The following is a 144,179-nucleotide window of genomic DNA, read 5'->3' as shown; positions in this document are numbered from 1 at the left end:
GGATCAGCAAAATGTCACCTGAATAGTGATGTATGGGGCCAAGGGTATAGAACAGAGGGAGAATGTTTGCCCAGCATGCCCGAGAACCTGGGTTCAGTCCCCAGGACTAAGAAAGACAAAAGAGAAGGGTCAGATGTGGTGGCATAAGCCTGTAATGTCTACACTTGGGAGGCTGAGGCAGGACCCTCTGGTTTGAGGCTAGCCTGGTCTATTTGAGAATTTCCCATATTTCTACGACATGTAAAGTTTTTTTCAGATTTATTTTTTTAATTGTATGTGTATGAGTGTTTTGCCCACATCATGTCTACACCATGTGTGTATCCGATGCTCAAGGAAGCCAGAAGAGGGCATCAGATTCCTTGGGACTGGAGTTATAGGTAAGTCATCCTATGGGTGCTGGGAATCGAACCCAGATTCTCTGCAAGAGCAGTAAGTGCTCTTAGCTGCTGAGTCATCTCTCCAGTGCCAATAATAATTCTTCTTCTTCCTCTTCCCCTTCCCCTTTTCCTTCTCCTTCTTCTTTCTTCTTCTTGACAGGATTTCTCTGTGTAACTTTGGTGCCTGTCCTGGAACTAGCTCTTGTAGACCAGGCTGGCCTCGAACTCACAGAGATCCGCCTGCCTCTACCTCCCAAGTGCTGGGATTATAGGCGTGCACCACCAACGCCCGGCTTCTAGTCCCAATTTCTATGATGTGACAGAAAACCAAAGACTTGGTGGAGCTCTGGGAACAAAGGCGTCCTTTGCAATTTGATAATGGTCTTCAAGGTAAAAGCAAATGACTCCTGGCATTGCTTCTACTTTCTTTTTTTTTTTTAAGCAGCATTTTAAAAAATTAATTAATTTATTTATTATGTATACAATGTTCTGACTGCATGTACGCCTGCCCGCCAGAAGAGGGCACCAGATCTCACATATGGTTGTGAGCCACCATGTGGTTACTGGGAATTGAACTCGGAACCTCTAGAAGAGCTCTTGACCTCTGAGCCATCTCTCCAGCTTCTAATTTCTAATGAAGAAAGCAATCACGTGTGAGGTCGGCAGCCGAATCACAAACACAAGAGTGCTATGGCACTCGGTTGTAATGGGAGTCACCGCTGGTGCATTCGTCTCCACGATCCAGCTGCCTCACCTCCAGACCAAACGTAGCTTAAATATGGACGCAATCGCTTCCATCCCCTAGGACCTCGAATGGCTCCCATAGTCATGAGCCTGTGGAGTTGCCATAAGGGGTGTGGCTTGAACAGCAGCTTCTCCCTTAGTCAGGGGCTAGAACTTCAAGATGGTTGAGCCTGTTGGGCAGCAGAGCTGCCCTCTGTTGGGGGCCTCTCTCTGGCTATCCCCACAAGACCTGTGAATGCACCCCAGGGGCTTCCTCCTCTTGTGAGAACAAATCTCAGTCCTATCAGATTAGGCTCCCTCCTTATGACCTCATTTAATTACCTCCTTCGAGGACCTATCTCCAGACACTCATGGAAGGGTTTGGAATTAATATATGGATTAGTGGGAGAGGCAATTCAGTTCCTAACACTCTGGAGTACCATCCACAGTTTCATCTGCACGTTCTGGGGGCATCTTCTTGGTCTTTTCTACCAGTCCTTTTTCTATGGGTCAGAATCATGGTGGTGGTGGGGGGAGGTAATGTGTAAGTGTGTTTTGCCTGTGCACCATCTGTGAAGAGGCCAGAACAGGGCTCACATCCCCTGGAATTGGAGTCACAGATGGATGTGAGCCGTCATTTGTGTGCTGGGAATCAAACCTTGGTCCTCTGTAAGAGTAGCCTGAACCTCGGGGTTACCTACCTATCTCTCCAGCCCTAGACTACTTGTTAAATGTAGTCATTTGTCACTTAATTATGGGAAATTTGGGGCTGGAGAGATGGCTCAGAGGTTAAGAGCATTGACTGCTCTTCCAGAGGTCCTGAGTTCAATTCCCAGCAACCACATGGTAGCTCACAAGCATCTGTAATGAGATCTGGTGCCCTCTTCTAGCCTGCAGGCAGAACATTGTATACATAATAAATAAATTATAAAAAAAATTATGGAGGGCTGGAAAGATGGCTCAGAGGTTAAGAGCATTGCCTGCTCTTCCAAAGGTCCTGAGTTCAATTCCCAGCAACGACATGGTGGCTCACGACCATCTGTAATGAGGTCTGGTGCCCTCTTTTGGTCTGCAGGCAGACACACACAGAGAATATTGTATACATAATAAATAAATAATAAATAATTTAATAATAAATAAATAATAAAGACTAGCCTGGTCTACAGAGGGAGTTTCAGGACAGGTTCTCTATGAAGAGAACTCCCTGCCTCAAAAAACAAAAACAAAAGAAAGAAAGAAAGAAAGAAAAGAATTTTTTTATTTTTTATTTTTTTATTTTTTTGGTTTTTCAAGACAGGGTTTCTCTGTGCAGCTTTAGTGCTTGTCCTGGTACTTGCTCTGTAGACCAGGCTGGCTTCAAACTCACAGAGATCCACCTGCCTCTGCCTCCCAAGGCTGGGACTAAACGTGCACCACCACTGCCTAGTAGAATTTGTGATTTTTATTCTTTATTTTCTTTTTTCTTCTTTTTTTAAATATTTATTTATTTATTATGTATACAATGTTCTGTATGTGTGTATGCCTGAAGGCCAGAAGAGGGCACCAGACCTCTTTACAAATGGTTGTGAGCCATCATGGGTTGCTGGGAATTGAACTTAGGACCTCTGGAAGAGTAGGCAATGCTCTTAACCACTGAGCCATCTCTCCAGCCCCTATTCTTTATTTTCTTATCATCTTGATGAATATCATCACGTATGCTGCCAAAATAAATAGATAGATAGATAGATAGAATAGGGGGTTGGCTCAGTGGTTAAGAACACTGGGCTGCTCTTCTGGAAGACCCAGGAACAATTACCAGCACCCATAAAGTGGCTCACAATGGTCTGAAACTTCAATCCCTCTCTGCCTTCAAGGATACTGCACACACTTGGTGCAGACACATATGCAGACAAAACACCTGCATGCATAAAATGGAAATAAATTTTAAAACTTAAGGGAAACAACTGAATATATACCTAAGCTATCTTGTATATCCCACTTCCTGGGCTGCAAACTCTAGGACCCTACTGTAGTTCTGGAGGTACATGAACACTATACCAGTGGCCTCAACTAACCTTTCTCCCTCTCTCCCTCCCTTCCTCCCTCCCTCCCTTCCTTTTTTTTTTTTTTTTTTTTGTTTCCCACTTAGAACAGAATGGCCTTGAACTCACAGAGATCCACCTGCCTCTGCCTCCCAAGTGCTGGGATTAAAGGCGTGCGCCACCACTGCCCAGCAACTTTTATAGTTTTCACATTTATTTTATGTTTTTCACATTTATTTTATGTATGAGTGTTTTGCCTACATGTATGTATGTGAATCATATGTGTGCCTGGTGCCCATGGAGGTCAGACGAGAGCATCAAATCGCTGGAAATGGAGTTACAGACAACTTTTAAGCCACCTTGTGGATGCTGGAAACTGAACTAGGTTCCTCTACAAGAACAACAAATGCCCTTAGCCATTGAGCCATCCCTCAAGCCTCTGTCACAAGCTTGAAGCAAGAGAATTGTTTTCAGTTTGGTGTTTATGACAAATTCCAGGCCTGCAAGGGATATTCCATCTCAAAACAAAACAAAGTTCAAAAACAACAACCAAAACAAAAAGAAAGGAAGGGAGGAGGGAGGGAGGGAGGAGAAAACGCTATTTTGGGCCTGGTGGAAGGATCCGAGTGCATTGTCTGTCTGTCTCTCTTTTTCTGCCTTTTTGAGCAATGCCCTGAGTAGTCCAGGCCAACCTTGAACTCTTAATCCTCCCACTTCAGCGTTTACAGACGCGTGTTATCAGCATCCTGGCTTCTTTCTTCTGCAATGATTCAGATGCAATCAGATGACTGTCAGTGGCTCTTACGGTTGGTTATCACTGTCAGGTGGGCACTCGGTCACGAATGACCACAGCTGATATTTGGTTACTTGTGATGCTGTGTGGCAGGAACTGAGAGCATTGAATGCTGCCTTGGCACGGAGGTTAGCATCCAAACTCTGTGACATGGCTAAGCTGGTTTCCAACTCTTATCTGTTTTCTTGGGACCCTTCCTAATACCAATTTTCATAGCCATTGAGGCCTCATCAGTGCAACAGAAGCCACAGCAGTAATTTACAGAGAAAATGTAATATAGTAATTAAGTACACAATCGTTAACTATAAGCCAGGTATGGTAGCCCACATCTCTATGACTGTGATGCTAGCCTGATCTAGACAGTGAGTTCCAGACTAGCCAAAGCTACATAGTGAGACCTTGTCTTAAAAAAAAAAGCAATAAGCCAGTCAGTGGTGGTGCATGCCTTTAATCCCAGCACTTGGGAGGCAGAAGCAGGAAGATCTTTGTGAGTTCAAGGCCAGCCTGCACTACAGAGTGAGTGCCAAGACAGGCTCCAAAGCTACATAGAGAAACCCTGTCTTAAAAAAAAAAAGTAATAACTGTAACAGAGGACTATAACTATATGGGTAGATAAAGGTGAAAAACTATTAGGAGAGGCCAGGAGAGCTCAGTTGGCAGAATGCTTGTCTAGTACCCAGAAGGCCTTGGTTCAGGTGTGATGCACACACCTATAATCCAAGAATTTGGGAGGTGGAGACAAGATGATCAGCATTTCAAGGTCACTGGGCAATGATAGCACCCACCGTAATGAAAGTGGATAGGCCTTTTATTGGCACTATATCCTGGAGAGTCTAATGTTGGCCATAAAACTGCCCTTTCTTTGAACTGGGCATAGTGGCACACACCTTTAATTCCAGCACTTGGGAGGCAAAGGCAGGCAGATCTCTGTGAGTTCGAGGCCAGCATGGTCTACAGTCAGGGCTACACAGAGAAACCCTGTCTCGGAAAACAAAACAAAACACAAAAAACAAAACAACAAAAGGAAAGCAAGCAGGAAGCACCTGTGCATCCGAACCAGGGAGTGAAGCCAAGAGTTTAGAATTGCTGAACCAGGGAACCCTGGAGGGGTTGGACAGAGCCGCTCCACCCTTGGAAAAGTCTAATGCTTTTGCCCCTTGTCTTCGCACTTGCGGTGGACCCAGACCTCCAAAGGAGATTGTACCTAGCTGGTCGCTGGTGTCTGTGGGTGGGATGCTGTGGAGCTGGTTCTGCGATTGCTGCTGGGAAACACACCTCCTAAGTTCATTCAATAGTAACTGCAGGAAGGAAGAAGCTGTAATTGCAAGACAGAAGGAGTGTTCGGACCCTAGCCCTCACATCACTGGAAGACAGCTCTAGGAGCAAATCACGTCTTTCCTCCTCTGGCCTCACTATCGCCCTCTCGCGGCCTTTATTAGCAGAGCCAAACACTAAGCTTAGCTGCTGAAAGCGGTTACGTGATTTTCTCTGCAGAGAGTTAGTGTCTCATAGCAGGAAAGGGAACAGGGGTGGGGAAAAGAAGAATTTGGAGTGCAGAGCTAAAACAGTAGTAATTAGCAGCAGAGAGGTCTTTATAATATGTATATGGAGCTGGACAGTTGACTCTTCCAGAGAGCAAAAGTTCTATTCCCAGCACTGACATAGCAGCTCACAGAGGTCTGGAACTCCAGTCCCCGGGGGATCCCGCGCCCTCTTCTGGCCTCTCTGGCCACTTGCATGCGTGTGCAGACTTACATGCAGGCAAAAGGACTCATTCATTAAATACATTTTAAAAGATTATATACATTTGGGGGGCTGGAGAGATGGCTCAGCGGTTAAGAGCATTGCCTGCTCTTCCAAAGGTCCTGAGTTCAATTCCCAGCAACCACATGGTGACTCACAAGCATCTGAACTGAGATCTGATGCCCTCTTCTGGCCTGCAGACAGATACACAGACAGAATAGTGTATACATATAAATAAATAAATATTAAAAAAAAGATTATATACATTTGGAGCCGGGTGGTGGTGGCGCACGCCTTTAATCCCAGCACTCGGGAGGCAGAAGCAGGTGGATCTCTGTGAGTTTGAGGCCAACCTGGTCTACAAGAGCTAGTTCCAGGACAGGCTCCAAAGCTTCAGAGAAACCCTGTCTCGAGGGGAAAAAAAATACATACATTTGTAATGGAAAATTAGATTTTATTATTTATTGTGTGTCTGCATGTGCATACCTGCCTTCTAGTGCTCATGTGTTGTTGGTTTTCTTCCACCATGTGAGTTCTGGGGACTGAACTCAAGTCATTATCAGGAGTGGCTGCAAGTGGCCACTGAGACATCTTGCTGACCCTGAAAGAAAAAAAGAAAGACAGGGTTTCTCTGTGACTTCAGAGCCTGTCCTGGAACTAGCTCTTGTAGATCAGGCTGGCCTCGAACTCACAGAGATCTGCCTGCCTCTGCCTCCCGAGTGCTGGGATTAAAGGCATGCGCCACCACTGCCCAGCCTGAAAACTGTTTTAACCCTCATCCCCACACAGCCTCCAGCTGACTAAACCTTACAGCTAACTGTAGACCCCCATATAGGAAGCCAGTGGTGAAAGCTGACCGTTTCCCAAGGAGACCATACTCTCAAGGCCCATCCAGTCGTCATAGAAGAACTTCCAGAGTTCCATGTCCCGGGAAGGAGGGGAAGCCAAAACCAACAATGGGCCAAAGAATCCTTCCAATAGGAAAATCAGGGGCTAACCGAGGAACTTCCCCTAGCCCCAGGAAGAGTTTGCTATGCCTGACCAGTGAGAATTCAGCAGGATTTTGTTCCAAAGCCCCACCCTCCCTTGCTTCCCTTTTCTGAATGGAAATCTTACCCTCTCACCCAACCCCTACCGGTGGACACTGGGTGTATTTATGTCAGTTGTCACCAACGATTGCTTTGAGAGACTGCGCGAAGATCGATGGTGACAGGGACTTGGGATAAAGTATTCTGTAAGAAAAAACAGGTATTTGGCTCAGAAAGGCATTGACATGCAAATATCTGAGTCTTCATCTTCCTGAATGCTGGGCCAAGCTTCACTTCCTCATAGGCCCTGCCAGGTTTAGCAAACAGAAGTACAGGATTTGAATTTCAGATAAACAACCAAGAATTTCTCAGCATACATTATGTCCTGTGCAATATTTGGAACATGGTTAAAGTAAGAAATTATTCATGATTACCTGTGTTCCTTCCCTTGCTCCCGATGTGGTTACATGGCAGGTTTGCTCAGTGCAAGGCTGACAGGAGCAGTATGTCCTCCAGGCTGGCCTTTCAGTGTTGTGTGCTTCAGGAAGAATGGCTTCCCAAGGCCTTGACAGGATGGGCCCCTCTCCCCAAACCTGTACTAGACTACAGTGTGAACAAGACAGAGACCTCTGGGTCAGAGAGATGGCTCAGTGTGCTAAAAGTTGCTGGCCACATGACGGGAGGGATTTTACTGCTGTTAGAAGAGGACCAACTCCCAGGAGTTCTGTGTGTTTGTGTGCGTGTAAAAGACAGAGACAAAAACAGGATGCAGGATGCAGTGGCTCATTGCTTTAATCCTGGCACTAGGGAGGTGGAAGCAAGCAGATCTCTATGAGTTCTGGGCTGGCCTGGTCTGCATATTGAGTTCTAGGCTGGATGGGGCTACACAGTGAGATCTTGTCTCAAAAAGGACTTCTTAAGAATGAACCACTGAATTTTAGTAAGTTTTTTTTTTCTTTTGATTTTGTTGTTTTTTTGAGATCGGGTTTCTTGTGTAACAACCCTGACTGTCCTGGAACTCACTCTGTAGACCAGGCTGGCCTTAAACTCAGAGATCTGCCTGCCTGTGACTCCTGAGTGCTGGGATTGAAGGCGGTTATCAACATGCCCAGCTTTTCTGTGGTTGGCAAGCTTACCTTCAACTTCATTCCTAACCCTTATATTCAATATCTTTTTCTCTTTTTTCTTTCCCCTTCCTCTTCTTTTCTTCCTCCTTTTCTTTCTTTTTGTAGTGGGGACTGAACCCAGAGCCTTTTAAAAAATTATTGGAAGCTAGGTGGTAGTGGTGCACACCTTTAATCCTTTAATCTTGGGGGGACAGAAACAGGTAGATCTCTGTAAATTCAAGGCCAGCCTGGTCCACAGAGTGAGTTCTAGGACAGGTTCCAAAGCTACACAGAGAAATCCTGTCTCGAAAAACAAAACAAAAAAACAAAAAATAAAATAAAAGGATTTATTTATTATGCATACATGTTCTGCCTGCATGTGTGCCTGTAGGCCCAGAAGAGGGCACCAGTCTCATTACAGATGGTTGTGAGTCTCTTTGTGGTTGCTGGGAATTGAACTCAGGATCTCTGGAAGAGCAGCCAGTGCTCTTAACCTGTGAGCCATCTTTTCAGTCCCTAAATCCAGCTTTTTATATGTGGGTTCTGGTCATCAAACTTGAGTCCTCATTCTTGTGTGATTAGCAGTTTTATAGAATGAATTATCTCCCCAGCTCTTCTCTCCCCTCCCTATGTTATTTGTAGCTCGTGATGATGTTGTCATGTTAATGACAATGATGCTGACACTATGTACTATCCGATGCACTGTTTTCATGACTACTCTGTGGCACCCATGTTACCACACCCTTGCAGTCTGGTGCATTAACTTTTCCTGGGGAGATATGAGCATATGTCTGCCCACCTAAGGCAGGGCACCAGCAGCAAACCTAAGAGTCCAGCTTAGTGAACCAGTAAGTTTAGTTAGGTCAGCCAAGAGGCCAACAGGAATGCAGGCTGCTTCAGGACCAATGAAAAGTGCCCTCTGCACCAAACATCCATTAATGGCTGATACATCCCAGGGAGGGGAAAGACCTTGCACAGGACCTCCCGAGAAGGAGTGCTTTCTCCCCTCTGTGGGGGAAAGTTAAATGGGCTCCAGCCTGTGCAGGTAATCACTGGTCAATGTTAAAGCTGCAGCAGCCTTGCTAAGTCTGGATGATTTGCAGATAAGATGGTGACTCTAGGGAGAGCCAGCCTTTGCCCAAAGCCTTACGGCCCCTCCCTCAACTCTCTCATCCTTTGGAAGGTCCCATCCCAGCACAGTTGATCACTTCTCTGTGGATGGCTCCTGACCCCTCCCCTTGGATGGGAGTCCACTTTTCCCAGCACATGAATGATACCCTCAGCATGACCAAAATGTGCAACTATTCTTTTGTTAACATGTTTCTAAAGCTTTCCATTTGGTGCTATTGAATTTTCACAACTATTCTGTAAGACTGCTATTCCTTTCCATGTTCAGCGCAGTTTCTCCTCTGTCCCAGGGAAAGAAAAATCACACACACAAAAAATGACATAGATTTTGTATGTAACCCTCTTTCGTATTTCAAATATCTCTATAATAATATGTAAATGGCATATAAATAATTGTTGTACTGTTATTTAGGAAGTAATGGAAAAAGTCAATATATTCAGTACTGATTTCCTTTTACAACCATTTGTTTTTATTTTTTGTTTGGTTGTGTTTCTGTTTTGTTTGTTTTTGGAGACAGTTTCACTATGCAGTCCTGGCTGTCCAGGAACTTGCTATGTAGACCAAGCTGGCCTCGACTTCACAGAGTTCTGCCTCTTTTTGCTTCTCAAGTGCTGAGACTAAAAACCTGCCCCATTCAAGTATTTCTGATGGGTGTGCTAGTACGCATGGATACTCACAACCTGGAGGATGAAGAGTTCCAGGCCAGCCTGGACTATGTAGTGTTTAAAGTCAGTATGGACTTAAGTCAGTACCATGAGATGTCTCAAAAATCCTAAAGTTAGCATTTACCTTACTGTCTCAAGTGATTGAGTCTGTGGATAAGAAATCTTTAGATAAGGAGGCCAATTGTACAGTGCACAGATGAGTGAAGTCAGATTTAAGAGTTCCATGTCTGTTTCAAGTTCACATGGCTTGTACACAGTGGGTTGATCCTGAATCCGGATCTTACAGTAAGCTTGGCTCCCTTCAACCTGAGCGGAGCTTGCTTCTCTTGATGTCTGCCGTGGTCCTTCTCTGGCTGGGGCTGTAGTTCAGTGGCACAACACTTACCTAGCCAGGACCCAAACTCTAGTCTTCTGCAAGAGCAGCAAGCACTTTTAACCACTGAGCTATTTAAGGCTTTTAAACTGTGTTTCTGTTTCCAGAAGGCGTTGGGTCCCCAGGGGCTAGAGTTATAGGTGATTGCTGAACTTGGATCTTCTGCAAGAGTAATACACCGGGCTTTTAACTACTGAGGCATTTTTCCAGCCCCTCCTTTTTTTGGGGGAGGCGCTGAGGTCGGGTGTCATCATGTAGCCCTGGCTGACCTGGAACTCACTCTGTAGACCAGGCTATCCTGGCGCTCGCCTGAAGATTTGCAGCACAGCAGTAGTTAGTCAGTCTGCACAACTTTTCTGCTGCTCAGCCTCACAAGTGCAGAAAACGCATGTGTGCATCACCACACCTTTAATTAAACCTTTAATCAATCCTCGATATAAAAAAATTCAAGTAGAGTCAGGCAGTGGTGGCATAAGCCTTTAATCTCACCACTCGGAAGGTAGAAGCAAGCAATCTCTTGTGAATTTGAGGCCAGCCTGGTCTACAAAGTGAGTTCCAGGACAACCAGAGCTGTTACACAGAAAAACCCTGTTTTGAAAAACAAACAAAATTCAAGTAGAGAGATAGGAAGCCAAAAGTGTCCTGTATGCTTCAGAATTTGCCACTTCTGGACCAGCAGGAGGGCTTTTCCAGTACAGAGTCTCACAACCAAGTCTGAGCCCCAGAACTCACACGAGGGTACTTCTGACTTCTGTGTATGTGTTGTGTTCATGCCCACACACACTGAAAGTGTTGCTTTTAAAAGAATTTACCACTTCCCTAGTGACTGTATCTGTATACTGGTCAGCAGCTCACTACAGACATTTGAGGTGTGCCTGAGTCTTCCTTAGCCCAAAATAGGCACTAATAAATAACCGGCAAAAAGAATCCATTCAGAATCTCATAAGCTTTACATTTTTAGGTCCAGACTTCCGCCCCAGAGGGAAGACCAAACCCCCTCTTCTCCCACCTTCATTAACGAGTAAAAAGACATATACCTCTCCGCCTGGATCTGGTTTGTATTTTAGCAGGGTCTTAGAAGGAAATGACTTTCTCTAAACTGCAGCCGCCCAACCCAGCTGTGGCATTCTTAGACCTCGAGTAAACAGGAAGCTTCCTGCCTTGGGCCCTTCATGTTCCTCTCAGACTATTAAAGACTGTTAATAGGCCGGTAAAAGGACAGCTGCTGGCCATAAAGTCAGCCCATTCTTTAGAACCCTAGCAACCAGCCCTCCCAGGTCAGCGAGACCACGCCCTTCTCCAGGTGTTGCTCGCCTAGCAGGGGTCCTCAGGTGTAGGGTTTCTGGGGTGATGAGGCCTAGGGACAAAACAATGAGAACACAGCGCTCTGTGGGCGGTGAGCTACCTCTCCCAGGAGGGGGACAATCGCTTCTAGTTAGTCCCCAAAAGGAGACAAAAGTGAAGCAGAAACCAAAAGATCCCGTGAGTGCTCCGGCAAACGGGACCCCAGATCCACCCACAGTAATTTTGGGGAGAGGGGAGAGTCCTAGGATTTGCAGCTGCGGGTGAAGAGGCGCAGTCTTTGCCAGCTGGAGGGTCACTAGGGCAGAGGTGATCGTCCTTTGCCAAGAAGGGCAGTCGGTGTCTTGGCAGAAGGCAGAGGGCTGCCCCAATCTGTGTGTACATTTTCAGTAGCATTTGACTCTGGACCAAACGCTTGGCTGTGCTAGTGCCGTGGTGATGGGTGGGAATGCTCGTTGGCCAGGCTGGCTGGAGGCTCCCACGGAGGGTGCTGGGCCTCAGCCAGGAGCTTCCCTTCAGCTGGCAAGTTGAGCTTTCTGTCACGGTTGGAGGGAGTGTGTCCAAATTCCAACTCTCAGCTTTCCAGAAGCTGCTGCGGATTGCCATCTGTTTTGAAGAAGGCTGTTTATTGGAATTTCTGGCTCAGTGGGAAGAAGGATCATAAGACAGAGCCAAACTCACCTGGCTCAAGACAGGAACAAGCACTGCTGGGCAGGGCCAGCTTTCTCTAAAGGCACTTCCTGCCTTGGCATCCTGGGGTGCTGGGATAGGTGGGAGCCAGCCCCCTCATCAGTGACATACTATCAGTAACCAAAAGAGCCCAGCAGCAGGCACATGACCACCTTGGACTTGGCTACAACGACCCCCATCAGGGCTGTGGTGTTAGTGCCTACCAATCAAGCAGTTTTTGAGGAAGGAAAGAGTGGGTGTCATTACTCCCCATGGCAGTTCCTACTCGGGCCTGTTTCCAGGGGTGATGGAGGGGCTCTAATTGATCAAAGGAAATGGAGGTCACATTTGAGCCTCCAGGTGTTCGGATTGGGATCTGTTTAAGGTAACCTCAAGATTTATGGCCTAAAGACCTAAAGCATACCACAAGGAACCAGGACATTCCTTAGTTTCAGAGCAGGTAAAGAAGGCTCTGGAAGTAGTTTAGGATGACATAGTCAGAACATGAGGATAGGATCCGGGGTTCAGATCCTGTGCTCTGCTCCAAATCATTTATTATTGAAATTAGGGCCTCACATGCTTTATTACTGAGTTCTAGCCAAGCCCCTATAGTTTATAAAAAGTATCTTAGCAGAGCCTGTGGCACACATGTTTAGTACCAGCACTCAGGAGACAGAGACAGGTGGATCTCAGACCAGCCTGAGCTACAGACACAGGGGGACCCTGTCTCAACTCCCATGATCCTCCGCCTCTCCCCCGAATAAAAGATAATTCATTGCAAATACAAGTTTTTAAATTTTCATAGTGAGTAGACTTTTTTTTATATAAGTGCATACATCATAAAGAAAACTTCAGAAAGGTCTCACTTAGAGCAGGTGGTTCCTTTTTCCTTTGCTGTACTGTCCCCACCATCTTGGGTTGACCACGCTGTTGCCTAGAGCTTTGATCAAACATTTAAATTTACACATGTGCAGCCAGATGGAGGCAGAGTTTGAGGCCAGCCTGGTGCGAGTTCCTGGACAGCCAGGTCTACACAGAGAAACCCTGTCTCAAAAAACAAAAACAAAAACCTTCCACATGGGTCAGTAGGAGGGTTAACATTGTTTGATGCTGTTGACCCAGGAGACTCGAGGCAGCTCCACTCAGCAGAGAAAATGCTCCTCTAAACTTGTTCCACCCTGCACAAGAAGGGGCTGGCTCCTGTGCTCACATTCTCCATTCCGAAGTGGTCCGCAGGGGCCAGGGCAGATCCTAACGGACATGCTCTAGGGTGTGCAGGCAGTCCAGTCAGTGTGCTTTGAAGCTTTCAGCCCCTGGGTTAACCCAGCTTCCAGCTTGTCCCTCGAGACTCCAGGTCAAGTCCAAGGCAGGAAGTTGCAATGGAGGAGTAGTCCCAGGAGCCAGTAAGTCAGGAAATAGCCTAGAATGCATCTTGTGACTGGAGAACAGGCCTTCCAGTTGTACAAGAGTTTCATGATACAGATTCTGGGGGCCTTTATTCCTGGTGGGGTGTTTTCCTCAGGTACTATGTCCACAGATCTCAACAGTGGCTCTTCATTCTGAAGCAAGTGAGCTGGAAACCAGTACACAATAGGAGTGGAAGAGCCCAAAAATCGTGTGAGAACCTAAAAAAAAAAAAAAAAAAAAAAAGGACCATACTGATTGGAGCATTAGCAATGTGACTGGGTGAATCACGCGTGACAAGTAGGAAAGCAAATTCAGCAAAGCTGCAGAGCTGCCTGAAAGAACGGTGTACCGCCACCCAACCTTGAGTTACCAGTAATCAGTCTCAGACCAATTACCACAATAACGGGCCAACCAACAATAAAATCTCTATAGTGTCTGATTTTAGTCCACAACCTCTAAATTTTAGTATGTTGGAGGCTGGGGACAGAGGGAAGCAACAGGTCCTGGTTCATCCTTTCCTATCTCACAGTTCTGAGTCAAATCTCCAAGGGCTCTCACCTACCTTGCAGACTCTGAGCTAGCCTGGCACTCACTGAAAAGCTGATCCAGTCACAGACCCAGGCGGCTATTTTTTACTTTCCCTAACCACATGGCTCAAATAACATCACAAACTGTCAATATTTGCCTGTGAACGGAGGACAGGTAAGTGTAGGGACAAGACTTACTTGGAGACAGCCAAGAACTTTAAAATTGGACGTAAGATCAAACCCCTGATCCTATACTGACACCACCACCCCAAACATTGGACAAGATGTCTATTGCCTGTGCTCAAGACACCCTAAAAGACCGCCATGGCAGTCTGTGTCCTAGGGAAAGGCTCAAGAGAAGCTGTGTCTACTCCTGCATTCCAGCTGAACCAAGTCCTCTCATAGCCTTCACACCTCTGCGTGTGCCCACCCCATCCCCACATCTGCCCGGAATGTTTGCTGCTTCTTTGTTTTGTAGACAGGATTTCATGTAGTGTAGGTGACTTCAAACTAGTACAGGAGGATGGCCTTGAACTGATCTCTTTCTTGAGTTACTCAAAGTAGTTCACTGATTGGCTACATTGTTGCCCAGCCACCAGGGGTCCCCCTAGCTCTGTTTTCCCAGCACAAATATCATAGATGAGCACCACCATGCTTGCTTTTTTATGTGGGTGCTAAGGTTGCAACTTCCTATGTTTATACAGTAAGCATTTCAGCAATTCATCCACCTCACCACTCCTACATGCTTACCTGAGTTTTTTTTTTTTAACTCTTCAGAACCCATTTTAAATATGATGCCTTAGTGAGTTAACTACTTTTTCACACTCACAATAAATACACTAATTGATCGTGTGTGTGGTCAGTTCTCTTCTACCATGTGGATGCCAAGGACTGAACTCAGGTCAATCAGGCTTGGCAGTAAAGTCCTATACCTTTATTTCAGCGCTGGAGACTGAAGACAGGACTCTCACATGCTAGGCAAGTGCTCTACCACTAAGTTATACTCTCAGTACAATCTGAACATTTCATTGGATTCTTGAGCAGGATCTCCAATGTCGTTCTAGCTGGCTAGGAATGGACTATAAAGACCAGGCTGGCTGGGCGGTGGTGGCGAATGCCTTTAATTCCAGCACTCAGGAGGCAGAAGCAGGCAGATCTCTGTGAGTTCAACCTGGTCTACAAGAGCTAGTTCCAGGACAGGCTCTGAAGCTACAGAGAAACCCTGTCCTAAAAAAAAAAAAAAAAAAAAAAAAAAAAAAAAAAAAAAAAACCAAACCTCAAACAAAACAAACAAACAAACAATAAATAGACCAGGCTGGCTGACCCAGAACTGGCGACAATCTCCCGGCCTCTGCTCTGCTTCCCAAGCACTGGAATTACACGTCATCATGTCTGGGGGATTTTTTTTTTTTTTTTAATGTGCATTGGTGTTTTGCCATGGGTGTCTGGTTCCCTGGAACTGGAGTCACAGACAGCTGTGAACTGCCACGTGGGTGCTGGGAATTGAACTCAGATTCTCTGGAAGAGCAGTCAGTGCTTCTAAATGCTGAGCCATCTCTCCAGACCGCCTGAGTGGATTTTACTTTTTGTTTGAGATAGGGTTTCACTATGTAGCTCCAGCTGGACTCAAACTCAGAGCCTACTCACTGGTATTTTTTTTTTTTAAAGAAAGGTTTTTTTCTGTGTATCCCTGGCTATCCTGGAACGCTCTCTGTGGACAAGGCTGGCCTTAAACTCTCCTCCTGCCTCTGCCTCCTGAGTGCTGAGATTAAAGTCATATACCATTGGCCAGGTGGCGGTGGCACACTCCTTTAATCCCAGAACTGTCCTGGAACTAGCTGTTATAAACCAGGTTGGCCTCGAATTCACAGAGATCCGTCTGCCTCTGCCTCCAGAGTGCTGGGATTAAAGGCGTGTGCCATCATCGCCTAGTTGCATATATTTTAAAAAATAACAATAGTATTATAATTTGAAACAAATATGGTTTCATATAGCCCAGGCTGACCTCAAACTCACTATGTAGTAAAGAATGACCATAACTGTTTTCAGTTTTTGAGACAAGGTCTCACTATATATAGCCTTGACCTGCCTGAAACTCACAGAGCTCCCCCTGCCGCCACCTCCCAAATGCTGGGATTATAGGTGTTTTTTTGTTTTTTTTTTTGTTTTTTGTAGTGTGGGGAAAGAACGAAAGAACCCAAGGTCTTTGTGCGGTCAAGGCAAGCAGCCTACCAACCGAGCTGCACCCCTAACCCCTAATTTCATCTGTCTAATAATGTCTGTCTCGTGTTTATACCATAAGACTCATTAAGGCAGTAATTTCATCTTACTTATGTCCTATCCTCAGAGTTCTAATTTAGATTCTGGAACAAAGAAAGCCCCAGGTCTGTGTTTGTCTGGCTATTTAGCCTACGTGGATCTGAATTGCTTTGTAGTCCAGGCTACCTTCAATTTAAAATCCTCCTGCCTCAGTGCTGGGATCATAGCTGTGCCTGAGTACACCTGACTGCCCACAGTTGTTGACTAAATTAGGTACGGGCCATCGAGAGAGAAAGTTACCATCTCCCCTGCTGTATTTAAGCAGTCATTCCAGGGAGAAACCCGCCTCACCTGAACATGCATGCACAGCCCTCCAAAAAGCAGCAGCACCGCAGCGTGGACCAGGTACACAAACACCTGTGGACTGAGGAAGCCAGGATGGGACTTCTCTAGGGTCTTACTATCCTTGCATCTTTGCAGCCCAAGGGTAAGGCAGAGCCGAGGGTGGGTGGTCACATATGTCCAGGTTGCCCACATAACCAGTACAGTTACTGGTGTAGCTAGAAGAAAATTGGGCACCTGCTTGAGCTCATAGTATCGCAGAAGGCCAACATTCCAGTAGACATCCTGGATATAGCTGTATATTAGGGGAAGCTCCCAGGAGCACCATGGGGGCTCATTTTCTCCTGGAATCCGGTAGCCTTTGTCCACAGCTAACTGTACCAGAGGCTCAGGAATGGAGTGGGCAGAGCCTGGTAGGCAGAACTGGGTGTAAGCATAATACTGGAAGAGAGCAAAGGGAAGGCTGACAGTGAGTGCGGACAGGCAGAGAGAGGCCATCAGCTTGATGAGCTGTTTCAGGGGGTTCAGCATCACAAGAGAAGAGAAAAAGCCTCTGCACTGAGAGTGCAGGAGGAAGCCGACACTGACCAGCCCATTGGAGCGCACCCCAGTGGCAAGAGCAAAGAGCAGCCCACTTGCCCAGCTCCGGCCCCTCTCCAGTTGCCCCATGGCGCTGAAAGTCAGGAAGGCAAACAAAGCTTCCGAGTAACCAGCTGCCAAGAAAACATTGGCAGGGCTGAGGCAGAAAAGCATGGCTGCATAAAAGGCCTGGCGAGGACAGTGCAAAACTAGACAACCCAAATCATGAAGTGTGAGTGCAGCCAGCACAGAGAACAGAAAGTTGAGAAGTGCTACCGCGACCAGCAGGCAACTGCGCTGGCTCAAGAGGCCCTGCAAAGGTCTCAGCAGTTCAGTTCCCATCAGCAGGGCCAAGGGGAAGCCAGGGAAGAAGGCAAAGTTGTGCTCATAAAGGTAGCCGTGCTCAGCAATAAACAGGAAGTGTTCTGCATCCCATCGAGACAGACCACCCAGGAGACCTTCCACAAGCTGATCCACAGAGCCCGAAGGGGCCAGGCGGGGAGGAGAAAAGGCATCTGCATGGTGATCTGGAACGATGACATTGAAGAGTGCCTGTGGGGTGAAGGAGAACCAGGGTGTTGTAAGTAACTGGAAGGAAAGAATTACTATTCAATAAAAAGGGAAAACTGACTTGATGGTATGGGGTGTGCGTGCGCGCACATGTGTATATAAGGAGCTCCAATGCTAACTAGTTAACTCTAGCACAGAGGTCAACCAAGCAGGAAGATGCCTGAGTCTACAAATGAGAAGTCAGATCAGAATTCATATAAATTGGAAATGGAATAGGGATGGCACTCCCAGGTGTGAGAATGAAGGAGCCTGCCTGGGAAGGAAGGAGATCCTGAGACCTGAGATGGAGCTCATCAAGGATGAGGATGGAGTCCTCCTGGCAAGGAGGTAAGGATCCAGCAAGGAAGAAAGCAGGAAGCCAAGAAAACTGGCATAAACCTTGAATCTCTGAATTCAGGAGCTAGAGGCAGGCAGGGATCTGTGGGTTCCAGGCCAGTCTCATCTACACAGTGAGTTCCAGGAACAGTGAATGATGGGTGAGCTGTGGGAAGCCCAGGTCTTAGAGAACAGTGTCTTAGAACCAAGTGAAAACCAGGATTGAGAAACTGTTGAATTGAGAAACTGTTGAATGTTGCTGACAGGACCCAAGTACAACAGGAACCAAAAACCGATCACAGACTTCAACAATGAGACGGTCACAGTGACTGGGTAGAGCTACTTCAGTGGAACAGAGGGGAGCAGCCACCGAGCTAACAGAAGGGGAAAAGGAACATGCAAACATTTGCAGAGTTTCGCTGTGAAGATGAAGGAGAAATGGGGTGGCAGGGTTGAACAACGGAAAGTAGAAAGGAGTCTCGGATGCAGTCAGGGGCTCAAACTTGAAACAGAGCTGAGAATGACCTTGATTTGATCTTTCTGCCCCTGCATGTCCCAGTGCTTGGTATAGGTGTGTGTCACCATGCCTGCTGTGTGTGTGGGGGGAGGAGTGAGAGATCAGTGTTTGCTGACACTGGAATAAGTCAGTGAAAAGAAACCACCGAACAGGAGGACAGGAGGGAGGCTGGAAGGAACTCTGGGCAGGGAACAGGGGGGAATGTGATATTTAAATATTTAATTATTAAAAAAAACCTTTTCATAACAAAAAGAGACAGGTTGGCTCCTAGCAGCAGCACTCTTATTTCCTTCAAAGAAGACAGAAGACAAATGGGCACAGAACAACGTCCATCTGCAGTTCGCTTCGACTGCCGAGCACTGACCATCAGGCAAAACTGTCTTTCATCTAAACTAAAGACCTCCAGAAGTGGACAGAATCGCTGGAATCGACAGCGTAGCTGCTCAGGTCAAGGTAGGCCTGTCTTCCTACAGATTTCTGTCCATGTCTGGAGGTCTTTAGTTTAGAACTCTGGGCAAGGAACTGGGGCAGCACCTGCTGGACAGAAAAGGGGAGAGTGCTCAATCCACTTTCACCAGTGAACTCACAAAGACACATGTAGGTAGGCTACGGGATGCAGCACTCAGATTTTCCTAAGTTTTTAATGCAGAAATGCGAATTCCTACTTGACGGTACCGGGGAAAAGCTGTTAAAGATGTGTAAGGAGCCTGTAGAGACAGCTTGTGGGAAGTTCTCTTTCTACCACGTGGAACACAGGGACCAAAGTCAGGTGGGTTTGGAGACATGTGGCTGCCCTCTGAGCTATCCTGCCAGCCCTGGGTATTGAAATTTTAAAGTTTTTATTTTTATGAATGTCCGTGTGTGTGTGGCAGAATATAAAATCCAGAGACTCACACATGCTAAGTGTAAATTATCATTGAGCTACATCTCCATCCAACACTGCATTTTTTAAAAAAATCCCCCAGGTAACTGGGATGTGCAAAAAACATTTGAGAGAATAGGAGGGTGAGTGGGCTATGGAAATTCATCAAGATTTCCAGGTGGTATTAATGACTCACTTGACCTTGTATTAAAAAAAGGGCTAGTTAATATACTTGCATTTTTTTAAAAATGGGTAGTGTAGACATGAAGAAGGCAGACCACTATGTTCACCAAGACTAGACTTTTGTCTTATGTATAAAACAGGGATAATGGAAGAGAATTGCATGTACGCATAGGAATGATCACCACGAAGAAACAGACTCAGCTTAGGAAGAGGAAGCTGAAGGCTGGAGGGCAAAGGCCAAAGAAACACGGTAGGTTCCATGGATCACAAAGCCAGAGAACGTTATGGAAGGTCTGAGGAACAGAAATGAGCAGCAGAGACAAGAGAGACAGTGGTCAGAGAACAAGAGAAGCCTTGACAGACTCTCGGGCAGGGGTTGGCTATGGAGCACCACTACAGAGAGGTGGAGACAAGGTCCCTGAAAGGAAGTGGGATGATGACCTGAGGATCAGGGCGCTGACTATGTATCATCCTCTTACTACTGAAACCACAGATGTCAACAGAAGACAGAATGCCAGTGAATCGGGAGTTAAAGCCTTCACTGACAGAGACAGCGGCAACAGTGACAGTAGCTAGGGATAGAATCTGCTAGCATGAGCTTTAGAGCTGGAAGGGGCGAGGAGAGAAAGAGTGAAATCCAATTTATTGTTAATGTCTTTCTGCCTCATTAGGTTGTCAGTTACTTGAAGGAAAACATGACCTTTCACTCATAATTTAGCACAGTTTTGGGAATAGGTACTTACTATAATTTTGGTGGCTGAGCTTCAGGGATTTGAGGAAATAATACTGTTTCCAAAATCCCGCTGAACGAGAACGCAGCTGTCCTGGCTCCCTACCCCAGATGCTGACTTGCTGCACTGCTCCTTTGGCTCTGCCAGGAACTCAGCTGATGCTGGTCCAGAGCCATCACTGAGTCAGGCTCCCCATCCTAGCAACAAGAGCACTGCCCAATTAAAGGCTCATTCTCTTTTTGGTCAGTTTCTTTCTTTTCTTTTCTTTCTTTCTCCCTGCCACCCTTTTGTTTTTGTTTTTTTAAAGACAGGGTTCCTCTGTTTAGTTTTGGCTGTCCAGGAATTCACTTAGTAGATGAGATTGACCTTGAACTCACAGAGTTCTGTCTGAGAGCTGGGATTAGAGGCGTGCACCACCACTGCCTGACTCTTTGGTCCGTTTCTTCATCACGCCACTGCAAACAGTGGAAAGAAATGGGATGGGGGTGACAATCACAGGTAACAGCACGGCCTTCAGGTTAAGGCCCCCAAAGCCAAAAGAACCTGAAGTGCTTCATTTAATAAGGGAAGAATAATTCAGAGCTAGAAGCTCAGAGGGAGGAAAGAAAACGTTTCTACAAAGGAAGCAGCTAGGAGCCCCAGATATGGATGATAAAGAAATATGTATCATGGGCTGGAGAGATAGCTCAGTGGTTAAGAGCATTGACTGCTCTTCCAGAGGTCCTGAGTTCAATCCCCAGCAACCACGTGGTGGCTCACAACCATCTACAATGAGATCTGATGCCTTCTTCTGGCATGCAGGCATACATGCAGACAGAGCAATGTATATAATAAAGAAAATAAATCTTAAAAAAAAACACACATCATTATGTCAATACAGTAACTCTAGGGTGTTGACAATGATCATAAACTCATAGACCTGCCAGACGGTGGTGGCACATGCCTTTAATCCCAGCACTCAGGAGGCAGAGGCAGGCGGATCTCTGTGAGTTTGAGGCCAGCCTAGTCTACAAGAGCTTGTTTCCAGGATAGGCTTCAAAGCTACAGAGAAACCCTGTCTCAACAAACAAACAAACAAAAAAACGCATAGACCTACCAAGTATAAAGACCTACCAAGTATAAAGCACTAAGCTAGGCACCAAATAATTCATATATATGTGACTTTGATTAAAGTACGTATCAAGGCGGACTAGGGAAAAGGTGGCAAAGGGCAAACATACTGAGAACTGAGTGGCTAGGACAGCAAGTGGGGAACCATTCTTGATGAATATCATAGACGGTCTCAGAACTCTGGAAGGGCTTTCTCTCTAACACAGTACTCAGGCTCCAAGTCAGGGTGCCCCGGCAACACTTTGAGCTGTCACAAACACCTCAAAGATCTCTGTTGGTGAGACCATCAGATAACTAAAGTCTGTGGGAAAACCTCTAGTTTGGGTAGGGAGTTAGGGAGCCTGGGGTCCAACTCTGGCCCTTTATCTTGCTACATAGCTTAATGTGTCTGGTTCACGTGGATGACACAGATTAATACCACTACTAAGGCTCTTGCCAGGTCTAAGTCTGTCTGGGTCCAACCACATGAAGAGGCATAGTAGGAAGCGGAGAGGTGAGGACCATTTATTCTTCATTCGTAGCTCAGTCATAAGGCAACATTATGTTCAGAGCAGGTGTCGGAGACTGACCTGTAGTGTTAGGGTCAAGATGCGGCAGCTGACTGCAAATCTCAGCACCTCTTTCTGGGATGGGTCCAGGGGCCACATCCTCTCGTCACGTCTGAGCTTCCTCAGGCTTCTAAACTCTAACACCCAAGGAAGAAAATGTCACACATGGGCTGAAAGAAAGTAAATAACATTTTCTTCACAGGAGCCACCCCCTTCAGCCCTTCTATGACAACATAACCATCTGACTTCCCAGAGGGAGACTATCTTGAAGGCAGATGGATTACTGGGTGTCACTCTGAAACACTGCATTCTAGTATTCAGGTAATTTCCACACAGATAAGCAAGAAGCTGGAAAGTTAAGTGCCCAGAAGTTTTAAAAGCCTGTTGAATGCTTTTATGTAGGAGTCAAAGACCTGGGTTCAAGTCCCAATTCTGTCACTGGCAAGTTCTCATTTAGTCCCCCTGAGATTCCTTTCTATATACAATGAGATAAGACTATCCCCACCCACTCCCAGCTCCCAAATCTGTCACATGGCAAAATGAACTAAACTAAAAGTGCCACACAAATCAATGCTGTGGCCGCTATTATTTGGCGTGTGCCCTTTCCCTCTTGCCCAGAATAATAAACTAATTCCCAAACCAGAGTCCCCAGAGTGGGGCACAGAACCATCTTAGAAGCCTGTAATAACTCCACATGCCAGCGCAGCTCTGTGATGTGTGTTCAGCTGGTCTGTTAAATTAAGTGGAGAAGGGAAAGAAAACCGCTGCTCGGCAGGACTTCAGCCAGCTCCCATTGCTAAAACAAACTTAGGGCAAAACAGAGTCTACCACCAGGGAAGGAGTAAACGGCTATTTCCCATCTCCACAGGGGTGGCAACAGTGTACAAAAACCAAAGCTATTATGAGACACAGAATGCACGTCAAGGCATTTTCTTTTCTTTTTCTTCCCTCTTTCTCTCTCTCTTTCTTTCTTTTTTTTTTTAAGCAGTCATGGCTCCTACAGTGTTAAAGCAAGAACCACAAACCTCCTTTGTCTTCTCTCAGGTGGCTAACACCTCCCAAACTTTTAGGTTCCACTTGCTTTCTGCAATGTTCTGATTCTCACCAGCGTCCAGCGCCCGCGCACTACGCTCTCACGGCCTCTTGCCCTGACACACTGCTGTCTGTTCTGTATGAGGACAGGGACGGCCCTAAGTGTAGTCCCGGGAAGAGCAGAGAAACTGACATCTGTACACCTGTTCTGAGTGAAGCATCGCCAGTTCTGTCTCTAGATCTAAATATCACTGGTCCAAATATTCCTCCCGTCACAGTTCATGTTAAAAAGCAAGATGGCCCAACATGTAAGGGTACTTGCCACCACAGTGACCCACAAAGCTGAAGGAGAGAAGGCACTCCACACACTGTCCTCCTACCTCCTCCCACGGGTGTGCCGTGGCACAGGTCTAGCTACACACATATACACAAACACATGCACACAAAGTAACAATTAAAACAAGCAAAGCAAAGCAAATGACAAAGTCACAGAAGTCATGGGAGAAAATAAAATCCTCTGCCAAGGGAACAGGACTGGCTAACGGCGACAGTACTTCTCACTTGGCACAAGGGGGCACCTAACGCTTGCTTCTTCACCAGGAGGCCAGAGGAAAAGGAGGGCCCCCCTCTCGACTCCCAACGACACATGGCTTTACCCGTGGAAGTTCAGTTAAAGTTAAGCTTCTGAACAGCCCCAGGAAGGAGTACTTTCTGACTGCACATGTATCTGCAACACTAGATTGACTAAACCCCCCAAAAAATCAAAGAAACACGCACACCAAATCTCTTTTGTCCTAGGATAAATTCATTTTTTTTTTCTTCACTGGCCTCCCCACTTGCATGCACAAGGGAGGCAGGGCACAGAAAAGTACTGAATCCACCTCTTCCTCTTTTAAACCCTGGCCTCAGTGGCCACAGGACATGCAACCCACACTTAATTTTCGATTAAGTCAAGTAAAATCAGGAGGCAACTATTCCTCTAGCTATTTGCCAATATCCCTTTGAAAGAAGTCCCTCGCCAAATCACACTCTTAACTGGTAGGACGCTTAGAATCAACAACGAGTTTCATTCTTTAATTTTCACGTGAGATAGGCTTCGGAGATTTCACTAGACACTAGGAGGCCGGATTATAATTACCATTGCCATTTTATGGATATGAAAACTGAGACTCACTGGAGCCACGTGACACACCCACTACTTTTAAAATTCCTCATGCACTGCTTCCTGAAACCTTATGCCCAAAGTCATGAGCGCGTTCTGCCACAAACAGAAAGGGTCTGCATTCCTTTCCAGCCAGGACAACCCAGGTCTCCAACACCTAGCCCAGTACTTCTTCCAACGATAGCGCATGTTGTTCCTGGAAGCTTATGGTGATGGGCCCTATCTGGAAAAGCCTGTTCAGCCGAAGCCCTGGCCTCTCCGGGCAAGGCTAACATCTCGGTGGGGTGATGTGCTCTGACCCAGGGTGCTCGGGGACAGAGGCCTCGCGAAGCGCACGGCCTTCTCCTTTCACTAAGCCCCGCGGGGCCGGCAGCCCGTTTCAGCCTGTTCTTTTCGGACACACTTCCTACCCGGGACGGGGTACTGACCCTCACCCCAGGCAGCCACGGCCCAGGACTTCGTCCCGAGGGAACCGCAGGGCCGGGCCAGGCAACAGGGCCGGAAGCAGACGAGGGCCGAAGGCCGCAAAGGAAGAGGCGGCGCCGGGGGCCGCTATGGCGGAGGGGCGGGGCTCCTCGCGTCTCTACAGCCTCCGCCTAATTTCTCTCGGCCTCCGTTTGACAGCTTCCCTCCCGGGAGAACTCCAGAACGCCAAAGAGCTGGCGCCGGATACCCCGCGCCCGCGCGTCCAGACCACCCCCGCCGAGCGCCAACCTCAGCACCTCCATCCGGGTCCCGGGCGTCCCGCGCCTGCGCGCTGGCTCCGCCGACGGCGGCCCCGCCCAGCTCCTGCCCGGACTCGGAGCGCCCCGCCTCCCTCCTCGGCGGCCATGTTGACCCCGGCTGGGGCGGGGGCCGAGGGTGTGCGTCGCCCCTTCCCGGCGCGGTGACACCTGAGGAGTCTGCCTCTCGCTCGCCGTCAGCGTGTGCGCGGGCATCGCGCTCTCAGTCGGCGCTCGCGCCCCAGTCCCATCCCGCTGTGGGCCGAGGCTGGACTGGGTGCTACCCCAGGCCTGACCAGCGCAGCGGGAGCCGCACGTTCTCTCCTGTCCTGCCACACCAGCTCAGCACCGGGCCTGGCACACAGTACACAGTGTGAATAGGCCAGAGACACCCCTTGTTGTGGGTTTTTTTTTTTTGTGGCAAGCAGCGATACCCAGCGCCTGGGCGCGAAGAAAGTGGGGGATCCCCCTGACTTTCCCTTCCTCTGGCTATGGAGGGCCTCTGCCCAGCTTCAGTTCTCAGCCCCACCTCGGGTGGCTGCAGAGGACGAGGAAGGAAACCTCAGAGAACATCCCTGAGGACTCCTCCCTCAAGCAGTTTCTGTCGTAGGAAGTGGCGCCAAAAGCAGAAAAAAAGGAAGCTAATTCAACAAAACCGTCTGTTGGGGAGGAGCGGCCAGTTGGTACCCCTGTAACGGAAACTGTTAGAACGACTTTGCACCCTCCCCAAAGGAAATAGATAATAAATCCTTCTCCGTTGGATTTCTTGTTTCTCAGGATTCCAAAGCCGCCTGTGGTTTCAGTTATCTGTCCTCTCAACGTAGTTTGGGTCTGGGTTAACCTCTGGCCACAACCCTGGCTGAGGGAGGGGTTTATCTTCTGCAACAGCCACCAATGTGGGTGGGAACAAAGAGCTGGTGGCTATCTCTCCCAGCAAAGAAAACTAGCCCACATCATTTTGGTGGAGGCTCAGGAGCTGTATCATTTCAGACCCGGGACTTAAAACTGCCCCCTCCGCTATCTGTAAAGTGAATAAGGCATAAAGCACATTTTAGTGGTTGGTGAAGAGAAAAAAAAGTTTACAAAGTCATTCTTCCAGGTTTTTCAGCGTAGAAACAGCGCCTTGGTTGCCAGTCGCGTGGGTGAAATGGCAACGCCTCTCTGGGCACACTGGTGACGAGGGCCCAAGGTTGTGACTTGAATCTCTAGAGGCTCCCGCCGCAGCACTCTCTTTCAAGGCAAAACAGAGAAATCAGCTGTCCTTGTTGTGTGAACTCACGGGGTAACCCCATCGAATTCCCTCAGAATCCACGTGTAAAAGAGGCAGGGCCTCTTGTGAGCAGTGCGACTGTTTGCTGAGATACCCTTTCGGTAGAACTTTGACTAGCTCTTTGGTTGCACTTGGCTGCAATTTTCCCTTCCTTCCTTCCTTCCTTCCTTCCTTCCTTCCTTCCTTCCTTCCTTCCTTCCTTCCTTCCTTCCTTCCTTCCTTCCTTTCTTCCTTCCTTCCTCCCTCCTTCTCTCCCTCCCTCCTTCCTTTCCTCCTTCCTCCCTCCTTCTTTCCTTCCCAGCTACCAACCCCTCCTCTTCTGCTCTGTTTCCCGGTTCATTTTCTGGCTTCTGCTCCTACAGGATAACAAGGAAGCTGAATGTTGTGCTTGCAAAGCCCCGACACTGAGGTAGCAGGATGGCACGGGAGGGTTGTGGGGCTCCAAGTCTGTGTGAGAGGTGAAAGAGGCAGCTCCTCCGCGGTTTGCCTTCACAGTCTGCGGTTAAAATGGAGCATGCAGCAACACAGCCAGCTGAACCAAGAACTAGAGACTGCAAGGGAGCCAGCCAGCCATGTCCCTGGGCTCCAGAAAGACTGCACCTCCCACCTTGCATTAAAAAGGAAATACCCGACACCATCTGGGAACAGTTTCACAATACAAGTTCCTAAGGTCATCAATGCCACTATTTCTAGAATCCTAAAATGCAAGAGGATGACATCATTTTTGTTCTTTAAACCTGCCTGCCTCTCTGTATTTGCTGATCTTTTTATGTTTATTTTTTTCATTATTATTTTGCTTGAGACATTATCACATCAGACCATCCTTTGGCTTCAGAGACAAACCATATCCATCCACATCCACCACCCTGTTGTCTGTCACTTACTGTTTTAGCACCAATTATTTTATCCTGTCCGGGTCATGTCGGTACCTGCTTTCCTCTTTTGGAATATTGACTTCTGAAATGCAATGAAAGACCAGGGCAATCTTTCAGCCAAGTTATTAGAGCACTTGTTGGTGACAGAGCACGTGTCCTAGACTCAATCCCTAGCTCTACAGAAACAGCAAAAAACCCAGTGCCTTGTGTTTTGTGTATGATGAATGAATCAATTTAACCTGAGGCCATATTTTATACATAAGGAAATCAAGTTGCACTAAAGGAAGTGCCCAAGGTCACGCAAGTCTTGAATTCAGGTCCCAGCCTTCCAAGCTGGCTCTGTTAGTATTATTATTGAGACAAAAGTCTTGCTATGCAGCCTAGGCTGGCCTCAAACTTATGATCCTCCCTGCTTCAGCCTCCTGAGGGTTGAGATTACTTACATGTGTGAGGCACCATGCCCAGCTACTTAATGTTGCTGTAATTGTTCCCAAGTTTCTGCTTTTTATCTCTCCCTGGCTAGGAGTCTTTAGAAACTATTTATATCCTATATAAGGTACATCAAGTCCTACTACCATCTCTTTCTCCCATTGGGTCCATACCACAGGCAACGAGGAAGTACCACTGAGGAAGATGTGTTCATAAACCGTTGCCCTAAAGTGATTTATGAAGTGATTAGCAGAAAATACTCTTTAAACACAGACTGTTCTAACCCCATGTCCAAAGAATAGTTTACCCATTGAAGATGTAAAGAAGTCAGGCTCACCTCCTGTCCTACCTTCACCCCCGAGATGCCCAGGCTAGGCTCAGACACTGCCCAGTGTACGTATCTGCTCTCTATAGTTGTGTTTCCAAAGCAAGACAGGCGGTGGTGGTGCACACCTTTGATCCCAGCACTCAGGAGGCAGAGGCAGGCGGATCTCTGTGAGTCTGAGACCAGCCTGCTCTACAGAGTGAGTTCCAGGACAGCCAGGGCTGTTACACAGAGAAACCCTGTCTGGAAAAACCAAAAAAAAAAAAAAAAAAAAAAAAAAAAAAAAAAAAAAAAAAAAAACCAAAATAAAACAAAACAAAAAACCCAATTTTCCAAAGCCACCTTCTTCCTATGGAATTACAGTAGCTGACCCTGACCTGGGACACCAGATCCGAAGCCACACCATTGCAACGAAAGTGACCATAATGCCCTGATTCCTGACCATCTGCTGCCAGGGACGAGGCTAAAGATCACGATGAGCCTTTCAGGAACTTTGATACATCTTCTCACTGTACATAAAACCATCAGAAATTGCCCACTGACACTTTCCAAGGATGCTGGGTGGTATTTACAGCCATCCTGGCCTCTGAAATGACACTAATTAGGTCCTGAACAATTACCAAAAGTATCCTGTTTGACCTCTGCCATGTCACTTAAAGATGCTCACCCACCCCAGGTTACGAAGGCTCTTCCGTTTTCAGTTACAGGTGCCAAACACTGGCACTTCAAAAACCATGGACATATTACAAAAACACTTCCTTCAGTGTTTGCCTTTCAACAGTTAGAAACCTTGATTCCACTGAGAGGCCTGGTGGGAAGGCCTTAGCTCCTTGGGGGTGGCAGTGGCTGCCAAGCAAAAGAGCCAATCAACTTCAGAGTATTGTTTAGGCTGGACTTGGCTGCTGTCCAGCTCTGAAAGAAGGTTAAGGTCATTTGGGGGTGTGGGGGGGGGGAGGGAGGAGCCTGGGAAAAGAACTACTGGCCACACCCGGGGTTCTCTACTGGCCAGGTTCTGTTTACTTCTCAAAGGCCAATTACTCCCAGCTCAGTGGTCAGCAGTTCTCTTGGCCAGTGGTTAAGACCAATCAGAGACTGGGGACTGGGCTAGGCTGTCCCCGAATTGCAAGAGAGCAGATAAAAGAAACCCAGGAAACAGAACTCCTAGGTAATGCTCCACACACAGCCCAGAAATGCACTTTCTGGATTGCAAAGTGCGAGTTCAAGGCCCATAGCAAAAATAACGATTAGCAGTATTACTAACTAAAATAAAGATATGAAACGCACTCCCTTTTGTTTTTATCAGAAAACATCTTAGTTGACAAAGACTTTTTCATCTCGGTTAGTACTAATTTGCTGTTCCTGTCCCTGACTCAAATATTAACAGCCACGCCGGGTTCGATGAGTGCTTGACTAAAATTCTTTTGCCTCATGCCAAGCACACTAGAAACCACTCCCGGAAGCGGAAGCCGGCTGTGGATGAAGTAAGTCTGGTGTGGTACTGAGAAGAATTTGGGCCCTGGTCAGGTGGGTCTTGTTTTACATATGAAAGGGAACCACTGCACTTACCTTGGAGACACAGGGCTGCTGGAGGATTATTTGCAACATATTTTGTTCAGCAGACAAGTATCCAACAAAAAACCATCTTAGACTTCACTTAGGTGTGTGCAAGCATATTTTGTTAGTATCTGTGATTTCTCCAGAAAAAAAAAATCTGAACTTTAATTTTCTTCTCTTTCCTAAGCTTTGGAAGGGATGATATGAATAGAGATGAACAGAAAGGGGATATTGCAATATTGACCTAAAAGCAACTGCATCTACCACTATGATGCCTCTTGACTAGTTATTAAGTAGATACCGTGTGCCAGGATGCATGTCAGAAAGGGACAGAGTAGTGATCCTCACACAGTTTACATTCCAGTGGATAAAATCACAATAGGCCAGATGCTAACAAGAGCCTAAGACAAGCAAGAAGGAAGGGACCTAAATCAGCAAGGGGAGATTGAGCTGAAACTAGGATTTGCCTGCCTCTGCCTCCCAAATTCTGGGATTAAAGGTGAGCGATTACCACAGTTTGGGCTTTTCTTTTTTTCTTGCATTTTAAATATTTTTAAAAAGTATGTGTTAAGGGGGCTGGAGAGATGGCTCAGAGGTTAAGAGCATTGCCTGCTCTTCCAAAGGGCCCGAGTTCAATTTCCAGCAACCACATGGTGGCTCACAACCATCTGTAATGGGGTCTGGTGCACTCTTCTGGCCTGCAGGCATACACACAGACAGAATATTGTATATATAATAAATAAATATTTTAAAAAAAAGTATGTGTTAAATTTTGCCTGCATGTGTGTACCTGGTGGTAGTAGAGGCCAGGTGAGGGCATCAGATTCCCTGGGATTGTAGTTACTAATGGCACTGAGCTGCCATGTGGGTGCTGGGAATTGACGCTGGTCTTCAGCCAGTGCTGTTAACTTCTGGTTCCTGGTAATCATGTTGGGCAGTGCCCAACCGCCTGCAACTCCAGGGAATCCAAAATTCTCATCTGGATCTGGATCTTTAACCCTTGAGCTTCTCCCTATTTCCCAACCACTTCAGATTGCAATTTCAATTGAGGTAGCTAATACAAGGTCACACAGCAAGTTTGAGGCCTGAGCTACATGAGACTTTGTCTCAGAATCAAAGTAAACCAGGTGCTAGGGAATATAGGAATATGTATATCTCTCTGTGTTCTTTTGCATGTGGCAGTCAGAGGAGAAAATTCAGCAGGGGAGCCAGTTCTCTCCTAGCATGTGGGTCTTGGGAAGTTGGAGGCTAGTACAAGCTGAGCCATCTTGCGAGGCCCCACGCTTTTGGGGGGGTTGAGCTACCTCAAAGCCTTGGACACATAAGGCTTGTGTTCTAGCACTGAGATTTGAACAAAGATCAGAAGACTTTGGTAGCACGAGCCGAGCAGACATCTGGAGTCGGCCGTGTGGAGGAGAGGGAAGGGCACCTCCACAGTGGACAGTCTGGGGAAAGTGGAGCACTAGAGAGGTGGCTGCCAGGTAATGAGCAAGACAGTCTCATGCCATAAAGGTTTTGAGATTTCTCTTTTCCTTCTCGGTTTTTTCAGATAGGGTTTCTCTTGTGTAATAGTTCTGGTTGTCATGGAATTCACTTTGTAGACCAGGCTACCCATGAACTCATGAGTGCTGGGACTAATAAGGCAGGTACCACTATGCCCAGCCTTTTCTTTCCCCCTAGAAAACAGTCTTACTATGTAGACCTAGTTGACCTGTATGTAACTCCAGGCAGTCTGACCTCAAACTCAGTCACCTGCCTCTGCCTGAGTGCCAGGACTTAGGGTATATGCCACTACACCCAGGGGCTCAGGATTTTTACCAAGTCTTAAGGATTACAGAAGTTTGTTCTGACTTTAAAGGTGGGTATTAGAGGTTTACACCCAGGCAAAACACAAGAGGGGAGGGTTAAGAATTTGGAAAAGATTGTGCCATGGTGGCGCACACCTTTAATCCCAGCACTCTTGGGAGGCAGAGACAGGTGGATCTCTGTGAGTTCAAGGCAAACCGCGTCTCCAAGAGCTAGTTCCAGGACAGCTAGGGTTGTTACAGAGAGACCCTGTCTTGAATTTGGGAAAGAAGTGACAGCGTCATGAGCTCAAATTGCAGTGGGAGGACTGAGAATGACTTCCTGAAGATTGGTGACTGGATGTAGAAGAGTCAAGGGATGGCTGTGGTAGTGCACACCTTTAGTATCAGAAGGCAGAGAGAGAGGAGGCCAGCCTGGTCTATAATGAGAGTTCCAGGACAGTGAGATTCAAAATCACAAAAACAACAAAAACAAAGGAGTCAAGGAGATTTTCAGGCCTAACATGTTAGGTTAGGTTGGACCTACCGTTTACTGCAAAAACTGAGCAAACCAGGCCCTCAGGGGAGCCAGAGCACAATTCCTCTACACTTTCGACTCAAGTTTTCAGCAGTGGAGTCAAGAGAAAGGCAAACTGCAATCCAAGTGCTAGAGGCTGCTTCTAAGAAAATGGCTTAGTTTCTGAAAGAACCTCACTTTGTCACAGTGGGTGGAGGCCACCACGCAACTAGAGCATCTAAGGTGAAGCAGGATCCTGCCAAAGGTCAAGCTCCTATTTATTCTTTCCTGAAACAGTGTGCCACTATATAGTTCTGGCTGTCCTGGAACTACGCAGACCAGGCTGGTCTCAAACTCAGAAATCCATCTGCTTCTGCTTCCCAAGTGCTGGGATTAAAGGAGTGTGATCCTACATGCAGCTATTAGCAAAAGATTTTACTGTTTAATTTTATGTGTATGAGTGTTTTACCTGCATGTGTGCCGTGTGCCTGGGTGCCATGGAGTTCAGAACAGGGTGTTGGATCACTCCTGGAACTGGAATCAAAAGATGTTGTGAGCCACCATGTGGGTTCTGAAGGCCAAACCAGGATCTTTGTAAAATTAAGCTCTCACCCGGCGGCGGTGGTAGTGCACGCCTTTAATCCCAGCACTTGGGAGACAGAGGCAGGTGGACCTCTGAGTTCAAGGCCAGCCTGGTCTACAAAAGCTAGTTCCAGGATAGGCTCCAAAGCTACAGAGAAACCCTGTCTCGAAAAACCAACCCCTCTCCCCAAAAGAGTAAATTCTCTTAGTCACTGAGTTATCTCTCCGGCCCTGGTTAAAGATTTAGTTTTCAACTATGTGTGAGTCCGCATGTGGGTCTGTGGATCTGAGTCTAGGTGTCTGTGTGTGAGTCGGTGGATCTGAGTCTAGGTGTCTGTGTGAGTCTGTGAATGTGAGTCTGTGTGTGGATCTGTGGATGTGAGTCTAGCTGTCTATGGCTCAAGTCAGGTGTCAGATCCCATAGAGTTGGAGAGAAGGCTGAAGGTTGTCAAACATGGGTCTTAACTGCTAAGTCATCTTTTCAGCCATAGGTAAAGCTCTTAAATAATTTGAAAATAAAAAAGCCTCACAAAGTCTTACCAAGATTTAATGTACATTTATTCTTAACACGTGGAACATATAGTATAAAGATTTCATACTGAATAAATGATATTCATTAAGCCAAAAAAGGAAAAAAAGGAGGAATTTACATCAAGTTTTTAGCTACATTGTTGAAATACAAATATGCAGATTTTATCACTGAAAAAATCTCAATGTGTTTCTTCATCAGGAACTTCAACTGAACCTAGAACTTTTTCACACCTCGATTAGAAAGGAAACAAAACAAAACAAAAACCCAGAAAAAATAAACTATAAGTTGATTGGCTGCCGAGACAGCAAGGACTTTTTACAGAGACCTGTACAGCATCACACCAAGAGGGGCGATGTCTGGCAAGAGATTAAATAGCTGTGTCTCGCTTTGTGCAGGTCACCAACTTGTTAACTCGTCATACTATAAAGGGGTGGCTGGGAAGGGGACCAAACTGTGGCGATTCAAGGGTATGTGCAATGTACAACATCATATATATACACACGTGGCAGCGCAGCCGCTGCAGCTAAAGGTTAAAACCAGTTCTAAGAGGTGATCTCAGGGTTATTCATACAATCAAGGAGGAGAGAAAGAGGTCAGGGTGTTGTAGGTTCACACATGATACTTTGGGGGAAAAGCCTTTTTTTTTCTCCTCAACATTTAACTAAAAACATTTTTTAAAAACTACAGCTTGCTGCTGACCCAGCGTCTTCTCTCATTCCCATGTGAGACATTATTATTACAGTATGTTTACAGTATCAGGTGTACAGTACAGTACATGAAAGGGTCTACACTCTACTGCACAGGCCTCTCCAGTGAACAGGGTCTGCTCACAACTGCGAACGTCTCGGCTCCTGCGAGATTGTGAATGGACAGCAATAAACCACACAGTTCAGCAGTCACCTTTTGTCCTTCAGGGTTTTTTTGTATTTTTTTTCCTTTTTTTTTTTAGCCATTAAAAACAGTTATGAAATGTGGCATCCCGTTGATGCAAGAACCGGGAAAGCCATTTTTTCCCCAAACTCACTGTAAACAACAGTAACTTTGGTTAAAATAAAAAAAGTCTTCTATGTAGGCAGAGCTTTGTCTTTTCAAATAGGGTGGGGTCCTGAGGGAAGCAGGTGAGGATGAGCAACAGAAAGGTGTTAGGGAGTGGGGGTGGGGAGAGACTTTTCCAAGGGAGAAGCTGGACAGCACAGGGTAAACTGGATTCTGAGGTGGTTTTGCATAAATAAAGGGCAACAGTCAGTTTCTAAGTTCTCCACACACTCACACACACACAGGGAGGGGAGGTGTCCCACGGCTGTCATGACTGGCCAATCAAAAACAGTACATCACAAATGACTTGTGAAACCAACGAGTTCATCAATGGTGATACCGAGATGTCCAACAGCCGTGACTCATACAGAGTGAACTCTGAGTGGTTCTCATCCACCTTGGCCAGGGCAAGCAATGCACGGGCAGCCCGCCGCATCATGTCCACACTAGTTGGTTCAAAGGGTGGGTTCTGCATATGGAGGAGGCTGGCCTGGCTCTGCTGGAACTGTGTGGCAGCAAGGCTGTCCTCTAGGAAGCCTAGGAGGTTGCCGATGCTGCCCTTCTGCACTGCAATGGCCCGGGCTGCCAGGCTGTCCCCCTGTGCCAGATTGGCCAGCAGTACCACGGCCATCTCCCGGCACACTGGGTTCTTTCGGTCACTGAGGAAGCGCACCATGGTACTATACAACTTCTCCAGGCGGCTAAATGGGGGCGTGGCCAGGATCAGGTCCACATTGTTGTCCTGGATGCTGAGCTTGCTGAGGGTTTCTAAGACCAATCTCTGGGGAGAAAGGACGGCATTGGGGCCTAGGGTGGAGAAAGGGTCCTGGGCTTCAGCTGAAGGGCAAACTGCCCAATGTAGTAGTCCGTCCAGCACAGGCAGGCAGATACTTTCAGGGTACGGGGATAGGTCCAGCTGCCCCGAGATATTGGCCAGAGTGACCAGCGTGTTTTCCCGGAGCATCTCCAAGCAGTCCCACCACCACTCCACCTTGTCACAGCTCACCCCTTGGTCCTGCTCCTCCTCCTTCTCGTAAGTTAGTGGTGCCTGTTTCCGCTCTGGATGCTTATGGTGCAGTAGGATCAGCTTGCCTAGGATAAGCAGCAGCCCTGGGTGTTTGGACATCTCAAAGTCGTTGCCTGGCACAAATGACAGGCTCCGGATGGTATTGGAGACACAGACACAGCGCTTAGCAAGGGAATCCTGCCAGTCCAGAAGGGTACACAGTGGGGTCTCATCCTTACTGTGGGGCTCATCCTCTAAAATCTTGATGTTCCGGTGGCTCTGTGCTGGGCTAATGCCAAATGGAAACTTGCTGCTCTCCTTGGTGGCCTCTGCATTCTTTGTTCCCTCATCAGTCAATGTACTAGACCGGGTGGACAACATGTCATCCATAGTGGCTGTGATCCTTTTTTCTGGAAGGGCATCAGGCGGGGGGCTCTCCTGCTCTGCTGTCCCTTGTGTACCCTCTACTGTTGTGAGGTGTTTCCGAGGGGGCGTTGGGCAGGGCACATAAGGCCGGGAAGGCAGCAGCTCTACCTTGCTCTCAAAGTGGGTCTGGATATGCTCAGTGGTATCCCCACCACCAATCCGCCAGTGCAGCAGGCCACTGTCAAACTCCTGCACACGCCCAAGCTTATCTGAGCAGTCCACCACAAATGGGTCGTTCTTCTGCACAATCTTTACCGGAAGCTTGTCAAACTTACTGACTAGCTTCTCCTCACTATTCTCTGAAGCTGGCTTATCCTTGCCTAAGAAGGCCATCTCCTCATCATTTTCAACCACTTCTTCCTCCTCCTCCAGTTTAGGATCTAGGAGTTCTTCTTCCTCTTCTTCCTCTGTGGGGGCTGGACTAGACACCTTGCTGAATCTCCCAGGGTCTAATAGTGTTCTCTGTCCTGGGTCCCCCACCTCATACTCCTTTAAAATGCCAAAGATCTCAATCAGGCATCGACGGAAATATTCCACAAGGAGCTCTAGCAACCCTGGGAGCTGAAAGACAGAGAAAAGGAAATAAACCAAAGGAAGGATCCTTGACCCGAGAGTCCCGAAGTTCTATCCAATTTTCTTTATTTCAAGCTAACCATTTCTCACTTAGGAGGCAAAGCTGTCCCCTTTATAAAGACCTCTGCCCCAGCAGACTGTAGGGCTTCACTTCTCTCACCCACACAAGCCTCCCTTCTGCCCAAACAATGGTCGCATAAGCCTGCCCTAGCAGGCTGGAATTGTTAGCCACATATTAGTACCACCCAACACCCTGAAAACTCTTCTTTCTGAATGAATGTTCGCTTTTTTACCAGGTCCTTGGTCACTGCCACTGCCCATCTAGGGTGGTCTCTATACCCCATGGCCATATGGAGCCCAAGTTGAAGCCTGTTGGGATAAGCCCTTCTCAACACAAGCTAGAAAAGGAACACACTGTCAACAGATGTTCATTTAGTCTCCACTAATTTTCAGTAAGATTTACTTTTGGTTGAATTCCTTTCATCCACCCGATTTTTGGAATTAAAAAAACCCTTGGTTTGAATACTGCCTTCCCAGAAGTTAGCTGTATAAAATGATGAAAAACCCACTAAACTTTATAAAGTTGTTCTAAGATACTGAAAATAATGAAAATTTATTTCTTTACTTACCTGTGTACAGCAATATTATTCAATGAAAATAATCATGCTTTGGTCAGCTTCAGTGCATCACAAATGTAAGCCCAGTACAAGGGTAATCTGGGCTATGTAGGGACACATACAGTATAGAGTGCTGGAGAGATAGCTCAGCAGCTAAGAACACTGGCTGTGTTACCAGAGAACCTGGGTTAGATTTGCAGCACCTACGTGGTTGTTAATCCCAACACTTGGGAAGCAGAGGTAGGCAAATCTCTGTGAGTTCGAGGCCAGCCTGGTCTACAAGAGCTAGTGCCAGGACAGGCTCCAAATCTATACAGAGAAACCCTGTCTCGAAAACAAAACCAACTAAACAAACAAGCAAAACAACAACAACAACAACAACAACAACAACCCAACAAAAAACTGTAAATCTAGCTGGGCAATGGTGGCATATGACTTTAATCCCAGCACTCAGGAAGGGAGAAGCAGGGGGATCTCGTGAATTTAAGGTCAGCCTGAGCGAGTTCCAGGACAGGCTTCAAACAAGAAACCTTGTATCAGAAAAACACAAAAACAAAACAAAAAACCAAACCAAACCAAGCACAAACCCCATAATTTTTGTTCTAGGAAATTCAACACCTACTGCGGCCTAAATAAGCACTAGATATATAGGTGGTACACGGACGCATGCAGACAAGAGATACAGAACACAGACAGACAGACACACACACTCGCGCGCAAGTCAGACACAGACACATGCAGACAAGACAGGCAGACACATACACCCAGACATCCCAGATATATAGGTGATAGACACATGCAAACAAACACACACACACCCCCTCTTCAACCTCATGCAAGAAAACTAAGACTAGCAATGCCTTCATTTACTTAAAGAGTATAAATAGGGGGGAAAAACCTGCTATGGTCACACTGACACAGATACCACAATTTTGTTCCTGGTGGATTGGAAATATCACTAGTAGTCTATCATACTTTTTTCTGTCATTATTATTATTTTTATTATTATTAATTAATTTTTTTAATATACAGAGTCTCATGTATCCCAGGTTGGCCTCAAACTAGGTAAACAAAAATGACTTTGAACCTCTGATCTCCTACGTGCACACCTCCCAAGTGCCAGTATTATTTCTGTGCCACCACAGCTGATTTACGTGGCAATCGGAGTTCATCTCTGGACCATGTACATGCTAAGGAAGCACTTGACCATCTGAATTACAGTCTCCAATCTTAAATTTCTTTTTAATTAAGCTATAAATAAAATCCTTTAGAGCTGGGTGGTTGTGGTGTACTCTTAAAACCTTGTCTTGAAAAGAAGATAAAATCAATAAATGGAAGGAAGGGAGGGAGGGAGGATTCCAGGTGGAGAGGATTATGACTACATGCGACATGGAGGTCAGGGGAGGTCTGGTGGAGTCAGTTCTGTCTTAACATGGGAACTGAACTCGGTCTCCACTGTTAAGTTCCATCTTGCTGGATTTTCTTTCTCTTTTTGTTTTTTTGAGACAGGGTTTCTCTATGTATCCTTGGCTGTCCTGGTGGAACTCACTCTGCAGACCAGGCTGCCCTCAAACTCACAGAGATCTGCCTGCCCCTGTCTCCCCACTGCTGGTGTGTGCACCACAAGCACCAGACTATTTTGCTCGATTCTTACCAGAAACAAAAAGCTGCTCCCAGCTCAAAGTAGTACCTTTTAAGAGGAGGCAGAGGCAGGCAGATCTCTTGAGTTCAAGGCCTACAGAACAACTTCCAGGAAATCAGAGCTACACAGAGAAACCCTGTCTCAAAAAATAAAAACAAAAACCTTCCAGTTGAGCATCGCAGCTAGGCAAGCTGAGACAGAAGAACCAAAGGTTAACCTGTCTCAAAACAAAACAAACCTCAACAAGAGCTGGAGCAACCATAAAACCCCAACAACAACCTTGCTCCCAAATATAATTCCTTTCAAACTTAATCTTACACTAACATTTCATGTAAATTAATACTGTTCCCATGTTCAGTGTCAAGGGAAGCAAAGTATATACAAAGAGTTCCAGCAAAGTGACAAGCGTGTTAGCTGAGGCTGGCTTTGTTCTTGTAGTCACTTAGTATTTCCTACCACAAGAATGTCCGAGGCCTCCCCACCCTGCCCAGAACCTGTACTCACCTGACTGAGGTTGAAGGTCATAATGCTGTTGTCATCATAGAGTAGGATGTTAATCGTGTCTAACGCCCACGTGCTCTCTGCCAGGAGCCCAGACTTGAGGGACATCATTACCCGCCATGCCTCCGGGGTTCCTGAAATAAACCTCTGTGTTGTCTATCCACCAAGCTCTGGCTGGCTAGAGGCATCCCAAGCCTGTCCCATAGTCGGGCTATTCTGACTAGGACACCACTATGTGGCAGAGTCCTAAAGAAAAACCTGAAATCAGCTTATTTCTTCCACCCTTGAAATTCTTCTCCTTTATTTCAGGAAATACTCTAACTGATTTAACCATATCCAGAGTATCAGGATGGAGGGAACCATGTGGAAGATAGAAAGGGTAGTAGGTTCAGCCACCAGATCAGGGAGTGCTCCTTACCAATGTCTTTCATTGTGAGCCGCCTTCTCTGCTTCAGCACAGGTTGGGTAGCTTCCACAGAGCCAGGTGGGAAGGTAATGTCCCGCCGAATCATAGGGGGCTGCACAGGGGTGGGTGCTATGTGTGACGCAGGTACTGGCGGACCTGCCTTTTGCATTTTCATCCCAGAGTGCAGGAATGGAGATTTGCTAGGAGAGGTGCGGTTCTCCATTGGCCGGGCAAGGGGAGCGGGGCTGGATACCTGAGGAATGTGATTCTGCATGCTCGGTGGGGGCTGGTAGTTAGATGGAGGGGGTCTTGTCATGGGGGGTACAGGGGCTGAAGGACCATATGGAGGTTGGCGTGTGCCATGGGAAGGCCATGGGCCTTCATGGTTGGCCCTCTGATCTGTGTGAAGCATTTCATCTGTTCGGTTCACACCATGATACGCAGGACCCTGGGGGGCAGAGCCTGTGCTCTGTCTGTTGGCATAATTGTAGGTCATGTCATTACGCCCCTGCCACATGGTGCCTTGCTGAGCAACCTCAGCTGATGCCTGTATAGGGCCGCCCATCATTTGTGGTGGCATGTTCTGCTGGGCATTGGAACCAGGAGGTGCAGAGACTCGGTCTCGGCCAAACTGGAATGGAAATTGGTTCTGGGGGCCGCCTGCTGGTCGGCGCTCAGTAGCAGCGGTGGCAGTAGCAGGATAGGCATTGCTGTACTGGTTGTACACATCTTGTTGAGGGGAAGGCTGGGCAGCTTGTTGCTGGCTGGCAGACTGGGACTGAGCTGCAGGCAACTGTTGCTGTTGAGGTTGCCCCTGCCCAGTGCTATATGGCACACTGTACATCTCCCCTTCATGCCGCTTGGCAGGAGGGCCATATGTGCCATCCATTGGCCTTTTATAATTCTAAGACAGAGAAAACAGAGGGCAAATTAATATTGTGTATTCAGTCACAAAAATCACAAGTGCTATGGATGTCTTCCACTAGACATTAACTCATTTTTCTTTTTGCTTCTTTGAAAGACAGGACACAGATGCCAAGAGAACAAAAGAAAACACCTTTGCAAATTATCTTTTGAAGTTGCTTCTGAGAGCAACCACTATTTTCTCTTCTAGGGTTCTCCGTCCAAATAGAAAACAAAGTAAAACTTCAAACCAAAATAAAATCTGTTTCTAGTCCTTTTAGAGAAAGGAGAGACTTGACACACAGGGAGGATTCTGAGATCTGACTCTCTCTAGGTAGAACAACCTCGTTGGGCAAGAGGAATATCAAGGTAGTAGCCAATGTAGATTTTATAGACTTGGTTGCTTACTGCTTTTAAGGGGAACCTGTGGGTTAGTGCATTCCCAGTTACCCTCCTTACCTGTTGCTGCTGTTGATACATTGTGGTCTGCTGGCTGGGGAAGGGGCTGCTGGAAGGGGTGCCTTGGGTAGAGAATTGATTGCCATAGGAATCATGTCTGCAGAAGACAAAGTAGGTCAGGGTGGAGAATGACAAAACATGAGCCAACAATGGTAAAGGAACAAGGATCCACTCACCGTTGCTGCTGCTGTTGCTGCTGCGGGGGATAGCGGCTAGGAGAATACATCCCCGAGTCTGGGGTGGAAGGCATGAGATTTGGCTGGGGAGCCCCAGTGCCCATATTTCCTTCAGGCCCAATTCCAGGTTCCGTCCTAAACAAAATTGGAGAAGGGAACTGAGTACACCATAGCTTCAGAGAACCAAGGGCAGGACAAGTGCAGTGGCTTACCTCACTCTGTCGTAAGGACCTCCATAGGGATAGTGCTGTCGTGGTCCCATAGCCACATTTCCCAGCCCAGGGCCAGCAGCACGGCTGTAGGGGTCACCCATCCCGCCGTTGGGGCCCTGCCCTGAGGACATGAAGGGATCACTTCCTGGGGCTGCGTGTAGAAAGTAAGGCAATGAGAAAACTGGCAGGTTGGTAGGCTAGGCAAGCTATACAGGCCTGTCCCAAAGTTCCAGGCTCTCTACAAAACATGGTTCCCTTCCCATTGCTTTTCTCACAACCTTAATGGAGAAATACAAAAGCCTCTAGAGTGGCTAGGTAAAGCAAAGCAGAGAAAGGTCTTAAAAAACAAAACAAAACACCCCAAAACAGAAGTATTTGGTTTAGGATGAAGCTCAGTGGGAAAATGCTTGCTTAGTATATGCGATTCCTTAGGCTTGATCCTAGCATCACACCAGAAAGGAAAGAGAGGAAGGTAGGCAGGGAAGAAGGAAAGGATACGGTCAGGGGATACATAGAAAAATCTCAGAAGCTATCTCAGTAACACCACCAAACCACTCAAGCTCCCATCTGCCCAAACATAAGCCAACAACACCTAGCAGTCAGTCACCTTTCCTCATGCTGCCATAAGGATCCTTATTTGGCTCATAGGACATGCGCCCCATCATGTCAGAGGTATTCATACTGGGCTGGTACCCAGGGTTTGGAGTCATGGAATTCCGCTTCTGGAATGTGGGGTCACTTCCATCAGGAAAGGCATCTTGGATTCCAACTGAGTTGCTCCTGCTACAGAGTAAGAAAAATGAATGAAACCCCCAGTAGACCAATTCCTCATCTAAGCCAAGAGACAGAGGAGTCACTGCTGGGCAGGTAAAGGCAGGAACTGTCAATGGACTACACGCTCCACCCCAGGCACACTCTGAGCTCTATTCGTGCTCATGGGTCTTACCTCATGCCTGGTAAGGGGGGAATCTGACTATGTGGTGTAGATGCTGGAGTTGGAGGCTTCAGGTCTCCTCCTTCTGCCATAGAACTGCTGGTTGACTGAGGAGTTTGTGGCCCCTGCATAGATCCTGATCCCGCTGTGGACAGAGATGCAGCGTGAGCAGTTTACTTGTCAGAAACATATTTAACTCTCACAAGAAAATGAATGCTGTAGAATCTGGGGTGTGCGCATGTGTATGTGTCTATCTGATTTCTTTTGAGACAGGATCTCGTACTGTATAGCCCAGGGTGGATGAACTTTTTAATCAGCCTCCAGAGTGCTGGGATTGACATTGTGTCTGACGTCCCAGGATCTCTCTGGAAGAGATTATCCTAAGGACAATAAATCCGAGAGCCATCTTTTTTTCATAGCTGGTGATCTAAAAGGCCAAGTCATAGTAGGGGGATGGGTTTTGTCATTCAGGCAAGCACATCTTGATACAACACTGGCATGTAAAAGTTCACACTCGAGAGCTGCACAGTTAAGTCATAATACATACCACCTTACTATTTTATGTTTGGTTGCATTTATAGCGTAGAAATGACAGAGGATGTGGCCATATTTCACCATGCCAGGTCATTAAGTTACAGGTTATTTCCTGTCTGCCTTGTTTTATTCTCCAAAGAACTCATCTGATGTTATAAATACCATGATGGTGGTGGAACAAAAAGTAAAACCCAGGGTACAGGAATCACATGGCCAGAGCCTAAATGTTTCTTTTCTTTTGGTTTTTTGAGACACAGCTTCTCTGTGGCTTGGGAGCCTGTCCTGGAACTAGCTCTTGCAGACCAGGCTGGCCTCGAACACAGAAATCCACCTGCCTTTGCCTCCCGAATGCTGGGATTAAAGGCGTGCGCCACCACTGCCCGGCTAGAGCCTAAATATTTCTATTAAGCACTCAGTACAATGTCATCCTCAGGTTCCAATGTTCCTTTAAAGACATGAGCACAGAATCCCCAGTTAGTAGTGCTTCCACGGGTCACAGCTTCCCAACATTGGGCACCCATGGCCGAGACGCCCTCAGCAGACGAGTCACTTCAGCACCTCATCACTCTCTGAGGTCCACGACAGGGCACATGTGCTTGCCTTCACCTTCTAAGGCCCAAGCTAGCCTAGGTCCAAGCCTCCTCTGAGAAAGGAGGGTAAGCAGAAGCACCCCTATCATCAAGAAGTTCCATTCATATCCCTTCCTACTCCTCCTTCCATTCATTACCATCTTAGCTCTCTGGAGAATTTAGGGCTCTAGTATGAGCGGCATTCTAAGGCGCTGACATCAGCAGGCCAACGCTCCCAGATGGCCCAACCACACTGCTATTTGTCAGTTTTCCCTCACTCCTCGGGTGTCCCTCCCACTCACTAGTTTACAAACATTTGGCAAGATGCCAGGTGCACAACAGGAAAATTAGAAAGTGAAAACTTAAGACTGCAGCACAGCACCTCCCAAGGGAGTCGCCACTGTTGCTCTTTAGTCTGCCAACCTGCTAAGCCACGTGGATGAGTAAAACACACATCTCTGGCATCTGTTCTGTTCCCTGAAGGGAGGGAGGGAGGCACCAATGCTTAAGGAACCCTGTAGGCTCTTAGGGTTCCCAGCCTCAAGACTGGCAAACCCTTGCTCACCAACTCTTACCAGGAGAAGGAGGCTGGATCTTGGGCTGGGACTTCTTGGAATCAGCAGCTGCAAAAATGTCTGGGGGAGGGTCTTCTCCCCGCTCAATCTTGCACTCAAAGGCATAGAGACACTGGATATACTGCTTCTTCAAGGAGCTGGCCGCACTGCTTGATGTACCCACATTGAGGTTGGTTGCAAGTTCTCGCCATTTTTTGTTCTTGTTGACCTTTAATACAAACCAGAAGAGTCAAAATATACTTGACCTGGCCTTCCAGCCCTCAAGCTACAAGACCAAACTAGTCGCTGCAAGAAACTAAAAAGTTCTAAGTAAATGTGGATACCAATACTGGAACAGAATCCAGCATTTGGTCTTCTGATAGGATGACTTTGTTAAGCTAAGGACTTGTACATGATTGCCGTCCTCCAGGGAGAGGTGACAACTGAAAAGCACTGGGTCCACAGTTTTGACTCCTTTCTTTAGCCCCAGAGCACACTGACCAAGCCCATTTCTAAACGTTCCTTCTAATATAGCCTGTGCTAGCTGGGCAGGTTTCTATTGTGTAGTTTTTTGTTTTTTGTTTTTTTTTTTTTTGAGACAGGGTTTCTCAGTAGCTATGGAGCCAATCCTGGAACATCATGCTCTATAGACCAGGCTGGCCTCAAACTCAGATCTGCTGCTTCTGTTGGGATTAAAGGTGTGCACCACCATGCCCGGTTCCATCGTATATTCTTAAACACCATTGGAAACTTATCCCTCTAGTGCTGAGAACACTGACATTGCAGTACTGGTCCAAAGAAAGATCACTGGATTGTGATACAGGTGACCTGGGAATCAGAGAGAGCCCCTACACTGAAGGGAGGTGATCATGAAAAAACATCTAAGTCGGTGATGATGAGTGTGGCACCGAGGCTGTCTTTACAATCAGCAATGGTCTGTGTAATTATGCTTTTCTCCCCAACTCCCATGCCACCTGCCCCATCTACTGGGATGGCCCCTTCACTAATCTGTCAGCCAAGCTCAGAGCTCAGTTTTGCCGTTCTCAGCATCTTCACTTATAGACAAGTTCTCATTGTCTATAGAATACAAATATTTGTATAGAATACAAAAGCAACTAGAAGATATCCTTTTCAAAGTAGAAGACAGGCACAGGCTCAGAGATTCCTTCAACACCTCTTCCTGTGTTCAGTGAGTTCAGGGGCCCAACACCAGAAGTAAGGTAAAGGTATTAAGCAAAAAAATCTGCTTTGCCACAAGCTGCACAAGTAGCAAACTAGAGTGAGAAGTAGGAATGTCCCTAAGTGGCTTTGCTTCCCACGCCAGTTCTATGGCAGTTTGCATGTGCCCTGTTTTGTTTTGTTTTCCTTTGTGGGGGAGGGGAAATCATAATGGACTGCTAGCTGGCTTCGTTCCAGTCACTTTCTTTTCTGCTGGTGACAGCTGTTTTCCTTTTCTCATTTAGGTTTGGAATAAGTCTCTCCCTGTCAGGCTCTCCCACCCCCCACCCAGGAGTTTCTGGTCTGGACAATAAAGAAAACTCCATAGAAGAAAATCCTGAAAGGCTACTATCAGTCAGCACAGCCTCATCAGTGAGCCTTCCAGCAAATGCAAACAAAACGGCAAAGCATACAAGGGCATTTGGAGCAAGGACTGACCCAGTCTCTTAAGTCACAGTATAAAATAACTTGACACCTAATTTTTCACCATTCTGCTTCTTCCTCCGTAACTACTTAGAAATTCTAATTCCGAGACGTTTCTTGAATTCAAAGGGTCAAGGAATCTGGCTGCCATATCAACTTACAGACCAAATGACTCAGTGGGACCCTTGCTAAAGCTTTCTTTTCATTATTTCTAACATTTGGCAAGACACTGTCCCTGTTTTACCATATGATTTACAGACATGGTTAAGGTCACGTTTGAAGTGTCTAAGAGCACTATCCCTGTGAGATGCATGGTGCTTTCAGAAGCCAACTGTCTGGTACTTACCTGAGTCAATCCACCAATCTCCTTCACAGACACATAGAGGCGATAGAGGTCCAGAGGTTTCCTACCCACAGCAGGCAGGTTTGTCATACCCATGGCCTTTTCCTCTGTGAAGGCCAGGTAGCGGTCCACCCACATCTTCCTCTCTGGCTCACCACCCAGCTCATACAACTTGGTTATCTTCTCATTGGTTGTAGTAGAAGAGCTGGATTTCTGGAGGGGTGGGTCAAAATCAGAGACTCATCAAAGCCAAAGCCTATGCACACGAAGGGCAGCAGAACCCTTCTCTGCCCCTCTCCCTTTGAGAGAGCAAGTCTTCTAAGAGCCCAGGCTGGCTGTGGAATCCTCCTGCTTTGGTCTCTTCGGTGATGGGATTATATCTCAGAAGTTACTGGTTCTTTTATGGCTACTTTAGATGTACAAAAGTTCACTAAGATGGGTTTGGTTAATTTGGGCATGTGACTTTTTATTTGAAAGGATTTAAAAATTACATCATGCCAATTGCTATTTTGTCTATAGACATGTCTGTGGACTACATGTGTCTAGTGCTTACCAAGACCGGAAGAAGGCATTGGGTCGATCCCCTGGAACTGGAGTTTGAGGTGAAATGTGTGTGCTGGGAATTTTTGAACTTATCCTCTGGAAGAACAGCCAGTGCTCTGACTACTAAGCCATCTCTCCACCCCCTAATCACATTCTTATTTATTTATTTATTTTATTATTATTATTATTATTTTGAGCCAAGTCTGGCTATCCTGAACTCTCTCTGTAGAACAGTCTGGCCTGAATTCAGAAATCCACCTGCTTCTGCTTCCTGCATGCTGGACGTGGACCAATCCTCCCACCCAAGTTGTTTTGTTTCTTTCTTTTTCTTTTCTTTTCTTTTCTTTTTTTAAATAATCAAGTACTAGGTATGGTGGTACATGCGTTTAATCCCAGAACTCTACACAGTGAGGTCCAGGACAGCCAGAGCTACATAGTGAGACCCTGTCTCAATTGATGCACCAACAAAACAGATAAACAAGCCAGGAGCTCACCAGTTAAGCAAGATTATTGTTTTTAGAAGACTGGAGTCTGGTACCAAATTAGGTGGCTCACAAGTCCCTGTAACTCCAGTTCCAAGGGATCAAAGACATCCTCTTCTGGCATCCATAGGCATTTGCACGTACACACATATGAGCACACACATGCAATCCTAATAGCATACCTAGATCCAACCTACAAGGTGGTCAAAAACCGAAATCCCCACCATTTTTGCTGCTCTGAGTCTAGGAAGTCTAGGAAGAGAAGGGCAGCCAGTTGCCTACAGCACACATTATCATCAGTGGATAAACATAAGAGGCTAAACATCAATAAGAACATGCTATACTGCGGAGTCTGGTGCTTTCTCTAAAATATGATAGACAGTATGCTGCTACTTACACAGAGATCTTATAGGTAACCTCAAACAATTGAAGGAGTGATTATTCTAGGATTATTTATGGTTGGGGACAATGGAAATTTTTCTTGTCATTCTCTTTCATTTTTCCTTCTTTTCATTCGGTGAAGAAGGTAAGATATAAACCGAGAGGACTGAAGACAAAAATTATTACCTTAGATTTGGATTCTGTTTTGGGTGTCCCATCTGCCTTGTTGTTCATTTTTGTGGCTGGAGTTAACTTAACATCCCCAAGGCCCATCATCTCTGGGCTGGCTGCCATCCCTGGAAAAAAGAAAGACATTCAAGTCCAACAGATTTTGTTACAACTTAAAGATCATTCTTGAAGAAATTTCTGGGATAAGCAATGAATTATACTTACCTGCTGAATTGTTGGCCATGGTCCCACCCATAGGATATGGGGGTCCCTGAGGGTTGATCATGCCAGCCATACTATTAATCCCCTGTCCATAGGGAGGTCCAGTTCCCATCATGCCCCCTTGATTCATATTCGGGTAGCCTGGTGGCCTAAGGAAGACGATGGAAATTAATACAACAAAAGGTTAGGTCAGATTTAGCCATGAGCTAAATAGGGTTGTGCAATCATCTAATCAGAGCAGAAAAGTCTAAGTCTCACAAACCAGACTGGGGCCACACCTAGTTATTCTTATCTTCTATTTCCCACAAAAGGTTCAAGGAAGGTTTGAGCTCCATATACCAAACACTGAAGGGGTATAATCCTTGGAGAGTAAAGTCCTACCTTCCTGTAAGCAACCTCTAAAATTGCTGCATTTCTGTTCAAAGGCCCTCTTTACGGCAAAAGGCCTATAAAACATGCCCAATTTCAACATTTATTTGTCATGCTAAACACTCAAATTGGAATTCAACATTCTCTTTCCCCATCCTTTCTTGCCCAGACTCCAAGTAGTTAGGACTATAGATATAAGTTCTGGACATATACTGTGCTATATGAATTTTTACTCTAAGATCCTTAACAAGTGTGTGTGTGTGTGTGTGTGTGTGCACATGTGTGTCTGTGTTTAAACTATAAGAAAAGAGTACTCTGAAGATCTCTCAAAATATACGTACATGAATCTGTACATGCACACACATTAAGCTCTGCTCTAGGACCAAATGTGTGCATGAACAACCCTTCACTTTCCAAGTCTTACCTGTTTTGGATAGAGTTGGCAGCAACATGCATGGCAACAGCAGATTCTTGAGTTTTCCGGTTCATTCCCCCTGGTGGGGGACACATCCCTGACCCAACCTGAGGTGGCATGTTGGCCATATTAGGGCCATAAGGCCTGTTGCCCATTGATGCATGAGTCATTCTCCCTGGAGGAAGTGTGCCGTAAGGTGGGATTCCAGGCTGCCCGTGCATTTGACCTCCAGCACCCATAGGGTTCATACTTCCAGCCATGCCTGCATTGGGGTAGTTGGCATTGGGCAACGCATTATAGTTAGGCTGCCTGGGGTAGCCTCCTGAGAGGGAGGGAAAGAGGACAGAAGTCTTGGTTAGTGACCCCTAGTACTTATCAACTCTGAAACTCCAAACAATGAGAATCAATCAACATTTTTGTCAGGAGATGAACAGCTCTATGGTTTAAAAACAAAAAGTAATAAAGGAGAGGACAAGAGCATATGAGGATATGCGTCTGTTGTCCTGCTCCCAAATTTGGGAGTGGGGTTTATTGTGGATTATTTGCACGGCTTTGAGCATACTAGTTAAGTGTTATATTACTGAGCCACACTCCAACATGACTGCTCAGCACAGATAATGGCTGGCTCTATCACTATCTAGGTCTTTCAGATTCCAATAGAATGTTTTTTCTTTTATCTACATACTCTTTTTGCCCCCTGAAACATTTTAGTTATTTGTGTGTGTGTTTGTGTCTATGAACACACACAGATTTACAGCACAGTGCTTTTATCTGGTAAATCATTGTGTTGACTGAGAAATTCAAAGAATTTTTCAAGGTGACAGAATTAAGTGAAGACAAGATGGAACCTTGTCTTGTTCTACTTCAGGGACTAGGCTGGGTAAGTAAGCCAGGAGGGCCCCAGCTGTTACCATAGTAGCTGTTTTCTCCTCTCTTCTCAGTCTCCTTCACTTGGTAGCCCATTTACCTTGTGGCCCATACTGACTCCCCTGGGGGCCATAGCTCCCCATGGAGTTCTGCTGGTAGGAGCCCATGCCTGTGTGCATCTGTCCTCCAGAAGGCTGACGTGGAGATAAGGCCGAGCCGGGCTGAGGGGAAGTGTACTGGGGCATCTGAGGGTTCCTCTGTATATAACCTATTTGTGGGAAAGTATCCATATAATTATCTGCTCACTACAAAGGAAATACTTTCCTCATCTTGCTGAGATTTGTTTTTTTGGCATTGAATCTGCTACTGTCATTTACCCCTTTAAAAGTGATATGCCATTTACAGAGGGCAGACATATCAAAATTTTTCTTTGAGACAGTTTTTCTCTGTGTAGCCCGATTGTCGTGGGACTCATGCAGCACACCAGGCTGGTCTCAGCCTCTGCCTCCCCAGTGCTGGGATTAAAGGCGTATGCCACCACCACCCCCATATTTCATACTGAAAAAGAGCACTGACCAAACAAACAAACAATGTAAATGATCCAATGAGTAAAGAAGTTAATGCTGAGTCTTCAGAAAACACTTACTAAATTAGGCAAGCTACCAAAATGCTAGTTAGCACTGAGACATGCAGAATGACTGCTGGGGATGCAAACATGGCCAAGCTCATTGGAACTTCACAGCTTGCTGCTGGAATTATTCTAAGCATTCAGCCACGTGGGTCTCTCAAAGTTATGGCACAGGGCAGTAATGAAAACGCTTTGGTACCACATACATTCAATTTGCAGCCTGTGGGACAGCTATGAATTTGGCCTAGTGTATTTGTAGTTAACATCATGTCACAATATCAATGGTTTGTGACCTTGCTAGCCCTCTGTCCCTATTCCACGCCAAGTTCTCACCTCGATCTTGGGCAATGCTTGATTGGTTCATGGAAGGATGCATGATGCTGTCTGATTGGCCACTGGGTGGCCGAGGTGGCATCTGGTTGCCTGTTCCAGACAAAACAAGCACAAGTAAGCGAACCATGGCTCAGCCTGCAAATTAATTCTAGCTAAGAGGTAAATTTGGAGCTGAAAATGGCCTAACACTTCCTATGTCATATATAAAGAGGTATCTACCCAAAGCTTTCCCACTTCCCCCTTTCAAATGCTAAGAAAATCCATGCAGACATGAATCAATGTTCCCTTATATCACCAAGACCAGCCAGTGTTCCTTCTTCCCAAAGACCAGTACTTGAGGGTACCTGGCACTGCAGCAGGCGAGAGTGGTCCTGAGCGAGACTGAGCGACACTGGCAGGAGAGCCAACAGGGGACGGGGAGGGGCCTCGGATGCCAGGCAGATGAGGGGAGGTATGAGGAGAAAAAGGAGACTGAGCTGGATTACTCTGCTCTCCTTGGCTGCTGGAAATCCCTGATGTGCTCACGCCAGGACTCAGAGCTCCTTCTGTCCCCATGGGGAGATCATCTATTGAACCAGATAGATCCTGAAACACACATAAGGATATAAATTAGTAAAAGAAGGGCAAACACACTACATGCTTGGTCATAATACTAGTTTGCATATAGAAAACCTCTTTAAGGACCACAAAAAACGTATTTGTGACTTGGTGGACCTTGTGGACCAAAACTATCAATACTTCTAAACAAGGTGGTTCACATTTATAAGTCTAGCACTTAAGAAACTGAGGCAGTATGATTGCGAGTTTAAGATCAGCCTGGACTACATAGGAAGAACCTGTCATAAGACAGAACACACACACAGACACACAGACACACACACAGCTGTGGGGGTACAAAATTTGGGCCAGGCTGGTCTATACAGAGAGTTCACGCCAATTAGGAGACCCTATCTCAAAACAAAACAAAAACCAGTCATCTATCTGTTATCCAGAGGAAACCTATCATAATTCTGTTATTGCAGTACAAGTATCCACAAACATTGAAAATGTGTATGTGTATCAATAAACTTCTATTTATAAAAATGGGTAACTAGGCTACAAATCGTAGTTTTCTGATCTGTTCTATCCCCCACCAAGACCTCGTAACACATCTGGGAGGAGTAAGTGCCCTTTCAGTGAGACTGGGCCACTCTTGTACCCACTCTCACATTACTGTTCTGTTTACAAGTTGTTCTAATGATTTCCCTTTCATTTTTTTGTGCACTGGTGTTTTGTCTGCATGTGTGTCTGTGTGAGGGTGTCGGATCTCCTGAACTGGAGTTACAGACAGCTGTAAGATGCTATGTGGTGCTGGGAATCATGCCAGGGTCTTCTGGAAGAGCAGCCAGTGCTCTCGGCTCTAGTCCTGCCCTCACTCTATTGTAAATCTCCATTTCCCAAGGACTCTTTCCAACCAAATCTCTCTAACACATGATAGAGGAGGAAAGAAAGGATATGGAACATGGAAAAGAGATCTCTTAAATGCCAAGAAGGTCTGGCACTAAATTTCCGACTCCTGATGGACAGAAGTTTGCCAAATTAACAAACTCAATGTTCTGTTTGAGGTACCAATGGGTTCCCTCAAGCACTATAGTCCTCACTCCTTTTAAAGCTGGCAGTTTCTGAGATGAGCTTCTTGTTTACTGGAATAAGAAATTAGGATATTCTGCAAGATAATAAAATCAAATACCCATTTTATTTATTTTTTAAGATGGGGTCTAATGTGGCCAAGGTTGGTCTTGAATTCACTATATAGACGATGATATCTTTGAATTTCACCTCCACGTCCTACAAGTGTAGGTATGCACCATGAGAGTTGACTTCCAAGTTCTATTCCTATGCAGTTTTTTATTTTTTTTTAAGACAAAGTCTTCAAATGGAACTGGAACTGAAAAAGGAGACTAAGATGGCTAGCCAGCAAGTCTCGGGATCTATCTGTCTTATCTGTCTTTGCCTCCCTGGCACCAGTTTTACAAAAGCGTGTGTACTACCACGCCTAATAGTGTTTATCTGTTTTTTGAGAAAGGGTTTCGTAAGTAGCCTTAGCGACCCTGGAACTTGCTCTGTAGACCAGGCTTCCCTCAAACTCAGAGATCCACCTGCTTCTGCCTCTGAGTGCTGAAGGTATTAAAGGTATGTGCCTGGCTCTTTCTGATATGGGTTCTAGAGATCAAGCTAAGGTTTACATGCCTGGCAGGTAGAAACTTCCTCTTTAGCCTCCAAACCCGAAATCTGGTTCTGTTCATCTGGCTTTGAAAAATTAGGTGTTCTTTCTGGACTGTTTGTATTTATACAAGTAAAATACAAACATTATCTCAGTAAACACATTTCAGATAATGCCTAAGGCCCTCTTGAATATCTTTTTGCTGCCCTCAATAGTAGATGGCCTATGTCCTTAGAGACTTTAGGAAGAACTGAGAAAGTAGACAAATGTCCAGGACACACAGCAAGGCTACAGGTCAGAAGACAGTTCAGCTGCACTTCTGTTAAAGAGCAGAGTTCATTACAGACCTAATAGGTAATTGCTCAGCCTTGGCTATGTGAGTCCAGAAACAGCCTACACATTCTGAAGAGTGTTGTCAGTTTTCATAAAATGCTAAAAAAGCTACTGTCAATAATAGCCCCGTGTCAGATAGGATACACAACCATAGAATGTACCAGGGAATATGGAAGTATTAATTTGATCTCTCTCTTGATTGGTCTAAAACCAACTTAACAAATTGTTATATTTTTGTCAAACGGTAACTGCTCAGCACAGAGAACATTGGTTTGAAATGATTCTAAGCAGAACACTTAAGAATCAGAAAGAGCAAGAGCCAATATTAACAGCAGTTAGTATCTGACCAGCTGTTACTTTGCAAGGCATTTGTGTTTCACCCTGTCATGATCCAACACCCTCCCCTCCCCCATTTCTTTTTTCTCATCATTTGAGAGGGTCTCATATAGCCCAGGTTAGCCTCAAACTCCTAAAGCACCAAAGGCTGACCTAGAATTTCCCAATCTTCCTGGCCTCTACTTCTCACGGGCTAGTCTGGGACTCACTCTGTGAGTGAGCACCCCTTTCCTCCCTCTCCCCACCCTCTCTTGATACAGTGCCATGCAGTGCAGTTCAGGTTGGACTAAGTGTGACTTTGAATTTCTGATCCCCTGCCTGTATCTATAGATAAATGTCACTGTACCAGGCTCAGTCTGGAATTTTCTTTCTTTTTCTTTATTTCTTAAGATAGGGTTTCTCTGTGTTGCTTTGGAGCCTGTCCTGGAACCAGTTCATGTAGACCAGGTTGGCCTCAATCTCACAGAGATCCACCTACCTATGCCTTCTGAGTGCTGGGATTAAAGGCATGTACCACCAGGTTTCTATGGCAACTAGTGTGGCTACTGGGATTAAAGATGCGTGTCACCACTGTCTGGTCTGTAAGGCTGACCAATGAAGCTGTTTTACTCTCTGATCTTCAGGGAAGCTTTATTAAAATACAAATAAAATGCCACCACATACAGCTACATACATAAACACAGACAAACCTCACTCACAAACATTCACCATACACATATAAATTAGTTTTTTTCTAATTGGGGGGGGGGAAGAAGAGCAGCATTATATAACATCCAAGCAGCAGGAAATGTTGAACATATTTATTAGTCCCGGCGTTAATCACATGGTAAATGTTTTTTTTTTATTAGCAATAAGGGTTTAAGTCTCCAAAAGCTGCCTCCCAAACCAGCCCTGTTGTGGGGACAGATACTACACTGATCTCATGACCTTTTATTGCTTGGGACACACCTCTGCTTTCTACTCTACAAAGAAGCCAGTTTTTCAGGTCCTGTTTCACAAAAAGCTGAAGTCTGGAGGTCAAGTCAGACCTCCAGTGTGCCTATCAAGTCAGGTCTCTACAAACATGTTCATGCAGGCACAGTTTCCTCAATCTAAGCACCTATTTTCTCCAGTAGGGGCTGCCTTTGGCATTTCAGAACCCCCAAGTTCTTAAAATGCTACCAAAAAGACCCACATAATAAGTATTTCTTGGGGGGGGGGGTTGCCAAGCGAGCTGTAGCAGTGCCTCTTTAGTAGAAAGCTTTTCCCCTGGGTTTGCTCTTCTCCAAGTGTAATCCTGCTGAGAGATGGGAGGCGAGGATCAGCCCACTCAGTGCCCTTGCCAGTTCCAAGGAAGCAACGAGGCCAGAAGAATTTCCTCACGTGTTTCCAACGTGTTTCATGAATTTTATTGCTCATCTACCATGCAGATCAAAAGCGCTGGAGCAGGTCCAACTATTTCACACAGAATCTCACACTCCAGGCTGGCTACAGCCCCGAAAGCCTTCATTTCTTCACTTGAAATACTGCCCAATGTTATTTTGGGATGTGACCTGATAGAGGAAGCCCATAGGGACTCCATGACGATAACTGTTCCAGCTGTGATTGGTTGCCCAGCCCTAGAGCGTGCCAGCATGGGTTTGTCAGGCTCTGCTGACAAACAGAATTCAGCAGCTGACACCTTCTCTTCACACCACAACAAAACCGTGCCTGAAATCACAGTCCATACCTCATGATGGAGTTGGGGGCTCAGTTCTCACAGGAAAAAAAAAAAATTACAAGATCCACCATGAGCCAGCTTCCCGGTGAAACAGTTAGCTACTAGTTTAGGGTTAAAGAGAACAGGAAGATGATCTCCCAACAGAACTATGCAAGGAAGATAAGACTAGCAATCACATACTCGTGGAGTTCTTGCATCTACTTAGTTTTGAGGAACTTTTACCTAGCTTTGTGCTGTTACTGGCAGGTAAAACGTAACAGAACTAGCTACGGGCTGAAGACATTGCTCACTTGCATGTGCTAGATACTCAATATGGAGAGGAGAAAGCAAGCCAGGTAAATCCTACCCTGTACAGGGTGTGTGTTATATCCACAGCCACACAAGTACTCTGAATAATCCTTATTAGAAAAGTCTAAATTCTTAACGAAACTGTTAGTTTGTCAGTTTCCCTACCATAGTCGAGTCCCACAGATTCAGAGACACAACAGGAAGCTGCTCCCAGGCTGAAGAATAAGAAATCCTCAAGAACACAGAAGAAATGTGTGTGTGTGTGTGTGGGAGACCCTAACAGGGCAGAAGGAAAGAGGAAAGCAACAGATTCAACAAACTCAGGAAAAAGGACCAAGACAATTACTTACTTACTTACTTAAAAAACAAATAGATCATGGAGGTTTAAGCATGGTGGTGCATGCTTATAACCCAGGAAGGAGGATCAAGAGTTCAAGGCCAATCTAACCTACAAAGTGAAACCCATCTCAGAAAGATAGGGTTTTTTTTTTTTTGATGCTATCTTAAAACAAACAAACAAAAAACCCTGTTCCTCACTATCAATCAACGGTAGCAGGGGAAGAGACGACTTCTAAACACTTCTAAAACAGGCAAGCTGGTATTGGATACAGTGCCAGGAATGAATCAAAGCACAGAACAGGGTGCCTCTTTCTTCTTTGTCTAGCCCTCTGCTAGACCAACTTTGTTCTAATCCTATTATTAACCAAAAAGATAAGGCTTAGATAGAGAAGAAATCAAGATATTTCTGTCTTCTAGACTGCAAGCCTTCCTACTTTGCTCCACTCAAACTATAGAAAAAGTGAGACTTGTTTAGGGACCCCCATTTCCCAAGCAAAAAACATGGGAAGGCCCCTTACTGAATGAAGGAAAGCCACTAAATAAGCTTTAACTCCCACCCTCCCCAACAGGGCAAAAGAGCATTCCTTTAAACACTAACCAAGTTAGCTCACTTCTTCCTCATACAAAGGAGACCAATTTCTTTAAATGTCTTATAGATGCAACAACTCTAGGTCACAGCCTTGGAAAGGTCACAACTAGGTGCAGTAGTGTGCTCTCACAGTCCTTGCTACCTGAGACAGAAGAAGGAACATCCACGTTCAAGGCCAATAAATATGGCAACACAAAGAAATCCCTATTTCAAAAACAAAACCTAGTTTTACACACCTAAGATCTACCAGCCATTCTGTTAGGTATCTATCTTATTATTTTCTTCTTTTACTTTTGAGAAAGAGTTTCATTATATAGTTGATGCTGGCCGGAAACTCTCAAATAGCTCAGATTGGCAGTCCTCCTGCCTCAGTCTCTAAAGTGCTGGGATTATAGGAGATCTAGGAGATGTATACTGTCACACTTAGTTTTACAACATCTACTTTAAATCAGGAGCATAGGATAACTTCGTGGTTCATAATCTTCTCTATGCAGGTGAGGTTCTTAATCATCCCCAGCCACATCCAGAGCTGAGGACCAAACCTAAGGTCTAGAGCTTGCTAGGCAAGTGTCACCATTGAGCTAAACCTCCAACTACTTCACCCCAGTTCTTCATTCCCCCACCCTTCACAGGGTTTCTCTGTGTAACAGTTCTAGTTGTCCTGGAACTTGCTTTGTAGACCAGGCTGGCCTAGAACTCAGAGATCCACCTGCCTCTGCCTTCTGAGTGCTGGGATTAAAGGGGTGCATCACCACTGTCCAGCTTTTCATTTTTGATTGCACTGTACTATATACCTCTCTTTTATACTGCACCAGTGAGTCTAAGAAACTAAGCAGGATTGGACTATTAGTGACCAGAAAATGCCAGTCACACAAAAGACAAGATGCTTGTTAAACGCGTCTGATGAATAGTCTCAAAACCTTCCCCTCTGGAGTCTAATGGTCATCTCATCACTATCCTCATTCTTTCTTTCTTTCTATCTATCTATCTATCTATCTATCTATCTATCTAATTTTCAGGATAGGGTTTCTCTGTGTAACAGTTCTGGTCATCCTGGAAATCGATCTGTAGGCCAGGCTGTCCTCAAGCTCACTGCCCTGCCCAGTCCCATTCTACCTTTTATACACGGTTTGAACAGGTACTGTCATCCAGAACAGCGACTCTCCCATCTGAGGAACGAGAAGTACATTGCCATGAGACTTAGAGAAGCTGTTGCTAGAGTCAGAGCAGTCAGGAAGAGATGTCTGAAAGGGACTCTTGGGAGGGAGGCAGGGCTGCTATCACTGAAGAAACATCACTCTAACTGTAAGGACAGCAAAAGAAAGACCTGGTGCTCTAACTCACCTCTGCAAATCTCAGGGCAGGTCTGACTCAGGGTGGAGGCTGAGGGTGCTGCCGAGAAAAGGGTTTAGGAAAGACTGTTACGCTGCTTACATTTCTATGCTTGAAGCTCCTGCAAACAGCAGCGTGGTTACTACAGCAGCCATTGATTTCGCAAGGGGTCAATAATCTCGCTTCCACAGACCTTCTCAGTTGGAGGTTTAACCACATTGAATGCTTCTGCTCAACATCTGTATGTGTTCCCCCACCCAACACAAGGAGCTGGCAGAGGAGAGATGAGAAGATGCTCTCCATAGCTGTCCTTATCCCCAGAAAAATTCCACATACCATCTCAAAGGAACCACAGTCATAGGGGTAGTCTTTAGAGGATTTAAACCCAACTATATACATGGATCCTGTCTCCCTCAAAGGTTTCTCATGTGAACCAGAGAGAAACATCTTATCAACTTGGTAACTAACTACCCCTTGGCCAAAAACATCTATGGTGTTCAGGTAGATCTCTGTGAGTTAAAGACCAGCCAGGGTACACAGAGAAACCCTGTCCCAAAAACTAAAACTGAACAAAATCTATTGTGCTTTTTGAATCATTAGTTAATCACTAGTTAACAGACCGGGGGTGGGGTGGGGATTATATACCAGACCTGGGCACGAATTGTAGCACTGCATATTAGTGGAATAGGGTGTGCTAATTCCAGCAGGAAACAAGAGCATTAGAAAGCTAGAAAAGGAAAGGACCCAGCAACCGCTGTTCTCCAAGTCAAACCTGTTAGGAAGGCTAAGCATACACAGTCTGCTCTGTCAAAAGCATCAGTGTTGGCCTGGAGCTCGAGAAGAAAATGAGAGGAACAAAGAGAGCATGAGAAGTCTTGCAGGGAAGAGGGTGTTGTCTTAGGTCCATCTGACTCTTCCCTCAGAACCACAGCAACCAGAAAGCATGGAAGGCCAACTGGGGAAGACTAAGTTAGCAATGTGCTGAACATAAACTGGAATTAGGGATTGACAGTCTCCAGTTTGTAAAGTTCCAAATTTATATTAGTCAGAGATCTTCGCTACCACAGTCTAGATAAAAGTCTAAATATCTGGGTAGAACAATTAGTAGATCTGGTGATGGGGAATAGACAAGATTCTGAAGGCAGAAAAACAGTCACCAACCTCAGTGTCCTTTAAAACCAGGACAACAATGCAGTGGAGTCTTTGTCAAGTTCTAGAAGACAATGTGGCGGAAAAATCCAAACATTCTTATTGCCTCCTATCAACATGATTTCTTTTATTGAAATCTGGTTTTTACCCTGCCCCCAAACTACTGGGAAATTACTTTAACCCACCTCAGTAGACAACATTCAAGTCTGGCCTTCCGTGACAGATCTGCTGATTCTCAAGCCTTCAACCCCTAGGTTCCCACCTTTGAAAAGGCATGGCTCCTCAGGATCCTTGGAAAATGTCAAATGGGAAGGACGCTACCAACTTGGAGGTGGCCTCTACTTCATGGTAATCAAAGATTATGTCACAATACTTGTCAGTTCCATGCTGGTACTATGTGAGGAAGACGGAACCACAGGAGGTGATGGACAGTACCAGAACATACTGTGTGGGCTCAACACAGCATACAGATGGACAGCAAGTGCTTAGACATAAAAAAGATGACTCCACGCCAAGGGTCTTTCCTTCTAGACTAAATCTGACAGATTCTAAGCTTAGCTGAAGGGAGTCCCCGGTAGTTTCTTTACAAAGAAGGTATTTCTAGATAGAAATACTTGGCTTATACTTCCAAAAGGTCAACCACCCCACCACACTCCCAACAAACAAAATAACGGTAACCATGTATTTCTGGGCTGGCTTTCTGGTTTGGGTTGGTATGCTCTGCAGAAGATTATAAAAGTGTCAGAAATGGACTTTGAGTACGGCGCTTCAGTACCGTGACACAAAGGCGCCAGACTCACCCATGAGCCAACTCAGAAATTCAGAAGACTCTGGGTTTGATGACCTCGTTGCTTCCAGAGTAAATGCTTCTTACATCTTCCCAGAGAACAGACCTAAATTCAGAAGCTACAGCATCTCTGCTCTTTACCTAGAAATGCCACCCCTAGTCTCTTCCACGCTTCCTTTCTGTTCTCAAAGCAGTTTCTGAATACCTAGCATTCCCTCTCATTCCCTTACCCTCTGAGGTCCACCTATTCCTTTAAAGGATCTCACTGCTGTTTCTTTGTAGGAACTGGTGCCAATAGTAAAAATAATGCACCGGAAGTGAGAGAACCCCACGTTTTCTCTTAATATATTTATCCTCTAGCCCTTCATCTTTTCTGGATCTAATTTCTCCATATGTAAAGTGGGAAATGGGAAGTCGGAGGACAACGGTGGTTGTCAGTGTGGTTAATACTCATTCTGCCCATATCTTACCTTTTTCCTAACTGTGTAAGTTAAAACTAAAACGAAATTTTAAAGAAATTGAAAAGCTTATTGTTGAAGATAAGCTCCATACACAGTTCAGGTTCTGTTAATTTTTTTAGCATATCTTGAGATACGATCAAAAGTGTATCCAAGACCACACCTCCATTCATCTCTGCAGGATCATTCTGGTTCTATCCTCTACTTAACTAGGTACTGCTTCTGGCAGTGCTGTTTTCTCATTTGTTTGCTTTTGGTATTCTGATACAAGAGTTTTTCTGTTTAACAGCCCTGACTATTCTGGAACTCACTCTGAGACCAGGCTGGCCTTGAACTCAGAGATCTGCCTGCCTCTGCCTCCGGAGTGCTGGGATTAAAGCTGTGTAGGTACCATCTTGGCCGACTGCAACTGTTGCTTTTTGATTCTAATCTAGTGATTCCCGGATCACAGATCTTTGGAAAGAGGGGACCTGAATAATCAGTCAAATATCCTCTGGGTCAAACCGAGGTTAAGTTTGCAGTCTGTTTCTAAAGTCTCTATATGAGATCACGTCCCTCAATCCTTTCCTTGTTATTAAATGTTTCTCTATAACCATACCCAGGCACAGGGCTCAGCACTAAACACTCCGCTTCAGTATTGAAGTGACCCCACGAGAGTAGCTACACAGGAAATAGTACAGATTTAAATCAGAGCACATTCTGTCAAGCAAATGCTTTTCTTGGGGGTAGGAGGGAAGTCCTTTAAATATATCAGTCTAGAATAGCCTCCTTTCCCTCTTTTTACAACCTCCCTGCACACTCTTTCCCATTTTAAGCTGGGCTGCGTATGTGTATGTGGGGAGGTTATACATGTATACATGGGGGGGGGGTAGACTTGAACTGGTATAGTGGTGCATGCCTTTAGGCCCAGAATTTTTAATCCCAGGCTTGGTCAGCCAAGGTTACATAGTTAGACTCTGGCAGGCAAGCTTTCCATTCCTATGTTCTCTATAGGCTGTTCTAAAGACAGCACTAGGAGGATAACCGCGTGCCTTCCTCAATGGTAGAAAGCATGTTTGTAAGCAGCGGTGCACACAACACGGAACTGTGGTCCTAACAACCTAGAGCACTCAATGGGTAGGGAAGAGAGCCCCATAGTTAAGTTTCTGGACTATAGCTTCCACTTGCAGTCTAGGGACAAACTGAAAAACAAGTCAAAGACATATGGTATTCTTCCCATCAGCCCTCTTAGGTCTGACCAACTCAGGAGCCACCATATTAAAAAGTTCAGCAGCTTCTCAAGTTGAGGTTGTTCTAAAGAAAACAAAAGGTTCCAGCAACAAGAATCTGTGTGAGACACACAGGCAGGAAGCATAGCTCAGTCACCAGAGACTAGAATAGAAACAGGAAATGGGCCCAGGGACAAGCATGCAGTAATGTGCAGCACAGGCCCCGAAAGGCACCAGGCGGTATCAGGGCTAGAGCAGCGTGACTAAAACAAGAAGTGGATTGGTTGGCTCTGCCAGAGAGCAAAGCGTTCTAGAAAAGACTGGCTACAAATACATGGTACACCCTGCTCTGAGCAGTCTCAGCAGACCTGGCAGAATGAAGGTGGGGGTAGGAATTCCTTTTCAAGGCTGTGAGAGCATTCTGGTTCAATTCCAGATGTGGCCTGGATGGATGGTGAGGTAACAGATCACCCTTTTGTTTACTAAAACTGCTCCCAGTATTTGTCACCCTTAAAGTATAAACCAGGAAATCTTAGGCAAGGACTGTTAACTCTCTCTTACTAGGAAAAGAACAAAAGGGAATAAAAACAGCATGATTAAAATCCTTCAAATCTCCCAAACTTTTAAGCATTCACAGGATAGAGCACAAAAAAGCTGGCCTCTAAGCTCAGCTAGGTAGCATTATCTAGGATCATTTCATAAAGGCTGACTGAATACATATCTAAACTCAGCAGGTAACAAAGGTCACAAAATTTGAAGTATTCAAGTAGAGGTAAGAGGCATGATGTTATGCCAACACCAAAAATGAAGGTGTATGTCCCAGAGAAGACATTTCAGTGGAGGTTTGAAACCACAGTAGAAATCTATATGGTCTTTAAGAACAAAGGGCTGAGCATGTTGTCCACAAGTAATCCCAGTACTTAGGAGGCAGGACAGGGGTTCAAGGACAGGCTAGGATACAGAGTTCCAGTCCAGTATCTGTTACATAACAAAACAACAAATAGAAACAGACACGAAGAAATAAAAACATCTCAAACAAAAGAAATGCAGCTAAATAAATAAATAATAAGTCAAAACAACCAAACAAACCAGGAATTATGAGAGCGTTTAAGGCATAGCAGAGGCTGCAGAATGGTGCTAGGAGCTGAGCCCCTGAGCCAGGATCTCAAAAGCATCCATAATCAAGCTATGCTATCTTATAACTTGAGACTATTTACATGGTCAGTAAATTGTACTGCATTCTAAAGTCTCCAGTGTGGTGTTTCTTTATTTCTTTTGAAATTATTTCTTTAAAAATTCCTAATTAAGGGCTTCTAAATCATTAAACAAAAATGGATTCTTTAGAGTTAAGACAGCCAGGTGTGGTGGTGACACCTTTGGTTCCAGCACTCTAAAGGTAGAGGCAGGCAATAGAGAAGCAGATCTCTTCAAGTTTCAGGTCAGCCAAGGCTGCATAGTAAGACCCTGTCTAAAACAAAATGATCTCAAAGGACACATTGACAACACAATCCCTCCCCCCAAAGCCCAGGAACCGAGGGCACAGAGTGATTGCAAGCACCAAGGACGGGATTTGCTGGAGATTTGTGTCTCCTAGAAATGTCAGAAGCAACTCCCATGAAGAGTCACCAACATGGCTGCCAAATCTGACCGGAACAGGACAACACCAAAGGCATTTAACAAGAGGAGGAAAAAACTATGAAGCAACAACTGAAGACAAAAAACCACAAACAAAGGAAGAGTAACAAAAATATTCTTCTCCAGGGAAGAACACAATTAGTTATCCAATGCCAAATTGCACTTCTGAAAATATAAACATATGAGGCTGGAGAGATGGCTCAGCAGTTAAGAGCCCCGGATGAAATTCCAGAGGTCCTGAGTTCAATTCCCAGCAACCACATGGCAGATCACAACCATCTATAATAGGATCTGACACCCTCTTCTGGCAAGCAGGCACACACGCAGAGGACTCATACATAAAATACATAAATAAAATTTTAAAAAATGTTTAGAAATGTTTATTCTGTAAACTGTTATACACAAGTAACTATACAGACTAAGCAGGTTGAATTTTAGATATAGATACATGTATATGTAACAATTTTAAAAAAAGACCAATAGATCAGGGATGATGCCTCAGAAACTGCATTCCCAAACAATTTCCATACCACAGGACAATACTTTGAGTAGCAGGGAGATGCTTTGTAATACAGGGGTCTGCTCCCACCCAATGCCTATTCTCTGCAGTTCTCCAGACTGTTCCTTCCTCAAGCAATTTCTACAGGTCACCCTGGGGGACAGCTCCCTTCAGTTGCCCTTTCATGTCTTATCATCTGGGATTCACAAGATCTGGGAAAACAGAAGTGAAATGCAGGTCAGCAAGACGACTAGCAGGTAGAAGAAGCCCGAGGGACCTTAACTAGATCCCTAGGGGTCACTTAGTGGAAACTCCAAAAATTGTTATGACCTGCAGGAAGCACTGTGGTATTTGAGAATGCTCACAGACACATACATAATAAACAACTGTGAAGTGCAAATCACCCACTGATCTTCCATTAGGACAACTCAAATAAATGTGTTCTGGCAGAGTGTATGGTGTGGTGGCACACACCTATAACACCAACACACTGAGACAGAGGCATGAGGGTTTGAGATCGGAGATAAGACTACGATGGGCTAAACAGACAACTGAGAAATTAAGAATATTGGCTATTTTTTTGGTGGGTCTGGGTTTAACTTCCAGCCCCACGGGAACTGAGGGCACAGTCTTCTGTCTCCTGCAGGTAGCAACATGCATGTGGTACACAAGAACACCCATACAAATAAAAGGAAGTAAAAATTCAAAAAACACAATCCTGGAAAGATGGCTCAGTGGTTAAGAGCACTGGCTGCTCTTCCAGAGGATCCTGGTTCAATGCCCAGCACCCATACAACAGCTCACGATTGTCTACAACTCTAGTTCCAGGGTATCTAACACTTTCACACAGACACACACAACAAAATACTTAATGTACGTAAAATAAAAGTAAATAATCAGTCGGGCAGGGTGGCACATGCCTTTAATCCCAGACAGAGAGGCAACAGAATCTGAGTTGTAAGACAGCCTGATCTACGGACTGAGTTCCAGGATAGTCAGGGCAACAAAGAAACCCTGCCACAAATAAAAAAATAAATAAAAAATAAATAAGCACATAAATAAATAACTTAAAAAAATCAAGAACACTGAAACACAGAGGAAATTATCTTGACAAACAAAACATGATTCGTTTATCTATGACATTATACTGGGAGGCATGATTAAGTGCTTTATTTGAAATATCAGAGCTAGATTTAAATTTTGATTTTGACTTTTTTATTTTTCAGAGATAAAAAGAAATGGGTCTATTTCAATTCCTGCTTCCTGGGACCACAGATTTGGACTGTAGCTGTTTTCAGGTCTCCTTCCTACCTTTCTAGATTCAGAATCTGTAAGATAGCGTTCCTCCCTAGACTTTCCCCTTTCTAGAACACATAATACAAACTGGGACATTCGTCAGTGAAATCTTTTTTTTTTTAACTTTTTATATTTATTTTATTTGTCCAAACATTTTGCCTCTATGTTTGTATCTGTACCACACGAACACCTTGTGCCTCAGGTCAGAAGAGGGTGTTGGATCCCGAGCATGAATCCTGTAGGTGCTAGGAACTTAAGATGAGTCCTCAGTAAGAGCAACAAATATTCTTAATCACTGAGCCATCTCAAGCCCACTTAACATAATATCTAAAGGCAGTTAGAAATTCCTCTTTCTGATTCATCTTGGCATTATAACACTCACTCCTACCAAGTCAGGGATACAGTATTTAGATCTTTGCCAGAAGGCTCTTTGTATTTGAGGGAGTGGTGTTGAGACATGGTTTCTCTTGTGTTGGCTTGGCTGCACTGTAGACTCAGAGATCTGCCTGCCTCTGCCTCCTGAGTGCTGGGACTAAAAGTGTGTGCCACCACTGCCAGGTCCCATCAACAGCCTTTTAAACCAAGTTCTCAGGCAGGGCAGAGAGGCCTCCATAAGCTAAGCCAGGAGCATCAGATTTTTTTCCTCCAGATTCTATAATCAGTCTGCTAGCATCTTTACCCTTTTGTCTTCTGTCCTATACTAATGAAGCAGGGGATCTGGGCTGACTCAGCCACCTCTCCTGTTCAGTGCCTATCACTCTCTTTACTGTGTGGTGTGGAGCACCTGTAATACCCAGGACTCAGAAACTAAGGATCATCATCATGTTTTAGGCTAGCCAGGGTTAGCTACATGAAACAAGAGAGGGTGGGAAGGAGAGCGGGGAGAAACAAGAGGGCTCTTCACTATTCCTCTGTTCATTTCCTTTTCCTATGTAAAAAGGATACCCATAAAAATGCTTCATGACAACCCACCTGTCTGTTTGCCTTGATACGGACTATTTTCCCTTTTCCTTTGGCTCCAGAAATATACAATCCTGGTCCTATGCCGATCATGCCAATCTCTGTTGGCTGCATCCACCTGGTGACTACAGGCACTGTTCAGGGCTCCATCTGGCTCCTTTCTCTATACTCTAATCCTAGCCCCTGAGGTCTACTTCATTCTGTGGTTTAACTGTTAACTACCATGCAAGACAGCTCTCCAGCACCACCCAGAATTACTCCTATCTAGGTTTTAGTCTTTCATCTATGACTTGTAACTAGGCATGTTTCTGGATCTTACTAAAACTAATTACTCTGTAACATAAAAATGGCACTTGGCCAGAAAGATGAGATAGATACCTTTTCCCTCCTTTTCTCTACCCTCCAAAGACCTAACTGGATAATCAATGTTTTTAAATTGTGCGCCAAGAACAGCACATTTATTTTCAAGTCTATAAATTCTTTCTCGCATGTGACTATGCAAACAGTAGAAGGAGCAGACCTTAGCTCTTGCGAGAACCAAGTTTAACTTTTTGTACTCCCTTATTCTGACCTGAGGCTTTTCAGCCACAATGCACACTACTTGTTTTCTTTTTTAAAAAGAAAGTAAACAGCACCTCAAAACAAATGCCTTCTGCAGGCCTTTAACAGCAGACCCCAAGGGCTCCAACCTTGTGGTCTAAAGCTCCTCCTCTCTATTACTTCCCACTCCAAGAAGACTGTCCAAACATGCTCTATGTCTTCAGTGCGCCCATTCCACGCTCTTATTGTCCTCTTTGGTCAGTTACACTTTTTCTTTCCAACATCAAAGATATATCTACTCTAGAGCACACTCGGCTTCTGGAACTCACTATGGAGATTCACCTGCATCTGAGTACTAAAATTAAAGTCATTCACAACTTCACTTATTCAGCTAAAATCTCATTAAGTTATTTGGGCAGGCCTTGAACTTGGAATCTCCTGGCCTCAGCCTCGCAAATAGCTGAGATTACAGCCTGTGCCATCAAGCCCATCTGTGTGGTCATAAAAGGATCTCAGACTTCAGCAAACTGACAGCACTCATCAAGAGACAGTTCAGGCACCTGCTCTTCTGTTGCAAGTTTTCCTCAAGAAAAGCTGACCAGAATCCTGGGTTTTGATTCCAAGAGAAGTCATTCACAGACAATCTTTAGTAACTATTTCCTTTCTATCATAGCTATAGTTAAATGTGTGCCAGGTTTTAATCCAGAAATGGAAATTTTACCTACAAAATATATCAAAAAGTGGGAGCTAGAAGACTGGCCCAGCAGAAGAGCACTTGCTGCTCTTGTATAGAATCTGATTCACTTGCCAGAATCCACATGGCACTTTATAAACACCTATAACTTGAGCTGCAGACACCCATATATGCATGTATGCAAACACACACATCAAGAATACATTTTTTAGATAAATAACAATCTCCTTTGTGTCCTGTGCCTGTTAGCATAGATCTGCAATTTCAGCTTTTAAGTGGCTAGAGACGATGAGATAAAGATGTCCACGCATACACATACGCATATCCATCCTTATCCTATAGAACACAAAAGAAATTTTATGTTGTAACATTAAACCTATAGATAAAGCTGGGTGGTGGTGGCACACGCCTTTAAACCCAGCACTCAGGGAGGCAGAGGCAAGAGGGTCTCTGTGAATTCAAGGTCAGCTTGGTCTACAGAATGAGTTCTAGAACAGTCAGAGATACACAGAGAAACCCTGTCTTAAAAGACAAAAACCATATAGACAATAGGTGGTCAAGAGTTTTTAAAGAAGCAAGCAGTGACATGTCCAGGGCCTCCTCCCCACCTCCCCATCCCTCTGGTACACTGTTATGGACACTCTTAGAAGGGGAAAAAAAACACAAAAAACCAAAAACAAAACAAAACAAAAAACTAAGAGCCTATAGCAAGACAAGTGAGAAGTTAATAGGGACCTGGAGGTTAGCAATAAGAACAGAATAGATGCAAAAGGCTTTTCTAGTCCTTCCTAAAATTTTAATTTAGTTTTATTGCATGTATGGTACCTGCGTGTGGATGTGCAAATGCCGCGGCACAAGAGTGAAGGACAGAAGACAATGTAGAATTGGTTACTCTTCCTCTACATTACTCAAATTCTGGGGATGGAGCTGAGATAGCGTCTGTGCAGTAATGGGCTGAGCCACCTCTCAGTCCCTCAAAATCCTTTTCTGAGGTAGAACTAGATTTGGTGGCCTTACTAAGGAAATACAATGGAAGAGGACCAGTGACAAGTGTCCCAGAGCAGAGGAGAGCTCACTGAGTATTAGTTATGCAGCACAAGGGCTAACCCAAGAATAAGCTGTTCTGAGGCCACAGCTTCAAGACAAGTCTGTTGCTTCTAAATTAGGGGTTAGGAAAAAGAAGAGAGAGGCAAGAGAAGATAGAGAACAATTTGGGATATTGTATTTCAGAAGTGCCATCCACCTTATTTTTAGAGACAGAGTCTCTCGTTGGCCAGAACGTGCTGGATTAGCAGGCCAGGGTTCTTGTCTCTACCTCCCCAGTGCCGGGATCATTAAACACTGGCCACCTTTTACATGGATGCTGGGGCTCAAACTCAGGTCCTTATGCTTGAAATGTAAGCAGTCTACCAACTGAGCCATTTTCAACTCATTGTCTGGTTGGACGAGGCCTGTCTGGTCTACAAGTTCCAGGACAGGCCCCAAAACTACAGAGAAACCAACTCCAGAAACCCTACCTCAAAAGAAAATAACAAAACAAAAAACTCTACCTAGTGCAGTGTGTTCCAACTGTGGCATTTTAAAGTGGAATCAACAATAACAACTAAAAAAAAAAATGCAAACTTTGGTATATGACCTTACACCAACTGAATCAAAATCTCTCAAATATGGCTCAGTAATGTATATTTTCATTATGTGCCATATAATTTTAATGCACGCTAAAAATGTGGAAGTTAGCTTTATTTACCTTTCCTCGATAGGGTTTTTTTAATCTTGTATTCATTTTCCATGTTCTATCACAGGCATATTTTTGAGTTTTCAAGACCAAATACAAACAAATAAATATGTCCCTGTTTAAAAAAAAATTAAGTGTGTATTACTCTGGGAAAGCACACACTCGTTTAAAGCTGCCCCTTTTTTCCCAAAGATAAGGCTTCACTGGATAGCCTCTTCGCATGATCCCATCTAACCTTCCTAGTGCTGAGATGAGTATCTGCCAATCACAATCCTCAGCTAAAGAGAAAAGGAATTCACACAGACCCCATATGGGCTTGTGCCTAAGTTTATATACATTTGCATGATTGTACATGTATGTGCAGGGGAGGTCAGAAAAGAGTTCTATATTACTTAGAGCTGGAGTTACAAGCAGTCGTGAGCAGCTTGGTATGAATGTACACCTGCCCAAACAGAATCTTTAAAAAAAAAAAAAAAAAAAACAGCTCTAGGCACGAGTGGTGTCGCATGATTTTAATACCGGTTGGTACATGCAAGGCAGAGGGAGGTTCCAGGTCAGCCTAAGCTACATAGTGAAAACCTGACTAAACCTCTCTCCTTTAGCTCTAAACAAACAGCCCCAGAACTCCGAGTCAATCACAAATCAGACAGCAGTTTTCACGGGCTATTCTCCAAAGATTCTGCCTGGAAATGAGGGAAATTCAAGACCTCACCTGTTCCTTACACGGATCTTCTTGACATAAAATGGCAAACTAATGTATAAGGTGGATAACAAACCTTAACCTCACTTACTGAGGCCATGATCAGTAAGGCCAAATATTTCCTCTAAAAAGCAATATGGACCAGTCATGTTTCCCCTAAACTAGCATTAAAAAACAATCTAGCAATAGGGCCAAATTGTCCCCATCAGACACAGAGCAACATTATAGACATTTCATTTATTTATTTGGGTGAATTATTATTTAATCACAACATTTACCCCCTTTCTCTTCCTCCAAATATCACCATAAACTCCTTCCCACGCTTTAAAATTCTTGGCCTCTTTTTTCACTAGTTGTTTATTATGGACAATTTGCAGGTTCATTTCCAACGAGTTGAGAACCTATCACATGCAGGTACCCATGACAGTAGTAATACCAAGTCAGTCTAAAGTAAGCATGTGTTAAATAAGCCAATTTAAGTCAGGCAGGATGGCTTGTGGCAATAAACAAAGCATTTGGGAACCTGAGCTACACAATGAGCTTCAGGCTGGTCTAAGCAACAAAGATCTATCTAAAAACAAAGCAAATCAAGTATAAAAATAGCCATGGGTTTTGGTAGCATGCACCTTTAATCCCAGCGCTCAGGAGACAGAGGCAGAGTTTAAGGCCAGCCTGGTCTACAGAATGAGTTCCAGGACAACTTAGGCTACACACAAAAAAACCCTGTCTTGAAAAACCAAAATGATAAATAGCCTGTTTGTTTCCAACAGGTCACTCTAGCACACATTTAACACATCTACGACTCCTAGTCTTGGATTCATGTCATAGGTATAGGAAACTTGCTTTTTAAATGGTCTGGCAACATGGAGCAGAGACATGAAGATAGGAAGGAGAGTGATGGCAGAAAGTTAGAGGACTTTTCACCTTTGGTGGAATGGTTTGGTTTCGGGATGAATATCCACCCAGACATGTCCACATGTCACATGCTAGCAGTTCAGTCATCACGGGAGTTATTCAAGTTTTGAAGAAAGATGCATAAGATATGGACTAGAGAAAGAGAAGGGACTGGAGAAGAAGTATAAGAAGTGAACGAGAGAACACGTGAGGTCTCAGAGATAGGTGAGAGGGAGGGAAACAGACAACAGAGGTTTTGAAAGTGCTGCCCATGGTTTGCAGAGCCCAGTGTCATGAAAGAAGCTTGGTAAAAATCCCAGCACTTGGGAGGCAGAGGCAAGGAATCTCTGTGAATTCAAGGCCAGCCTGGTTTACAGAGTGAGTTCCAGGACAGGCGCCAAAGGTACACAGAAACCCTGTCTCAAAAAACCAAAAACCAAAACAAAACATACAAGTGGCTCAGCAGATAAGAGCACTGGTTGCTCTTTCAGGGGACCTATAGTCAATTCTCAGGACCCACATAATGGCTCACTTCAGTTCCAGCAGATCTAATGCTCCCTTTGACCTCTACAGGCACTGCATGCACATGATGCAAGGCAAAACACCCACCACCACCACCACCACCACCACCACCATCATCATCATCATCATCATCATCATCATCATAAAAATAAACAGTAACAACAACATTAATCCATCAAGTGCTGGATTAAAGTATTCAAGGTAATAGCATCTAGATGACTTGATATTATTATTATCTGAGCAAAAATTACTCAGAGGAATAACTAAAGATCAGAAACCTAGAGCCACACACTGAGGTATATAAGCAAAGAGGGTGACAGGAAACTGTAAGGACTGTTCAATCAGACAGCCCAGCATCTGACCTTGTGCCAGATTCAGGAATTTCTATACTTCTGCTCAGTGAAGGGATGCAAGGGTCCTGGTTAGTGTTTTGTCAGCTTGACACAAGCAGTGTCACCTGGGAAGAGGAGCCTGTGGATGAGTCTGATGAGGAACATTTTCTTAGTTAAATGACCGATGCAAGGGTCCAGCCCCTTTAGGAGATGCCATCCCTGGGCTGGTGGTCTTGGGTTGTATAAAAAGCAAGTGTAACCACCTTTGGCATTTCTTGATCTAGGCAACAGAAGAATAAAAAATTCAAAAAATAACAACTAGGCGTGGTTACACATGATTATAACTGCAGCAACTAGGTGGGCTGAGGCAGAAGAATTGTCATGAGTTCTAGGCCAGCAGAGGTTATACAGCAACATCTTGTTTCAAAAAACCAAACAAAACAAAACAACTAGTTGCCAATAACTTAGCCAGCTCACCTACATGGAACTTCTACCACAAAGCAAATGACCCGTTTGGCAGGTTCTATAACAGAAGCCCAAATCTGGAAATGACACTTGTTCTTAGGGTTCCCAGAAAGACAACTCTCCCTGTTCCTGGAAGGTTGATTTTCATTCAGTGACTGAATCAGATGGTTTTAGGTTCCCAGTCCTTAGAAGACACATTAACATGCTTGCCTATAACCCTTCTCAGGGAAATACAAAATATTTTCCAATCAAAAGGTCAGCAGATCAATGCTAGCCTGAACTATACAGAGAAACCTTCTAACAAAAGTCACAGAATCAAGAAAGAAGCCTTTTGAAGGTCAGCAACTTATTACACTGACGAAAATCCATCAGTCCGAGTTCTTGCCACAAAAACACACCACCCAGATTTTTAGCCACAAATACATGAGGGATATTTAGACATTCCAGTCAAATTCGGGCATGAGCAAGATGCCCAGTGCATTTGGTACCCAATGATGTAAGCCTGGTGATCTGAGTATGATTCTTTGAACCTACATGATGGTGGAAGGAAGAAATGAATTCCACAGGTTGTCCTTTGACCTGCAAGTATGTACTATGGTACATTAATCAAAAGAATTCATAGAAAATAATGACAAATATTTTTCTTGTTATTTTGGTTGTTTTCTGTTTTTCTTTTTAATTAATTAATTATTGTTTTCTTTATAGTTTTGTTTTTGTTGGGATGACAGATCCCATCCCAAAAAGAGCTCTTCTCTTGGCTTAAGGAGCCTGGACTAGGTCTCTGCAGACAATGGGAGGAAGCTTTGTGATGAAGAGCTACCATTCTCCATGTGTCCATAATAGTCTAGGAGGATGGTAGCTTATGAAGATAATCCTAGCACTTGAAAAGCAGAAGCAGGAGAATTACAAGTTTGTGGCTAGCAAGGGATTCATGTCTACTGAAAAGTTAACAACTGACAATGAAATATAAGAACCAGGTTCCATTTCTCTAAAACCTAAATATCTGGAAGGTTGCACACATCAAGGAGCCTCTATAGTTTGAAATAGACTCTCACAATATTAGCCAGGGGGACCTTGAACTTAGAGAGATCCTCCTACCTAAGGTCCCCCAGTGCTCAGACGACAACCATAGCCACCACAATTCTTCCTGATTCTAAAAGACTTACCTGTGCATACGCGGAACTTCTTAACCCCTCATTGAAACAGAATTTGTAAAAGTAAGCTTGCTACCTACAACCTATTTTATTTGTGTCTAAGAAACTCACTTTTAGAGGCTTAGACTTTGCTCAGATGTAGTAGTAAAGGCCATGAGCAAACATTCCCACAACAGCCAATAGGTATCCAAGCATTTCCTGTACCCTCTGGGATGATTACAATGACAGACACATTAAGCCTATTATAAACCAAGCACTCCTCTCTATTAATGAGCTATATCAACCAATCAGCTATTTACTATCACCTAAAGTAGCTTAGTGTCATTTCACAGATATGAAAACGAAGACACAGAAAAGTGATATGGCTTAGCTACAGGCATGGTAGTGGAATTAAGAGTTCTAGGAACTCTGCCTTCAGAGTTCAAACACTTGGGTTTTTTTTTGGTTGAGAAGGGTTTCATTGCAGTCCTGGCTGTTCTGTAGACCAGGCCTGTCTCTGTTTCCTGCATTCTGGAATTAAAGTTATGTGTGACCACCACCCGGCCAAACACATCTTTTCTAAACACGCATTTATTTATTGGGTGTTTCTGTTATGTGGGCATGTCACAGCACACGTGAGGTTGGAGAACAACCGGTTATCAGGCTTGGAAGCAGGTGTGCATCTTTACAGCCCACCGAGAGCCCAAGCTCTAGGCAATACTGCCTTTCTGAGGTATGGTCAGTTAACTCCACAAGCACACATTTGATCCCATAATCAAGTATTTAGACATCAAGCACTCTAGAATACATAAGCACACATTCACAGAAAATCATCACCAGAACAACCACTTCTCAACTCACGCTCAATGTGACATTGCAAGCTTGAATGGAGGTACCACTACCTATAAAACTAATTTAAAGCAGAAATCTAAAAAATAAGGCCTGAAAAGCAAAGTTAAATAAACAGAACTAGAGAGATGGTTCATCAGTTAAAAGTTCTGGATACTCTTGCCAAGGACCTGGGTTTAATTCCCATTCACAACATCCTAAAACTCTAGTACCAAGGGATCCAATACACTTTCCTGGCCTCGGAGGGCACCAGGCATGCATGTGATGCACAGGAATATGTTCAGACTGAAGCAAAATTTAAACTAAGATAATTTTTAAATGTCTAAGAAAAGTAAACAAAACAAATTCTGTATTTTTTTTCTTTTTGTGGTCCCATGATGGAGAGCAGAACTTCTTACATCTATATTTTCTGTCCCCTCTCGCACAAGATTTTGAGAAAACAAAACAAAGGCTGTAAGTGAAGGCACAGGCAGGTAAATCCTTGTGAGTTTGAGACAGGATTACACACAGTGAGATGGGTCACAAAAAAACAAACAAACAAACAAACAGAACAGAACAAACCAGAGGCTGGGTATGGTGATGTATGATGTATGTATGTAGCTAGGTACTCTGGAAGAAACAAAAGGACCAGGAATTTAGGGGCCACCAAAACATCCAAAACCTCTTATAGTTTTTTTTTTCCTCTCTAGTCCATCACCCTTGCCAGGTGGTAGAAATACTCACAGGCAAGCTGGAGGGTCTTGACTGAAGACTCAGGTTCATATCTTCTTGCCCTCCTTTACTGGAGGTCATTGAGGGGGCTGAGGATGCCTGAGATCCAAATGAATCTTGAGAAAGCTCCTATAAGAAAAAAAAAAATTCTGTGAGGCCCGTCCCTCATGGTGACACACACCTTAATTTTCAGTGCTTGGTAGGGAAAGACAGGCAGATCTGAGTTCCACACCTTGTCTCTAAAACAATAAGCCAAAACAGTGAGAGAGAGAGGGAGGGGGAGAGGGAGAGGGAGAGAGACAGAGACAGAGACAGAGACACAGAGACAGACAGAGACCCCAATAGACCAACCAGACTGGGGCTGGAGAGATGGCTCAGCATTTGTTGCTCTTGTCGAGGACATAGGTTCAGTTCTCAATATCCACACAAAGGCTCACAACTCACAACCATTAGTACCTCTATCTAGTTATAGAGGATTCAACATCCTCTCCTGGTCTCTGTGGGAAACAGGCACACACAAGGTACATAGGAAATCATACAGGCAAAACACCCATGCATACACACAAAGAAAATCTTAAAAAGAAACCAGGCAAGCTTGCTTCGGGGTAGAAGAGCTGTGGTGCTTCCATACACAGGAGAGTCACGTGTGAAAAGTGCAACTGCACACACATTATTTCACCTAACAAAAGCTTAAACTGTGACTCTTAAGAATGTCAAAGATTGCCCAGCACTAGACAGGCTACAACAGAATCACAGCAAGTTCAAGGTCAGTCTGGGCTAGATAGTGAAGAATTGCCAAACAAAACAAAACAAAACAAACTAAATAAAAAAGCCCTCCAAACAAATTAATGTCAATAGTGAAATTTGATGGTATTGTTGTCTATTTACTGCTACCCAAGGAGAGCCATTTCTTGGGGTTGAAGGCAGAAATATAACTGTAAATTCCGTATCTTATCTAGCAATGGATTAAGCAATATGGTTTGTTTTAAAACAATCAAAAAGTGAGGGGCTCTAGCCCCTATCTAGAGTGAGTATTGACAGATGATTTTTTTCTTTTTTTTTTTCTTTTTTTGGTTTTTCAAGACAAGGTTTCACTGTAGTTTTAGAGTCTGTCCTGGAACTAGCTCTTGTACACCAGGCTGGCCTCGAACTCACAGAGATCCGCCTGCCTCTGCCTCCCGAGTGCTGGGATTAAAGGCGTGTGCCACCACTAGCAGGCTCAGATTTATTTCAAAAGTGTCACCACAACATAAAAATACTTAAGAGTCAGTCATTTTTTCCTCATGGGGCTCTAAGGCAGAGGTAGGCAGATCTCTTGAGTTCCAGATCAGACTTTGTCTAAAACAAACAAACACTCTAAACAGAGAATTTCAGAATCCAGAAAATTCTGAGTAACAGAACAGAATGGCAGCAAAAATAAACTGCATATAGTACAGCTAACTAAGTAATTATTTTGGAAAATGATCAAAGTTTTCCAAATCTAGATGCTCACATTCTGATATGCTGATTGAGAGAGTGGGAATCAGACCCACTGCCTTTAATTTCCTGTCTACAGGATTTTCCATTGCTTTATTTTTTCACAGTAAGAACTACAAGTCTTTATGTAGTTCAAAAGGCTATACCTTTATTAGTTCAATCAATCCTATACACATTTCCCCAGCGTTTAATTGACTTTTATGCATATTCATATGGAAAGCTGTCATGACACCAAGCTATAAGCTGCCTCTGGTTGAACACAGGTAGGACAAGAGGCGAGTCACTCACCTGTGGTGGAGGGAAGCGCTGCTGGGAGTAGGCAGTTTGCTGGGACTGCTGAGGCTGGGGCTGAGGATATGCAGCCTGCTGGGAGAGCGTAGAGGATGCTGGCTGCTGAGGTTGCTGCTGCTGGTAGGGAGACTGTGCCTGTGGTTGCTGTGAGTAGGGGGGCTGGCTCTGGGGGTGCTGTTGTGCAGTGGACTGCTGGGAGGGGTACGGAGTTGGGGACTGCTGATGTGGAGGCTGGGATGGCTGCTGGGAATACGGAGGCTGAGAGGACTGAAGCTGTGGTTGCTGAGTCTGCGGCTGCTGCTGATATGAAGGCTGCGCATGAGGGGTCTGGGATGGTGGTTGTTGGGAGTAAGGTGGCTGTTGTTGCTGGGGATGAGGACTTTGCTGGTTATAGTACGGAGTCTGGCCCTGCTGACCATAACCACTGGGGCCTTGCTGTCCATAAGGTGGAATCTGTAAGAAAGAAAAGATACTTTTAGAACTGACTCACCTAGATGAAGAAAGTTGATGAGCAGAATATTCAAGTATCACCGCATACAATGTTCAGGAGTCTTCTAGTCCTCTTTAAACTAAGTCTTAAAAGAATGGCCAAACTTGTTTACACATAAGACCGAAGTCACCCACTAAAACTGATGTTATTTAACAATCGAGCAACTCACAAGAGCTCAAGAACAGTTAGTTATTTTCCCCAGTGAGCCTATTCATTTTTTGTCACGGCCTAAGTTATCTTTATGTTAGGAATTTATTCTAACTACAATGAAGAGGCACTAAACGTCTGGTTCAAACAATTGAAGGCATAATATTTAGTAATCTGAATCGTATACAAATCACTAAGCTACCTTGGCTCTCTTTTTCATTTAGTCTCATTTTAAAACATTCAGGGGCTATATAGCTCAGCCACTGTGTTTGCCTACCATGCACAAGGTCCCCAATGCTACATAGACCAGGCAGGATGGATGTAGTTTATCTCTATTTCCATCCCATTACTGGTGATCAAGAAGTTCAAGGTCTTTCTGGGATACATTAGAGTTAGAGGCCAGCCTGAAATCTGAGATGACACAAGGAGAGAACTCCATATCATCCTTTCTCATAGAAAGACAGCAGGGAGTGATGGCTTACATCTTTAGTCTCAGCACTTTGGGAGGCAGAGGCAGGAAGAACACCAAGTTGAGGTCAGTCTGGTCTACACAGAAAAACTCTGCCTCAAAAAAAAAAAAAAAAAGCTGGTGGCACATTCCATTGATCCTAGCACTTATGAGGCAGGCAAATCTGTACAGTCCAGCCTGGTCTACAGAGTGAATTCCAGGACAGTCAGGGCTATACACCCATCTTGAAAAACAAAACAAACAAACAAAAAAAGAAAAGTGTATAAATTTCATTTAAAGACATTGTTTGATTTTTGCTAAAGTTTTGGAAATAATCTCTGACTTCATACAGTCTTTTTCTTTTTCTAAGTGGCAGAAAATCTGCCAACACAGAAACAAGGAAAGGATGATAGATGTTGGGGTAGCAATATGGCTTAACAGATAAGACACTTGCCACCAAGCCTGATGACCTGAGTTCAATCCCTGGGATTTATTTGAGCAAGTTGTATGACCTGGCATTTTGCTGTCATGACCAAGTAAATGACAGTGATATAATTTTTACAAAGGTGACAGTGAAGGGATTGTGGGTGGAGCTAAGTAGCAGAGTCCTATCTGGTACGCTTGAGACCTTTGTTTTAAGTCTCAGCATCGAAAACCAAAACCAACCCCCACCCCCAAACAATGGCATGGAAATCAGATATACTGACATGAGAGGAAGTTTCATCTGTAACAGCACTGCTACACCTTTGCTGGTCATTACAGTTCCTTCTTTCTTCTACACTCCGTCCTTAAACATTCTCTTTTAACCCAGATAGCTTATGTTACAGGCCGGGAGAAAGGTAAAGGCCTCCTCACCAACAAGGAAAATGGTACAAATGGTTTCTACTCTAACAGTAATAAATAGATCCTTAATCCATTTAGTCTCCCAAGGGAAGACCAGCCAAGTAAGAAAAAAAAGGTAGATTGGGTACCAATCCCAAAATACATTGAGACAGACAGAAAAACACATATAGACGGTAACCATGCCCAGACCCAAATAATCACACAAAAACTATATTAATTACAACCCTGTTTGACCAATAGCTTCGGTGCATTCCTAGCTAGCTCTTACATCTTAAATTAACCCATTTCTATTTATCTATGTATTACCATGAGGCTGTGGCTTGCAGGTAATGTTTTGGCATCTTTCTCCTTTGGTGGCTGGCTATATGACCTCACCTCGATTCCACCTATCTCTGTTCAGATTTCCTGTCTGGCTTTACTCTGCTAAGCCATTGGCCAAAACAGCATTATTCAATCAACCAATAAAAGCAATGCATATACAAAAGAACGTCCCATATCAGACATAGGATGGTGCGCACTATCTTGTCTTGTCTATAGCTAGTCTACGAGCATATTTAGGGGAGGTCTGAAAGCCATTATAATCCTCACACAGCAATTTTAGACAGCAAAGAAGGTCAAGGTCATCATATACCTGCTGTGCATACGAGAGGCCGCCCATGGCACTCTGAGCCCGGCCCTGCATGGTCATTGGGTACCGCTGTGGAGTCTGGGACCCATATGGCTGGCCCGGGTACCCATGTCCTTGTTGCGGTCCAGAAGGAGGTCCCTGTTGTTGTGAGTATGGGTTAGTCCCACCATACGGCTGAGGTCTCATCTTTCCCATCTGATCCATTGGACTGGATGGCTACAAAATAAAGAACATTTTCATTAATCTCAAGTTTGCACAGCCTCTGGCCAGCATGAACACATAGAGGCCTTTTAAAGTCCACATGCCACATAAGAAACCAGCTATTATGGAAAGGTAATGGGACAGAACCCTTAAGTAGTCATTCAACTCTTTTCAGAACTTAGATTTTCATAAATAAAATGATAATGCCATGTAAAAGCATTTTGGAAGCTTTAAAAACTGAGATACAGAAGCATCCTAGAAAACTGAAAAAGAGATGAGGTGGAGGTGGGGGAGAACAGATTCCATAGTCCATTTTTATTCGCGTGTTTATAATGCTACGTATGGCACAAAGTAGTTCCTTGTCTTCTCAAAGAACAAGATATAAGGCTCAAGAAATGCTCAGTAGTTAAGGGCATCGAGTTTAGTTCCCAGCATTGGGTGGCTAACAACCACCTGTAACTCCAGCTCCAGGGAATCTAACGACCTCTTCTTATCTTAGCAGGCACACATCCCAAAGCACACACACATGCATGCAACAGGACATATACCCACACAAACACGCTGAGACACAAATAAAAAGAAACCTTTAAATAACAGTAACAAGCTATAGGTTGAGTGTGGTGGCACACATCTCTAATTCCAGCACTTGGAAGGTAAAGACAAGATGATCAGCAGTTCAATGTCATCCTAAGATGCAAAGTGAGTTTGATACCAGTCTGGGTTAAAGGAGACCCTGTCTCAAAAAGCCAAAAGGAACAAAGTACAACACTAGCAACATAAAGCTCAAAAGTTCAAAGCACAGGTACCAATGTGCAAATACAGCTTTATAGTTAGGCATGGTGGCTCACACCAATAATCCTAGTTTAGGAGTCCAAGGTGACCCTCAGCTAGATAAGGAGTTCCAGGACAACTTGAGCTGGTAGTGCTACCCTGTTGATTGACTGATAGACAGACAGAAGAGAAACAAACAAACAAACAAACTTGAACATTCATGTGACTTTTCAGTCCTTTATGGTGTGACAGGTTCAATCAGCTCATTCACTTTCTGACATAGCTTCATCTTACTGGTGCTACAAAAGACAGTCCTAACAAACTTTCCTCTGCCAGAGATGCCTGTCTATATATACTTGTGATATGAAAAAGGAGAATTCTTCTAAATATCTCTCAAATACACTCAGTTGCAGGGTAGGTTCAGAGCCTAAAACAAATCTTGAAACAAAATCTTAAATTGGGAGTAGGGATAAATTTAAGTATTCTAGGTGTAGATATCATTAACTCTCAAATGAAGGTCAGTAAATCAGCAGCATACATCCAATCACCTGGAGAGCTTGTCAAACCACAGTGCACCAGCATCCATCTGTGGTTCAGTAGGTTCAAACAGAAACTAGGATGTGCACATTTGTAACAAGTGCCCTGGTGATCATATTTTTAAGAAGTACTGCTGTAGAGCTGGAGACATAGCCTAGTAGGAGGCTTTAGGTTCAAGTCCCAGTTTGGGGAGGATGAGATGGATCTAAATGTGGGTGTTTGGGGGTGACCTAGAGGTCTAGATCATCCCTATGGTTCTTTCTAGTTCTATTACTCAATAAATAATAAAATACTTAATAATGTAAGATGTGCTTCATTTAAACAATTGCTTGCCTCTTCCTTCCTCCATTCTTCTCTCCTTCTGTGTGTTTACTATACTAAAGTACAGCCATTGTGAAGGAATATCAAACTATCAAGAAAAAAAAACCTCAGAAGCTAGTGGAGGGCTGTGGTGGGACACACCTGTAACCCCAGGTACTTAGAAGTTTGAAGCAGGAGCGTCATAGATCCAAAGTCAGCTTGGTTTACATATAGCAAATCCTAGGCCAGCCAGAACTACATAGATGTAGCTTTGTTTTGTTTGTTTTCAAAGAAAAACAAAATGAAGCAGAAGCAAAGTTCTTTCAAACTTTGAATAAAGTTCAACTAAAAAGGTAACCATGGCGGTGGGAGCACTACTTCCTTCTCAAACTAGAGAATCACAGGAAAACTGCCCCAAATCACTATCCTTCAGTGTTATTCCAGGGCTATCTATTTCCAACTATCTTAACTTCTACATCAGAAGCCCCAATAATGCTTTCAATCAGAATTTTGTAACCTACATGGGTTATTTTGAGGCCATTTAGGACATTTAAGTTTAACAGAAATTGGGCTAGTGAGAAATAGTACAATTTTCCTCGGTATAAGTGGCAATAGTGCAGAGACTAGGAAGTGAGGGGAAATATTTAAATGCCACACATCACACCTCATCTCCTTCCAGGTTACAGAGGCTGTCTTGGCTGAGGCCCTCAATTGAAGACAATAAGAGAGACTAACTAACTAGCATGCTCTTGCTATCTTTCAGTCTAGGCCTGCCCAGTACACCAGGAGCAGCTATTACCATGGTGTTACTATGGAGCTTCTACAGCAATGTCTATCAACAACGGCTGCAGATCAGAATTTTCCATGAAGCTTCACAAATGCCCAGACCTCAAGATTCCAATTTTGTTGGTGTGGGAGGGCTTGAGCAAGCTCCTCCCCATTTTACAACCATGATTAACTGGAAACTACTGATACAGTAAACCATTATTCAGAAGAAAAAAAAAGGACTATGACTTGTTACTATTACACACTTAAAATATGAAATGTAACTGGGGAACTGAATTATTTCAGTTAGACAGAATTTGCTACATATAGACCAGACTAATCTCAAATCAGCAATCTTCTTGCATTAGCCTCCAAAGTGCTGGGATTAAAGGTGTGGCAATTATATTTTGTTGTTTCTGTTGTTGCTGTTTTGTTTTGTTGAGATATGGTTTCTCTGTATAGCTCTTACTGTCCGGTAATATCTGTAGACCAAGCTGGCCTCCAACTCAAGAGATTCACTTGCTTCTGCTCCCTGAGTATTGGGACTAAAGGTGTGCATCACCACTGCCCGGGTAGTTTTATTATTTGTATATCTGTTTATTTTTGCAGTCCTGGGGATTGAACATAAGGCCTGATGCATGCTATATAAATATTCTGCCACTGATCCCTCATTTTACTTTTTATTGAGACAAGGTCTTACTAAGTTGCCCAGGATAATTTCAAACTTTAAAAAATAGATTTATGGCCGAGCGGTGGTGGCGCATGCCTTTAATCCCAGCACTCGGGAGGCAGAGGCAGGTGGATCTCTGTGAGTTTAAGAACAGCTTGGTCTACCTAGTTCCAGAACAGGCTTGAAAGCTACAGAGAAACCCCGTCTCAAAAAAAAAAAAAAAGAAAAAAAAGAAAGAAAGAAAAAAGGAAGGAAGATTATTTATTTTATGTGTATGAGTGGTTTGCTTAAATATCTATCTATGCACTATGTACATGCCTGACATCCAAGGAGCCCAGAAGAGGATGTAGAATTCCTAGGAGCTGGAGTTATGGACAGTTGTGGGCCACAATGTGGACACTGAGAATCAAACTGCAGCCCTCTGCAAGAACAAGTGTTCTTAACAGCTGAGCCAGCTCTTCAGCCTCTAACCTTGAAAGTTTGATGCTCCTACCTCAGCTTTGTAGTAAATGGAACTAAAGGTTTGTGCCTCTAGGCTTAGTATCTTCACTTACAGTTACTATTGATTATTAATTTTATTACTTTATTAATTTTATTGATAAAAATCATTATTTATTACTTCTTTTAAATAAGGGTCTCAAGTAGCTTAGGAAGGCAGGCCTCAAACAAGCTATATATATCAAAAGATGACCCTGAACTGTTGGCTTTTCTGACCCCCATCCAGTAAATGCTGTAATTAAAGGCATGTGCCACCATGTCTAGGTCATGTGGTGCTTGGGATCAAATCCAGGGCAAAATTTGTTAGACAAGTATCCTACCAACTAAGTTATCCACATAATCATATATGGCTAGTGGCTACACTACTACAATGTAGTTTGAGAGCAATGTTTCTAAATAATTTACCATTTCCTGCTAAATATGGCTCCAAATTTCCTATAAAACTCCACACAATATTAACATACAGAAAGAGTAAAGAGTGCAGCAATCTGATAGACTTGGGTTCAAATCCTAACTCACTGTCTGCCTTAAACACTTTAGTTCATTACTTACAATGCACATAGTGAACAACTTCCCACAATCTGCTGTGGGATGCTCATAATCATGCCTATAATCTCAGCACTTGAAAGCTGAAGCAGGAGGATCACCATGAGTTTCATACAAATCAAGACTACAATCTCTAGGTCAGCCTGGGCTACAGAATGAGACAAAAAAAAAAAAAAGCTTCCGGGGGCTGGAGAGATGGCTCAGTGGTTAAGAGCACTGACTGCTCTTCCAGAGGACCCGGGTTCAATTCCCAGCACCCACATGGCAGCTCACAATGGTCTGAAGATCCAGTTGCAGGGGATCTGACACCTTCACACCGATGCACATAAAATAAAGTTAAATAAACCATAAAAAAAAGCTTCCCACAGTGCTTATAGTTAAATGTTCAATAAATGACAGTTATTATCAATAATGACAAACCATTTCCCCACCCCCAATACTATATATTCCAAGCTATATGTTCTGCTTCTTGATTCTGCTGTTTTATTCACAATGGCTTCCTCTCACCCCAGTGCTAGCAACTGAACTTGAAAGGCCTTGTGTGTGCTCTCCTGATGTTCCATTCTTAGAGCTAGACTGGCTTCTAATAGCATAACTCAACCTTTCAACATACAAGATGTCACTTTCAGCACACTTTGAATCTCTCATACTTCTAAATGACCTACTGTAACTTTAGTAAACATTATAAGGCTTAACAGTGATAACTAACTACTCCAATAAACTGGCTATATTTCTGAAGTCCAAGTTAGTTTTGCTTTGTTTTGAAATGGCAAGGAATCTCACTGTTGCCCAAACTGCATTTGAATTCCTAGGACTCCTAGGGAAGAGGAAATGGGAGGAGAGGAAAGAGGTGCAAATGCAGTCAGTCTGGATGTAAATTTAAAAATAAAATAAAATAAAAGGATTCCAGACTAGCTGGAATTACAGGCATATACCACCACTTTGGCTAAGTTCTGGGACACAAGAGTTCAGGCATTTTATTTTCAAAGTCTTCTCAATAACCCAAGAACAGGACTCAGTTATTGTTCAACTGCAGTGATGTGCACTCCACTGAGAAAACACAGTTCAAACTATCCAGACAGAAGGTGAAAGACATCTTCAATCCCAAAATAGGTTATGACTTTGGGGGCAGTAGAAAACAGAAAATTTTCTACTACATATAAAGTAGAGAAGCCAGTTTCATTTGTCGGCCGCCACAAAGGAGAAGATGGGAACACCAAATCGGGGATGCAAAGAGCCAGAGATTCCACTCTGGGAAAGACAGAGGAAATCCTTTCAATGGGAAACCACAGGAGTAGATTACTGTGATTACACTTCAAAAGCAAAGGCTCCGAGACAGAGACACATAATTGAGAGGAAAACGCTGGCCCTTGATCAGGGAAGTCAGGCCCCCTGCTATATACTACCCTGCATTCATAAAAAAATAAAAATAAAAAGGGGGAAGAGCCATAAGAAAACACACCTCAGTCTACCACTTAGCTCCTTCCAGACCACTGGCCAAGTTATAAACTGCCTGACAAATGAAAGAATGCAGTTTAGGGGCATCAAAGGCAAGGACGCTTAGCAGGCTTTTCCGTCTGAATATATTTGGTACAAACCAGCTTGCAGACTAACCAACCACTTGCAGGGTTCTTTCCCCTGCTCTCATCAAATGGAATTACAAGTACCCCCAGACCAGGTGGCTACTGGAATCACTCACAGGTTTCTCAATCCACCAAGGGAAGCCACAGTGACCCTGTGAACTGAATGTAACAAACTGAGGTTTACAGTTCATCAGGGTTAAGTGTCAGATAAACAAAAGTAACCAGTTTCGGGACACTTAAAAGATGAAACATAGTTGCAAATTTTCTATTTTACCGTGAGCCACTGAGAGCAGACAAGACGAAGAACTAACATTTCCAAACATCAAGAGATAGCACTCCCAATATCATGTGGTAGTGGCATCAGGAGGAGGAGGAGGAGGAGGAGGAGGAGGGGGGGGGGAGGAGGAGGAGGAGGAGGAGGAGGAGGAGGAGGAGGAGGAGGAGGAGGAGGAGGAGGAGGAGAAGAAGAAGAAGAAGAAGAAGAAGAAGAAGAAGAAGAAGAAGAAGAAGAAGAAGAAGAAGAAGAAGAAGAAGAAGAAGAACTTCTGAAAGAAAAGTCTGAGAACGAATTGATAGTGCCAGGCCAAAGGTGCACAAAGGAAGTGATCAGAAGTGGCCTTTATAGCCAACTTTAACGCCCAGCAGTGCCAAAGACTAGAAGGAATAAAATGAAAAGTTGGGCCAGGGACTGCCAAGAGTATCCATCGTCAGAAAAAAGTCCTTGTTCTTTCGCTCTAAATGCCAACTAGTTGGTGCCAGGATAAACCTAGAGCTATCCATACCCTTAAATTTTGGACTTCCAAGTATTATTTCTTACTTCTTGTGCTTTCAATTTATTCCTGGCCAGATTTGTTTATGAGTTTTAATAATAACAATAAAAAATGCATCCCTGGCTCTTTAACCGAAAGAACCCCCTAATTGATTCCCACAGTAATTAACCTGCATTTTACCTCCGAGAGCGGTAGTTAAGGAAGTCGGCACGGCTATTTATAACTCAGCTCAAATTGAGGGCAGACTGCCTAAAATCTAACACATCCCAGCTGTACTCCTGTTTGAACTGGGGCCAAGGGAATTTTTTAAAGCAATCTTGGCACCGAATGAATGACACCAACAGTATGAGAGCGCGAGTGGTTGTGTTGTGGTGACGTAGCATTGGAGGTGGAGGGGGGGCAGTGTACTGTGATCCCTCTCGTGCATGCCTGCTGCCTGAGTCCCAGTACAGTAAGCTGGGAACCGCCCACTGAGAGCCAAACACAGGAAAAGGCTTTTCCTGTGGACCGCCTTGAAGTGAGAAACACATGGCTAATCTGCATAAACTCGAAGCCACACCGCCCCTGCCAGGAAGGTTAGTGCTCGTAATCTCTGGCCATGGAGCTGGCTGCCTGGGAAGACTTGGACTGGCGCCTGATAACCCAGAAAGAGCCGAGAGAACAGATGGGTAAGGACCCCAGCAGAATACAGCCCCGGGTCACGTGACTCGCCACATGGCCCCGCCAGCACAAACTATTGTCTGGCTGCAGAGCTCCTATACAAAGGCACCAGGCCTCCGCTTCCTGTGATTCTAGGGACTGGCAGCAGCTGTTCATCAGTCCCAGAGGGGACCCTCCACTATTAAGGGGCACTTCAGGCAGAGGTAAGTACAAAAGTTAAGGCCTCTCCCAATCAGCAAACTTTCACTTTCCCTGCCAGCTCCACGGAAATCACTTAGATCTTAGGACGAAGGAGACTTCCCCTACAAGAACAGCCTTGTTCCCTGGTACATAAATCACTCCCATTGTCCTGTTTCTCTAAAACTAGACTATCCTGACCTTCCCCTCCCACCATGACACCCACCCATTCACCATGGCTTTAAAGACATCAGATTCCTACCCAAATACAAGATAAGTACTATGAAAATCAGCTCAGATATGTGTATCCTGAGACCCTGTCTCCTAACTATACAGGGGTTTGAGGTGGTGTCTTACTATCTTGTACAGGCTGATTTCTACTCTTGGGCTCAAGTGATCATCAGTAGTGCTGAGACTATAGGCAGTTATACCATACCCAGCCATGTTTTACTTTTAAACATGGGAAACATGGCTAGATCCCAGGACAAAAACCCACTCCCAACCTCCTGCTTGGCCTTACCACAGCAATCTCATCCACAGAGAAATGGAAATTGGAGAGGGCAGGGAAATGACAATCTTAAAACATACACTAACATTTTATCCAGAGAGTCAAACACACCTGGCCTAGGAGTCTCGTTATTATCTTACAAAAGATAAATAATAATTCATTCAAGTTCTGAACAAACTGGTGGTTAGAAACTGCCCTTCCCCCAAGCCTGTTTTGTTGTCTTAAATTCTTTCAAACTTTACCTATGTTCATAAGGTGAATGAGATCACACTGGCAACATATCAGGTAAGGCCTGAGGTCTTTCCAAACCTACACTACACCTCATGATACAGAGCTCGCAGGGCATGGACTGACCCGTGCCTAAAATCACAGTCCTTAGGACACAGCATGTTCAAGGATGGTGTGGGTTCCATACAGTCAGTTTGGAAAAAAGTGGGGGAAGCTAGATTCTGACTTTAAAAAAAGGGGGTGGGTGTACTTGGACTACTGTTCTCTATTTATCCAGACCAAAGGAACACAGAAAATTTACTGAGGTTTAGAAAAGGCAACCAAGCTGGGCAGTGATGGTGTACAACCACATGGCAATATACAGATGAAAAGAAATGGGTTAATTTAAGCTATAAGAGCAGTCAGGCAGTGGTGGAGCACGCCTTTAATCCCAGCACTTGGGAGGCAGAGGCAGGTGGATCTCTGTGAGTTCGATTCCAGTCTGGTCTACAAGAGCTAGTTCCAGGACAGGCTCCAAACCTACAGAGAAACCCTGTCTCAAAAACAAAAACAAAAACAAAAACAAAAACAAAAAAAAAAAAAAGAGAGAGACCAAAAGAGAAAGAGTCACTAAACCATCTAATAAAACTAACAGAATATGAGAGTCAATTGATAACCACTTCACAGCTGCCCACCCAAAAGTAACACACCAGAAAAACCACTGCTGGGTGGCTGGTGTTTCTTTACTTCTTCCCTGGCACCAGGAAGAGTACTTCGAATAGAGCAGCTAAAGCACCAAATTAAGAAGGGAAGTCTCCTTTATCCACAGCATGCTCATCAGTCACTCTTACACAGTGCAAAGGCTCATCCTACAACACAGAAGACTGCTTTTGATAAGACCGGACTTACACGCCCAATTTTTCAACTTCCAACTATAAAAAAAAAACAAGCAACTTCTTCAGAAAAATATTCTCTTGTTGGGAGGTATGGTAGTGAATATCTTTAATCCCAGCAGGGACAGGCTGATAAAGGAAAATATTCTTCAGGTATTACTTAAAACACAGGGTCATAAAAAAACAGGGTAAGGCCCTAAGAGGACAAAGCAGAACAAAAGCTCATCTGATAAATCGGGAGCCCCCTTTACAACTTTTCAAGGGTAAGACAACACTACAAGTTCCTAAGAATCCTCAGGATGGGTAGGCTCCAGTACCAGTTCTCACAACAGCTTCATGCATTATGGCACTCAACCCAGTGCTACTATCCAGGATTCTGATTAGTGGCAAGACGACAGGTTCAGGAATCTATGAGGGAGATGGTACTTCTCTTACTGTTTCTACACTTAACTAACATAAACTCTAGGAAGCTAGAACTGTATGCAAGGTTTCCTACTTTAAAGAAAAGGTCTTCAACTATTGCTTAAAATACAACACTATAAAAATAAAGCACCCCACCCCCAGAAAACAAAACAACAAAAAAAGACATGCTCTTAGGGTCTGATCTGTATGGCAATCCTGGGCCATTGGATTAAGAGTTTTGCCCATAGTGTTTCTAATTTCTCTGTCCCTCAGTTTACTAATCAAGAGAATAGAAGTAATTGGGCAGAGAGAAGTAGGCAGATCTCTGTGACTTTGAGGCTAGCCTAGTCTACATAGTGAGACCTTCTCCCCTCCTCCTTCCCACACACTGTTCATGCAGATGATGGAGTCTAGTCAGTCATTTAGTATTTCATTCCATCACTCAGGATTCCAGTTTGGTGCCAGCCTTGGCTACAAAGTGAGAACCTATCATAAACAAACAAACAAAAAACCCTCACAAAAGCACTATGGAGTTGGCTCAATGGGTAAAATGCTTGCTGCACAAACATAAAGACCGAGTTCAGATCCCGAGCACCCATGCAGAACCCAAGCACAGGAGTGGGTGTCTATAACCTCAACGCTGGGTAAGCAAAAGACAGGTGGATCTAAGCCAGCCAGTCTAGCCAAAACAGCAAGCTCTAGGTTCAGTGAAAGACACTATCCCAAAAATAAGATGTAGAGTGACAGAGGAAGGCACCCAACACAGACATGCATGAGCAGGAGCATGCACACGCACACACACACACACACACACACACACACACACACATACACACACACACACACAGAGTGGGTTGAGGTGCAGTTCAGTCTAGCACATGGACCTGGATTTGATTCCCAGCACTGAAAACAACATTACTACCAAACAGGCATGGTTATATGACCAAGTCTGGAATAACTGAGATAGAAATATCTCTCTCTCTCTTTCTCTTTCTCAACATGAAGTTTTCCATTCAGTATTTTTGGACAGGTGTTGACTGTTGTTACCTAAAACCTCAGAAAGCAAAACCACATACAAGAAGGGGGACTACTGGGACTGGAGAAATGATTCAGTGATTGAAAGCACTGGGTTCAATTTCCAGCATCCACATGGCAATTCACAGTTCAGTTCCAGGGATCCATGGCTCCAGGCACACAAGTCATGCACACATATATATATACATATATGCATGCAGGCAAAATACTCATATACATAAGGAGAGAAAGTAAATCTTTAAAAGAGGGGGAGGACTATTATATACACCATGATAATAGCATCCTCTGGGTTTGAGGGAATAAATGAACCAAGGATAAAGCACACCTTCCATCCAAATGAACAAGCTCCTGTCTAGGAGACTGGATCCAGAAACACTCCTAGACAGGGATCAATCTTTTACATTAAATAACTTTTCAAGAATGGAGATGTAGCGCTGGGTTTAATTTCCAGAAAGGAATAAACTGGGAAGAGGAGGGTTGTGACACACCCACAGTTCTACCACTCAGGCAGGAAGGAGAGAGGAGTTGTAGTGCAAACTATCTTCAGCTAGAGTCGAGGCCAGCCTGGCCAGCATTAATAACTTGTCTAACACCAAACAAATGCAGCCCCTAAACAGACAAGCTCTTCCTGTGAACCATTTATAAAATGACAATTCTGAACCTTTCTACAAAGAGTAGAATTTTCTTCTTCCACTATACTATTATCACATAAGATAGTAGGTATAATCACTTACCCTTGCTTAATGTATGTACCTAGACAGCATGTAAGCCCCAGGAGGCAGCAATGCATGTGTGTATGACTCAGTGCCATGTCTGTCATCTAGCACACTTAGCTACCCTCATCCTGCACAAGTCTCAAATTTCCAGCAGCAAAGCTTAGAAACCAGAAAAATTGCTGGGCAATGGTGGGGCATGTCTTTAATCCCAGTACTTGGGAGGCAGAAGCAGTCAGACCTCTGAGTTCGAGACCAGCCTGGTCTACAGAATGAGTTCCAGGACAGCCAGAGCTACACAGAGGAAACTCTGTCTCGAAACAAAAGCAAGCAAACCCACCAACATACAAATCAGACATCCAAAAGGTTGGCCAGTCTAAGTCTAAAGCATCACCTATTTTCAGTCTGTTTTCCCAGAGGAATTTATTCAATTCAAAGAAAATCCCTTTCTTCCAGGAAAGGATTCTGACAGTACAGGCAATACTTTCAACAGAGGTGATGATACTAGGTGGCACTAGCCACTCTAAGTGTTTTTTTAACCCTAACAGTTAAACAGCACAAAGATACCTGCTGGCAGAGAACACAGCGTTTTATTTTAAAGCACTGGTTAGAGTCAGGTCTGGTAGCTCACATGTAAGGCAGGAGGACTGTTTTGAGTTTGAGATCAGCCTAGATTACTTAGGGCGATCCAGGTTACTCTGGTTTAAAGTGTAAAATCCAAACTCAAACAGCAAATAAAATAAATAAGAAAGCAAGCAAAAACAAAGCAAAGCCACTACTGCAAAATAATTTACCAGACGTTTTCCCCCTCTAATGCGTTTATTACAAGCACAGCCATGCTGATACCTATTATTATTCACTTTCTTCCTCACTATGAAGATCTGCAGGGGTGGGGACTCCGGGCCCTGAGTTCACAGCACACTGTCTGACAGTGGTGCAGCTCATGAAGCACCTGCTGATTGATGAAACTGGACTAGCAGATTGTAGGTACTCATGAGTTAAACATTTTGCCATTAAGACCTTTTATACTAGCAAAACCCCAATTTTTGTACACTTAATCTAGGTGCTATTTCAGCCTCTTTACTTAAATTCCAATTAAATGAGGAGTTTAAGAGTACAGTCTTTGTTATCCAAGGTGACACGACTTAACACCAAAACAAGGCACTTGCACAGGTAGTATGACCTGACAAAGGAAAGGCAGGTACTTCCTCCCACTGCCATCCTCCAGTGCATCTACTAGAGAAAGGACATTGGTATGGGTGACTCCATAAGCTTGGGGGAGTGCAGTTATCTTGGTACATGTCATATTTAGCATTGTGTGATATGGCACAAAAGGAGTAGAGGCAAGGTCATATAACCTGACACAGCTTCATCTGGAAGAGCACAGGCACTGTCCAGCTCTTCAGATTACTTTTAAAATACTCATCCAGAACCAGTATCTGGTTTGCAGACAGTAGTCAAACCAACTAAACAAGCAAAGGCAGAACCTACCCCTTTCTTTTGTAAAGGCACAGACTACACACACAAACACATTTATTAAAATTAAAGATACTAAATCTAAGTGCATAGTTTTTTCTCTTGCCATTTCCTTCTACACTAAAAAGGAGGCTGCAGCACAACACTGGAGAGGGGACTTCATTCACACACAGACGTGTGCAGCAGGTCCTGCACTGTGACAAGAGCAACAACACACCCCGTTTATCTCATTCATTCCTACAAGTATCTTGGGCTATTCCCCTAAAAAGCCAATTTTTCAGTGAAGACCCATCCCAAGTCTACTGACACTACAACAGACACCACTACAAAAGTTAAGGAAGAGCTAATCAAGCCAGGTGGTGGCGCAGGCCTTGAATCCCAGCACCTGGGAGGAATAGGCAGTCAAATCTCTGTGAGTTCAAGGCCAGCCTGGTATACAGAGTGAGTTCCAGGACACCCAAGGCTACCGCCAGCCTTATTCCAGGTGTGCCCAAATCATAGGATTTAAGGGCAGCAACTTACAGATTGGTAATGATATAGTCTAGCAAATTCTCTGCTTCCTTTGAATGCGTCCAAAGTATGTTGCTCACACTGCTAAGCCACTGTTCAAAGAAACATGTGTGCACATGGCTCTGCTTCAAGATTCTCACCAGAAACACGTGAGACCAAAGTCACCAGCTGTCTTTTCAGAGGCACACTGTCCGTGTTCTCTCTCTGCACTCTGGCCAGTTGGTCATGTTGAGATGGATACTGGCATACTAAACTACCATGAAAATTTAGCCAATATCTTACCTTCTTCCATCTCCTCCCCTGGTTCATACATTCTTCAGAGATGATCTTATTTCAAGACACTAAGAATGTCCCTTTAGTGCATGTGTCCGGGCGGGTGAGCCCAACTACTTCAACCATATTTTATTTTAAACCCAAATGTTATCATAAGACTAGTCACCTGAGGTTTTCTGTTGGGAGTTTTAGAGAAGTCAATTCCAAGTTGCATCAGGGAGCAAGGACAAGAATCACAAAGTGAAAGAAAAACTGGAATGTCACAAAGCTGTCCTGTGCCAACTGAGCCCCAAAAAGTAGGGAGGCTGAGATTGTTCTCTAGATGAAGAAACAAGAGCATGAGAAACAAAGCGCTCACCATTTAGAAACTTCCGCGTCTTAGACAAAAGTGGCTCCTGTCTTTAATTATCCAGACCTCTGGAACAGAGGTAGGTTGAAAGACACTAGGGTTTTCTCAGAAATGTTGTAGTGGAAGTGGTACTAACTGCAACTCCAAGCCTTGTACCAACTCTAGCATGGTAAAGTTCCTAGAGCATCTCATCTGCATGGTTTATATTCTACAATGTTAGACGCCAAATGAAGGAATGAAAGGCAGTGGAAGAGTGTAAAGGAATAAAGCCAAAAGCAGGAGAATGAGAAAATGAGTTAGAAACACATCTGTACAGCACAGAACTCCCTATTAAAAGTATTCCTCTATATAGAAAACTTCAGTTCACAGGTCACACTGTCAGTCTCCTGTCCTGGGTGGGTCTCAGGCGGCAAGGAGAACGTGGTCTGCAGTACACTGGTTTCTAGGGAGAGGACATATAAATTCCACTTGAGATTGTCTGTCTTAGCTTAACACGTTTAACCACGTGGCTGCCCTGGAATTCACTTTGTAGACCAGGCTGGCCTTGAACTCGCCCATATCCACCAGCCTCCATCTCCCAAGAGTTGAGATTAAAGTCTACACCACTACTACCAGGCCTACTTGAGACTTTAGAAAGCACACATTAGAACACTGGCTCTCCACTGGGTACTTGAACTGTTAAGTGTTTACTAACTGACCATTTTTGTTATTTCCATTACACTGCCAAGGACAATCTTGAATAAGAACTCTACAACTGGAGACAGGTCTCAGCTCAACCATACACTCCTCAGACAGGGCTGACCCACTTCAATGTTGGAATAACTTGCTAGGATTCTACTTTGCTAGAACTTCAAAAGGGACACAAGGATCCTCCGACTCGAGAGGGACTATGTTAGAATCTTGCCGGTAAGTCAAAGTCACGTGGTGATTCACAGATTTAATAGAAATGGGTTAATTAAGATGTGAGAGTTAGCCAATAAGGGGTTAGAGCTAATGGGCAAGGCAGTATTTCAATGAATACAGTTTCTGTGTAATTATTTCGAGTATAAGCTAGCCGGGCTGCAGGGAGCCGGGTGGGACGCAGTCACTCCTCATACAATACATGAGGGAGAGAGAGAAGTTACAGAGAGAATCACATTCTTGGTCTCAGATCAGGGAGCCATCACAGACAGAAGGAATACAGCATTTAATTAATGTTGAACTACTGATGCTTTTTTGGGGGATGGGGGATAGGATCTCATGTAGTTGAGGCTGTATTTGAACTCCTGATCCTCTTGCCTCCCTCATCTCCCAAGTGCTGAGATTAGGTAAGCACTAAACTGGTCTTATTTGGAGACTATCAGACATACCCAGAAACAGTCTTTTTTACCTTCCTCCAACTCCCAACACCACAGATACATATTACTACTGTGTCACCTCGTGCAGAACTAGGAAAAACAGCAAGAGGCCAGTTGTAAATAAACAGAATATGGGTGCCATACCATTAGAGCACTGAACAGGAGATGATCCATCTATTGCATACATGGGCTAAATGTTTGGATAGCCCTAAAATGCCTATGTTGAAGTCCTAACCCATAATGGGATGGTTTTAGAGAGTGGGGCCTTGACCAGCAATTGGATTTAGCTTGGATCACAATGGTAGATCCCCATACAGGGATTAGCACTCCCCCCCCCACTTTCTGGTTTCCCCCCCAAAAAACAGGATTTCTCTGTGTAACAGTCCTGACTATACTGGAACTCACTCTGTAAAACAGGCTGGCCCCCAACTCACAAAGATCCACCTGTCTCTACCTGTGCCACCATGACCCTGTGGATTAGCACTTTTCAATAGCATTGTGAGGCCCTAATGAGAAGATGCTAAGACCACAGCAAGGTTTGAGGCCAGCCTGATCTACAGAGTGAGTTACAGAACAGCCAGGACTACACAGAGAAACCTTGTCTTGAAAAACCAGAAAAAGATCACAAGCAAGAGACTTCACCTAGAATCAAATCTGCTGACATCTTCACCTTGCACCTCTACACTTCAGAACTGTGAGAAATGAATGATGCATGGCTTAAGCCACAAAATCTACAGGGTTTTGTTATTTAGTAGCTCATGAGGCTTTCTAACACAACTTCAAGCACTTTTACAGCCTTTTCTCTATCCAGTAACACTTTCATCATAGAAGACAGATGTATCTGAAACACCCATCTACAGTATAATTAGAAGCACCTCAGGCAATTCAAACGCCCTGAAGCTTAGCTGAGTGTAGATGCACAATGCAGCACTTTTCAACTTTGAGTGTCCACCAGCACAACATAAAGAACCTATCACGGCATATGTGAAGTTCTGGATTCAGGGTTTCAATTTCTAAACAAGGCCACCGGGGTAGTCTCTCAAACCAGGCAGATATTGTGACATGACCCTCAGGAGGCTTCCACAAGGCAGCTGCAGATTCAAGGGCAGCTGGGGCTATGTAATAAGACCCTGACTCAAAAAATAAAAGGCTGCAGCAAGAAGCTTCACTGAGTTCAGTTACTGGCCATGCAGGCCTAACAGCCAGTTTGATCCTGAGAATCCAAGTGGAAAGAGGTGAATCGGCATCACAAAGAGGCTCTCTGACCTCCGTGTGCACACAGTCACACATCTGCACCTACTCACTGTACATACACAGTAAAAAGATTTGAGGGGGAGTTATTCGTTTCTTTTTGTTTCTGAGACAGGGTTTCTCTGTGTAGCCCTGGCTGTCCTAGAACAAACTCACTCTGTAGACCAGGCTGGCTTCAAATCCGGCTGCCTCTGCCTCCCAAGTCCTGAGATTAAAGGCATGTGCCACCACCGCCTGGCAAAAAAAAATCTTTTTAAAAAAGAATTTCCATAACCTAACAGGACTTTTACTCATCTTACAGCCTACAAAGTTATGCTTTCTTTCATCATGTGGTTTAGAATACAGAGAAGAGAAATAGCTAATCTAAAGTCTCACAGCCTAAAGAAAATTTAAAACTGGATTTAGGGCTGACTCTCCTATGAAGCTGTATGTGACACTTAGTGTGTGTGCTCACTTTACCCAGGTGGCAGATAAATACAGTAATGTCCTCCTCTCTAACTGGAACTCAAGTTTCTGAAAAATAATTATTCTGTAAATTCTATCTTAAGAACCCAAATCCTATCCCCAGTCTCAAATGTGTCTCCTGATAACGGCTCAAAGGACCAGTTCTCTTCCCAGGAACTGCAAGACAGCAATAAATCAAGTGTCATGATCACTTATAAGAAACCCAGAATAAAACTGTAAATGGGAAAAAATGGACAGGGACAACATCTAGGTATAGTGTCATAGTAAACAAAAGCTAAGGCTCTGACAAACCTTGATTCCCCTTAAACTAACTACGACCCATAAAGGATGTTTTATAGTTCTATTCTATGACTGGAAGCCAAGAGGAATAACAAAATCTGCCTCTTCCAAGATTTTGATGAGGAAATTATTGAGAATCAAACACAATGTTTACTCAGCACACACTAGGTCCACAGTGCACACACAGTAGCTGTCCTGGACACTCAATCCAAGCATGCTTAGATGGTACTACAAAGTTAGATCTCAGTAAAGATGCCTGGCCCTGAGCAATGTTTTGAACAAACTGTTCCCTAAATCCATTATAAATAATATAGTTTTCTTTGGCAGTCTAGATTCCTAAACAGGTAAAAGTTGGAAGTCAAAGCACAAGTCATCTAAACTGGATGATAAAAAGTTTCAGGCTTATTGGGTGGTGGTGCAGGCACCTTTAATCCCAGCACTCAAGGGGCAGAGACAGGTAGATCTCTGGGTTTGAGTTCCCAGGACAGTTAAGGCTACACAGAGAAACACTGTCTCGGAAAAACAAAAGCAAACAAGAGTTTCAGGCTCTAGACTAATGTAGGACCAGCCTGTGAATTCCACAGCCTCAGGATCAGAACAGAATGCTGTCCAAAGGGCAGAAAGAAAGTCATTGTATTTGCCAAAAAAAGACATGGGCATAAACAGCAACTAATCGCCAGCATTTCTGCCTAGGTAACCTGTTTGCTAAGGACTGAAGAAAGCTGTAATGTCCACTCCAGAGAAGGGATATCACTGGGTAGAAGCTCCAAAAGAATGTACCACAAACAATGAAGTCTCTAGTCTTCTACCGCACAGTCAAATTCATATTGTTCTTAAAATCAAAGTACACTAGACTTGAGTCAAGCCCAAATGCACTCTTGCTGGGAAAGATCCCGAGTACGCTCTGCGCTCAAGGAAAAAAAGGAGGCAAAACAAAAACAAGCACACGACAAATGGGCTTTTTAAATAAGTGATATCACACCGACCCCTCACACTCCCCCGCTGCCATCACACTGGTGCTAGATCTTTGGGGGTGGAGGTGAGGTCCTTTTAACAGAGATAAACAAGCAAGCTAAAAGCTAAGTTTAAAAGTGAAAAGCATATAAAAATCTTGGCTGCTGGTGATGAGCCACAGAAAATCGTGAATGTACCAGTGCCAAGGGAAAAGGAAATTTAATATCTAACATTACAGACTTGGGAACATAGAAGCAACAAAGCCATAAGGACACCCAAATGCAAGGGGAGGGGAACTCTTCCTCTTCATGGGGGTGGCAATTCAAGCAGTCCACTCTGGGCCCTCAAACCACATAGCCCAATACTCAAAGCCCCTTAGTATTTAGTATCAACATAACTTCCTGGAGGACAACAAAAATCTGTCCTGGATTACTGGGTGATTTCTAATATGCACCATAACCAACACTAAGTCAACATTCAGGGATGGAATTTCCCACCGAAGCTTGCTGGAATGCATTCTTGGCATCGGGCTTCTTCCCATTCCAGTCTGCCCCTAGAATATGCAGAAGCCACTGGGAAATAACTCAACCTGTTCAAAGACATTCTCCCTAATATGCACAAGTGACCAACAATACTCCCCCCTGATATTTCCTTCACATGCAATTTAAAAAACAAATCAACAAAACTTTCCTCAGCTAAGTGGTGGTGGTACAGGAGTTAATCATCCCAACACTCAGGAGGCAGAGGCAGGTAGATCTCTATATGAGTTCAGCCTGGTCTACAAAGCCAAATTCTAGGATAGCCAGGAATATACAAAAATCCTGTTTCAAAAAGCCAAGAGAAAAAAAAAATAGTAATAGTAGTAAATAAAAACCGAACAGTTAAAGTGACTGAAGTGAATGTTTACCCTAACTTGACTCTTGTAAAATGTGGGGCTGGGGCTCAATGATTACAAGTGCTTACTGCTCCTGCAAAATGCAGAAGCCTGGGTCAGTTCCTGAAACCCACAAAGCAGCTCACAACTACCTGTAACTCCAGTCCCAGGGGTTCCAATGCCCTCTTCTGAACTCAGTGGGCTCAGGCAAGAACATGAAGCACATACATACACTCAGGTATGCATGCAGAAAGTAAATAGTTAAAAGATACAATAAAGTAGGGCGGGGTGGTGCACGCCTTTAATCCCAGCATTCCAGAGGCAGAAGCAAGCAAATCCATGAGTTTGAGCCCAGCCTGGTCTACAAGAGCTAGTTCCAGGACAGCTAGGACTGTTAGACAGAGAAACCTTGGGGGGAGGGGGAAGGTTACAATAAAATATGAGCTTAGGGAGTTCATCTTCAGATCTTGTGCACCTACTGTCCAGGACAGATAACAATGGTGCCGAGTGCTGGACTGCTCAAAATTTACTTTCCAAGAAATTAGAAGAGATATTTCTAAATTACAATCTGTATTCAAGATTCCATACTTGCAGGGGTGAAAAGATGGCATAGTGGGTAAAGGTGTTTGTTTAATGAAAAGTCTGACAAGCTACACACACACACACACACACTCCATGCACAGTCTATGTAAAGGCAGATGGAAAGAGGTTTATCAATTCCACAAGGTAAGCTGTCCTCTGACCTCTCACTCCGTGGCAATTTTACACACACACACACACACACACACACACACACACACACACACACACACAGTTTTAAAGATTCTGCACTAACCTATCCACTTCCAGGAGGAAGCACTTTTTGTACTGTAGCGGTTTGACATTGAACACACAAATCACACTTGGCTATTAAGCATCCATTGATGGTCCTTAACAAGTGCCAGGTCCACACACAAAGACGAGTATGTAAGACAAATAACAATCATTGCATTTCAGAGGCTCCATAAGGAATAATCATGTTCGTAGCATTGAGCTTCTTGGCCAAAGTCAATCTATAAACTATATTAAAGACCATTTCTCTGAACGGACAATGGCAAACTGCATCCATCCATCAGGCCATCAATCAATATTATAAGATCTAAAGCAACTCAGTTTGAGCACAATTCCCACCTCTTCAAAAATAACAGCAGAGTAAGAGTCCTAAACAGGTACTTCATGACTAGAGAAATGGCTGGGTAGTTAGGAATTCTTCCTGTTCTGTCAGAGGACACAAATTCTGTTCCCAGCACCTACTTCAGCTGGTTTACGATCCACCTGTAACTCTAACTCCAAGGGATCCAACCTCCCCTGCTGGCACCTAAACACATATGACATTTACTCACACAAATAAATGCAATACTACTACTAATTTTCTTAGTATTATTTCATCAACTAACTTTAAGGATGTACAGGCCAGGCAGTAGTGGTGCACATCTTTAAACCCAGCACTTGGGAGGATCTCTGTGAGTCTGAGGCCAGCCTGGCCTACAGAGAGAGTTCCAGGACAGGTCCAAAGCTACAGAGAAACCCTGTCTCAGGAAAACAAAAAAGAATGCCGTCCAGGTTTACCAACCAAACCTGAACTACTATGACTACAGGGCTGTCCAGAATACATAACTCTGAAGTTGTCAAGATCTTTCAAATGCAGAGTTACAACAAATATACCCACAAACAGGTCAAGAACTTAGCAGATTCCAACACAGCCATAGGAAACACTAAGACGGTGAAACCATTCTTTCAAGAATTTTATGGTTAGTATGCCATCTCAAAGTCACTGTGACACTAAGGGAAACTACAAGTCCAGGAATGGCTGTACGGTTTAAATTCTATAAAGCCCATGAAATTAGAAAATCATTATGGATAAAGGGCAAGTTAATATTTTGGAAGCCTCAAGCCTTCCAAATACCAAACCCCAACTGATGAGAGTAGAGGCTTCACACTTGGCCCTGTCTCTTTTAAATTCTTTCCTACCCAGTAACTAGTAAGTGTTAAGTGTTTGGGCTGGTTTTCTCAGGCCACTGGAGTCTCCAGATCTCCTGACCTGGAGTGGGAAAAACTACAGGCAATCAAAGTCAGCATTATCTAAGTTTCTTTCTTTTTTCTTAATTTTGCTTTAAAACAACCTGATAGTCTTTGAAACAGAGCTGAACCTAAAAATTATCATCAGGGCCATAATTACATTCATATTCCCTGCTATTATCTGAGCTAAATCAAACAGGCTCTCACGGAAACACCAATCTTAAAAAAAAAAAAAAAAAAAAAAGACCTCCACTTCTTGTGAAGTAACTGGTATTAGTCAGTGAATTTAGGTTAGTTTTTTTGGGGGGAAGGAGTTGAGAGGAGGGTTTGGGTGTAATGGTAGTTGTGAGACAGGGTCTCACTATGTAGACCAGGCTGGCCTCAAAAATCAGAGAGATCCACCTGCCTCTGCCTCCAGAGTTCTGGGATTAAAGGTGTGGAACTGACACCATACCTAGATTGGAGAATTTAGTCTTAAAAGACACTGACAGGGGCTGGAGAGATGGCGGCTCAGAGGTTAAGAGCACTGATTGCTCTTCCAGAGTCCTGAGTTCAATTCCCAGCAACCACATGGTGGCTCACAACCACCTGTAATGAGATCTGGTGCCCTCTTCTGGTCTGCAGCATATATGTAGGGAAAATGCTGTGTACATAAATAATAAATAAATTTTAAAAAAAAAGACACTGACTAATTATTCCAGTCATTTCACAAGGCGACGGAGTCAGATTCTTTTTTTGTCTTGTTTTGATCTTGAGACAGGCTTCCTCTGTGTAGCCCTGGCTGTTCTGAAAACTGGTTTTATAGACCAGGCTAGCCTTAGCAAGTAAGTTTATAATGTACAGCTCAACAAGGGAGGGAGGGAGGGAGACTGACACTGAGCCTTCAGTATCTTTCTCATTTCTGGTATTCTAGAAATGTAAATCCAATCCAACAAGACCTCATGCCAAACTACAAATCCTTTTCCAAAGGAACAAGGTTTTAACTCAAAGTCTCCTAAGCCAAGCTTTTGGAACACATTTATTTCACTACTGAAACTTAGAGCATTCTTTCCAAACTTCTGTCGGCTTTCTCTACGTAACTGCAACTGACTTTTAACAGGGTTTTATGTCTTCAACTTAGCATGAAGTCAAACCACAGAGGTTCCCTTCCAGGGTGGCATCTCCTACTTGGTATTAGAACTACCTCTCCCACTTCTCCATCCTGTCTGTGCTGCCCCACAGCACTGTCTTCGCCCCTATCCCTTTTTAAGCAGGGTTATTTTTTATTCCTCAGGAGGCAACTAGCATTATCTTTGCCTGAAAACTGTTTATTAATTTGCCTGTCAAACATTCTATAGAGCCGTTTACATCTTACTACAGAAACCTCCTGGGTACATATTGACAGCTCAGCAAGTATTTACACAAAGCTCTGAAACATTTGGTTCTTTCAGAGGCAGAAGCTGCTGTGTCAAGCCGAGAATCAAACACCTTTTCTTCTACCTTTTTTCCTCCTCTAGAGAAGCAAGCTTCCCTCTAGCACAGCTCCAATCTGCAGAAACCACACTTCTACACTATTAAAAGGAAAGGAAGAGAAACTGAGATGTGTTGGGGGAAAAAAGCACTTCCAGGACTACAGCAAGCCACACCATGTAGTTCCTTAAACAGAGTAAGGGAAGACAAACGACCTAAAGAATCTACAGTCTAACACTTAGTTTTTCCTCTTCCCAGCTCAGGAACTTTGTTTCTCTCAGCAAAACTTACAGGGCAAGTCCAGGCACTCAGATCACAACCAACTGCCCAAACCAGACCCAGACCTGCCCCACCGCTGAGCCTCTCAAGAGCTAAATGCTACCTCTCCTCCTGCTCTACAACCCTCCTCAAAGCAGTGAGCTGATGTTAAATTGTATCAATATCCACTTCCTATCCCACACCAGTGGCTTGCCTCCTGGCGATCCTGAAGTCACTATTTTCAAGTTTTAATGAAGGAAGCCTGCCTAATATTTCAGTACCTTAACTGCTGCAAAAAACCTCCAGCCAGGTGAAATGACTAATGACAAACAGATTAACAGTTTTGAGACAAGTTTTTTTCTTTGTAGCACTCAACTTCTTTGAGCTTGTCCCTGAAAATCCCAGGAGATAACAACCTTGAGTTCCTTAAGCCTAGGGGAAGAAAGATAACTTAAAAACATCACTGAAATTCAGGTCCAAGCCTTAACTCCCAAGCTCCACAGACACTAGGATCGATCTCTCTCTCTCTCTCTCTCTCTCTCTCTCTCTCTCTCTCTCTCTCTCTCTCACACACACACACGCACACGCACACACGCACGCACGCACCCCCCTGCCAGGTGTGTGCGTGCTGCTGAAAAAGAAACACATATACTATAGAAGACTATGAAAGAAACCAACGAGTTTCAACATAAAGCTAGCTTAGCTTATTTGGTACACCACCTAGCTTCATTTAACTAAAAACACAAAAGACTTGCCCTGGGTCAGTTTCATGAGGAACCTAAGCCTCCCTGACTCCTGAACTATAAACTCTCTGACCCTTCACCACTAGGCAATACAACTCAGTGTGCAGTTAAGGACCAATCTAAACAAACAAACCAAAGAACAAACAAACAAAGATAAAAGCTAGGTGGATTCAGAATCTCTTTCAGAGCACCAGGAATCACAGTTCACTGGAAGGGTACTTATCAATTTATTCTGTATACTTTATCAAATTGTTTGTAAATGAGACAGTTTCTTGCTATGTAGCTCTGCCTGTCTCCAGAAACAGAAATCACATGGTCCCCCAGCCTCCTACTGGATTATGACCATGTGGTACTTTTTCCCCCTTTATACAGGGTTTCTCTCTAGGTAGTCCAGGCTGGCCTGGAATTCACTATGTAACCTAGGTTAGCCTTAATTCAAGATCTTCCTGCCTCAGTCTTATGAGTGCTTGGAAAACAGGAGTCAACTCCCATTCCTGGCTCTTGAACACCATTTTTTAAAACATCTGCATGCTGCCATTGCTTCTAAAATGTAGAGATTTTAAGCAAATCAATACAATCTTTTGGTCTAGGCCAGGAAAGGGCCTAGACCATTACTTTGTTAGCCTACTTTCACATTTTTAAGCAGTTCACCAGCCGCTGTGTGAAACGCCTAGTGTGGCTGACATCACAGCTGTATAAACTGAAACAGATTATAGCAGAGGGAGGCTTCAACTGAAGGGGAAAAGTCCTCACCCAGATCAGTACAGAAGTCAACCTTGCTGTCTCCTCTCTCCTCACTCCACTACCCCAGCTCCCCGCACCACCATCATCAACAACAGGGAGATATGAAGTCTCCACCGCTGGATCTTCTCTGTGTGGTTTTCCTGGCCCCTTCTAAGAGAGAACCCTCACTTGTTCTGTATCCCAGCCAGAACAGGTATCTGCCACATATCCTGATAAATGCAGGATTCTCACGTTTTCCAGAAGTCTGAAATATTAGTGTCCAGCAGAAACTAACAGGCTTGCTTCTACAGTCAAATCCAGAACTATTCACTTTAGCTCTGCTTGGTTTGGTAATCGGAGTCTCTGTGGCTCAAGCTGGTCTCAAACTCCCGATCCCTCTCCACCTCATAAATACATGTGCCACCACGTCAATCTATATTTCATTTTTTTAATATAATAGACTAGTATTACTTAAGATATACTGATAAGTGACCTCAGTAAAAATCTTTACATAAACTAACTCCCTTAGGCAACCTAAAACTCTACTGTCAGTCCCATATGAAACATGCTACTCGTTTAAAAAGGATGAAGGAAAACTTTGCTGTGATGGTCCTAATCCCTATGAAAAACACGTACTAATCTTTATTTCTTAAAATCAAAGTCAAATAACAGCATCACCTCACTTAACCATGTGTTAGGAAAAAAATATTCTTTTGTTGTTTTGTGTTTTTTGAGACAGGGTCTCATTGTACAGCCCTGAACGGCCTAGAACTCTATACAGACCGGGCTGGCCTGGAACTCACAGAATTCCACCTACTTCTGTCTCCCAAGACCTACCCACACCTAAGCCTAAAAAAAAAAAGTCTTTAAACTATGACTGGGTTGGGGAAAGGAATGACGTTCCTTAAAAATACACAGGGACTAGCAATATAGCTCAGTTGGCAGAGTGCTTACCTAGCATGTGTGAAGTCCTGGGTTCAACCCCCAGCTCTACATTAAAAACCTGGCTTAGGGCTGTAGAGACAGATGATGGTTCAGCAGTTAAGAACACTTACCGATCTTGCAGAGGACCTGGGTTCAGTTCCCAGCACCCACAGAAGCCCACAACTGTCTGTAACTCCAGTTCAGACACCTAGTCATTTCTGGCACCTGTATACATCTTCTGCACATAAATTCATGTAGGTGCACAATCACTTTCACACAAAAGTTTTAAAATCTACAAAAATAGAATAAGCATATATAGATCCCATAACTTCGGGGTAGATGCAAGAGGATCAAGAGATCAAAGTTATCCTTGCTTGAGTTCAAAGCCAAGAGACTCCAAAGGGCATGAGAGGTTTATCCCCAGGAAATAAGCAGACTGAAAGTCAAGTTTGTCCCCCTACAGCCGTGGGGCTACAAACTTGAGACACTCAGACTGAGCTTACAAGACTCAAGCTGTACTATCTCGTCCACAAGTCGCTGTTCTCCAGCTCATTCCCTGCATCTCAGAACTGAAATGAAACTGAACAGAAAATTTATTTTCTGAGTGCTGGGACCTGGTGTGATCAAAAAGAGTTTAAAAAAATCCATCCAACAGCAGCAGACTCAGGATTCTAACCAAGGGCTGAATCTACATTCTTATTATGTCCCCTGCACAGAACATATGGTCACTACCTAGAAACATAGGGAATGCTCAATTATTTAATGACCAAAACCAGAAATTACTGTACCACAAAAGTTGATTTAAAAATAAAACAGCTCCCGCCTGTAATCCTAGCACTTGGGAGGCAGAGACAGGAGTTCAAAATCAACCTAAGCTACACATACATTGTAAATTCCTGAACATCCTGAGGTACATAAGACTCGGACACAAAACAAACAAAACTCAGTTTTTGATGAGTCTTGACACTCACCCCTCATTATTTCTTCTAATAGTTCAAGAAAGGAAAATTTCTTAGTCAAAACAAAGCGAGGAAAAGCAGACATACATCACAGAGTGACTGGAGAGGCTGTGCACACTGTCAGAATTCTAAGACAGAACTTATCCTCGAGGCCGCAGGAAAAAAGTCAGTATGTTCCTATTCTCAGAGATGAGGACCACTGGACAAGACCCTAGCATCGCAGGAGAGCTGCCTTCCAAGGCTATTTTCAGAGTTCCCAGCTCAACAGAAAAATACAAAAGTAGTTCTACAATGAGGAGGGATGCGGGAAATCACTATCCCACGAACACAATCCAGCACAAAGGTACAGCTGCTGGGAATGGGGATCTGAGGACATTCCTCCCCTCTGTGGAAATATCACGTCCTTCCCAAAGCACCAAGGAAGAGGAAAGCAAAGTAAAAATCAAACAAATTGTAAGAAAAGGTACCAAAAAGTGACCATCACAAGTGGCATTGTAGGTCATATCTTTACACCCTGAAAGATAAAAGGGAAGAGGTACACAACTTAAAATACAAAGAAAAACACTGACCAGTCTCTATTTTAAAGCCCTAAGAATGCTGACAAAACAATATTCCAGGAATAAGTCGTAAATGTCGTGAAAAAGGACTTTTTGGAGACAATCCCTCTCTAAATCTGGAAGACATCAGCATCTCTTTCAATTTAGTTCTTCTCTCCAAAGTTCAACTAACAAAAGAAAAGTGTTAACAAGATTCAACATGTAAACAAAGAAAGACGCAAGCCTTGCTTAAAAGGGAACTCTTGATCCTAATACCAAATTCTGTCAGAAAGCTTTAAGCAAAAATATTAACAAAACCCATCTTCTTCCCCTACAGATCCCTACATTTGCCATTCAGTAAAATAATTTCAGTCTTGTAAAGTGGAACAGTGTCAAAAATTACTCAAGACAAATGTATCCTCAGAGCCATCAAAGAACTCATTTATACCATCAGGAAAGTCACAAAACCAAAACAAACAGCAAACCCATTGTAGAGAAAAACCCAGCTACTGTTCCAACAACACAGAATCTATTTCAGACTGCATAAAACATAACAAGCAAAATAAATCCAAGGTACAAGCAAAATGCCATCGCCTCCTCTTTTGTTTCAGGCACAATGTAACAAGGGCAGCCTGTCTGGGGCTCTGCTCCTGCTGATACAGTATTGCTGCTTAAACCTCCCTCCTCAAGGTCACAGCCAATTTCAGCTCCGAAATAAAAGGAGGATAGTGGCAGCGATGGTTTGGGTTATCACTGGCAGAAAAGCAGAGTGTAAAAGTTTATGAGCTCATCAGGATTGTTGTACCATTACATCAGAGGCAATTATAAATGGCCAAGAGCAGAAGATGGGGAGCCAATCAGATCACAGATAGGATGTCAACCTAAGACCAACTGTCTCCTGGCTTTGACAGAAGGATTTTACCTCCATAATTCAAATCCCAAACCAAAGCAATCTGCACTTACTACTCCAATCACTCAGCTGTTTACCAGCACTTCCAGAGAGAAGCCCAGGCCACTGGGCCGGCTGAGCCTAAGACAAGAGGCGGCCCGGGCGGCCCAGGGCGAACCACGGTCGGCCTCAAGCTGCCCCCGAGGAGGCCCCAGCTCTCCCCCGAGGTCCCCCGAGCCCTAGGGGCCACTCTTTAAAAGCACTTGTTAGGGGACGGCCTAGAGGAAGGCAAGGGGGACAGAGGAGCGGCAGGTGAGCAAGAAAACGTTGCTTCTTTCTCCCGCGTTCCTGACACTGCCTACACCCCTATCCTGGACCCCCAGCACCCCCTCGCCCGGGCCAGGCTCTTCCAGGCCCACTTTGCTCCGCACCCCCCTGAAGACCCCCAGAGTTCGAAAGGACGAGCGGAGAGGGAGAAACCGGACAGACACCTCTGGAGAAGCCACACACAAAGGCTGATCGAGGGAAAGAGAGGAAGGCAGACAGGCAGCCATTTTAAGAGAGAAGAGCCAGACAATGGCAGCTCCCCGGCAGTGGGGGCCCAGGCCTGAGGGGAACCCACGGACGAGGCCTGCTCCCCAAGGCCGCCACCCACCCACCCCCCCGGCCCCGCTCGCCCCAGCCCCCTCCCCACTCAGCTGTGTACCTGAGGGGTCCGGGCGAGCGGCTGCCCCCCGCCGCCGCTGCTCCCGGGGCTCATGGGCGCGTGGTGGCTCCTTTGTTGGGCCCCTCCCGAGGCGGCCGCTGCTGCCGCCGCCGCCGCCGCCGCAGCCCCCCAGCACTGCGAGGCCATGTCCGCCGGGCCCTTGCCCGCGCCCCCGTCCTGGGGCCCGCCGCCGTAGTCGCCCCCGGGGTAGCCCTGGTAGCCCCGGGCCGAGCTGGGCGACGTGAGCAGTTGGTTGAGGGTGGGGGTGGCGGTGGGCTGGGGAGTTCCCCCGCCGGCCGCTGAGGGGCCGCCTCCCCCCATGGCCCCGAAGCGCTGCTGAGCGAAGGACGAAGACGACGAGGAGGCAGAGGCGCTGGAGGAGGGAGGAGGCTTGGAGCCGGCGGCCGCCGCGCCGGAGCCCGAAGTGCTACCTCTCGGGGAGCTCAGCGCGTAGGCCTGGGGGGGCGGGGGGTAGGCGCTGCGGTTGGGGTAGTAGGAGTTGTACTGGTGGTTGGGGAAGCCGTGGTCGTGCGAGTTCTGCTGGGGCCCGGCGTAGGGCTCCAGGCCCCCGCCGCCGCCGCTCTGCAGCGCTGCCAGGCCAGGGCTTTGTTGTCCGCCATGTTGTTGGTGGAAGACGGCGGCCGCGGCGGCGGCGACGGCAGACGGGCTCCGGCCGTAGGGTGGCCCGAAGCCGTAGGCGGGGGGCGGCAGGGCGGCCGCAGCTGAGTGAGGAGGCGCCCCCACCCCGTCGCTGCTGCCGCCGCCGCCGCCACCGGGCGGCTCCGGGAGGTTATTGTTCAGGGCGGGCCTAGGGCCCGCGTTCCCGTTCGAGTTCTTCAGGTCCGGCTCCGAGCCGGGCCCGCCGCCGGCTCCGCCAACGCCGCCGCCGCCACCCCCATTGCTCTCGGCCCCGTCCTGCAGCTCCTTTCCCAGCGGCTGCGGCGGCCCCACGGCGGGGCCCTCGCTTTCCTGCCCGGCGGCTGCCTTCATTTCCCCGCGCTCGGCCGCTGCTGCCGCCGCCGCCTCGCCCCCCGCCTCCTCCCGCTGCTGCTGCTGCTGCTGCTCGGCTTTCTTCAGCTCCGAGGGCGGCGGCGGCGGGTTGCCCAAGCTGCTGGCGGCGGCGGGGGCGACCTGCGCGGCCATGATCCCCGCTGTCTCGTCCGCGGAGAGACCCGGCCCTGTCTTCGTCTTCTCCCCCCCTCCCACCCCGCCCCGGGGCCGAGTCCCCCGGGCTGCCCTCCCCACCCGCCCGGGCGGGCCTCGCGGGGCTCCGCTGCTGCGCTGCGCTCGCTCCTCTCCCCCCCGCCCCGCCGGCTCAGGCTCCGGGCTGGCGGCGGCGGCGGAGGAGGAGGCGGCGGCGGCAGCCGAGGCGCCGGCGGCTCAGCTGCTCCCGGCTCTGTAGGCTCGGGACCCGGCTCTCCCGGCTCATTCCCCCCAAGCCCTTGCCTGGGAATGAGGGGGGCGGTGGAGGCTCCGCTCCCCAGGGCCTGGCCCCGCTGTGACTCTCCGCTTTCTGCTGCCGGAGAAAGGAGGAGGGAGGGAGGGAGGGAGGCGAGGGGGAGGGGGCGGGAAGGGAGGGAGGGAGCAGGGGGGAGGGGGGACCCGGGACGGGCGGGCTGGAGGGCGCGCGGCAGCGGACGGGGCGCCGGGAGGCAGAGTAGGAGCGCGGCTCTGGCGGGCGCCCTGCCTCGCCTCCCCGTCCGCGGCTCGGGCCGAGGCTGCTGCGCGGCGGCGGGCGGGCGAGCGAGGGAGCGAGCGAGCAGGCGGGCGGGCGAGCGGGCGGGCGGCGGGACTGAGCGGCTAGAGCGCCCCACTCTCCTCCGAGTCCCCCTCACTCCGACACGAGGCTCAGCACTGCCATTTTACCCAGCGCCGTCGCGGCCGCCCGAAAAACCCGGAGTGGAGCGCGGAGCGGGCGCAGGCCGTGGAATGGACTCGCTCCCTTCCCCTCACAAAGGAGGAGGGGAGAGAACGAGCCGCGGCGGCGGCAAGCCCTCAGCCTCTTTCGCTCGGCAGCGCCGCCGCCGAAGGCTTCTGGGAAAACCCGGCCCGGAGCAGGCACCGCCGGAGCCTGCGCCGCCTCTCGCGCGGCGTTCCCATCCCGGCCTGTCCCCTCCCGGCCGCCCCAAAGGGAGCGGGCCGCGTGAACTTTACCCGCGCCTGCAAAATTGGCCTGAGCCCGAAACCGCGGCCGCCGCGGCCCGGGCCTGACCCCCTGGCACGGGGCCTGGTGTCTTGGCTGCGACTTAGCATGTCGCCAGCACTTTGCTGCTTCAAAGGCTCTCGCAGACCTGCTCGGGAGTCCCAGCTGAGGTGGCCCCGCTTTTCACCCCCTTGGGCTAACCCCAAAGGAGGACTGACCACTGTTCAGACTCGCCGTCCTCCCGGTCCCTGCCCTCATTAGCCCGCCCTGACAAGGCCCCGGGGGCATGAGGTCTGGATTAGCCCCATTTTACCGACTGACAGAAGGGAGGGGATTGCCCAGGTCACTCAGAGTCAGAGGGCAGAAGAGTGTGGCTGTGAAAAGTGGAGTCACCAAAGCTACATCTTGGCTACTTAGCCGAAGAAAGGAGAAAGAGAGAGAAAAGGAAAACACTCCAGTTGTGAGCAAATTCAACAATGGATCAGAGTGTCAGAAGGGGTTGAAATCAAACGCGGGCATCCCACCACCTCACTTTTAAGATGGTGGCTACTGATCTTTGGGGGCCTAAGACAGTCCCCCAGGCCAACCAAGCTCCATGAGCTCTTCCTGGGAACTCGCTCACAGAGTCAGTAGCCCAGTCTCCTAAGGAAAACTGGGAACAGCCCACAGCAGGGGCTCTAGGGACTGACAGAACCTCAGTGTCCAAAAGCACTGCAGAAGAGGGATGCAGAAAATGGAAACCGTTTTTTCTTTAAAGAGAGGAAAAGCAGAGCCTAAGAGGTCACAGAAAGCGGATGCCCCTCAGATCTGTTGTCTGTCCCAAGGTGTAAAGACTCCTTGAAGTTTACCAGAAACCCTAAGGCCAGGTTTATCGGAAAAGATCAAGGCATTCGGAGTTGTCGCCTCTACAGGCCTCGCCAACCCCACAGCAGCCTTTTCTTCTCTGGCAGGCTTGGAATGCTCTGACAGGGCAAGCTAGGAGAAACCAGAGGGAATTCCAGCTTCTCACCAGGCCAAGGGAGCCGGCATCGCCCACAGAAGCCCCCTTCCCCCTCACACTGCATAGATGGAGACTTGGGGCCACCGGCCATCATTTTAGAACTTGTGGATTCCACGGGCCCCTAGAGTTCTGACCACTCTGTAGGTCACCACAAATGATCCCCAAAGGCAATCAAGAACACTCTACCCTACAAACCTGTCTGGTGATCGAGAGTGGGGAGATGGCCTGAGCCCCAATGCTTACCCATCCCCCAACCAAGAACCAAACGAACCTGCCAAGATGATGGGACTGGCTGGTGTGGACCAGGGCCCTCTTTCCTTCACAGTCCTCTGGAGCAACAACTCCACTGGTGCATTAGGTCCTACAAACCAAATTATAGGTTGCCTCAGAAATGGAGCTTTGCTATTTAATCAACTGCCTCAGAGCTGCCAAACAGTCCTGAGTCCCGCACACAAATGAGGAATTTTTTACATGCAATTACCCTGCCATTTTCCTCAGAGCTGGGGTGTAATGGGAAACCTGGAGCCCAGTGAAAATCTGGAAGTCAGAATGGATTCGTCTTCAGGGAAAATCCACATGGCCTTCTTCCATGACCGGGAATATGAAAAGCGCCAAAATCCCTTTCCCTACACGTGGTCACGCTGTTTTGAAAACAGCCACCATTTTAATCTAGCAGTGAGGCAAAGTGCATAAAAATATAACCACCTGGGTCAGGAGAGCGAGTGTGTTTCTTCCCTACTTTTTTTTTTTTTAAATGCCAAATCTTTAGAGTCTTCCACTCAAAGCTCTACAACATTAGGCTAAGGACTGCCGGGCTGAGGAACTTTCTTAGAAACTGGTCCATCCGCTTTCCCCAGGGGCACAGGGACGGGAAAGGGGGAGGGGAGGAGCGGGCACGTGGCTGGCCCGAGCAGCGAGACCCCGACTCGGGGCCGTGGGTCCTCCCCTCGGTATTTTCCCCCCCCCACAGCCCCTGCCTTTTCACCCCACACCCAGGCAGCTCAGGAATCCCGGCGCAGATTAGGAGGCTAGGACAGCGCTCCCCTCACGAAAGCGCCTATGCCACCGACAGCCTGATGGCAAATATGGACTGAATCGTTGACATGGAAACCGGACTAAAGTCTCGTTCGCTCGCTCTCACAGGAGAGTTCTTATCGCCGAGCCCCGCAGGACGGCACTCGGCAAAGGCGGACCGGATCCGGGGCCGCGCGGATCGGGTGCCGCTTCTGGGCGCCGGAACTCCGGCGACTGCCACAGCCAAGGAAAGGGGGCTGGGCTGCCGGCAGCCAGCGGCTGAAAATGGCAGAGGATGTGCTCTCATTTTCTCGAGCTGCACAGTGTGCATGGATTGGGCCCGCGGATGAGGGATGAACCTAGGAAGATCCCACACAGTCAACCGCAAAATGTGGAAGCTGGGCCCGGAGGGCTCGCTGGAAGAAAGAAACGCTTGTAGGGAGGACCAGTGCTTCCTCCCTCGCAGTTTGCTCACTCTTAAAGCCTGAAACACAAAGCTCCTCAAATAAACAAAAGGTCGGCCTCGCCTCCCCGCAGGCCTCCGGTCCCTGCTCCACTCGGGCCAGGACGGCGCTGGCGACGGGGAAGGGGTCGGCCGGGCTCCGGACTGGGGCGTGCAGAGCCGGGCTGTGGCCCCCGCACATTCCCGCCGCGGCGCCGCAGCAGACACCCAGCCGAGCGCTCTCAAGTGCGAACTGGAGCTGCGAGTTTGAGCAAAAGGGCAACTGTGTCAGTTGACGGAAGCCAGAAGCAGAGTTCAAAGCCTGGCGTGGATTTCCGTCTGGAGCCGTGTTTCTTAAAGTTTGTAACTCCGAGTGAAGAAACAGCCCCAGCGGAGGCTTTGGGATCAGTGTGAAAGTCTAGCACTACCATCTGACAGTGAGCCGCAAAACTTTGGGCTGCATATTAAGCGAGGAAAGTGGATTGAAGCTAGAGTCAAGGCAATTCATTATGCTGCCGGCTCGCAGACAGGAGCGCTAAGACATGAACTGGATTGTCGCGGCCCGGGGAACGGAGTCCGAATGACGCTCACCGCTCTTCGCGGTAAACTTGCGCCTGCCAAGGACCTAAGAAGATGTCCAAAGAGCGGACCGGGAAGCTTCCAGCTTGGAGCGCTCTCACACTGCTTTTCTGGAGTCTTTTTCCATTCATTTCTAAATCTTAAAACAATTTGGGAGATTGTACATTCTACAAAAATAATAAAGGACCCATTTTAAGAAATGTTCCTTTCTGAAGGAGACTTTCTCTCAACGAAGAAAAATAGCCTTGGACATAAATCCACTGACTTCTCGTGCTAACAGAAGAATTATCTTCACCACCAGCACCCCCACAAAGTGAAATACAAAATAAAAATGACTGTGGTTCAGTGGTAGGGGCCTCGTTTTGCATGGATAAGACCCTGGGTTCTGATTCCCAACAGTGCTCAAATAATAATAATGACATAAACTAAATACAGATCCGTGCTGGTTCTGGTCTGTGGATGATTTAAAAAAAAAAAAAAAAACAACTCCCAAGGTCAACCTGACAACCTGACAGAAGGAAAACAACACCAAGTCTTTCACAGTTTGACAGTGAAGATGAATTTTCTGGTTCCACATCTCATCTTAATGTCTACTTACTGTTTGTTTGTTTTTTGAAAAGATAGTAAAAACAATTACCAATATTTAAAAAAAGTGATTCGAGTTTTATGTAATTACTAGGCAGATCAGGATTGTGGGGAGTGTCATCAGAAGCAGGGTCCCACCTATTGGCCAGGCTGGCCATGAACGTCTACCGGATTCCTCATCACCCCACCTAGCTCACATCAGGATTTTGGAATTCTTGTTTCTACTGAGTCTCACTGAAGGTTTGTGTTCACCAAGTGAAACAAAAATAGTGTTTGAAAACCTGTTTCCAAAGAAGCTCGTTGGCTACAACAATCGTCATCAAAGTCGAGATAACCTTTCTGTACGTGGCACCAGGAAGGGTATAGTCACAAATCCAGAAACCGGTGTAAAGTGATTTTGTTTTGTTCTCTAAAACCTAGTTAGGAATAGCTTCACACTCCATATAAGATAACAGGAAGAGAGAAAGCATTAACGCCGCCAAGGATGGAGAAGGAAATGAGAAAGGATAACTTTAGCCTTCTAGGAGACCATCTCTCAGCCCTTCTTGCTTGCTTGCTTCCTCACCAAGGTGGGCCTCAGTAAGGCAGTTCCTTCCAGCAACTCTGAAATGGATCTGGAATGGAGTCTTCTGCTCCTCCCCAGAATCTGTGGAAAAGATAAAGAAGCAAAACACAGTGGGGGGGGGGGGGGGGCGGGGAACAACATAGAAAAAAATGGAGGGAGGAGACTATACACTCTGAGACAGAGGCAACTGAAATCCCAGATGCTGTGCTGTTCTCCACAACACAACCACTTCAAGGAATCCCCCACATGACCCTCCTAGGCTTTTCATGGTAGAATCAAAGACAATCCAAAGGAATCTTTGAAGCATGAGACAGGAAGTGAACGGCCCTCAGGGAAAGCTTTCTGACTAGCTTTGGTTGGCTTTGAACTGATCTATCACTGCTGAGAAGGATGTCTTCCAAAGATGAAGTAGAGCCAACCCCAAGAGTAGTCACGAGGCTCCTCTCTGTGGTGGTGGTGGAGCAGGGACACCACAGAGAGCTGTCACACTATCACTTGCCTTCCTACAGAAGCAGCAGGCCAGTTTGTCATGGCCTCCGCACCATGAGACCACTGTGGCCTCTGAAGAGGACATCATTGCTGTCCAGCTCTGCTAGAGAAGAGAAAGAACCAACACCATCTAGCCTGTTCAACAGATCCTTTAGAAACCATGCACACACAGTCACACATATTCACACTCTTACATGGCAACATGTATGTATATATACACACTCACACACCGGCACTCTGACACACACTCATACACATTTACATTCACATACACTCAGACACACGCACTCATGCACACTTACACTCACATAACTCAGACACACACTCATACACATTTACATTCACATACACTCAGACACACACTCATACACACTTACACTTACATACACACTCACATACACTTACACTCACGTACGCTCAGACACACGCACTCATACACACTTACACTCACATACACTCAGACACCAGCATATTGCGTTTCGTGACTAGAGCCCAACTACGCAAGAATATACAATACTAGCATTAAACACTGTATTTCTGTCCTAACAAACAAGAATCTAGAATACACTTGATGTACTGGAGATTGAACCCATAGCCTAGCAGCATGCTGGACAAGCATCTATAATTGAACTATCTTGCAGCAAAATTATACTGTTACATATATGGATGATAGTCAACTTAGGAACTGAACTGTATCCTCACCCAAGATAACACATTTTTTTAAAATATTTATTCATTTATTATGCATTCAATATCTGCCTACACGTGTGCCTGCAGGCCAGAGAGGGCACCAGATCTCATTACGGATGGTTGTGAGCCACCATATGGTTGCTGGGAATTGAACTCAAGACCTTTGGAAAAGCAGGCAATGCTCTTAACCACTGAGCCATCTCTCCAGCCCCCAAGATAACACATTTTTTAAGAATTTTTTAAAAAATATAATCTTATGCTGTGCGTGGGTGGTTTTTGTCTTTAATCCCAGTTCTTGAGAGGCAGAGACAATCTAATCTCTGTGAGTTCAAGACCTACTTGATCTAATCAACGAATTCCAGGACAGCCAGAGCTCAAAAACCAAATAAAAAAAGTAATCTTATTGATCGTTATTATCGGGTTTTTGGTTTGGTTTGGTTTAGTTTGGTTTTAGATTTTCAAGACCAGGTTTCTCTGTAGTTTTGGTGCATGTCCTAGAACTCACTCTGTAGGCCTGGTTGGCCTCAAACTCACAGAGATTCACCTGCCTCGGCCTCTGCCTTACAAGTGCTAGGATTAACAGTGTGTGTCACCACTGCCTGACTGATTGTTACTGTTGGTGGTGGTGGTGGTGGTAGCAGTACTGTGTGTAATATATGGGGTGGGGCACGTATGGCAGTCAGAGACAACTTTGTGGAATTGTATGAATGTGAATGCGTATGTATGAATGTGTGTGTATGAGTGTGAGTGTGTATGAGTACATGTATGTGTATGAGTGTGGAGTCCTTCCGTCATATGGGTTCCAGGGATTGAACTCAGGCTGTCAGGCTTGGCACCAAGTGCTTGGCTGGCTCACTGAGTTATGCTGTAGGCATGGCATAGCATCTGAGTAATGTTTAGAGCAGGGCAAACCGCCTCTACCCCGATTTCTTGCACCTGCACATCTTCAGCTCTCCAGTTGTTTGTATTCTTCGGACCCAGTTCCCACCAACATCAGTTTTCTACTCAGGTCAGAAGTCTTGCGTGCTATTCTTTCACCCCGATATAAACACTGTACGTTTGTTGATATTAAGAACATCCCAAGGCAGTACTTACAAACTTCATTAAGTGCCTCGACCCTTGCGTGGCTTTAACTATCGCCTAGACTACTGATAAATGCTACAGAAATTGTGTTTATTGCTACTTCTTGGCGGTAGAAATTTCCAAAATTCTACAGTGAAATTCAACAGAGAGGGACTACAGAGATGAATCAGCAGTTAAGAGAAGAACAATGGAACTTAGATCCCAGCATGTGGGCAGGGATGGGGAGATGACTCCAAACCACCTGTGACTCCAGCTGTAGGGGTTCCTCTGCCTTCTTCTGGTCTCTTCAAGCATCTGCATGCTTGTGCACATACACACAGAGGCGTCCACACAAATAAAAATGATAAAAAGTAATCTTTAAAAAGGAAAGAAAGAAATTCCCCGGAGAGCCCTGTAATACAACGGAGCCAGGACTGGAGGCGGTAGTATAGTCAGGCTGAGCCCCAAGAATTCATGGCTACCGTCTCCCAGCTGCCTGTGGACGCTTCATACATATCTCAGTGACCTGATGAAGGAAGAGCGATGAGTTTAGGTGTTTCTTCTCCGTTCCCCTCAGTAGGCTATCTATCGGGCTGAGTCTCCCTGTCAATCACCTCTACCACTCACACGCGTGTGCACACACACGCACACACACACATGCGCATACACATGCGTGCACACACACATGCGTGCACACACACATGCGTGCACACACATACACACACACTTCTGACGTTGAACTTTATGATGGCAAAGGATAAACACTTGGCAGGCACAGCAGGAGAAGTGTTTTCTAAACCACAGAGCTGGACAGTAAGAGACCTTGATGTTCTGCTTAGCTCATGTAGATGCTTCTTTAATTTTTTAACTCCATGCCTTGTTTTGTACCTGTTCATTGGGTATCCAAACACAGGTCCTCCTGCTTGCATGGCAAGCACTTTGGCGATTAAGCTCCAGCCATAGACTCTAGAAAAAAATTATATTTATTTTGTGCATATGAGTATTTAACTGCATGTGTGTAAGGGCGTTCGTTGCCTGCACGTCTGGTACCCTCAGAGGCCAGAGGATTCTGGGTACCCTGGAACTACTGACAGTGGTAAACTGCCGTGTGGGTGCTGGGCACTGAACCCTGGTCCTACACAAGAACAATAAATGCTCTAAAACACTGAATTAAATCCAGCCCCAGACTTTCATTCAAAGAGGTCCAAATGGTTATGCCCATTTCTAAGCAGCAATGACGAGAAAGATACATTGTTTTTTGTGGTTTTCTGCTGTGTTGTCATCCTTTTTTTTTTTTTTAAATTACATTCATTTCCCAGTCTTCCCAGGTCGTTTGTTCTCTCAACCTTTGTGAACCCTCCCATCCCTCCCCAAACAGACAAAACAAAAACCCTGCCAGGTGGAAGTGGTACACACCTTTAAACCTTTAATCCCAGCCCAGGAGGCAGTTGCAGGCTGTGGTCTGAGTTCCAGAGAAACCCTGTCTTAAAGAAACAAAAAAAAAAGGTGGTGGTGGCGGCGATGGCGGCGGCGCACACCTTTAATCCCAGCACTCGGGAGGCAGAGGCAGGCAGATCTCTGTGAGTTCGAGGCCAGCCTGGTCTACAAAAGTTAGTTCCAGGACAGGCCCCAAAGCTACAGAGAAACCCTGTCTCGAAAAACCAAAAAGGAAAAGAAAAAAAAAAGAAAAAAGAAAGAAAAACACACAAGTATGTTGCCCATGTACTTACTGGGCAAACTCCCAGTGGCCAGCTCCTTAAGGATAACTGAGTCATTGTTTTTAAAAGTTTGTTTGTGGTTCTTTCTCTCTCTCTCTCTCTCTCTCTCTCTCTCTCTCTCTCTCTTTGTGTGTGTGTGTGTGTGCCTGTGTACAGGTGCCCACCAAGGCAAGAGAGGGTATCAGATTCCCTGGAACTGGAGTTAGAGGCAGTAATGAGTCCTCTGCCTTGAAACTGGGAATTGAACTCTCATCCTCCTCAATAGCTGCAAGAGCTCTTCATCCCTGACCTGTCCCCACCCATATACACATCCACACACCTGTTCTTTATGTGACCTGCCCCCCCATATACACATCCACACACCTGTTCTTTATGTGACCTGCCCCCCCCCATATACACATCCACACACCTGTTCTTTGTGTGACCTGTCCCTCCGACACACACACACACATACCTGTTCTTTTTGCGGTCAGCTCATATAACACAGTCTGGCACTGAACTTGGTAGGTAGCCAAGGATGGCTTTGAACTTCTGATCTTCCTGCTTCTACCTCACAGTTACTGGGAATTCAGGCAAATGCCACTGCCTCTGGCTGAATGACTTTTTCTTCACTGAAACCAGTCAGTGATTTTTCTGCTTTTTGGTTTCGGATGCCAATCCTCTCATTCAATTCACTGTAAGTGGATGTCTATTTAAAAGGAAGCAGCATAGCTCCAAATTAGAATAGGCTTTTTTCATTCAAAATGTATTTATAGATTGGTGATATAGATCAGTGGGAGAACACTGACGTCCTGAGTTCAATCCCCAGTGTGGATGGAGAGAGAGAGAGAAAGAGAATTTTATTTAGAACTTGGAGGTGTAGCTCAGTTGGTAAGGGCTGCCCACCATGCAGATTCAACTCCCAGCCCCACTTAACCAGGGGTGGTACAGCATACCCACATTCCCAGCACATGGGAGGTAGGGCAGGAGGATCAGAAGTTCAAAGTTATCCTCAGCTACACAGCCAGCCTCAGGTACATAAGACCCTGTCTCAAAATACAAACAAACAAAACAAAACAAAAAGCCACATTATTTATAAGTTCCAGTGGTCTGACCAAGGTGTCTCATTTTCTAAGAAAACTTACAAATAAATAGAAAAGGAAAACAAGAAACAATTAAAGCTACAGTGTTTCTCAGGAGGGGCGGCACATGCCTTTAATCCCCTTATTCAGGAGACAGAGGCAGGCGGATCCCTGAGTTGGAGGCCAGTCTGGTTTACAAAGAGAGTTCCAGGACAGCCAGGGCTACTCCGAGAAACACTGTCTGAACAAACAAACAAAACAAAACAAAAGTTACAGCAGTTCTCGTTCTTTGAGACCTCTAGGAGGATTTGAGGAGTAGAGCTGTCCTTTGAGATCACTGGCATAGTCGGGAAAGGTGTATTGTTATTACTGCTGCCTTTAGGCTTTATAGTTTAGTCTTGCCTCCCCTTAGAGGAGAAGAGATTGAAGGGAGCCCTTCCAGTTCTCACACCCACACCCCAAAAGCCATTTTTCCTCTTCTTCCTCTCTTTTAGTCTCAGGGTCTCTAATACTTGAGTTCAAGGACCTAAAGGCACAATAATCTTCCCCGTGTGCTGCTCAGGCCACGCAGTCTACTCCTGAGGTTCAGGCTTCGGCAGGGCACAGTGCCCTTGCATGGCATGCTCAGGATCACGGCTGGCCGGGATTCCTGCTCAGTTTGGAACCCTGTGCTCCCAGGGCAGCTATGTGGAAATCAGGAGATATCTGTTCTACTTCTTTGGCTGACTGGGTTTAGAATGGTCTTTGGTCTTTGTAACGAGAGAAACAACTGTCCACCAAATGAATGGCTAAGATGCACCAAATGAAATAATGCCCTTAATTGGACAGATGAGAACAGAAAGAGCCAGCCTGCCTTGGAGTCCACTTGGCTGCTCGAGAAAGAGCCCTTTGGGCGAGATAGAATACAGTCTTCCAGCCTTTCAGGCCTTTCCATTGAGCGATCAGAATTTGGGGGTGGGTTTTGGGGGTGGGTTTCAAAATTAGAGACCTGGGAAGTCCCAGACCAATGATCAGCACTTCCTCACTCTGTGACGACGTGGCCGCACCCCCTGCCCCCAGCATTTGGTTCCTCAGGTCAGCCTTTTCAGACACCTTCCCTAGCATCCACACAAAGCAGAACAGTTAATCAAAGACATCCTATTTAAGGCTCTGATAAATAGATGATAAAGAGACGAATGTGTAAAACCCTTTGTTTTCTTCTTCAATTTGCAAATACATGTTTAAGAGAATTCTCTACTTAATTTTCCCCCTTATAAACAATGTCAGCAAAGCCCGTTGTCCACTGTGGTATTTATAAAGATTGGAATGATGTTTACCTTAAAAGCTTAACCATTTGCCAGTCGGTGGCATCACACTCATCTACAGTTTAAGAAAACAAATACAGAGCGAGGCATGATAGCAGGCATCTGTTATCCCAGCACTCAGAAGGCAGATAATCCTGAAAGTTCCAGGCCAGCCTGGTCTCTGTTAGTAAATTCCAGGCCCCCTGGGGCTAAGTAGCTACACTCCTATCTTGAAACAAAACAAAGTGATGTCCAGGATGAAGAGTCCTTTACTAAAGTGAGGAACTGAGTTCAGGTCCCAGCCGGACGATGGTGGCGCACATCCCAGCACTCAGGAGGCAGAGGCAGGCGGATCTCTGAGTTCGAGGCCAACCTGGTCTACAAGAGCTAGTTCCAGGACAGGCTCCAAACCTACAGAGAAACCCTGTCTGGAAGGGGGAGGGGGGACTGGGATGGGACGGGACACTGTGTTCCTGTAAGGCTGTCAGGGAGGGACTTGTTGGCCAGCCAGTCTAGCCAATCCTGTGAGCTCCAGGTTTAGCGAGAGACCCAGTCTCAAAAAGTAAATTGGGGCTATACGATGATCAGTGGTAAAGAGAACTTGCGCTTTTGCAGAGGACCCAGGTTTGGTTCTCAGCATCTACGTGGTGGCTCACAACCATGCAAATATAGCTCCAGTTCCAGGGGATCTGATTCCCCAGTCCGACCTCTGTGGCACCAGGCATGTGGTGCATATACATACATACAGGCATAACATACATAACATACATAACATACACAAAAACAAAATCATTTTAAAAACCGGGTGGGGTGGGGGTGGTGTTCGCCTTTAATATCAGTGCTCAGGAGGCAGAGGCAGGTGGATCTCTGCGAGTTCAAGGACAGCCTGGCCAGACTGGTTCCAGGACAGTCAAGGCTACACAGAGAAACTCTTTCTTGGGGGGACAAATTTAAATTATGTTTTAAAAAAGAAAGGATAGAGAGTAAAGGAAGAAATATAAACTGTACCTTTGGCCTACACATGCACCCATCTCAACACACACATAAATACAGACGAAAACTAACTAATCCTTAAATCTCCATACCAGCATATAGGGGATTCTGAGCTCACAGTGTTAGGCGTGGGGAAGAGATTACATTTGTAAAAGCAGTTGTCTTGGTTTTTTGGGGTTTTGTTTTGTTTTTGTATTGAAAAGTGGGTACATCTGAATTGCCCAACACCCGTCAACAGATCTTGCTGGTGACGGCTGGCATTGGCTGCATTTTCTTCCAGAGACGTGAGAAGACAGACAAAATTGGAGGAAAGCGAATATAAAACCCAAAAGCAAACAAACAAGTTGAGCAGCGCCTCCCATCTGTCTCTGTCACTGTGGAGACCAGGCCAGGTAGAGAGAGGACAAGGCACCAGCTGCATGGATGTGCCGCTCAGTGCCGGGGTTGGAGTCCTGGATAGTCAGGACTACGTAAAAAAACCCTGCCTCAAACAAACAAACAAACAAATAATAAATATCTTTTAGGCAGGATGGCAAACACCTACAATTCCAGCACCTAGAGGGCTACCTATATATAGCAAGGTATATATACCTACCTCTACCTATATATAGCAAGATCCTGCCTCAAAACTAACCTTCTATCACCATTCACTAGGTTGAGGCAGGAGGACTGCCATGCGTTTGATACCAGCCTGGGCTACCTAGTGAGTTTTAAGTTATCCTAAGCTATAATGCAAGACCTTGTTTCAAATAAAACAAAGCAGAAAAGAGGAAAAGGCTAGGACGATGGCTCAATGGGCAAAATGCTTGCCAGGCAACTGTGAAGACCTGAGTTTCGATCCCCTGAACACGGTGGCACACATCTGTGATGCCAGCACACCTGTGGAGAAATGGGAGGCACGAAGAGGGCAGTCCCCAGAAGGTCAAGAGATCCCATCTTAAAGGAGGTGAAAAGTTGTGCTCTATCCTGACATTCCCTCTATTTTGACCTCTGTACACACATCCTGGCACACACAAAATATGCACACATGAATACACACACAAACACAAGGATTCAAAAATAAACAAAACCAAAAAAAGTAAATTTATTTATTTATTTATTTATTATTTATTTACTTTTATTTTCTCAAGACAGGGTTTCTCTGTGTCCTGGATGTCCCAGGACTGAATTTTTAGACCAGGCAGACCTCAAATTTAGAGATCTGTCTGCACAGTGTTGATATTAAAAAGTATGTTACACTAGGCAATAATGGCACACACCTTCAATCCCAGCACGCGGGAGTCAGAGACAGGTAGATTTCAGCCTGGTCTACAGAGCAAGTTCCAGGACAGGTTCCAAAGCTACACAGAGAAACCCTTTCTCACAAAAACAAAACAAAAAAGCATATGTTACTATGTCTGACAGGAAAAGTATTCTTTATGGATTTTTCTAGAGTTCTAGAGAGCAAAGCCTTCTTCAAATGGACAAAGGAAAAAAGATGTGTTTTGTTGGTGATTGAACCTGCATACTAGGAGAACACTCTACTGTGATGTTCCCTGCTCGGCCCTCCCCACAATGGAAGCATCTGTTCTGCAAAATGTCAAGATGGAGAAGACATTGAAGAAAATAATGCTCAGCCCAGTGGTAGTGGTGCCTGCCTTTGATTCCAGCACTTGAGAGGCAGAGGCAGGAGGATCTGAGTTCAAGGTCAGCCTAGTCTACAGCGAGAGTTCCAAGACAGCCAGAACTATGTGGAGAAACCTTGTCTTGGAAAATGAAAAATAAGAGAGAGAGAGAGAGAGAGAGAGAGAGAGAGAGAGAGAGAAAGGAAAAGAAGGAAGAAAGAAAGAAAGAGAGAGAGAGAGAGAGAGAGAGAGAGAGAGAGAGAAAAGATAACAACAATCTGGTCGTAGGCAGGGTTCAGAGTGTCTCATAGCAGTTTTAATTTTCATTCTACACAGCTCGTGGCCCAAGGCAACAGCTAATCTACTTCCTATCCATAGAATTGCTTATTCCAGACGTGTCATACAACCAGGGACACACATGTATGTTGGAAAGGCTTCCCTTCCATGTCTATGTAGGCTAACGATGAGGCCTTGGGTGGAGTTTCCTTTTCCGTCACCTCCTGGGACTTCACGGCTCAAGTGGACCTGGCTCTTAGCCAAGCTTCCTTCAGACACCTGCTGGTGCTGCCAGTGCTGCCACCTTTTGCCCGTTTCTTGAAGTTAGTGGACGGTGGGTCAAGCTCTCTCTTCATCCAAGCCAGACCCTTCTCTTGGCTGTTTCTCTGACAGTCAAGGCTGCTGCTCAGGACCGAGCGTCACCAGGGGAGGTCAAGGGTGTAGAGTGCCGGACTACACCCCGGCACCCGTGAGGGACCGAGAGGCAGAGAACGAAGCATGTGCGTGTGTGCAAACGCACGTGGGGCCGAGGGGGAACTCCGCCTTCCACTCTCTTCCTGATTCTCTGGCTCACATTTCTCTCCTTACCTCACTTTCATTTCCCCAAGTTGCTCTTCACACACCAGGGAACGTAACCGCCTCGCAAAGCTTGCTTCTGCCTGACCTGGCTCCTGTTGTCACTTCCAGGGATCACAATAGTGGTATGTTTGGACATCAGGTATGCTTGAAGTGACCTCTATTAAACAAACAAACAAACAAACAAACAAGCAAAAACCCAGAAAACAGAAAAAGGCAGTCTACAGAGTCTGCCCATAACACAGAGCAGAGTTAAGATTTTCTGTTCCCCCAAGTTAAGATGCTCGTTTCTCATAGAGGAAGCTTCCCAACGCCAAGTTTTTGTCATGAATTTATTTGAACTGAATGTCATTCCCAAAGAAAACTAGCATAGCAACAGAGACACCTTCCCTGAATGTTGGAGTTTGGTTCTGAGACCTTTTACCAGAGACTTTGGGGCGTCTAGTTCTTCTATAGGCTATTATCCACTGCAGTGTACTTCCGGGGAAACCTGTGTATCTCTCTACCCCACACCCTCACTCCTGGGAAGGGCAGTTCAATTCAAGCTCACGAACCTCAAGCCCTCATGGCTGTTCTTTTATATTCATTCGAGGGACGTGGGTGAGATGGTTCGGCAGCCTGAGGCCCAGAGTTCAATACCTAGGACCCACATAGTAGAGGGGAGAGAGCTGACTCCTACAAGTTGTCACTTGACCTATGCACACACACACACACACACACACACACACACACACACACACAAACTTTTTGTTTGCTTCTTGTTTTTGAAACAGGGTCTTTATACATAACTCTGATTGTCCTAAAACTCATCCTGTAGACCAGGCTGACCTCGAACTCACAGAAATCCATGTGCCTTCTGCCTCCTGAGTGCTGGGATTAAAGACGCGCACCACCATGTCAGGACAGAATAGGAAGGCAGGTTACAATCCTCATAGACCTGCCACAAGCCTGCCTTAGGCCCCACACGTCTTCTTTTCATCACACTGTGTAGCATCCTCTTCTTTTGAGAACATTGGTAGTTCTGTTAAGAATTAGCACATTTTGCCGGGCAGAGGTGGTGCACGCCTTTAGTCCCAGCACTCGGGAGGCAGAGGCAGGCAGATTTCTGTGAGTTCAAGGCCAACCTGGTTTACAGAGCTAGTGCCAGAATAGGCTACAAAGTTACACAGCCATTTAAGTCACAGATAAAATTGTCCAAATCTTTGTCATATGTATAAATTGAACACTATTGTCCCCAGCCTGGGCTTTCAATCATTCCAATTTCCCAATTTTCCTTGTGACCCTATCAACAGTTTCAGTTTTCACAGTTCTGAAGTTGATTCAATTAATCTGAAATCACCCAGTTCCTGATGTATGATTTCTGTTTACAAAGACCAAAGACAATACATAGTGACCTGTTTCTCTTTTTTCTTTTCTTTTCTTTTCTTTCTTTTTTTTTTTTTTTTTTTTTTTGACAATGGGTACTACGATTGTAGTCCCGCCTGGCCTGAAACTCACTCTGTAGACCAGGCTGGTCTTGAACTCACAGAGATCCCCTGTCTCTGCCTCCTCTGTCCAGCTAACCGCCCCCCCCCCACATCCCAGAAGGTTTAGCTAATGTATTGTGTGTATTTGTTTGGGGGTAGGTAAGAGTAGAGGTCGGTTCTGGCCTTCCACCATGGATTCCTGGGACTGAACTCAGGTCATCAACACTTGGTGGCAGGTTCCTTTACCTAATTAACCATCTTACCCATTTCTGTTGTTTTTTTGTGACAAGGTCTCTCTCTATAGTCCTGGCTGTCCTGAAACTAGGTGTATGGCCAGGCACAACGAATGTACTCTCACATGTGTGCACATGCATATAACACACACAAATAAAGATAAATTAAAAACAGGACAAAGCAGGCAAATAAGCTCTCAAGGCCAGGTGCTTATAATCCTGAGTAATATAAAAATAAAAATGAGCCGGGCAGTAGTGGCGCACGCCTTTAACCTCAACACTCGGGAGGCAGAGAGAGAGACAGATCTCTGTGAGTTCGAAGCCAGTCTGTTCCAAGACAGCCACAGCTACACAGAGAAACCCCATCTCAAAAACAAGCAAAGAAAAAACAAATTAAAATAATACACATGACATATTAAGAATAATTTCTATTAAAAATTTTATTACATATATTTCACATACATGTCTGTGAATGGGGGCCTGTGGATGCCTAGGCTCACGTGTAGAGGTCAGGCCTCTGTAGACCAGGATGGCCTCAAATTCAGAGTTCTGCCTGCCTCTGCCTCCCAGTCGCTGGGACTGAAGGGGTGTACCTCTGCCTCCCAGCTCCTGGGACTGAAGGGGTGCACCACTGCCTCCCGGCTTAGGAGATTACTTTGAGAGCAGTTTGTCTCCTTCCAGTGGTTCCAGGACTCAAACTCTGGCCATCAGGCATGTGCAGCACGCTCTTCCACATGCTAGGCCGTCTTCCTGACCCAGGAGAGCTGTTTCTAAAGACCTTTGATATACATAGGAACTGTAGTTTGAGAAGAACTCTCCTGGGGGCTGGAGAGATGCCTCTGCTCTTCCGGGAGGACCTGGGTTCAAGTCCCAGCACCCACGTTAACAATCAGATCTGGTGTCCTCTTCTAGCCTGCAGACAGAACACTGTATACATAATAAAGAATTAAAATCTTAAAAAAAAAAAAAAAGGAAGTGTCCTGGAATCCCCAACATTCAGGAGGCAGAGGCAGGTGGAACTCAGATTTCAAACCCAGCCTAGTCTACAAATCGAGTTCCAGGACAGCACAAAAAAGCCCTATCTTGTAAAAACAAATAAACAAAAACTAAAACAAAGCAAAAAACTAAAACAAAGAGGTGGCTCAGTAGTTAATAATAGCACTGGCTGCTCTTCCAGAGAACCCAGCCCCCACATGGCAGCTCACAACTGTCTATAACTCCAGTTCCAGGGGCTCTGACACCTTCACATGAATGCACATAAAATAATTAATGCCAGCATTTGGCAGACAGAGGCAGGCAGTGGACCCAAGTGAGTTCAAGGTCGGTCTGACTACTTGGTGAATTCCAGCACAGCCAGGGCAGTGCTGGAACGACCCTGTCCCAAACAAACAATAACAAAATAGGAATTAAAGCTACAGAACTTCACTTTAAATTTTACACTTTTGGTGTCAAATGTATTTTATGCACTTATCCTCCCCCAGAAAAATCCATTACGAAATTAGAACTAAAAAAAAAAAATTAAATTTAAATTAAATCAAAATAATTTTTTTCACCACAGGGTTTTTTTGTGTAACCCTGACTGTCCTGGAACTTGCTCTGTAGACCAGGCTGGTCTCGTGCTCAGAGATCCACCTGCCTCTACCTCCCAAGCGCTGAGATTAAAGATGAGCGCTACCATGCCCGCCACCATGCCCAGCTTTTAATTATAATTAAATCTAGGCAATAACATATGTACAGATGTAAACAAAAACGCATATGGGTACAGAATAACACTAAAAGAGAACATAAAGGTGAAATACAAGGAACCAGCAACAATGAAAAAGCATGGGTGTGGTGGTGCACACCTTTACTCCCAGCACTCAGGAGGCAGAGTCGATCCCAGTGAGATCAAGGCCAGCCTAGTCTACAGAGCTAGTTCTAGGACAGCCAGGTGTATTATACAGAGAAACCCTGTCTTTTATTTTGTTTTGTTTTGTTTGTTTTGTTCTTGTTTTTTGAGACAGGATTTCTCTGTAGTTTTGGAGCCTGTCCTGGAACCAGCTCTTGTAGACCATGCTGGCCTCGAACTCAGAGAGATCTGCCTGCATCTTCCTCCTGAGTGCTGGGATTAAAGGCATGCGCCACCACTGCCTGGCCCCCCATCATTCATATATATGAATGTATATATATATATATATGTATACATTATACATATGTATACATATACATATATATATATATGCACACACACATGTGTGGGAGTAAAGAAGGGCTGATGCATGTAATTGACAAGGTTCCTTTTCTCTGTTTGTCCTGGAACATCACACCCAGTTTGACATGGTGTAAAGATGAAGGGTTTTTGCTTGTTTGTTTTTTTTCGAGACAGGGTTTCTCAGTTTAGCCCCGGCTGTCTTGTGGACCAGGCTGGCCTTGAACTCAGAGAATCACCCACGTGTGAAGGCACGTGCCACCCCTGTGCGTTTGCTTCTGTGGTATTGAGGAAAACAGACACTGACATCATAGAAGGCTGGAGAGCTCACTGAAGATGAGGAGAGAGTGTGGTCACCATTATGCTGAACCATAACAATCAGAACCCAGACTGCTTCCCAGATAGACAGAGGATAGAAGGGATGGAAAACTGAGCCAGGGGTCTGGACAGCAAGCATTGTGAAAACTTGGAGTGACTGAACATTACAGTTCACGGAAGCTATAGCACTTCTGGGACATTCTCATCAGAGGCCAACACACCAAGACCACTGGCCTGCATGACTGTCTCATGGCTGTATCTAGGAAGAAATAAGTCTGGAGGCCCTTTATGTAACAAAGAGTATATATACATTTAAAATAATTTTTTAAGTTGAAAAAAGAAATAAATCTTTATTGTATATATATATAATCTCCCCAAAGATTTTTCTATCTTCCTCCTGTTCTTCAATGCCTCTGATATGAAGGCCATTATTATACCTTATTAGAACTTCACCCAGATGTCTAGACAGCACACCATCTATGTATTCTCCTGTATTTGCAAACTGCGTGTTTATGAATGCTGTACCTCACTAGCTACCTGATACCCCCCCCCGCCGCTGACCTCTCAAGACTGGAACAGCTGCCACCACTGACCAACACCAAGAGAAGAAGTCCATTTAAAAGAATTTTGAAGTTAGATAAAATTTTGTTATCAAGGGATGAGTACATATCTGTATTTCCAGCACTTGGAAGATGGAGGCAGGAGGGTTAAGATTTCAAGACCCCTCTCACTACATACATAGCGAGTCAGAGGCCAACTTGGGCTCTGTGTGACCCTGTCTCAAAACAAAACAAAATAGCAAGATTCTAAAAGAAAAAAATATATAAACCTGACCATTTGAGATGCAGCAATAAGATGATTGCAGCTTAGGGTCATTCTCAGAAACATGGCAGGTTTGAGGCCAGTGTGGGATGTGTGAAGCCCTGTCTCAAAAGAAGAAAACAGAATCTAGTATTTAGATGTAGGGTAAAATGGTGGAGCACATGCTTAGCATGAAAGCCTAGAATAATAAGTAGATGGGTAGATAGAGGATGGATGGATAGATAGATAGATAGATAGATAGATAGATAGATAGATAGATAAACAGACAGATAGACAGATACTTTATCCATTATGCCAGGGTCAGGCATGCACAGATCCTTGACAATAAACAAGAACTATAAAGAATATAATGGCCCTACTTTAGATTTGTAAAAAATTGACACAAATAGGCATTACATAACTTAACCAAACTCACAGAAGTATTAAGCAGAATACCTAAGACTCAAATCAAATTTTGACTCTAAAATTCCTTTTTATTATTTTATTTTCAATATTAAAAAAAGCTGTTTATAAAGCTGTTTAATCCCAGCACTCAGGAGGCAGAGGCAGGCAGATCTCTGTGAGTTCAAGACCCCTGGTCTATGGAGTGAGTTCCAGGCCAGCAAGGGCTACACAGAGAAACTCTGTTTCAAACATTCTCCCCACCCCACCCCCACTCCCAAAAAACACCGTTCATGTCTCACATAATCTGAAAAGCGGTAGCCCTGTGCATCAGGCAACTCGGTCTATCCCTGGCTAATCAGGAACTATGGTCCATCCCTGGCTAATCAGTGACTTGGGCTCCTTTCATGGTGCTGTTTTGCCCTTTCTCAGACATTTCATGTCAGGTGCAATATCAGAGCTTAGTGTCAGGGTTTCTAGTCCAGGCTGCTTTGGAGAGATCACTGCAGACAGAGTGGTGCTCCGCCAGGGAGAGAAGGCTACCCTCAGAAAAAGAAGATAGCAGACTGGGAGTGGCTTGTCTTTCCCTCCCTGCCAACCTCCCTCCCTCCCTCCCTTCCTTCCTTTCTTTCTTCCTTTCTTTGGGATTGTTTTGAGGAGGGTGTTTTGAGACATGCTTTCTCTGTGTAGTCCTGGTAGCCCTGGCCATCCTGGAACTCACTCTGTAGACCAGGCTGGCCTTGAATTCACAGAGATTCATCTTTCTCTGCCTCCTGAGTGCTGAGATTAAAGGTGTGCTTCACCATTGCCCAGTCCCACCTCCCTCTTTCTAGTTCTCAGATCTAGACAGTTAGTCTCAAAACCTGTATTCTTGTTAAAATGGGCCACCTCCTTATACTATTGTTGCTAGATCTCAGAGACTATTTAGAATGTATTACGGTAATAGTGACCAACTTGACCATGGACCCAGTGGTAATAAATGTCAGCTAGCTAGAACCATAATCAGCAATTTGTTTTAGAAGAGAAAATAGAAGTGGTTCTTCCTAGGGGCTAGAATTTCCCTAGAGAAAGAGGTTGGAGTAACATAAGATAGAACAGTTGGGGTCAAAGACTAAGTGATAAAGGCTACTGTTTGCTGGACCCGGCAACACAAGTCTGTGATCCCATCTACTTGGGAGACTGAGGATGTAGGATCACAGTGATTCCAGGTCAGGAGGAGATTTTGTTTTGTTTTGTCCTTTTTTGTTTTGTTTTGTTTGTTTTTTGGGACAGGGTTTCTCTGTAGGTTTGGAGCCTGTCCTGGAACTAGCTCTGTAGACCAGGCTGGCCTCAAACTCACAGAGATCCGCCTGTTTCTGCCTCCCAAGTGCTGGGATGTAAGGTGTGCTCCATCACCGTCTGGCTCAGGTTGAGATTTAAAGCTAGACCTTGTCTCAAAGAACAAGGCTGGAGAGATGGCTCAATAGGGAAAGAGCCTTTGTAGCCCAAGCATGAGCACCCGGGGGCCGTCCGGTAGTAAGCATGCCTGCAGCTCCAATGCTGTGGGCTGCAGAGGTGGGAGGATTGCTGAGCCTGATGGTGAGTCAGACACAAGCCCCAGGTTCAGGGGAGACCTAACCTCAAAGGCATGTGTGTGTGTTCACTGGACCACACACCCACACACACGTGCACATACACTGTAGACACATACCCCACACACAATTAAAGTGGAAAAGAACAACAAAAGGCTAGGGCCAGGGAGGGTAACAAAGGTCTACGATCCAGTATTCAGGCAGTTGAATACTGAATAGAAAGAGAATGCACGGGAGTATAAGGGCTAACCTGGGCTATATAATGTCAGAAACAAGCAGACAAGAATTGAGGTCTAGAAGATCATCTTTCTTAGTTGCTTAATAAGAGCCAAATGGGCAAATACTAGGCCATAAAATATATGTGAAAACACAAGCAGAATACAAACAAGAGTGCCAAGTTGATAAACGCAGTTAAGACTTCAGTGAGAACAAACTTGGTCTTCCAATTGGACATCGTGGACTGGACTTTTAGCTTAGCTGGTAGATCGCTTGCCTGACGTGCGGAAAGTCCTGCGTTTGGTCCCCACTACTGCATAAACCAGCCGGAGTGACGTCGGTTCCGGCAGTGATAATGAGGTACAGATATTGAGAGGAGGCTGAGGCAGGCAGACTTCTGAGTTTGAGGACAGCCAGGGATACACAGAGAAGCCCTGTCTCAAAAATGGCTTCATGGGTAAAAGGCACCTGTTGCTAAGCCTGGTGACTTAAGTTCTAGGTTGGATCCCTAGGACTCAACAAGTTGTATCCCTTTGACCTCCAAATACTGCCCGGGGTGCTTATTTTTATTTTTATTTTTGGTTTAATTTTAAAATTGTCATTGTGGATGATGTGTGCGTTGGGGTGGATGTGAAATTGTGGAGGGAGGGAGTTCGAGGACAAAATTTTGGAATCAGTTCTAGGCGCTAAGTTCAGGTTCTCAGGCCTGCGTGGCAAAAACCAACTGTCAGGCCCTCCTTCATGCTACTTCTAATCTCCTTCCTCTACCACAAAGGGACTGATAGCCCTCCTCGTCCCATCGTCAAACATTTTTGACTTTTATTAAATTGCTCGTTATTGTTTTGCTTTGAGTCAGGGTCTTCCTATGTCTCCAGACTGGCCTTCAGAGCTTCAGCTCCTCCAGGCTCAGCCTCTTTTGTGCCAGGGTCACAGGCACCAGACACGCCACACTCACCACTGCGTGCTCGGAAGCAAAGCTTAGAGCAGCCGGGATTTTATAAAAAGGAATCAGAGGGTCATTCCTGCAGGCTGTGAGGAGACTGCCACGTGAGGGCCCTACGGCTCATTTCTACCGTCCCTGTGAAAGTAGCCAGCCACACACAGACAACCAGAGAGCGGCCGGCCGGAGAAGAGCACAATATTTTTATGAAAGATGGTTTGTTAACCCTGCCTCACATGGATCGTTTTCTCCAAACTTTCACGCCTCCGTTGCCATATTTGTTCTTGAAGTACGCTCCCACCGGCATAGGAGCACCTGGAGGGCAGGTGTTCTCTCTGAACCAAGCAAAGTTGAATTGGCAAATACTCCCTGGATGCTTCTGGAAGAATGACAGAACTGAGGTCCGAACGAAGTCGGAGATGCTAACACACAATGGAACACGACCCCTGCCCCCCTCCCCTGCATCATGTGACCAGGCTGTAAATAAAACTATTCCACTGGGTTTTCCTGAAGTCTGATTTCAGTCAAAAGATTCAAATATCTGGGGTGGGTGTGGTGGCGCACGCCTTGAATCCAAGAACTCAGGAGAATCTCTGTGAGTTTGAAACCAGCCTGGTCTGTACAGAGTGTTCCGGGCCAGCCTCAAAACAAACAAACAAAAACAAACACTAGAATCATTGGGAACCTGTCTCCAAGTTGGTATGCGGTTCTCCCTGACACCAGGTAGGGGATTACAAAAGTGGGTACCATCTGGGACAAGTCACAAGACATACGGCTGTCTCTCCCTTGCTCTTTCTTAGATGGCATGTTACTGAAAACTAACTTGCCTTTGTCAGGTCAACTTATGTAGAGGCCCACAGGAAAACAAGTGAGGCCTCCCGCCATTGTGCCCTCGGAATGCTGTATTTGTTTGTTTGTTGGTTGGTTGCTTGGTTGGTTGTCATTGGCATTGGCTCTTCTTTCTTCAGCTAGTCCCATAGACGGCTCTGACCACCAAAATTTGCCCGAAGCCTTGTGGTTTGAATACAAAATGTACCACAAACAAATAGTAAAGACTTGATCCTCAGAGCATCAGGACCCAGAACTGGAAAATTGAGAAGAGATGGGTTCATGAGCTACATCACGGGCTAATCCATTGATGGACTCGTGGCTGAAAAGAAGGTTAGGAAATGGGACTTGTTGGAGAAGTGGGTCATGGAAAGTTTATTCTCCCCTCTTTTTTTAGAGACAGGGTCTTACAAATCCCAGGCTGGCCTTGAACTCACTACGTTGTTGAGGATGACCTTGAACTCCTGATCCAGGGTTTCCTGCAGAGGAAGCAAACACTCAACCAACTGCATTACACCCCGGTGCTAGACTGTCCCCTGAAGGGCCTCTGGTGTTCCCAGTCTTCTGCTCCTTCTTTCTCCCCCTCCCAGGGCTGCCATGAGGTAAGCAGCTTTGTCCCTCACTGTGACACTGTCTCAGCACACCAGAAACAGAGGAGCCAATGGCCATAGACTGACACCTCGGAAGCCATGAGCCAAAATAAACCGTTCCTCCTTGCAAACTGTTTTCTTTGGTATTTGACATGCTGACAAAGAGCTCACAAACCTCGTGAAGAAGCCTGAGCCACATCACTGCCAACCCTTGACTCATGGTAAGATGGGAAATAATGTATTAGTTACTAAATTTGGGAAAGTTGTTTTTTGTGGGGGTTTTGTTTTGTTTTGATTTGTTTTTTTCCCAAGAGAGGGTTTTTTTTTTTTTTTTTCGGTGTAGTCCTTGCTGTCCTAGAGACCAGACTGGTCTTGGACTCAGAGATTCACCTACTTCTGTCTCCCAAATGCTGGGATTAAAGTTGTGCACCACCACTGCCCTGCAAGGGGAAATGTTTTTAAACCAGATTTCAGGTAGCTGCAAATGCCCTTGAACTTCCTGACGTGCCATTTTCTACCTCCAGAGTACTGGAATTGCAGACATTCATTTAATTCACCAAATTTTCTGTGGCTCTGGGGTGACAGACAACTTTAATGCAAGCACTCAGAAGACAGGAGGATCTCTGGTGGTTCAGTGCAGACCAGGCTGGTCTACTGAGCGAGTTCCTGTTCTGTCAGAGCTGTGTTCAGAGATCCTGTCTCCACAAACCAAAAACAAACAAAAATCTGAAACTTCCCGGGAATAACTAGACACAAACCAGCACGTGAGGTAGTGTGTGGATTCCCGGGGAAAGTGTTTGGTTGGAGCCTGCTCTTTAGCTCCCACATAGTCTGAGAAGCCCCGTTCTTGTCTCTCCAAACCCCATCACTCAGAGAATCTCTGCACAAAGGGAAGGCACCGAAAAGCCCATTTTCCAACTTTTGGCAGCTGTGGCAGCTTCTCTTTGAAGCTGACAACAGCCCGAAGCCCCACCTAAAGCTCTCAGCTTTTGACTGCACTTGGGGCACAAACCCAGTGTGTGGTGGATACATCATCACTGCTCACCTAAAAGCTATAATATCTTTCTGCTTTAGTGTGGGCAGATGGCTTCTCCAGTCTCTATCTCTGGGACGGAAGAACCCGCCCAGGAGTTACTTTGTGCACATAAACCTGTTGTTATACTTTTTCAGTTTGGCTTGATATGGATTACTGGATCAGTGGAGAAATCTATTATCAGGGGACAGAAAATCTATTCGAAAGGATTTTTATTCCTGTTTTCAGACAAAGTCTTGGTACATAGTCTAGGCTGGCCTTGAACTCACAATCCTCATTTATCCACCTCTCAAGCCCTGAGATGACAGACAGATGTGACCATACTGAACTTAATTCTGTATCGGTTCACATGTGGCTGTGCTGGTTAGAGTTTTGTCCACTTGATAAAAGCTAGAGTCAGCTAGGAAGAGGGAACCTCCACTGAAAAAATGTTCCCCCTTAGATCAGCCTCTAGGCAAGTCTTTGGGGGCATTCTCTTGTTTAAAAATCACTATGGGTGGGCCCAGTCCCTTGTGAAGGGTGCCACCCCTGGGAAGATGATCCTGAGTCATAGAAGAAAGAGAGCTGAGCAAGCCAGGAGGAGCAAGGCAGCAAACGGTGTTCCTCCGTGGCCTCTACCTCAGCTGTAGCATGAGATTCCTGCCCTGACTTCCCTTCTTGATATCCTAGAAGCTATAAAATGAAATAAACCCTTTCTTCCCCAAACTGTTCTATTGTCAATGTTTTTGTTGTTGTTGTTGTTGTTGTTATTGCTGTTTTGTTTTGTTTTTCAAAAAACAGTGTTTTTCTGTCTAACAGATCTGGCTGTCCTGGAAACTCGTTCTGTAGACCAGGCTAGCCTTGAACTCACAGAGATCCGCCAGCCGCTGCCTCCTGAGTTCTGGGATTTAAGGTGTGCGCACTCACCTTGGCTTAGTCAGTGTTTTATTACAGCACCAGAGAGCAAAGTAGGTCAGTCTCCATCACTGGGATAGAAGCTACAGCTAATTTTTCATGAAGCAAACTGCAGCATTCGGGAGAGTAATAAATGACTTCATCCGTTTATGGACAGACTAGAAACTGGTTTTCCATGAAATGCTTCAATATTTAACTGTATGCCCCACTTCCAGAATGTGTAAGGCTGGATATGGGCGTCCAAGTCTTAAGTCTCAGTACTCATGCAGAGGCAGACAGATCTCTGTTAGTTCCAGGCCAGCCAGGGCTACATAGTAGAGACTCTATCTTTAAAACAAACAAACAAACAAACAAAAAACATAGGGTTGAAGCCTTACAGTGGTAACACATGCCTTTAATCCCAGCACTCAGGGAGAGGCAGGTGGATCTCTGAGTTTGAGGCCAGTCTGGTGTACAGAGGGAGTTTCAAGACAGCCAGGGTTACCAGGATTACATATACACAAAGAAACCATGTCTTATAAAATCAAAAAAACCTGTAGTGAGCTTTTTTGTGTCCTTGGCAGGGCTGTAGAGAAACCCTGCCTTAACAGAAGAAAGAAAGAAAGAAAGAAAGAAAGAAAGAAAGAAAGAGAGAGAGAGAGAGAGAGAGAGGGAGGGAGGGAGGGAGGGAGGGAGGGAGGGAGGGAGGGAGGGAGGGAGGGAGGGAGGGAGAGAAAGAAAGAGAGAAAGAAAGAAAGAAAGAAAGAAAGAAAGAGAAGAAAGAAAAAAAGAGAAAAGAAAGCAAACATGATAGCTTGAATTTTTTAATTTATAATGCCGTTGCTGGGCAGGTGAAGACAGGTGTGTAGGATGGATGTGTGTTGTTGACATGGGCCTGCCAAGGACAGCAATGCCTCAAACTCATGGGAGTGACTCGGTTCTCCACGGGAGAAGCTCTGAGGAATGACTCATCTGAGTTCGAATGCTGACAGTATGTGCTTTCTCTCCCTCTCTATGTTTACAGACTGAAGACGGCTCCCCCAAAGAGTGCTCATACCAAGATGAACTAAGCCTGCCTCCAGCTCAGCTATATGCAATAACCCTCACTTTCAACTGCACATAATAAACATGCAGAGTTCCTGGGTGCAACTTCTCTGTCAGAGAGCCCAATCTGTCCATGCTTTTTTGTACATTATGTCTGTGTGTCTGTCCTTTTTCCGTTCTCTTGACACCTCAGTTTAGTCAATTCCGTAGCTGTGCAAGGACACAACACAGATCGTTGGGGTTTGCTGACCCTGTTTGGAAAACAATAGAGAAAGCTGGGCCTTGCTGGCACATACCTTTAATCCCAGCACTGCTGAAGCAAGCGGCTCTCCATGAGTTTGAGGCTAGCCTGATCTAGAAAGTGAGTTCCAGGACAGTTAAGGGTGTTACTCCAGAGAAACTCTGTCTTAAAAAAACTAAAAAAGAAAAGCAAAAAAAAAAAAAAAAAAAAAAAAGGAGGCTGGAGCCTGGGGAGATAACTCAGTCAGAGAATTCCTAGTTAGGTATAGAAATATGAGTTTAATCCCCAAAGCATACATGCAGAAGCCACACATGGTGGTGGCATGTGTTTATAGTCCTAAAACTTGGGAGGTAGAGACAATAGGTCTTCAGAGCGCACTGACCGGTCAGCTTGGCCTCAGGTCAACAGTGTGTGGGGGTGGCACAGACCTGCAACCTCAGCACTCAGGAGGCAGAGGTCTCTGTAATGTTGTGGCCAGCATGATCTACAGAGTGAATTCCAGAACTAAATTACTAAACAAAACCCTTAAATAATGGCTCTTTATTAAACCATTTTCTTCCTTGTTTCCTTTTTTTTTGTTTGGTTTTTATTTCTCGAGACAGTGTTTCTCTATGTAACAGTTTTGGTAGTCCTGGTACTTGCTTTGTAGACCATGCTGTCCTCAAACTCAAGAGATCTGCCTGCCTCTGCCACCCGAGTGCTGGGATTAAAGGTGTGTACCACCACTGCCTGGCTAAACCACTTGTTTTAAACTTCTTCTTCTTCTTCTTCTTCTTCTTCTTCTTCTTCTTCTTCTTCTTCTTCTTCTTCTTCTTCTTCTTCTTCTTCTTCTTCTTCCTTTTGAGATAGGATTTCTTTGTGTAGTCCTGGCTGTCCTGGTATCCAGAAACTCACTCTATAGACCAGACTGGCCTCAAACTGGGAGATCTTTGGGAGATTTGCCTACCTCTGCCCCTGAGTGCTACAATTAAAGGCATGAGACACTACTGCCAGTTATACTTTTTGATGTGGGAAGTCCTTCTGTATATGTGTTGCTTTTATTGGTAAATGAAATAAATGAATAAAGCTATTTTGGCCAATGGCTTAGCAGAGTAAAACCAGGTGGGAAATTCGAACAGAGATATGTAGAGAGAGTAGGCGGAGTCAAAGAGATGTCATGTAACTATTAAAAGAGAAAGACACCCATCAAAAACTTGCCAGTAGGCCACAGTCTCATGATGATATGTAGATTAATAAAATTGATTAATTTAATATGTCAGAGTTAGTTAAAAATATACATGAGTCATTGGCCAAATGGTGTTGTAATTAATGTAGCTTTTGTATGATTATTTAGGTCTTGGCAGTCAGAAAACAAACAAGCAGTCTCAGCTTACATAATGGTGCCCAATGTGGGGCCAGCTACATCCACATAAAAGCAGAGAGAGTTTGAGAAGGGATTATAGCCAGGCAGCAGTGGCACACACCTTTAATCCCAGCACTGGGGGGAGGGGGTAGCAGAGGCAGGTCGGATATCTGTGAGTTCAAAACCAGCCTGGTCTACAAGAGCGAGTTCCAAGACAGGCTCCAAAGCTACAGAGAAACCCTGTCTCGAAAAACCAAAAAGGAGAGAGAGAGAAGGGATTCTAGACACACACACACACAAAAGACAGAGTTAAGCACAACTTCTTGGTAGTAGCATTTTCTCAGGTGGGCTCTGCTAGAGGCAAACAGGTATGATTCCTTTAAAAGACAGCTTCCTGACTCAGTTTTAGCAGCAAAAACTGCACAGCTCTTTTAAGAACTGGCTTGCTGGTTCGTGCATGCAGCACAAATGACTCTGACTTTTTTGGGAGCTCCCATTGTGGAACATTTAAATGGGGTTTGTGAGCAAAGTGGTACAAATTGCTTAATGGTGACATAGACCCTCTGTGTCCCTGGAACTGGGGCAACAAGCATGATTCACTGAGGTGATAATCATGCCTCTGCCATGCTGGACTGGGCAGAGCAAACAGGCAGGACCTCAGAGTTGATCCTAGCCATGCTTGCTTAGTATTTAAGAAAAAAAAAGTGTTCCTGGTCAGAAAATGATTACAGATAAACAATAAAGACAGATTCAGATAGCCAGGCAGTGGTGGTGCATGCCTTTAATCATAGCACTCGAGAAGCAGAGACAGGTGGATCTCTGTGAGTTTGAGGCCAGCCTGGTCTACAAAGTGAGTTCTAGGACAGTCTCCAAAGCTACAGAGAAACCCTGCCTCAAAAAACCAAAACAAACAAACAAAAGACAGATTCAGATTAAAAAACAAAAAGAAAGAAAAAAAGGCCTCTCAATGGGTCACAGTGTTGGATAAAAGTACATGCATAGACTTGGGAGAAAGAAAAAAGGAGTTCAGACGGTTATTTTAAAAAATAGGTTTAAAGAATAAAACAAAGTCTTTAAAGAGACAGTAAAAGTAATATAAAAAGTACAGTCATAGATTAAAGGAATAAAAAATAATAAGCCATGTAAAGATAGAATATATGCAGCAAGTCTGGAATATGTATATTATTGTGTTTTCTCCAATTTTTTTTGACTACAGAGAGACATTTGATTCTAGGGGCTGCCAAGCTAAACCAGCATATATATTTTAAAAGTATCTTGATTTTAAAACTTGAGTCTAAGGATATATTATTTTGAAAGAGAGGTTCTGCTTTTGTTTCCACAGAAGATGAGAAGCTTTGAATTCCTTCCAGGCTAATGTGATTTGATGGAACAGGATCCCCTGAAATGTCTCTATGAACCTTAAAATTACTGTGCCCAACAAATAGCAGGAAGCAGTTTGGAGGAAACTATGCCCAAATTCCCAAAAATGATTGTTTATAAATGTTTGTTTTCATTTACAGGGGGTTGATTATGTGATTAATGGTCACAAACAAAAAACAAAAAAAAAAAAAACAAGTGGGCTGGGTGGTGGTGGCACACGTCTTTAATCCTAGCACTTGGGAGGCAGAGGGAGAGGAAGAGGGAGATGAATCCTTGTCAGTTCGAGGCCAAACTGGTCTACAAGAGTTAGTTCCAGGACAGGCTCCAAATTCTGTCTCAAAAAACCAAAAAAAAAAAAAGTAATTTATAACAAAAAATTATGGATTGATAATCGACTATAGTAATCAAACTGTAGTCATGTTAGTTAGGTTTTCTAGATATACAGAGATATATTTCATTTAGATATATATTCTTCAACAATTCAAAGACCTACTGAATATAGCTTTTAACAGATTTTAGGAACTTAGACTTTTCTCTACAGTGAGAATTGTCTGCTTCTGGCGTCACGAGTTACTTCAGAGAGGTTGGTTGATGGGCACTGAAGAAACTTGTTATGGACTTTGCCTTCAGTGTGACATAGCTAGACATTCGGGCAAAAAAACTGCTCTTGCTGGACTGCTTAATGGTATGCTTTATAAACTGGACACGCAGGACCCACAGAAAAATGACTGCTGAACTTGCCTAAAGAAGATAAGACAGTCCTTCAGGGTTCCTGTTTCATGACATTCTACAGGACACAGAAAAAAGTGACTGACAAACTTTGCCACTACACAGCATAACAGATCTTCCAATTTCCTGCTTCACTAAAAAGTCTGCCAGATATTATGGACCTGTAGGCTGAAGATGCATGCCCCACAACATTACAAAAAAACTTTGAGTGACTGTCCAGGATGAAAGACATCTATGTTATTTCTAGAACTTTGGAAATTGCTTACAATGCACTTCCTGTTTACTTAGGTAATATTATATCCTTCTGGGGTCTTTGAAGAGTTGAAGACAGATAATTATAATATTCCTTAATTATGATAAAAGATAAATTAGATATAAAACTTTAGATTTACAAAGACAGGATAGATAATAGAGTATGTTCCTTAATTTGCCATACATAAATGGACTAAATACTGTAACTATAATTCTTGCTAGTTAACTGTTTGTTATATGTAATTTTGTAATGCTAAAGTTAAAACCTTCCTTTTTAATTAGACAGAAAAGGGGAGATGATGTGGGATGTCTTTCTGTATCTGTGTTGTTTCTATTTGTTAATAAATAAAGCTGTTTTGACCAATGGTTTAGTAGAGTAAAGCCAGACAGTAAATCTGAACAGATATATATATAGAAGTGGCCTTGTCAAAGAAGCTCCATGTAGCTGCCAAAAGAGAAAGATACCCACCAAAACCTTGCTGGTAGGCCACAGCCTTGTGGTGATACAAAGTTAAAATATGCCTGAGTTATTGGCCAAACATGTTGTGATTAATATAGTTTCTGTGTAATTATTTGTTTCTGGGCGGTCTGGAAACGAAAGAGCATGCTCTGCTTACAAACTTTTTTTTTTTTTTGAGGCAGCGGCTCACTCTGTACTCAGGTTGGCATGAAATTTGCTATGTAGCCTTGAGCTGAAGCAATCCTTAGCCTTCTAACCTAGGAGTAAATGGCAGTCACCGGTAGATGGGGGAAGGAAAGTAGCTTCTCTTGGGCATAGGACACACAGTTATGAGGCAACCCATTCCTAATGAACTAGCAAACCCAAAGCCAGAGCCTGGTGGATGCTTATAATCCCAGCACTCGGGAGACAGAGGCTGGCAGATCTATGTGAGTTCGAGGCCAGCCTGGTCTATAAGAACTAGTTCTCCAAAGCTACAGAGAAACCCTGTCGCAAAAAATACAAAAAACAAAACAAAACAAAACAAAATAAAACCCAGAGCCACCTGGTCCAGGTGCTTCAAGTCAGCAGGGCTCCCTGGGGTGAGAATCACACTCAAAACCTACAGACAGCTCCAGTACCAATGCATGACCTGGGTGATTCATGATAGAATTGCAAATTGTAAAGCAACATGCCTCAGATGGCATGCAGAAATGGCTACGGTGCACATACCATTATTATGTTACCAACAAGTCAAAAAACAGCAGGGTTTTGTTGTTGTTATTGTTGTTTTGAGAGAAAGCCTCAGGTACCCGAAAAAACCCATCTCCCCTTGTCTCCCCTGCCCCCCTCCACGACCCAGCCCCTGTGTGAAGATTGCAAACCTGCATTACCATACCATACCATACCATACCATACCATACCATACTGCTGGAACAGAACCCAGGGCTTCATGAGTGCTGGGCAGGCACTCTCACTACTGAACTAGAGTGGGGTGGCACATGCCTTTAGTCCCAGCGCTCAGGAAGAAGAGGCAGGCAGATCTGAGTTCAAGGCCAGCCTGGTCTGCAGAGAGAGTTCCAGGACAGCTAGGGCTACACAGAGAAACCTTGCCTTAAAAAATTGAAAAGAAAAAGAAAATGAAAATGAAACTATTGAGAGCTCCTAAGGAGAGCTTGGATGCTTTCCCAGAAATAGCCCATTTTGTAATATCAAAATTAACATATCCTATTTATTTAACATATTCAATAATTTGCATATCCAATGATGACAATCGTTCATTCATCATAAATGGTCTGTGATTTTCCTGACATAATTCTAGGTGTTAGAGGTACAGTGATAAGGGCAGAAGCTTAAATCATCAAGGGAACTCTAACTTCTGGGGCTGGAAGTTGTAATTGGACTTTGTTGTTGAATTTTCTTTTGGAATCACCAACCCCCAAATAATGACATGGAGCCTGCATATTAATTATGACAGCTTGGCCTTTCGCTTGGGTTTGTTCCTAACTAGGTCTTATAACTTAACTTTTTCTTTTAGCCTACGTCTGCGGTGTGGCTAGTTACCTATCCTCCATAACACACATCCAACTTCCTCAGTGTTTCACTGGCATCTTCTCTTCTGTCTAGTTATTGGTCATTCAGCTCTTTATTAAATCAATCACAATGACACACTGTCACACAGTGTAAACAAATACCCCACATCAGGAGGTTATTTATATGTATTATATATATCACATATAGATTATATTTTATATAAAAATATATATCATCAGCTTACACATTATAGGGGTGTGTGTGTGTTGTGCTGACATAAGGGCTCATGTATTCCAGGCTGACGTTAAACTCTCTCTGTAGCCAAAGACAACCATGGACTTCTGCTTCTCCTGCTTTGACCACGTGAGTACTATCTCAAATAAGGATGGAGGCTGTCATGACAATCTGGTTAACACCATCCAGGTCCCTGGTGATTTGACTGGAGAATTTTAGTTGAGTGGTCATAACAAAACATATTTAGGCTAGGTTCAAGAGGTTGTCAGAGACGAGCCAGGTGGTGGTGGTGCACTCCTTTAATCCCAGCACTTGGGAGGCAGAAGCAGGTGGAGTTCGAGGCCAGCCTGGTCTCTGTGAGTTCAAGGCCAGCCTGGTCTACAAGAGCTAGTTCCAGGACAGGCTCTAAAGCTACAGAGAAACCCTGTCTCAAAAAATAAAAAAATAAAAAAAAATAAAAAAAAAGAGGTTGCCAGAGACGAACTCCGAAGGAAAAAAGGTAAATAAATTAGCTACATCATTCACAAATGATGAAATCAGGAAAATGGTGAGTGTTGAGTACAGACCTGAAATCCTAGCATTCAGGAAGCAGAAGCAGAAGGATCGCCACAAGTTGAAAGCTAGCCTAAACTATATAGTGAGGTCTAAGCTGTAGAGTAAAAATCTGTCTTTTTTAAAAACAGAAAGAGCCAGGCAGTGGCAGTTAATGCCTTTAATCCCAGCACTTGGGAGGCAGAGGCAGGCGGATCTCTGTGAGTTTGAGGTCAGCCTGGTCTACAGAGTGAGTTCCAGAACAGGCTCCCATGCTACAGAGAAACCCTGTCTCAAAAGAAAGAAAATAATAATAAAGTAAAAGAAATAGTGAATTAAGCTGGGCAGTGATGGCACATGTCTTTAATCCCAGTACTCAGGAGGCAGAGGCAGGAGGATCTCTGAGTTCGAGGCCAGCGTGATCTACAAGAGCTTGTTCCAGGACAGGCTCCAAAGCTACAGAGAAACTCTGTCTCAAAAAAACCAAAAAAAAAAAATAGTGAATTAAACAAGGGCAGAAGGGAGAGAAAGACAGATGGAGAAAGGAACTGAAGCCAGGCTGGGCAGCATGTGCCTGCAGTACCAACTATTTAGGAAGGAATGCACAAAGTCAGGAGTTTGAGGCCAGCGTGGGTAATACAGTGAGACCCTGTCTCAAAAAGACAGAATAAACTATACAACAAAAAAAATTTTTTCACGCCGGTAAAGGTTCTGGATTAACATTTCTCAAAAGAACTTTATTATATAAAGCCAGAAGTGTTGACACATGCCTGTAACTCCAGCCCTAGGAGGCTGAGGCAGTAGGATGACACGTTTTGAGATTAGCTTGAGATCCTAGTTTGCTTTCTATTGCTGGGATAAAAATACTGAACAGAAGGAACCTGGGGAGTAAAGAGTTTATTTCCTCTTACAACTTACTGTCCATCACAGAAGAAAGTCAGGACAAGAACTCAAGGCAGGAGCTTAGAAGCAGGCACTGAGGCAGAAAGACATGGAGGCATGCTGCTTGCTGGCTCTCTCCTCAATGCTTACGCAGCCTGCTTTCTTATAACAACACAGACTACTCGGGTAGTTCTGCCACTCTGAGTTGGTGCCACTAATCATCAATCAAGAAAATGCCACCGCGAGAGCCAGGCTTGGTGACAGATGATTGTAATCCCAATACTCTACAGAGCAAGTTCCAGGACAGGCTCCAAACTACGGAGAAACCTTGTCTCAAAAAACCAAAACAAAAATCAAAAACACAAGCAGGCATTGGTGTCAGTGTGGTATTTGGTTGCGGGAATGAATGGAAAGTGGTGTAGGATTTTGGAGCTGGGGCAAAAACCAATAGAGCTGGACATCGGGACCTGAGCTTGGGAGCCAAGTAACTACAGGAAAAGGGAGCCTGAGTGCATATGTCTGGAACCACAGGGCTGGGGGCGAAGACAAGCAAACCTGGGCACTCACTGGTCAGCCAGTCTAGTCAAAGCAGAGACCTTTTTTATGAGGATCTCTATCACAATAAGGCAGAGAGAAATAAAGACACCCATATCAACCTGGAACATGCATGAATAAGCAGACATGCATATATCACATGGTCACACACATATATGTACACACAAGTAAGTTAAATAAAATTAAAATATGCAGTGTTTTGGAAAGTTTTATGGTTTCTCAGAAATAGATGTTTTGGGGTTTTTTTGTTTGTTTTTTGTTTTTTTTTTGTTTGTTTGTTTGTTTTTTAGAACCTTACATACACTGGCTAAGTGCTCTGTCCCTGAGGTATATCTCCAAGTTATTTATTTATTTGGAGAGAAGGCCTCACACACTCCAGGATGACCTTGAACTCTATGCAGCTAGGATGGCCTTAAACTTCTGGTAGCCTGTCTCCACCTCCCGTGCCGTGCCTGTGCCACCACGCCTAGTTGTGATGTGATGCTGGGAATGGAACCCAGGGTCTCAATCTCAGCGTGTAACGACAAGCACCTAACAAACTGAGCTACGTTCCAAGCCCTCACCTCTGCCCCCAACTTTTTTTTTTTTTTTTGAGACAAGGTCTTTCTGTGTAGCCCTGATTGGCCTAAAACCTTCTATGTAATCCAGACAGGCCTGGAATTCAGAGATCTGTCTGCCTCTGCCTGCCTCCTCCAGGGTGCTGGGATTGTAAAGACTTGTGCCAGCACCTGTGACCCTTATGTTTTTATTTTGAGAAAGGGTCTCAGTAAGCTAATTCGCCTAGCCTTGAGTTCACTCTGTATGTCAGGCAAGCCTTTTATTTCCCATTTTGCTTTGGTTTTTTGGTTTTTGTTTTTTAGGACATGGTTTCTCTGTGTAGCCCTACCTAGGTGTATTGGAACTCTCTCTGTAGACCAGGCTGGCCTCAAACTCACAGATATTCTTCCACCTGTCTCTCCTCTACCTCGTGAATGCCAACCCACCCTGCTCCTGGGCAAGTCTTGAATTCAGAATCCTTGGACCTCAGGCTCCCGAGTAAAGAGCCGAGCCATGCGTGTAATAAAACACAACCCAAATGAAACAAACTCGATTACGAACTCAAAGGAGCTATATGTAGGCTAGCCAAAAGCCACCGCAAGCCAATGGTGATAGTTCTTGTGTTCAAGGGCAGCACTCAATACGGAGTATGACAAATCAATCCAATCACATGATCTCTTTGGGGACCTGCAAATGCCAGGTGAACAAAGAGAAGGTAAGTAACACAAGCCAGGTGATCGGCTTTTCGCAGCTGTGTAGTAAAAGTAGAAAATGAATTATTGATGGAGAACTTATTCATCTGTCGTCCGGAGTCAGCCCAGACACCTGTTAAAAACAAGTTCAAGGACAGACAAGATGACTCGAGGGAAAGAACTGCTTGCCATCGAGGCTAAGGATCAGAGTTCAATCCCCAAGGAAAGAGAGAGTGAATTCCCATAAGTTGTTCTTGGCCAAGGCTCATGCACTGCCCCCCCCCCCATACACAGACACATATAAAATAAGTGGAAGGAAAAAGAAGTTCACGGACTAGAGGCATAGATCAGTTGCTGGACTTGTCTAGCCTACAGTAGGCCCTGGGTTC

General features: G+C 45.1%; 2 protein-coding genes across 11 annotated transcripts; both read right to left on the bottom strand.

The window, feature by feature from the left end:
- Positions 1 to 12,717: 12,717 nt before the first annotated feature.
- On the bottom strand, positions 12,718 to 24,882 carry Pigv (phosphatidylinositol glycan anchor biosynthesis class V). Of its 9 annotated transcripts, XM_085686728.2 has the most exons (5): positions 24,788 to 24,882; positions 21,901 to 22,016; positions 17,502 to 17,595; positions 16,474 to 16,874; positions 12,718 to 13,554 (listed from the first exon to the last, which is right to left on the bottom strand). In XM_085686728.2, the coding sequence occupies exons 2-5, from the start codon at positions 21,976 to 21,978 to the stop codon at positions 13,285 to 13,287; spliced, it is 843 nt and encodes a 280-aa protein (XP_085542854.2). In that variant the 5' UTR covers positions 21,979 to 22,016; positions 24,788 to 24,882; the 3' UTR covers positions 12,718 to 13,284. The 9 variants fall into 9 exon arrangements, with proteins under 9 accessions (XP_085542854.2, XP_048290032.2, XP_048290035.2 ...); XM_048434075.3 differs by having other exon boundaries at positions 16,474 to 17,595; XM_048434078.3 differs by having other exon boundaries at positions 16,474 to 17,595; positions 24,796 to 24,819.
- Positions 24,883 to 32,667: 7,785 nt separating this feature from the next.
- Arid1a (AT-rich interaction domain 1A) lies at positions 32,668 to 109,350 on the bottom strand. 2 transcript variants are annotated; one of them, XM_048434071.3, is made up of 20 exons: positions 109,275 to 109,350; positions 77,615 to 77,827; positions 75,053 to 75,508; positions 73,301 to 73,417; positions 49,947 to 50,187; positions 49,603 to 49,692; positions 48,742 to 48,909; positions 47,784 to 48,096; positions 46,994 to 47,139; positions 46,787 to 46,896; positions 45,198 to 45,407; positions 43,232 to 43,439; positions 41,566 to 41,698; positions 41,227 to 41,402; positions 40,620 to 40,770; positions 40,408 to 40,542; positions 40,232 to 40,328; positions 38,882 to 39,773; positions 38,467 to 38,597; positions 32,668 to 35,691 (listed from the first exon to the last, which is right to left on the bottom strand). In XM_048434071.3, the coding sequence occupies exons 2-20, from the start codon at positions 77,813 to 77,815 to the stop codon at positions 33,967 to 33,969; spliced, it is 5,700 nt and encodes a 1,899-aa protein (XP_048290028.1). In that variant the 5' UTR covers positions 77,816 to 77,827; positions 109,275 to 109,350; the 3' UTR covers positions 32,668 to 33,966. The 2 variants fall into 2 exon arrangements, with proteins under 2 accessions (XP_048290028.1, XP_048290027.2); XM_048434070.3 differs by lacking the exon at positions 109,275 to 109,350 and adding an exon at positions 105,861 to 107,043.
- Positions 109,351 to 144,179: the final 34,829 nt, after the last annotated feature.

The sequence above is a fragment of the Myodes glareolus genome, chromosome 3, assembly GCF_982192425.1.
Source record: "Myodes glareolus chromosome 3, mMyoGla1.1, whole genome shotgun sequence".
Classification (NCBI taxonomy): Eukaryota; Metazoa; Chordata; class Mammalia; order Rodentia; family Cricetidae; genus Myodes; species Myodes glareolus.
Note: the sequence above shows the minus strand (reverse complement) of the source record. Positions and strands in the feature narration are given on the sequence as shown.

Bases quoted from the DNA above. Each gene is read 5' to 3' on its own strand.
- Pigv (XM_048434075.3), bottom strand. From the start codon at position 21,978: ATGTGGCCCCTGGACCCATCCCAGAAAGAGGTGCTGAGATTTGCAGTC. The intron at 17,596-21,900 runs GTCAGTCTCCGA...TTCACCCCACAG, and splicing joins TCTTGACCCTAACACTACAG to GCACTCTTCAATGTCATCGT. The intron at 13,555-16,473 runs GTGAGGCGGGTT...TTTTTTTTTTAG, and splicing joins GGCTGTGCATGCATGTTCAG to GTTCTCACACGATTTTTGGG.
- Arid1a (XM_048434070.3), bottom strand. From the start codon at position 107,003: ATGGCCGCGCAGGTCGCCCCCGCCGCCGCCAGCAGCTTGGGCAACCCG. The intron at 40,771-41,226 runs GTGACTGACTGC...TTCTACACGCAG, and splicing joins TTATGGCAGCATGAGGAAAG to CCCCAGGAAGTGATCCCTTC. The intron at 35,692-38,466 runs GTGAGTACAGGT...TCTGTCTTTCAG, and splicing joins TGACCTTCAACCTCAGTCAG to CTCCCAGGGTTGCTAGAGCT.